Below are 112,728 nucleotides of genomic sequence, written 5' to 3'. Positions count from 1 at the left end.
CTGTGACAGCTGGCTTTAACATTCCTTTCTTGCAGGGTGTTGGACTTAATGACCCTTTGGGGGGGTCCCCTCCACCTCTACATTTCTATGATTGTATGATCATATACAATTGTAATGAAACCTCAAAGCAGGATAGCAATCGCTTGACACAATATTGGTGGAATCTACACACATTTAAAAAGCCACTGCGGAAATGTTTTTTTTTTTTAAAAAAAAGCATTTTGAAAAATGCATTGCATTTGGCATAGCTCACTATCGCCATCTAGTGTCACATGTGTACAGTGGTACCTCAGGTTAAGAACTTACCGTAATTCGTTCTGAAGGTCTGTTCTTAACCTGAAGCTGTTCTTAACCTGAAGCACCACTTTAGCTAATGGGGCCTGCTGCTGCCACTGCGCCGCCAGCTGCACGATTTCTGTTCTCATCCTGAAGCAAAGTTCTTAACCCGAGGTAATATTTCTGGGTTAGCGGAGTCTGTAAACTGAAGCGTATGTAACCCAAGGTACCACTGTATATTGCACTTTGATACACATTTAAAATGTTTTATTGTACAATGTCCATTGTAAAGGTAAAAGGTAAGGTAAAGGACCCCTGGATGGTTAAGTCTAGTAAAAGGCGACTATGGGGTTGTGGCACACATCTTGCTTTCAGGCCGAGGGAGCCGGCATTTGTTCACAGACAGCTTTCTGGGTCATGTGACCAGCAGGACTAAACCACTTATGGCTCAACAGAACACTGCGACAGAAACCAGAGCGCATGGAAACGCCATTTACCTTCCCCTCACAGTGGTACCTATTTATCTACTTGTACTGGCATGCTTTCGAACTGCTAGGTTGGCAGGAGCTGGGACAGAGCAACGGGAGCTCACTCCATCGTGGGGATTCGAACCACTGACCTTCCGATCATCAAGCCCAGGAGGCTCAGTGGTTTAGACCACAGCACCACCCGCTCCCTATTGAGTCCATTGTATACTATCCCTGCAAGCAAATCAGAACAAATCCTCTTTAAACGGCTTCTGTCATTTCAATGACCTCCTCGCAAACTTTGTGCAAACGGTCAGGATCAATGCTCACCCAGAAGCAACCGTAGCCCTACTGCAATGTGAGAATGTGGATGATCGTGATTCCACCTCACAGGGTTGTTGTAAAGATTACCCAAACTACACTTATCCTAGAAGAACCAGTCAAACAGAACTGGGAAAGCAGGGAATGAAAAAAAGAGAAAAGCTCTGTATGGGTGTGTTGGTCTTTCGGCTAGATGTCAAGCAGCTGAGCAGCAATTGGGTTTGTGGGGTTTTATCCATGACTGCGTCTGTCTCATGCGCAAGTCCCCACTTGCCATTGTAATCAAGCCATAAATGTCACACCTGTGCCAGGTAAGGAGACCTGCATTCTTATGGGCTTCAAATGGGGGATGGATTTTTTATTCTCCCTGCCACTTTCTCTTCTCTTTTATTACTGTTTGCTGATTTTCAATATCCAGCCAGCTTGAATTAATCTTGTTGTGTTAGCCTTTTGGGGAGCCTTTGCTGAAAGGAGGTGTGGAAATCAAATAGCAACACACGTGTGAATGGGCTCCTCAGCCCTGTTCCTGTGGCTGTAATTTAACTGTTTTTAATAATGCATTTCAAATTGTTGTATAGAGTGGGGAACAACTCTTGCCTCATGTTTTCATTTCTGCTTTACATTTCTCCTTTGTGTGTTCCATGTTCCGTTTGTCATTTTGATGGGCAAAGGCATCTGAATTATTTTATTTTTCTGCTCTTTTACACTCCTGCCATTTGATATACAGGTATCTCCTTTCTCTGTGTCTATCTCTTCCCTATCTATTCATTTCTCGTAGCCCACTGGGTGTATGATTCCAGCAAGTGTGTTCAATTTAGTTTGATGTTTTAATAATCAAATAAAAAGGTATCACCTCCCTTCTTCCTCTTTATTGCTTATCTCTCTCTCTCTAAAAAGATATTTATTCAGGAAATGCAAAGGGGTTTACAGCAGAGATGCTGTGCTCAGATTCTCTGCCACACCATCAATTTTACAAAAGGGGAGACTGCTTCATCAGTCATGATTCATGAATGTAAGTAAATTTGACATTTCTATCCCATGAGCCAAGGGACGCGGGTGGCGCTGTGGGTAAAAGCCTCAGCGCCTAGGGCTTGCCGATCGAAAGGTCGGCGGTTCGAATCCCCGCGGCGGGGTGCGCTCCCGTTGTTCGGTCCCAGCGCCTGCCAACCTAGCAGTTCGAAAGCACCCCCAGGTGCAAGTAGATAAATAGGGACCGCTTACTGGCGGGAAGGTAAACGGCGTTTCCGTGTGCGGCTCTGGCTCGCCAGAGCAGCGATGTCACACTGGCCATGTGACCCGGAAGTGTCTCCGGACAGCGCTGGCTCCCGGCCTCTAGAGTGAGATGAGCGCACAACCCTAGAGTCTGTCAAGACTGGCCCGTACGGGCAGGGGTACCTTATCCCATGAGCTATGGTGTGATCCAAGTACTACTGTAGGTTTCATCGGATCAGGCAATGGAAAACCCTAGCATTTCAAACCAGGGATTCATAGAATCATAGAACCACATAATTGTAGAGTTGGAAGGGACAATGAGGGTCATCTAGTCCAACCCCCTGCAATGCAAGAGACTCCATCTCCTCAGAATATTGCGAAAGAACGATGTCAATCAACATTTGATGATCTCCTTCTACCGGTCCACAATAGAAAGTGTCCTCTCATACTGCATCACGGTGTGGTACACTGGTTTGACATCAACTGATAGGAAGTGCCTACAGAGGGTGGTGAATACAGCACAAGATATTATGGGCTGTCCTGTGAACCTGCTGGATGACATTGCAGAAGAACGTTGCCTCAGGAGAGTGAAGAAAATTCTCAGGGATGATTCACACCCTGGCCGGCACTTTCTTGATCTCCTGCCCTCAGGCAGAAGATATAGAAGCATAATTAGTCGCACCAACAGGGTAAAGAACAGCTTCTATCCATGGGCTTTTAGGCTGCTGAATGAAAAGATAACAACAGGGCAACTGACTTTCGGGTTTGGTGTGTGTGTGTCAGTAAAGGAGGGGACTTAAGACTAAGAGAGCTGAGTGGGGGGTGCTCATGTAATCTCACTGTATACAAGTTGTACAAGTGACAATTGTTGTTGTTTAGTCATTTAGTCGTGTCCAACTCTTCATGACCCCATGGACCAGAGCACGCCAGGCACTCCTGTCTTCCACTGCCTCCCGCAGTTTGGTCAAACTCATGCTGGTAGCTTCAAGAACATTGTCCAACCATCTTGTCCTCTGTCGTCCCCTTCTCCTTGTGCCCTCCATCTTTCCCAACATCAGGGTCTTTTCCAAGGAGTCTTCTCTTCTCATGAGGTAGCCAACGTATTGGATCCTCAGCTTCAGGATCTGTCCTTCCAGTGAGCACTCAGGGCTGATTTCCTTAAGAATGGAAAGGTTTGATCTTCTTGCAGTCCATGGGACTCTCAAGAGTCTCCTCCAGCACCATAATTCAAAAGCATCAATTCTTCAGTGATCAGCCTTCTTTATGGTCCAGCTCTCACTTCCATACATCACTACTGGGAAAACCATAGCTTTAACCATATGGACCTCTGTTTGTACAATTAAAATTACAACCATTGCTATTGTTGACATGGTTTTGAGGTTTTATGCACGTGCGCATGCATGCGCACACAGACTCTGCTTTTTTCCCTATTAGAAATGTTTAGGGGTACTCTCATTTTCCTACTCGTATTTAAATACTGCCTCTCAATGAGGCCAAACTTAGATTCACAAAAAGTTTAGGGGTATGTGTACCCCTGCCTCACCCCAGAAAAAAACACTCTCTCTGTGTGTGTGCATATACACATATATTTCCCTACACATATATAGTTCTAATTCTCTTTACTTGTTTCTTAACGGTTATTTCCCTCCCCGCCCCCTATGTTTTTAGCTGTTATTATTTTTACCTGTAAGCCGCCTAGAGTCCCTGTCAGGAGGGAAAGGCGGGGTATAAACATATTATTATAATAACAGTAGTAGTAGCAATTTAATTGCAATTAAAATGCAAACCAGCAGACAATGGGGGCCACTCTCGTCTCTGCGAGGCAGCTTCGCAACCAATCGCGGGGAAGGTGGCCACCTCCGCGTGGCATGGCCCTTTTAAGAACCCACTCCCCCCCCACCCGCGCTCCCAATCTCCCACCCACTCATCCATCCATCCAAGGTGGAGGTTCCCTGGCGGGGGCTCTTTCACAAAGCGCCTCCCTGGCTGCTCGGAGCAGCTGTTAGCTCAGCTCAAGCCCGGCTGCTTCCCAGGGTGGAGGGGGGGAAAGGAGGAGGGGAAGAAAAGAAGAAGAAGAAAGTCTGGAAGAAGGACTCAGAAGCTTTGCGGGCTTTGGAGTCTCTTCCTCTCGGAGCGCAGCGCCGCTGAACTTGGAGATGGTAGCCGGGAGGTCGTGGTGAGGCGCTTCCTTGGATGAGGCGCCGGCGGGGTCCCCGAAAGCTCGGGAAGGATGGCGTGCTGTACGGGGCGCTGCACCCTAATTTTCCTCTGCACTTTACAGCTGGTAAGTGGAAGCGGCTGGCGCGCTGGGGAAGAGGATGCTCCCGGCGAGAACTCCTGCCTCCGGGGTGGTACCCAGGCCATTGTACAATCAAGGGTGTCGCTGGCGGAGTTTCGTCTCCCTTTTGGGGAGCGTCGCATGCAAACAGGCGAAGCGGGCTTCTTCGATGGACCACATAGCTCAGTGCTGTCTACACCGGCTGGCAGCAGCCAGGAAGGGGGCTGGGCAGTGGCAGACCCACATTTCTGGAGTCTGAAGCTTGAACTGTTAAAGTGGTCCCTTTCCCAACCAGGTGCGGGTCACCACTGTTAGCATCTTCGGTGGGGTTGTCCCATGACAGATCTCCACTTTTTAAAAACTGCTAGATCTCAGGTTTGGATTAAAATGGCTGTAGTGGATTGTCTCGCATGTCAGAGTCACTGGTGTGAATAATAAAAAATGTATATTAATCAATGTGGATTAAAGTCGCTTCTGGGGCCCCTCTGGGATCAGGGCTCCTGAAATTTAAGGTTTATTAGTTTCCTAGTAGATCCATTCTCGGGGTGGGGGTCCTCCCCCAGCTGTACCAGGAGATGCTGGGGATCGAACCGACGATTTTCTGCACGCAATGCATCAGCTCTGCCAATGAGTTGCTTCACTTTCGGCATGCCTTTTGAGTCAGTTTGTTGAATTTCTAACCTGCCCCACTTCTTGGGCTTAGGGTTGAGTGCAGCCTTCTTATTTTCCCTAAATGAAAGCAATAATATTAAGAACAACAATAATAGGATAATTCCTGTCTTCTCAGCTGCCCTCACTCTTCTCTCTAAGTTTGCCTTGTGCATCCAAAGCATGTCAAGTTATCAGCCTGGTGTGCAGCACCTTGCAAAGTGTTAACAGTTCAAATTCCATACAGTTTTAGTGACTTGTGTGCCTTGCATCCATGGGTGTGATGGTGCAACTCTGACCCCCTTCAAAAGGCCACCTCCAATTAATCCGGAATAACAGCCACGTCTTTCTCGAAGTTGCTCCAAATTTGTTTCTGTGGATTAGGAAACTGGATTCTGACATAGGAAGCCGTATCATTACAGTGGCTTCAAGCGGATTAGTTCCCCCTTAACACGCTTTTAAGGCAACTTTTAACATTCCCTCCCATCGTGGTCACTGAAGAGCAGTGAAATAAAAGCAGACCTCCCTTTTGTAGGGCTGGAGGAGATTCTAATTCCGGTTAGTGATGGTCCAATTTATCACTAAGGTTCATGCTGTTCTGGATTAATTATGCCACAGGTCTTGTGTATATGGCAAGCATCTAGGCAGGCAGGCAGACAAGCAAGCAATAAATAAATCTACCCTTGCAGATTCTGTGCACAGTGGTTAAAATGTTGTAAAAAGGCTAGCAAATCCCTGGTAAATCATTTCAGTACATACCACCGAAAGTCAATCCTATAGCCTCTTGCATTTTTCTTCCATCTGCCTTTCTCAGAGGCGAAAACTGCACAGCATGAAGAGACATTAAAAATATTCAGGATAACAACAAACCAGAAAGATTGTTGCATGCCAGGTGAGGTCCACATCACCACCGCTGTTGACATGCGCTTAAGCTGGTTGTTGAGTGGCCCTACAGAACTAGTGGCTTTCGGAGACAATTTGGCTTCCTAATTTTTTTTACTTTTCATCCCACTTCTGTCCTGTTCCAAATTACGGGTTGCTACATGGAAACCCCAAACCTGGTTCATTTTGTGTGTGCACGATAGAGAAAACTTTCCATTGCTTTCAGCTCTGAAAGGAAAGGGAGGTCACACAGACAAAAGACACCTGGCTGCCAAATTCTTTCAAAAATCCTTATCCTTGAAAACTGGGTTTTCAACAGCTCCAGAAACGACTGCCTTTGCATCCACCTCGTTTTGGTAATAATGTGCTCGTGCTGTTCGCTGTTGTGACTTACAGATGTTTTTCCGTCCAAGTTTTAAAATGTAATTTATTTATTTTTTGGATGGAATCCCCCTGTTTCCCTGTTTGTTGGGGAATAGTAGAGGTCTTGGCTATTCCGCTTGATCTGAAACTGGAACTGGAACAGCCAGGCTTCACCCCCACCCCGCTATCCAAGGGGAACTGCTAAAGTTCCACACATAGTCTCTGGAATAGTCATGATGAGCAAAACTACCAAAGGTCATAATTTATATTGAGTAGCATATAAGGCTCTATTGAGTGTGCTAATTCTTTTTCCCTGCTACAGCATGTGCTTGGCCAGTGAGCTGGGATGTCTGCCAGCCTCAAACAAACAGCTTAAAGCATTCTCAGCGTTACAGATTGCAAAGTACAGTTGGTGGGGGATTTCGTCTCTCTCTCTCTCTCTCTCTCTCTCTCTCTCTCTCTCTCTCTCTCTCTCTCTCTCTCTCTCTCTCTCTCTCTCTCTTTGAGGGCAGGGGGACAAATTCTTGTCTGAACTGTGCATGGAGGGCAGCTCTCTGTTGAAATAAGGCTCCCACCCCACCCTTTCAGGCATTCCACATACTTGCCCAGCACTGGACAGCGATAAACAAAGGTTTGGCTGTTTTATGATTGTCTGCGGATTGAGCTTGTAGCTGGAAGTTTCCCTACATGTCAATTTCTAATAGGAGACAGGGTCTTTCTCGCCTTAAAAGGGCAACGCGCTCCGTTTGTTTCATTGTGAAGTTGGCACTGCTCCTCAAATGCGCTTCGTTTTAAAAAGAGACTCTTTAGGTCTTGCTTGGGAAAAGAGGGACGTTAAACAATCAGGTTGTAAGCTCACGTTAGGAAAGGTTTCAGCTGAAATAAGGTGCTTTCGGGGAATAGAAGCGCAGAGGAAGTTTTAATTGGGACTGAATTTATGCTGATGGGCTGGTGTCTTCCGTTGTTCATCGTCACCAGTGAGCTCAGACGGTTTGTTCTTTTTGAAAACTTTAAATACTGATATAAAAATTGGGTGTTTGTTCAATGTAATCACTATATTTCTGCAGAAAAGTACACACGTTTGCGTTTCATGCATTAAAATTAAGAACTAGTGCTCACTGTAGTGAGTTGTTTATTTATTTATTTTTAAGTGCATGTTTATCTTGGCTCATCTTGCTGTTTAAATATCATCGTTGTCCTTTAATATGCACTTTTGAATCATTGGGGCTCCTCTTTAATTCCTTCCCCACCCCCCAGTAATTACTGTTGCTGGCCTTCACTTTTGACAAGCGTGGGAGTTCTCTGGTATCCAAGATACTGAAACAAAGAACCCCAGGCATGTTTTATTTATTTATTTATTTTGAAGAGAGGGAGAGGGGGAGAGGGAGAGACCCTCCTCCCCCTTGAAGAATCAGCTTGCTCATTTTCCCCAGCCAGTTTTGGATGCCATCGCCTTAGAGACTTCCCACGGCATTTGCCTCGGCGAAAACGGAGAGGTCAAAAAAATGCAAAGTTGGGGGGGGGGTTTCTAAAGCACGCTATCTAGCATCCCTGCCCATGCCTCCCACCCACCCGCCCACCCCATGCTCTCCCCCTGCTTTCTCTCCGAAGAGTGAGATCACAAGTTATTGGCGAAACTCCCAGTGAGTTACTGGGTGAAACGATGAGATTTTGCCTGGTCTGTTTCCAATTGCTCTGGTTATACTGTGTGACATCATGCATCTGGCCAGCGATGGAACCTAATGGGCGCCATCCAGCACATGTTGATGGACCCTATGAAGCATATAAAAAAAGGAGATGTCCATGCCCATTCATAAGGTATAATGAGATGGACCCTTTTTGTTCATCGCTGTGGCTTTTTTTTTTGCTGGCTGCTTTGAATTTGTGGTGTCCCATTGCTCTTCCCGGACAACAACGCTGTGAAATCACTTGAGCCAGCGGGGAGGTTGGGTGCTGGGCAGCACTGTGTTAATGGTTTACTTCCTTGGCACCCCCCTCCCCCAAAACACAGTTCTTTCCACCTCCCCTTCTTGCCTTTTTCCTGGCAGGAGACTCTGCAAGTCTTTCTTTCTCTGTCTTTCTCTGAATAGTTTCCCTTCTGCATTTAGGTCTCCTTTGAAGAAGCTTTCTATTAGTATTACAGGAGCTAACGCTCTTCAGACCTCTGGTCCTTAATGGATTTTACTGCTTCGGCAATCCGCTTCACAGCCTCCTCATTGTTGCATTTCCCTTTTTAAAAACCCACCCCTCCTAATTCCTGGTCTATACATGTACAAGAATGAATGGGTGCTATGCCTCTTCCGGTAGGGGTGCATTTGGCAAGGCAAGCTCCATGTGAGTCCACCAAACTTTCCTAGGTTCAGGAGAAGGCATGCTGTTGGCGAGTGCATCTTTTAATCTGGCAAGAGAAGCTCACTTTGAGGTCAGCGGAAGCCCATCAAACTTTTCCAGGTTCAGGAGAAAGACAAATGGTCTCCCTGTTATCAAGCTGAACCTTTGATACACTCAAAAAGCAGCAAGATGTCTTTATAGAGCAACATTGGAAAGGACACCCCCTGCCCCAAGTTGGGGAAGGAGCAGGGTGGGTGGCAAGCACAGATTTCAGAAGGCAAGCAAGGCTAATCCAAAATCAGTGGAGCTTTGTATATAACTTTTGCAAGATATACATAGGAAGCTGCCTTCTACGAAACCAAACCATTGGTCCCTCTATCTCAGTATTGTCTATATCAGGGGTGGGGGGCCTTTTCTGCAAGCTGCCAATCACTTGTTGCCATAGTGACATAAGTTGACGCTGTGCTTTGAAGTCCCAACTGCTGGGACTTCAAAGTGCAGCATGGGGCTGTTTGAAAGCACTTTTGCAAACAGACCCACCTTGCTCATTGACCTTCTGAAAACCAGTATAAGCAGCAACACGGTGTTGCTTGCAAAAGGGCTTTCAAAAAGCCTTGCCTTGAGCTTTGGGTGTGTGTGTCTGTTCTGAACTTGGGAACAGGTGTGGGCAGCCAAGCTGAGCAGGGTTGCACTTTCCGCTCACCAGCTGGTGAGCAGAGTCTGCAAACCTGCCAACTCCAGGGCTTTGTTTCGCCAGAGCATTCCCCACATTCCATCCAGGCGAAAACACTCAAGGAGGTTGTGAAGCAAGGGACCTTGCCTGGAGGGAGGGAAGTGTGGGCTGGAAGGAATTCCAAGGGTAACATAGAGAGGCCTGGAGGACTGCATCCAGCCCCTACACCTGAAGTTTCTCAACCCATCCGTACTGCCTCAGATTGCAGGACAAGGCTTGTACAGTGGTACCTCGGGTTAAGTACTTAATTAGTTCTGGAGGTCCATTCTTAACCTGAAACTGTTCTTAACCTGAAGCACCACTTTAGCTAATGGGGCCTCCTGCTGCCACCGCATCACTGGAGCATGATTTCTGTTCTCATTCTGAAGCAAAGTTCTTAACCTGAAGCACTATTTCTGGGTTAGCGGAGTGTGTAGCCTGAAGCGTATGTAACCCAAGGTACCACTGTATGATATGGAGGAGAATTTGAATTCCCTCCACCTAGAAACCTAGATATCAGGGAGAAGGTGTCTAACATAGTCTTTTCTTGTCACGCCAGATTTTTTATGAAAAAGGAATTCCACCCACCCTTACAACACCCCAGTCTCACACTTGAGGTTTCAAAACAGATGCAGCTATGCTGGCTTTTCCATGCTATCTTTGCAGAATATTTCCTGCCTTATTTGCAGGTTTTCTACCTGCATGGAAATGTTGGCATGCAAAGTTCCATTCCAAGGTGGTATAGTCCTACTAGAAGGTTGTACCAGCTCAGAAACCACACACACACACACTTCAGAACCGTCACCTTTCCTCTGGGTTGCATCCTGCTGCTCAGCTCTCCATCTCCATCCCACTTGATGTCTTCTCATTTGAGCCAAGCCTTGGATACATTTGCTTCTTAATTGATGCCTGCTAATGGTTTCCTTTGTGCCAAAAAAAAGTGGAGGGAGGGAGGAACAAACCCTCTGGATGGTACATAATCCAGATTTAAATGGACTGAGCCTACGGACTGCACTGACTGCATGACCCCCTTTCTCACAGAAGGTCCCATCTGCCACCTTCACTCCAGGCTCCCCACCATCCATCTGCTTAGAAACCAGGTGCCTATGAGCACAACAGCATCACGTGGGATGTTTGGAGGAAAAAAATGGGGTGGAAAATCCCTTGCTACTAATTATCAGCACACACAAGCACGGTTTTTAAATAAGCGGCGGCTTTTGCAAATTTGGTTACAGTAAAAAAGAAAAAGAAAAGTACACCAGAAGTAGATTTTGTTACACACATATAACTATAGTTGGAAAATGAACAGGTGTATTATCATTGGCAGCTAATTTTTGGTCTTTCTGTAATGGTAAGAGACAAATGTGGTGCTGTGTTAATTCCGGGGTGCAGACCATGTCCAACTCCAAATATGCATGTTGAGTCAGGCTGAGGGTATGTAAACCCCCTACAGGTCTGAAGTGTGGGGTTGCCTCTTCCAACACCCCAGAGAACAGGAGGACATAGTAATAGTGCCACTGTATTCTGCTCTGGTCAGTCCTCACCTGGAGTACTGTGTCCAGTTCTGGGCACCACAGTTCAAGAAGGACACTGACAAACTGGAACGTGTCCAGAGGAGGGCAACCAAAATGGTCAAAGGCCTGGAAACGATGCCTTATGAGGAACGGCTAAGGGAGCTGGGCATGTTTAGCCTGGAGAAGAGGAGGTTAAGGGGTGATATGATAGCCATGTTCAAATATATAAAAGGATGTCACATAGAGGAGGGAGAAAGGTTGTTTTCTGCTGCTCCAGAGAAGCGGACACGGAGCAATGGATCCAAACTACAAGAAAGAAGATTCCACCTAAACATTAGGAAGAACTTCCTGACAGTAAGAGCTGTTCGACAGTGGAATTTGCTGCCAAGGAGTGTGGTGGAGTCTCCTTCTTTGGAGGTCTTTAAGCAGAGGCTTGACAACCATATGTCAGGAGTGCTCTGATGGTGTTTCCTGCTTGGCAGGGGGTTGGACTCGATGGCCCTTGTGGTCTATTCCAACTCTATGATTCTATGATTCTATGACATAGGAAGGTGCCACATTCTGAGTCAGATCATTGCTCCATCTAGCTCAATATTGTCTACTTTGACTGAAAGTGGTACCCCAGGGGTTTAAAGCAGAAGTCTTTTCCCAAACCTAACTTGGAGGTGCTGGGATTGAACCTGGGACATTCTGCATGCAAACAAAGACTCTTCCACTGAGGATAACATGACTGGGGGTGCCACATGTCTCATGTTTGAAGGGATGTCCTGCCCAAGACCAATTTAAAGATACGTGAGCATAAGATGGGCAGCAAATTAAGTAGGCACACAGGTCACTTCCACCATGGTGAGATGGATTGTTGTTGTTGTTGTTGTTTAGTCGTTTAGTCATGTCTGACTCTTCGTGACCCCATGGGCCAGAGCACACCAGGCACTCCTGTCTTCCACTGCCTCCCGCAGTTTGCTCAAACTCATGCTGGTAGCTTCGAGAACACTGTCCAACCATCTCGTCCTCTGTCGTCCCCTTCTCCTTGTGCCCTCCATCTTCCCAACATCAGAGTCTTTTCCATGGAGTCTTCTCTTCTCATGAGGTGGCCAAAGTATTGGAGCCTCAGCTCTAAAGTATGGATAGCATTTCTATTTAAATTATAGTTACAGATGGGTAGCCATGTTGGTCTGCCATAGTCAAAACAAAAAAAATTCCTTCCAGTAGCACCTTAAAGACCAACTAAGTTAGTTATTGGTATGAGCTTTTGTGTGCATGCACACTTCTTCAGATACACAGTATCTGAAGAAGTGTGCATGCACACAAAAGCTCATACCAAGAACTAACTTAGTTGGTCTTTAAGGTGCTACTGGAAGGAATTTTTTTTGTTTTTATTTAAATTATAGTAATTATCTATGCCTTTGCACCTATACTAGCCCAGGCAACGTTTAGGGACACCCGCACCCTCTCTTTCAGCAGCGTGCAAAAAAAGAATTGCAAAGATAATTATGCTTCCTTGCATGCATTAGGGTGCTAAAAGAGCAGTGCTCAAGGAACTTCTTGGTTCATATAGCTCAGGTTCTCATCTACCGTGATGCTCCAGCTAGCAGGACTAGACCAGCCCTGCAGATGGGAATCAAAAATACATTCCTCTTAACGGTATGGAATGTAAAGGTAGAAGAATCCTGGCAGCTGTCCATGAATATTGGGTGCTGATGCCAGGCCTAGGTTTACATTCTGTGCAGCTAAAGAGAAAAATGTGCATTCTCTACAATGCACGACGGGGCATTGTGGGAAATGAACATGGCAGTCCCCATTTTAATTGCTGGCTGTAAAGGGAGGGGATGAGGGTGGCACTGTGGTCTAAACTGCTGAACCCCTTAGACTTGCTGATCAGAAGGTCGACAGTTCAAAGCCCCACGATGGAGTGAGCTCCCATTGCTCTGTCCCAGCTCCTGGCAACCTAGCAATTCAAAAGCACACCAGCGCAAGTAGATAAATAGGTACCACTGTGGTGGGAAGGTGAATGGCGTTTCCGTGCACTCTGGTTTCTGTCACGGTGTCCCATTACACCAGAAGTGGTTTAGTCATGCTGGCCACATGACCCAGAAAGCTGTCTGTGGACAAACACTGGCTCCTTTGGCCAGAAAGTGAGATGAGTGCCGCAACCCCATAGTCGCCTTTGACTGGACTTAACCGTCCAGGGGTCCTTTACCTTTACCTTTTATAAAGGGAGAAGTATTTATTACACCCTATCCTTCTTCCGAGTGACTTGAAGTGGCACACACACACATTTGTGTACATGCATGCCCCTTTCTTTTATCAACACAACAACCCCGTGGGTGAGGTTGGACCCAGCTCAGCTCAGCTACTTGGCTGGGGGCGGTTCTGAATGTGAGGCACCACCGTTCTAACTCTGTAGCCACAATATCATGATGACTTTTACCAGGTAGTGGTCTTTGAAATTTGAAATACTTTATTGTCACTTGTACAACTTGTATACAGTGAGATTACATGAGCACTCCCCACTCAGCTCTCTTAGTCTTAATTGCCCTCGTTTACTGATGCACACCCACCAAACCCGAAAGTCAGTTGCCCTGTTGTTATATTTTCATTCACCAGCCTAACAGCCCACAGATAGAAGCTGTTCTTTACCCTGTTGGTGCGACTAATCCTGCTTCTGTATCTTCTGCCTGAGGACAGGAGATCAAGAAAGTGCCGGCCAGGGTGTGACTCATCCCTGAGAATTTTCCTCACTCTCCTGAGGCAACGTTCTTCCGCTATTTCATCCAGCGGATTCACGGGACAGACCATAATATCTTGTGCTGTATTCACCACTCTCTGTAGGCACTTCCTATCAGATGATGTCAAACCAGCGTACCACACCGTGATGCAGTATGAGAGGACACTTTCTATTGTGGACCGGTAGAAGGAGATCATCAAAGTTTTGTCTCTGGGCAAAAAAAAAGCACACTCATTAAATAAAAACGAAAAAGCTTCACCAAGAGCTTGGCCAGAGAAAAATAGCTTCTCAGGGAAATGGGAGAATCTCTTTAGGAGCCTTAAAGGATGGGTGGAGGGGCTTCAGTCCTGTGATGGCTCATTCACACATGAAGGTTACATGAGTGACAGCTCACACACATTTTTCATTGACGGTTGAATGTGAACCTGTGGATCTTTGTTGATCTCTTGGCTTTCAGTGCCATTGACCATGGCATCCTTCTGGATCAGCTGTTCCATGTGGGGAACAAGAGATATTCCTTTGCAGTGGTTCAGGTCTTACTTTTGGGGACCTGACCCCAGAGGTTGGTACTGGGGAAGTCTTGTGTGGCCCTTCAGTGTGGGGTTCTGCAGGACTCACCCTTATTCCCCGTGTTATTCAACACCTGCATGAATTCATTTTGAGGAACCAGCCAGGGTTTCCGAGGGCGTTTTCAGCAGTGCACTGATCGCCTGCAACCCTATTTCTCATGTTCGTCGCAAGCAGTTGTAGCAGGGGATGTGCTGAACCAGTGTCTGGCTGCATAACGGCCCCAGATCAACAGAAGCTCAATCTAGATAAGACACAGACGCTATTAGTAATAATTAGTAAATTCAATAGGACTTAATCCCAAACAAATGTGTATAGGATTGCAGCCTCATTTCATTGGTCCTGGGGTGTACTTTTTAATTGCAGTGTGAGGAGAGTTGTAAATGAGGGGCGTGTGTGTGTCTGTGTGGTGTTTGTGTGTGATGTGAAGCTTGCATAATGCCAACTCTCCCTGCCAATTCTCTCACCAGCAGAACAAGAAGCAGATTAAAGGGTCAGTTTGAGTGCCCCCCCTTCTCTTTCTCCCTCCCTCTTCCCTTCTTCTACAGTCAGTTAGGGGTTGATGATGGTGCCTGATGGCCCCTTTCCCCTCACGCAGAGCTCTCTCCCCCTCTGGGTTGTCCTCTGCCCCAGTTTTCCTGGTACTTGCTGTGGCTGGACTGTTGATAGGGATGGACTACCATGGCTTTGACCTACAAAGCCTTAAATAGCTCTGGACCGCAAAACCTCAAGGACCGCCTCTTTCCATATGAACCTACCCAGACCTTGAGATCATCTTCTGAGGCCATTCTTCGTGTGCCTCCTCCATGAGAGGTCCAGAGGGTGGCAACATGAGAACTGGCCTTTTCTGTAGTGGCTCCCCATCTGTGGAATGCGCTTCCCAGGGAAGATTGCCTGGCGCCTTCATGATACACCTTTAGGCACCAGGCAAAAACGTCCCTCTTTAACTAGGTCTTTGGTTGATTGGATTGACATCCTATCTCCTTTTGGGGGAGGGTTATTGGGTTGTTGTTGTTTTTATTTTGATTATGTATTTTGTGGTTTTATATTCTGATTTTATCCTGTGAACCGCCATGAGACCTGCACATATAAAGGTAAAGGTAAAGGGACCCCTGACCATTAGGTCCAGTCGTGGCCGACTCTGGGGTTGCGGCGCTCATCTCGCTTTATTGGCCGAGGGAGCCGGCGTTCAGCTTCCGGGTCATGTGGCCAGCATGACTAAGCCGCTTCTGGTGAACCAGAGCAGCGCACGGAAATGCTGTTTACCTTCCCGCTAAAGCGGTACCTATTTATCTACTTGCACTTTGACGTGCTTTCGAACTGCTAGGTTGGCAGGAGCAGGGACCGAGCAATGGGAGCTCACCCTGTTGCGGGGATTCGAACCGCCAACCTTCTGATCGGCAAGTCCTAGGCTCTGTGGTTTAACCCATAGTGCCACCCGCATCCCCCTGCAGGTCTAGGGTGGTACATAAATTCAGTAAATAGTAATAATAATAATACCATCAGCACATAACTCCGGTGACCAAAAGCTAGCACTGGCTGCATACCCTCCAACATCTTGAGTCCCAAAACCAAGACGTGCATCTTCCTGCATCTGCTTCTGTGAGAGTCATATGACCCGTGGGAAATCATTGAGCTTCAGTGACACTTTGTTCAGGGCTGTGCTCACACGGCACCCCAAGACACACATTTTGGGGCACCACGCTTTTTAGAAGGTGAGATCTCAACACAAGGAAGCAGGATGCTCGTTTTTTCTGGGACACTTGCAGGATATGTGGCTGCCCATATATCACTGGGCCAGGTACAGTGGTTTTGTACTAATTTACAAGGCTACTACTACTACTACTACTAATAATTTTATTATTTATTCCCTGCCCATCTGGCTGGGTTTCCCCAGTCACTCTGGGCAGCTCCCAACAGAACATTAAAACAAAATAAAACTTCAAACATTAAAAACTTTCCTAAACAGGGCGGCCTTCAAATGTCTTCTAAAAGTCAGATAGTTGTTTATTTCCTTGACATCTGATGGGAGGCAATTCCACAGGGCGGGCGCCACTATCAAGAAGGCCCTAGCAACTTGGGTTCAGGTAATGTTACGTGTTGGGTTTAAGCCCAACCACTGAGAACTTTGGGGGAGTCTGATGCACAACTTTTAACTGCTAGAAGCCATGCATTCATTGTTGTTCACCTGTGGATCTCCTTTCTGATCAAGTTTAAGTTAAGAACCTTTGTCGCATAACAAACACTTTCTTATCCCAGGAAGCACTTTAAGTGTTTATTCCAGGAAGTGTTTCCCTTGGTTTCATGGTGACTTTTCACTCTTCCGTCTTCTGTTCGCCTTCTTTCTACATGCCATGGTTATTGTTGTTGTTTAGTCGTGTCCGACTTTTCGTGACCCCATGGACCAGAGCATGCCAGGCACTCCTGTCTTCCACTGCCTCCCGCAGCTTGGTCAAACTCATGTTGGTAGCTTTGAGAACCCTGTCCAGCCATCTCATCCTCTGTCGTCCCCTTCTCCTTGTGCCCTCCATCTTTCCCAACATCAGGGTCTTTTCCAGGGAGTCTTCTCTTCTCATGAGGTGGCCAAAGTATTGGAGCCTCAGCTTCATGATCTGTCCTTCCAGTGAGCACTCAGGGCTGATTTCCTTCAGAATGGAGAGGTTTGATCTTCTTGCAGTCCATGGGACTCTCAAGAGTCTCCTCCAGCACCAGAATTCAAAAGCATCAATACTTCGGCGATCAGCCTTCTTTATGGTCCGGCTCTCACTTCCATACATCACTACTCATGCCATGCTTAAGAAACACTAATGAGGAAGCAGTCTACAACTAAAGAAATGGGTTGAAAACCATCCCCAAAGAGAAAACATAGGTGTGACAAGTTGCAAGGAAGAGGGACAAGGAAAACCAGCTCAGTAGGACCTCTGGAGCACATGAGGCAACTGATGTGAAGCAGCCTCTTGCTTACCAGAGACTCATGGAGCAATAAAGCGGCAAATCTCCAAGGTGCCGTAAGACCACTTTTACAAATCTAAATAAATAATGATTATAATGATCAGCAGGTCCGGAGGCCTCAGCTGGTGCAGAGCAACATATGGTGACTCCCATTAACTTTTGGATCACGCACACGGTTTCCAAATGGCCTCTTTCGAAGCTGCTCTCCTGTGTTTGGTTACGCTCCTTTGTAATAATAACAGAGGTCTCCCTCGTGAGTTTGCTCCACTGTCTCGATATGTATTGAGTAGCTGAAGATTCACGGCCGGGTGTATTCCCTTAGCAGGGAGAGCCGAATGCAATGTGTGTCAGGAGGCCAAGCTTTGATATGTCTCTGTCCTTGACCTTTCTCCTTTCCCTGGGCATTGTCTGGGGGAGCACGGGGCATGGATTCAGGTGGAGGTCAAGATTCTCAGCTTCCACCGGCTGTCTTCCTTGCACCGCCGTCACACAGCAGCTGTCATTGACTGAATTGCCAGTTTAAGGTGCTCACTCTAGTGTTTAAAGCCCTAAATGGCATTGGCCCCAGGAATCTGAAATGCAAGGTCCGTATAATTAAAGCTATGGTTTTCCCAGTAGTGATGTATGGAAGTGAGAGCTGGACCATAAAGAAGGCTGATCGCCGAAGAATGGATGCTTTTGAATTATGGTGCTGGAGGAGACTCTTGAGAGTCCCATGGACTGCAAGAAGATCAAACCTCTCCATTCTGAAGGAAATCAGCCCTGAGTGCTCACTGGAAAGACAGATCCTGAAGCTGAGGCTCCAAGACTCTGGCCACCTCATGAGAAGAGAAGACTCGCTGGAAAAGACCCTGATGTTGGGAAAGATGGAGGGCACAAGGAGAAGGGGGCAACAGAGGATGAGATGGTTGGACAGTGTTCTCGAAGCTACCAGTATGAGTTTGACCAAACTGCGGGAGACAGTGGAAGACAGGAGTGCCTGGCGTGCTCTGGTCCAGGGGGTCACAAAGAGTTGGGCACGACTAAACAACAACAACAACATCTGAAATGCACTTTTGGGTGTTGAGACCAGCAATGGGGTCTTGGTAGCTCTACCACCTTTGGAAGCTTGTGGGGTGGTGACCAAGGGGAGAGCACTGAGTGTGGCAGTCCATCTGGCACCTTGTATAGCTTTTGTCTTCAGCTGAACCTTGCATTCTATGGCCTGGTCTTGGATACCTGAGATACATGGGTGGTTTTACTCAGAGCAGACACTTTGTAATGAATGGACATGGCTCAGTTAGGTCCATTAGTTGAATGCCAGTCTAAGCTTATAGGACCCACTCCATTCTTTCAGTTGCAAATTGTTTAGCTCGTTTTCTGTTTTTGCATTCTGGAACATGCCCTGGAATCCCCCTGATGAGATGTTCTTCCTGATGTAGTCTCCCAGATGCTAAAGGGCAGTCCCAGAGCAGCTAGTAGATGGAGCTGAAGAGTTATGTGTGGGTGGATGGGAGGGAAGCGAACTCTGTACGGTGGTATGCCCTCTAGTCTGTCCAATGTGGATTTGGGGCAGGGGTTGTTCCTAGAGTTGCTGAGAAGGGAGATTAGGGATCCTAAGAAAGCACGGCTTTCCCTCCAGCCCTGTATTCATCACTGTCGCATTTCACCTTCCATCAAAAGTGCATTATTCATTCCACTGCTGGCTGCGCTCAAATCACATAACTTATGAAATTTATGTAAATAGTTAAGTAATATAAATTGCCGTATTTGACCCCATTCATTTCCTTGCAAAGGAAACACGAATGCAAAACTGGGGGGAATGTATAGTAGTAGTAGTAGTAGTAGTAGTAGTAGCAGCAGTAATAATAATAATAATAATAATAATAATAATAATAATAATAATAATAATTTGCTGCCCATCTGACTGGGTGGCCCCAGCCACTCTGGGTGGCTTCCAACAAATCAAAACACAAGAAAACATGAAACATTAAAAAAATCCCTATACAGGGCTGTCTTCAGATGTCTTTTAAAAGTCAAAAAGTTTATTATTTCCTTGACATTGGATGGGAGGACATTCCAGTGGGTGGGCATTTATTCCTGCATTTCCACATAATCAATTGTGTTTCATTTACGGACTTATAGCAACTATATTTGCCGCACACAACGCTGTTTCTGTTCTGCTGCAGTTCCACTTCCACCAGGAACTACGTTATTCCTCACGCTGTCCACTGTGGAAGAATGACACAACTTACCCAATTTGCATAATTAATTATGTAAATTTGGTAAGTTATGTCATCACTGCATTGTTCCAGTCCATTCATTTCAGTGAAAAGGAAACGTCATCAGTTACATATTTGCAGATGGAAAGCAACAACCGTGAATACCGACTGCATTCACTGGATGGATTTCAATTCTGGATGTGGGATGAGTTCACAAACACCATCAATTTCTGCTCCTGTTTCTGTTCTATTTGGAATTGTCTGGCATCCCATCTAGAGGTGGTGTGGATTGAACCTGTGTCTTTGAACCCTATGCCCAAGCACATGAATGCTGAGCTGTGCACTTCATAGTCCATGCAGAAACCTGTTTGCTGCAGGGCACCAGTGCCTCATAACATTGTGTGTGTGCATTTCTGGATCTGGGCCACTTTAGGAGTGTAAATGGGGCGGTTCAAGTCTCCCCTAAAACCGCACTTGGCTGTGAATTGTGCAACTGATGGCAAGAGAGCGAAAGGCGTGGTAACAGAATATGGTTTTCTACAAACGTCTGGGACAAAAAGGGGATTGTACGTCTTTCCAGCAGATGAATAATGTCCCCTTTGTTCTGTTTCCTAGATGACAGTTGACTCTACAAGTGGCAGGATCCATTCTGTTGCCAAATATACATTTGCAATCTGTGAACTGGGAGGGAGAAAACTCTTGAATGAAACGCTTGAATAAAGGGGGAAAAGAAGGCGACGGGCCAATAAATCTCAGAGCTGGAGTTAATTCACGTGATTAGCACAGCAGCCACTGCCAACTCAGTGCTTTCCCAATATTTTAGACTTTCTTTATTGCAAAGATCGGTCTTTGGAAGAAGTGGGTTTGTGGTGCAAGACCTCCCAGCCAACTATTAATTGTACAACCTGAATTTCCTGGTATGTGATCAAACTGGTATGTACTGAGCTAAATCTTAGAACAATAGGATCCAGAATGCAGTAGTCTGATTGGTCCGCAGGAGCCACCCAATCCAGCTCCAGGTAGAAGTGAATCAGCAACCTGATTGGCCTGCAGGAGCAGCCAATCAGGCTTCTGGAGGAAGTGAATCCACAGCTTGATTGGCCCAGAGGAGCAGCCCGGAATTAGCCAATCACATGGGGCCCATTGTGTAAATAATGTATATATAGCTAGACATTTTAGGGAAAGCTTCATTCATTGCTGCTATGAGCTGAATAAAGAGCATGAAATTCACACTCGACTCCAAATATATTTCAGAACCCTTCCCCATAAGAGCAACAGTCTGGAAGTACCTTCTGTCCAACTCATAGCCACTGTATTCCACCCAGCACTGGGGTTCCTCAGGACTATGGTGACACACGAAACAGATCCTGCAAGCCTGAGGTCTGCCCATCCCTGAAATTACAGATAGAGTTGTTTACAGTTCTGCAATAATGGAAGGAGGAAGGCACTCTTAAGATCATAAGAAGAGGCTGCTGGATTGGGCCATTGGCCAACTAGTCCAGCATCTTGCTCTCAAGGTGGCCAACCTTATGCCTGTGAGAAACCAGCAAGCAGGATTCGACCCTAAGACCACTCTTTTCTGTAGTTTCTAGCAAATGGTATTCAGAAGCGTTACTGCCTCTGGCACCAACAGCCCCCTCATCCACCAATTTGTCTAATCCTCTCTTAGATCTAAGAGCATAACTTGAGCTATTTGCAGGGCTGTGTGTGAAATAAACCTAGAATCTTTTCAAACAAACAAAGCTGGCCTTCATTAGCTGTAGCCCAAAGGACATCATAAGAGTTTGCTGGATCAGGCCAATGGCCCATGTAGTCATCCTGTTCTCACAGTGGCCAACCAGATGCTTGTGAGATGCCATTGATAGTAGGATCCTCCATGAATTTGCCCCATCCTCTTTCAAAGCCCACTCCCCCTTCCTTATTATAATTTCAAATGTTCCAAAGCAGAGACCTGGAGTGGAGAGCAGGTTCTAGGAGATAAAGCCGGGATTAAGAATAAAGCCCTTATTATGTTTTTGTCTCCTTTAAGATCCTTACGACAGGTTTGGCCTGCTGCCCTCTCGTAAAGAAGTCGATTCGCTTTTGAATAAAACATGAGTCAGCTGATTTTGGGGCGGGGGGACTGCTAGCCTGGATGACAAACACAGGGAACGGGGCTTGTGAGCGAGCGAGCGAGGGATGGATGGACACGAGGGACCGTTGTGAACAGAAACTTAATTGGAGTGTTTGTTGGTAGGAGGCCAAAAAAGCATACATAATAATGGACTCGGGAGTCAAGTGTGCTGTTGAGAGATTCGGAGGAACCAAAACAAATTGCATAGGATGACAGGGGAGATAAACGACGCTCTTCACTGAATAAGCAGTGCTTAAACAATGCCACGTAAATATCCGTAGTTACCAACACTCCTCCTCTTGGCTTCTCGGAGGAGCTGGCTACATGTTACACCCTGAAGTGTGCAGTAGAATCCTAGCTTCTTCTTTTTTTTGTCTTTGAAGCCAAGACACTTCAGCAAGGGGTTGTCACGGTCTGAGGACGTCAGGACTGGGGGCAAGATGGTGGGGTGGGAGCAGGAACGAGAGTCCAGAAGCCAGGGGTCCGAGGGTCAGGAAGCAGGGAGTCACGAAATCAAGGGTCAGATGGTTGAGAAGCAAGGAGTCCTGAAGTCAAGGGTCCGAGGGCCAAGAAGCAAGGAGTCCTGAAGTCAAGAGTCCGAGGGCCGAGAAGCAAGGAGTCCTGAAGTCAAGGGTCTGAGGGCCGAGAAGCAAGGACTCATGAAGTCAAGGGTCCGAGGGTCGAGAAGCAAGGAGTCCCGAAGTCAAGGGTCTGAGGGTCGAGAAGCAAGGAGTCATGAAGTCAAGGGTCCGAGGGTCGAGAAGCAAGGAGTCACGAAGTCAAGGGTCCGAGGGCCGAGAAGCAAGGAGTCATGAAGTCAAGGGTCCGAGGGTCGAGAAGCAAGGAGTCCCAAAGTCAAGGGTCTGAGGGTCGAGAAGCAAGGAGCCAAGGTCCGAGGATCAGGAAGCAAAGAACCAAACTCAACAAAGCAGGAAACGTGTTGCTGTGGCAAAGAGCTGAAGGGAAATGCTGACCTTATATCCCTTCCCGGCTCTTGCCACCAGGTGCAGTGAGTTACCAATCGGCCTCACCTGTGCAACTGTGCCTTGCTTCTCCAGAACAAACTTAGGAAGGCCCTAGTCCTGCAAAGCCCTACTGGTCACAGGGCCTGGCTCCTGCACGCACTCCTGACAGGGGTGAATGAAAGCAGTGAAGAAGGAATGCAGAAAGCTGCCTTTGTACCCAGTAAGAGTACTGGTCTATCTAGAGCAGTGGTTCCCAAACTTTTTTGGGGAACGGCCACTGCAACCTTGGGTTCCATAAACTCATCCCCTGTGCCCCCTACTCTACCCTATATGACGCATTTTTCAGAACAGCGGTTTGCCATGAAGGAAGATACCTGAAGGAGTGTCTCCACCCCCATCTTTCTGCCTGGGCACTGAGGTCCAGCTCCGAGAGCCTTCTGGCAGTTCCCTCACTGTAAGAAGTGAGGTTACAGTGAACCAAGCAGAAGGCCTTCTCAGTAGTGGCACCCGCCCTGCGGAACGCCCTCCTGTCAAGGAAAAACAACTATCGGACTTTTAGAAGACATCTGAAGGCAAGCCTGTTCAGGGATGTTTTAAATGTTTGATGTTTTATCGTGTTTTGATCATTCTGTTGGAAGACGCCCAGAGTGTCTGGGGAAACCCAACCAGATGCGTGGGGTATAAATAAATAAATGATGATGATGATGACAGCATAACATTTGAAGCACTAATAATGGATTGTGCATTTACTCAAAATCCAATGAAAACTGTTTAGTTTGATTAGTTCAACAAAATGGTGAACTTGGTCCAGTGATACCAGCTTTTCAGCGCCATTTACACCTCAAGCTCCCCAATGCATCTTAGTGCCACCCTTAGCAATCCTACTACCCCCTAGTGGTTGGTATCACCCACTCTGGGAATCTTTTAATGTTTACAGATGGGCGGGGTATAAATAATAAATTCTGTTACAGATGGGCGGGGTATAAATAATAAATTCTATTCTATTCTATTCTATTCTATTCTATTCTATTCTATTCTATTCTATTCTATTCTCACTGATCTAGATCAAGGATGGGGAACCATAGGGACACCTCTCTCTTGTCCTCTGGACTCTGTCTCAGGCCACGCCTGCTCTCTTCAGGCCACACAAAACATACGGTACATGCATACATATACATTTATTTGTATACTGACTTTCTATAGTTTCATACCCATCAAATGGCCTGGAAAAAATGGGACATCCCGATCTTTTGTGCAAGCTCACAGTGGCAATTTTGGGTGCCACGCTCTCGCCCTGGAAAAAGCGCTTTTGGGGGGCCACAATCTCGATAGCATACAGTCCCTGGAAGGTTGTTCAAGAGGGAATGTGTCCCTCAGGCTGTTAAATGTTCCCCATCCTCTAGTCCAGTGTTTCCCAACCGGTGTTCCGCGGCACACTAGTGTGCCGTGAGACACCGGCTGGTGTGCCGTGGGAGGGAGGCGGGCGAGTCGGGCGCCTAGGAGAGAACAAAACCAAGTGAGCAGCGCGCGAGAGGGAAGCGACCCGAAAAAGAAGCGCGTTCGGAGTCCGGAGGCACTTTTGGGGCTGCGTACGAAGGGAGGGGGGGGGGCACGGACGGCGGAAGGGGGCGGGGCGCGGTTGCAGAAACCCGCCAATGCTTCCACCTCATTGGGAAAGGGAAGGGGTTGGGCCACCTAAAACTCTCCGCCGGGGCCACATCCTGCCTCCCAGCCCCCTTTCCTCCACCCACGGAGGGAGGGATGTTTTTAACACACACCCCCGCTCACAACCCTTTGGTAGCGTTTCTCCAATCTGAGGCGAGCGCCCGCCGACGCCCCCTTCCCCTGCTCAGTCGCGCAAAAACCGAAGTCTCCTCCCTACCCCTTATTCCCTCAAACCCCGTTTCCATAAGGGGGGGGGGAATAACCCCTTCCGTCGCGCGCGAAGCCCAGCTCCCTCCGCCCTTCGCGGTCTCCTCAGCACTTCAGCCAGCCGTTTACACTCTCGGAGCCACTGGGCAAAACTCGCTCTCAGAAGCGCGCGCGCGCAGAGAGAAAGAGAGAGGGAAACAAAGTTAACTTGTGGGGAGAGAGAAAGAGCGAGCGGGAGCTAACTTGTGTCCAAAGGCAGATACAAAGTAGCCCCCCCCCGCCCCGAAGGCGACCTCTCTTGCTCTGCTCCTCTGGGGTGGGGAAACCAACTCCACCACGCGGAGCAGCCCCGAGGCGGGGAATTTCGCCCCTTCGTAATGTATGCATGTAAATGAGGCGGGCGCAAGGGGTGGGCGCGGAGAGGAACTCGCGCCTCTGAGGCCGCCGCCTCCTTCTCCTCCTCCTCCGCCCCCCCCCTCAAACCCAGGCGGCGGCGGCGGCAGGAGGCAGCAGCGGCAATAACAGAAGCAGCTGCGCTGACAACAACACGTGTTCGCTCGGGCACCATGGAATTCGAGGAGCTGGGGATTCGGGAGGAGTGCGGCGTGTTCGGGTGCATCGCCTCCGGCCTGTGGCCCACGGAGCTGGACGTGCCCCATGTGATCACGCTGGGGCTAGTGGGGCTGCAGCACAGGTAGGGGACACGGCGGTGGGGGGGGGGAGACGGTCTGGGGAAGCGGGGGGAGGGTGGGTTGCTTGCGAGACAGCGGAGGAGGAGGAGGCCGGCATGTCCGGGCAGCAGCAGCAACAGCAGCAGCAGCAACTCCCGGCGACGGCTCCTCCTCCGCCCGCTATCGCCGCCGCCTCAGCTGCCGCCGTCCCTCAGTCCCTCGCTCTGCTGCCTCCTCCCACCCCGGCAAGGGGAAGGGAAAAAACTTTCACTTTTGTGCGTCCCTCCCGGCGTGACGCTGCGCGCTGACGTCACGGGGCGGGGCTTTAATGGTGGTGTGCCGCGAGATTTTTTTCCGGTAAACAGGTGTGCCGTTGCCCAAAAACGTTTGGGAAACACTGCCTAGTCAAGTCAAGCAGTAGCCTTGCTGCAGTTGTCACTTGTTTTCTGTTGTCGCCTGTTGTTTCACCCCTCCCTCTGGTCAAAAGGATTGAGCAAGTGAATAACGTTGGCAATGAAGAAGAAGAGAATTGCTGTCACTTGCTTGTCCCACCCATCTTCTGCTGGGTGAGCAAACAGCCAGGAGTGATGGTGTTTCGCACCAGATACATCTTGCTCAGGGACCACAAAAACTGAAGTTGGCAGTGACCTTTTTCACCTATGTACACCTGTCCTGTGACCTGGTCCTGCTCTTCTCCAGACCAATGAGGTTTTGAAGAATAGCACACAATCTGAGGGCCCCTCCAGAATGTTCTTTATATTCTTTCTGTGTGTGTGTGTATTCTGCAACATGCTGTTGATGCAATTACAGTGGTACCTCGGGTTACATACGCTTCAGGTTACATACGCTTCAGGTTACAGACTCCGCTAACCCAGAAATAGTGCTTCAGGTTAAGAACTTTGCTTCAGGATAAGAACAGAAATCGTGCTCCGGTGGCACGGCAGCAGCAGGAGGCCCCATTAGCTAAAGTGGTGCTTCAGGTTAAGAACAATTTCAGGTTAAGTACGGACCTCCGGAACGAATTAAGTACTTAACCTGAGGTACCACTGTATAGTGCATTTGTGGAGGAATTATACTGGACCACCCACCCTTCCTTCCACTTTATTAGTTGTTCTGTGATGTTACAACAACATTATCAGGCTATTGCCACCTGCAGGGGCACTCTTGACCACAGAGCAACAAAAGCGGGACAAAAAAATATATAATTGTGGTATAAAAAGTTACAGGAAGTTTTGGGATATGCACTGATTAGAAGTGAAGCACTGTGACACCCCCCAAAAAAAACTTTTGCAGGGGCAAACGGTATTGAAAATGGGATTACATAACACCGACCGCTGGTGGGACGCGGGTGGCACTGTGGGTAAAAGCCTCAGCGCCTAGGACTTGCCGATCGAAAGGTCGGCGGTTCGAATCCCTGCGGCGGGGTGCGCTCCCGTTGTTCGGTCCCAGCGCCTGCCAACCTAGCAGTTCGAAAGCACCCCCGGGTGCAAGTAGATAAATAGGGACCGTTTCCGGGTGCGGCTCTGGCTCGCCAGATGCAGCTTGTCACGCTGGCCACGTGACCCGGAAGTGTCTCCGGACAGCGCTGGCCCCCGGCCTCTTGAGTGAGATGGGCGCACAACCCTAGAGTCTGTCAAGACTGGCCCGTACGGGCAGGGGTACCTTTACCTTTACCTTTAACACCGACCGCCAGTGAAGCAATTCATTCCAGCCTGCAACTTTTGGAGGTGCAAAGGGTATTGATAGTGGGATCACGTATAACCACCCCAATACCATCATGAGCACAAATAATTGGGAATGAACAACGAACAGACTGTCTGGAGGTGCCCTGAGTGAAGAGGCAGGCAAATAGTTTCTGGGAGCAAACAGCTACCTAGAAGAGAGAAAAGAGAAGTCAAGGATATCCCCGACTCTGAGTTATCAAGGCCCAAACCTGAGACATAGGAGCAGCCCCTGGAGACGGAAGTTATTTGGGAGAAAGAAGTGGAGGAGGGTGAATGCAGTGGTCCTCCACCCGTGGGTCCCCAGATGATGTTGGACTACAACTCCCATCACCCCTGAGCTCTGGCCTTGCTAGCTAGGGGTGATGGGAGTTGTAGTCCAACAACATCTGGGGACCCACAGGTTGAGAAAGGTTGCGAGTGTCTGTGCTGTAATTTGCAGCCAGCTCCTCCTGGGATGAGATTTAAAAGTCGCATGCATTGTCTTCTTGGCCCCCCCCCCACCCCTCATTATTAAATACACTCTCACTTACCTAGAGATTGAAGCCTGCCACCTGGATGAGGCCAGGCAAACATCTTCAGGTTAGCCCTGGAGATCTGGCAACTCCAGGCTGAAGCAGGATGCACCAAGGCCAGAGAAGGGAATGTGGTTGTAATCGAGGAGGGAGGCGCATGACCAGAGCATGAACCCAGTGTTTTTGCCAAGGGGATGGAAAGGAAGAGGTCAGGAGCAAGTGAACTCTCTCTTCACGCTGGCTCGTGACTTCCTAAACCAAAGGGAAATCAGCTTGTCATAGCTCAGCGTCCCCATCTTGCATTCCCTTCCCCATCCCTTGAGAAAATAAACACTGCTTTGCTGTCTGTGGGGTGTTACCTTCCCCACTTGCCAGCAAAAACAGAATCTGGGCCTGCCTGAAATGCATAACATACATTTATTCAAGGAAATAACAAAACTGTTGCTTCCTCTGCGCGTACTCCTGCCTCTCCAAAAGAAAGCCAGCCAAGCCTTTGTTACAAAATCCCATATCAAAAAAGCTAAGATCTTGTTTTCCCAAATTTGATCCTAATATTTATTCTTCCTGGTCTGAGAATAATTAGAGGCAAGTGACCCCAAATATCCCAATTGTACATGGGGTGGAATTTTGATGTGTGTGTGTGTGTGTGTGTGTGTGTGTGTGTGTGTGTCCGTCCATCCATCCGTCCGTCCGTCCGTCCGTCTGTCTGTCTGTCTGTCTGTCTGTCTGTCTGTCTGTCTGTAGCTTCATTTGGCATTTAGGTATAATGGGGAGTTCCAGCTGTTAAGGTTAACCCTAACCCACAGAGCTACAATTCTCAATGTGGTTTAACAATCAATTCCTCTTCCAGGATCTCTGGGAATTGTAGCTCTGTGAGTGGAGTAGAAGGTCTCCTGACAGCGCCAGTCACCCACAACAAACTACACTCCCCAGAATTCTTTGGGGGAAGCCATGACTGTTTAAATGGTATAAGGCTACTTTAAATGTACAGTGGTAATTTGGTTTACAAACTTAAATCTGTTCCAGAAGTCCGCTCTTAAACCAAAATGGTTCTTAAACCAAGGCACGCTTTCCCTAATGAGGCCTCCTCTCGCTAGTGCCCTTCCACTGTTCAGATCCCATTCTTAGACCGAGGTAAAGTTCTCAAACCATGACACTATTTCCGGTTTTGCGGAGTTTGTAAATCAAATCGTTCTTAAACCGGACTGTTCTTAAACCGAGGTACCACTGTATAGTCCAGTAAGTGCCCTCCTTTTTTGGCGATGCGTTTCCTCTTTGAGGTTGAGGCATGAAGTGTCCACCCAACTCATTATCTAACAATCTCAGCCCACCAGATGAGTTGCATTGCCTCTGTGACTGTATTGCAACCCACTGGCCAGCAAACAGTCATTCTGGGTCTCTTCCATCTCTTCTGTGGCTTCTGTGAAGAATGGATACATGGAGCTTCTCAACAGAAATTCCAGCTGTGCTATAAAGGACATTTTTCTGTGAAAAATCCCTGAGATTTTTGTTGTTGCCTCTGAAAAACGAAGACCACTTTGCAGAACACTAAATATATATTGTGTAGTGGAACAATGCTACGGCCAGGATTGTGTGGATGATACAAAATGGTAGCCAGGCTACCAACACAGCTGTGGCAAAACAAAACGAGACCCCAAGGAAGGAAGAAGCTATGTTGTGCGGATGCCTGATTATCATCTTCCAAAGCAACTACTCTATTCAGAACTTTAAAATGGAAAGCTTAATGCTGGTGGTCAACAAAAGACGTTTAAAGACTCTCTCAAGGCAAATTTTTAAAAAATGTAGTATAAACACCGACAACTGGGAAGCACTGGCTTGCGAGCGCTCCAATTGGAGAACAGCCTTTACCAAAGATGTCATGGACTTTGAAGACACTCAAACTCAGGACGAAAGGGAGAAATGTGCTAAGAGGAAGGCACACTTGGCAAATCCACACCGTGATCAACTGCCACCCGGGAACCAATGTCCCCACTGTGGAAGGATGTGTGGATCCAGAATTGGCCTCCATAGTCATCTATTGTTTGTGAAAGACAATCTTACTCAGCTACGAGTGATCACTGAAGAAGAAGAAGAAGAAGAAGAAGAAGAAGAAGAAGAAGAAGAAGAAGAAGAAGAAGAAGAAAGTGAACCACAGTTCATTTCATGGGTTGTGCATTTCATTCTGCCCTGCATGCACCACTGTTTCCATTCAGCTGCAGTTTGTCTTCTCCCCAAAACTCTTTTACCCATCTCTCTGTCTTTAGTGGTGAAATTAAGTAGCTTACGCGATTTTTGTGATTTATTGCACAGCTTGCCTAAGTCACGAAAACTACATTGTCGTTTCGTTATTTCGTCCCATTCATTTTGGTGCAAATGGGAGGCAGAGCGTGATTGATTGCCTACTGCTTGTGGACTGAAAGCAGCAACCTGGGATCTGCTGTGCGCAGAGCAGATGTTCTGCTACTGAGCTCATAGCCTCCAGCATTTCTCCAATGAAAATAGGGACGTCCTATTTCATCACCATCACAATAATTTTATTATTTATACTCCGCGCAGCTGACTAGGCTACCCCAGCCTCTCTGGGCGGCTTCCAACAAATATAAAAACCATAATAAAAAATCAAACATTTTTTTAAAGAAGTTCCCTATACAGGGCTGCCTTCAGATGCCTTCTAAAAGTTGTATAGTTACTTATCTCCATGGCTTGGGCATAGCATCACTGAAGCCCTTCCACAGTTTACTGAATAAGGCAGGTAGCTGCAGACATGAGAATGCAAAAGGCACATTTAGGGCCAAACTATGCATTCCGATAAACATGCTCTTTAAAACATGCTTGAACTGGTCACTACAGGCAGCTCCTCTGGGGCAATTGGGAGCCTAGCCCCCTTTTAAAAACATGTTTTTCACATCTTGCTTTGCCCTTAGGCTGCAATCCTGTGCATTCTTGACCAGGAGTGAGCCCTGCTCAACGTTGCAGGGCTTGCCTGTGTGAGTGTCTGGAGGCAGTTGGAGGATGGATGGCGGCTAACAGATTGAGGTTGAATTCCTGACAAGACAGAAGTACTGTTTTGGGGGGACAGAGGGTGGGCGGGTGTGGAGGACTCCCTGGTTCTGAATGGGGTAACTGTGCCCCTGAAGGACCAGGTGTGCAGCCTGGGAGTCATTTTGGACTCACAGCTGTCCATGGAGGTGCAGGTCAGTTCTGTGTCCAGGGCAGCTGTTTACCAGCTCCATCTGGTATGCAGGCTGAAGAAGAAGAGTTTGGATTTGATATCCCGCTTTATCACTACCCGAAGGAGTCTCAAAGCAACTAACATTCTCCTTTCCCTTCCTCACAACAAACAATCTGTGAGGTGAGTGGGGCTGAGACACTTCAGAGAAGTGTGACTAGCCCAAGCAGCTGCATGTGGAGGAGCGGAGACGCGAACCCGATTCTCCAGATTACGAGTCTACTGCTCTTAACCACTACACCACACTGGCTCTCACCACACTACTGCTCTCACCACTACACCCTACCTGCCCATGGACTGCCTTGCCAGAGTACTGCATGCTCTGGTTATCTCCCGCTTGGACTACTGCAATGCGCTTTCCGTGGGGCTACCTTATGAAGGTGACCCAGAAACTACAACTAATCCAGAATGTGGCAGCTAGACTGGTGACTGGGAGCGGCCGCTGAGACCACATAACGCCAGTCTTGAAAGACCTACATTGGCTCCCAGTACATTTCTGAGCACAATTCAAAGTGTTGGTGCTGACCTTTATAGCCCTAAATGGCCTCAGTCCTGTATACCTGAAGGAGCGTCTCCACCCCCATCATTCAGCCTGGACACTGAGGTCCAGCGCCAAGGGCCTTCTGGTGGTTCCCTTGCTGCGAGAAGTGAGATTACAGGGAACCAGGCAGAGGGCCTTCTCCGTAGTGGCGCCTGATGTCAAAGAGAACAACAACTACCAGACTTTTAGAAGACATCTGAAGGCAGCCCTGTTTAGGGAAGCTTTTAATGTTAGATGTATTACTGTATTTTAATATTTGGTTGGAAGCCACCCAGAGTGGCTGGGGAAGCCCAGCCAGATGGGCGGGGTATAAATAACAAATTATTATTATTATATTGCAGGGCTTGCTTCTGAGTAAACATGCATGGGATTGCCCTGTTAGTATCCTATGTGGAAACCTCCCTTAGCTCGTATGAAGGGCAGGGAAGAAATGTTTTATTATTACATCAAGGGTAGCAATCTCATATTGGGTGTGCCCCCCCCCCCCGCAAATGCACACTTTACTCAGCTAGTCTCTAATGAATTCCCTTCTTTTGCTTGACATCGGTTTGATTTGTAATGCAAATTAGCAGGCCCGGCATAGAGACGAGAGCACTGCAGGGTTCTAATTACAATTTTCATTAAACTCCCGTCTGCTTCGAACATCCAAGCAGTTCTGGGGCTGCAGAAGGAGCAAGAGGAAATTAAAGTAGCATCATTGCTTAGCTGCAGAGGACAGAAAGGGTCAGCTGTGCCTAGCTGGCTTGGCGGGAAGCAAACCTGAATCTGTCACTCTGCCGCCTCCCTGCCTTGTGGGCAGAGTCCGGGAGAAAAAAAAATCAAATTTCATTGGCTGATACGGTACCATCCCCCAGCCCCCACATGCCCTGAATGCAGAAGGAGATTTATATCAGAAATTGGCCCGCTGGTGTGCTTTTTTAATTTTTATTTTTAAATCGAGCAATCCATTCTTGACCTAATTAGGAGGATTAGGCCTTCCAGTCTTGCCTAAAAGCTGCAAGGGCCAATCTTTGTTCCTGTAAAAGTAATTGACAGGGGTTGGCACCTGCCAGCAACGCACGGTGTGAAAAGAGGATCAGGCCCTTCCTTTTCTGGACTGAAGGTTTGGCAAAAGACAGGAAACCTGTGGGCATTTCCAGAGGGGTCGCTCTGGGACAGTTTGCCTGTTACTCCCAGCAGCGTGGAGAATGGTTTAAATTGATCCATGTGGCGGCTATCAGCTGCGATCAGCCGTGTGTAACTTAGTGGCTTGCCACACTGTGTAGATTCCTCTCCTCCTTGCTGCAAACACACTCCTCCGTTGTCTCCCGAGACAGGAGGACGCCAACAACAACTGGGAATAATAATAATAATAATAATAATAATAATAATAATTATTATTATTATTATTATTATTATTATTATTACTATTATTATTATTTATACCCCGCCCATCTGTCTGGGTTTCCCTAGCCCCTCTGGGCGGCTTCCAACAAATATTAAAATACAGTGGTCTGTTAAACATTAAAAGCTTCCCTAAACAGGGCTGCCTTCAGATGTCTTCTAAAAGCCTGCTAGTTGTTGTTCTCTTTGACATCTGGTGGGAGGGCGTTCCACAGGGAGGGAGCCACTACCAAGAAGGCCCTCTGCCTTGTTCCATGTAACTTGGCTTCTCACAGCGAGGGAACCGCCAGAAGGCCCTCGGCGCTGGACCTCAGTGTCCGGGCAGAACGATGAGGGTGGAGACGCTCCTTCAGGTATACTGGACTGAGGCTGTTTAGGGCTTTAAAGGTCAGCACCAACACTTTGAATTGTGCTCGGAAACGTACTGGGAGCCAGTGTAGGTCTTTCAGGACCGGTGTTATGTGGTCTCGGCGGCCGCTCCCAGTCACCAGTGTAGCTGCTGCATTCTGGATTAGTTGTAGTTTCCGGGTCACCTTCAAAGGTAGCCCCACATAGAGCGCATTGCAGTAGTCCAAGCGAGAGATAACTAGAGCATGCACCACTCTGGCGAGACAGTCTGCGGGCAGGTAGGGTCTCAGGGTTTCATACTCAGGCTATCCTTGTGAGCCTTGGGTTCAGATTTCTATGGAGCTTCTTGTGATCTGACATTTTTCATCTAAAGAAAGCAGGTGACTGTTGTGCGCTAGGGGAACAAGCTCCTTCTAAGCTGCAGGAGGAGATCCCACCTGTCCAGATCCACAAACTGGTGCCTGAAGCAAAATGGTGCTGTACGCAATGCTACTCTTCAAGATCCCAGCCAACCGGCCATGCTCTCTAACAAGATGCTCTTTGGCCCATTCTCTTATCCTCTAGGTTTCCTTTTTTGTTACCCAAAAGGCAGTCAGTTTCCTGTAGCCAGTGAGCTACTACTCAGTCCTGATGACAGGCACGAGTAGCGGTAAATCACATGAAGTAAGTGAATTCTGACGTATAGGTGGGTTCCCACAGTGATAACAGCAAGAACCTTTATTGAACTACATAACTGGGAAACAGGGGCAAAGCGACTGCTTATATACATTCCTGAAAGCCTGGGCCACTCCCACTCCCAACGTGATTGGCTGTCTCAACTTCCAAGCTGTGAATCATGACTCAGAGTTCAACGGCCAATGGCAGAGGCCCAAATCCTGAAATGTTCTGTGATTGGACATTGTGTATTGAGTCAGAACACAGGTCCTCAGAGTCCTTAGCCCAGACTCAAGCTCAGGCAAACACAGGCCACTGAATATATAAACTCTTTATTAGAAAAAATAGGATCTGCACAAGAGTGCCAGGCCTAATGAGTACAGCAACTCTTCTTTGCTAGGTCCTAACCCATGGGTAGGCAAACTAAGGCCCGGGGACTGGATCTGGCCCAATCGCCTTCTAAATCCGGCCCACGGATGGTCTGGGAATCAGCATAGTCTGGCCCCCCACTGTCACAGTCCGGTTCAAGGGCGATCAAAGTCCTGGCTGGGGATGTCGGGACCGGGGGAAAGATGGCAGGGTGGGAGCAGGGACAGGAGTTCAGAAGCCAGTCAGCAGAGTTTCTTTTTGCTTTCAGAAAAATAAGTGGCTCACGTAAATGTAAACTAAGTTTTAATAATAAAGAAAACTGCAATGAAATAACATGATGAGAGAAACTAAATGCAGCAACATGAGGCAAGTCTAAAGCAAGAAACAAGAAGAAAGAGTTATCGGGCTGTCGTTTTCATTTTGATTATATATTTTGCGGTTTTATATTTTGATTTTGTTCTGTGAACCGTCCTGAGACCTCCGGGTTTAGGGTGTGGTATATAAATCCAATTAATACTACTACTACTACTACTACTAAGGCATTCTTAATGGAACCCGCACTGAAGGGTGGGGCTAATTCCAGAGTACCAGATACCAAGCACTCTACTATTCAAACAAGGCCCCGGTGTTTTTCTTACAGCTCTGCTTTGCAATCCTTGGGCTTCCGCCAAGCATGTCTTAGCCTTCCGCTAAGGCTTCTGTCACCGTGGTCAGCTCTGATCTTGGGGCTGGAGCCAAGACATTTTGTAGCTTGAGGCAGAGGACAAGACCGTGCCTCCCTTCCCGGTACTGAATCCAGCCACACTGGCAGTTCAACGCTGGCAATGGGGCAGCATTCCCCACTGCCCTTGAATGAACCAGGCAGGCAGAGAGGCTTAAAGGGAAGCTCTGTGGTACACACAGCTCAGTGCTGCTGCTCGCCTCCCCACACTTGCCGCCTGAGGCAGCTGCCTCATCTTGCGTAATGGTAGGGCCGGCCCTGCCTGACATCAGGTTCAGCTGACACACTGACCTCGGATTGGCAAAGGCACTTTCATCAATATTATTAGGGCTCTGTGCTTGAATTGAAGCACACATACAGCCTTTCCTGACTTGTGGGAGAAAATGTATTTGTTTTGTTTATTGCATTTATGTCCTCCCCCCTCCCCAAGGAGCTTAAGGTGGCAGACATGGTTTCCATCCTTCACGTTCAATCCCTACAACCACCCTGTGAGGTTGGTTAGGCTGAGAGGCAGTGACTTGCCCAAGGTCCCCTAAGGAGGTTCATGGCTAAATGGGAATTCGAACTCTGGTCTCCAAGATCCTAGCCCAAGACTCTAACCCATGCATAGGCAAACTCAGCCCTCCAGATGTTTTGGGACTACAACTCCCATCATCCTTGACCACTGGTCCTGATAGCTAGGGGTGATGGGAGTTGTAGTCCCCAAACAACTGTACGGCTGACTTTGCCTATGCCTGCTCTAACCACTGCACCATCCTGGCCCCTCATATGCGTTAGAGCAGGCATAGGCAAACTCCGGCCCTCCAGATGTTTTGGGACTACAATTCCCATCATCCCTGACCACTGGTCCTGTTAGCAAGGGATGATGGGAATTGTAGTCCCAAACATCTGGAGGGCCAGAGTTTGCCTATGCCTGCGTTAGATCACCTCTATGAGCCTGAGAGCCCACGACTGGGCAGGTTACCTCCCAAATTCCCATTGCCACCTAAAACATGGCATATCATGTTTTATAACAGCATAAAAAAAAAAAAAAACCAAGCAGATAAACTGCAGTGAAATAGGATACAGGGTGTAACCGTGTTGGCCTTTTGATGAATTTCACTCACTCCCACTGGAAATGATTCTATCCTAAACAAACCACATGCGCTGAATTTGGCTCCCGCAAGTTGAATCTGTGCCGTCTCCTAATAAAATAAATATTTCAACACTTATCCCAAATTTGTAACACTACCCCCACCAGAAATAACGTCGAAATGCCTGGTAGATTGCATTGGCTTACGTCCTGGAGTGCCTGATTAAGCAGCGTTATAAAGGGATTATTGTCTTGTCGTCTTGTGTTTAGCCAGGATATGCAAGCTGTGTGAAATTGCTGGCTGAAACAAGTTCAACATCCTATCGCTGTTCAGATGGGTGACTTCCCAGAATGACTCAAGGCTGAGATTTATTGCTCCTTCTTACCAGGTTTTGCAGAAGCTGGAACTATCTGTCTGACAAAAGGGGGGTGCCTGAGAGAGGTTCTCAAACCCCTTTCGTTGCCCAACTACAGCACAACAGCCCCACAGCGCTACCAGTGGGTCTTACTCTCCCGTAGTCGCTGCTACCATCCTCCAAATTACTCCTGCAATATCAGATGGGAAGAAACCTGGGATGCACTAAAGCAATCACTTTTTAAAAGGTTCAGCTGGCACCTTTGTGGTTTACTTAGAGTGCAGCAGCAGCCCACACTCTCTCTGAATCTCTCCCAGATCTCAGGAGAGCACTTACAGCTTCAATCCTGAACTCCCAGTAACCCTGAATGTTGAGCGAATAGGCATGTGGGGATTCTTAAACCCCGAAGCTTAAGCAAGCACATGCACTCCAGCGGTCAGGTTAAAGAACTTTATTAGGACTCAAAGGTAGAGGGGAACCAGGCAGAGGGGGAAGCAGAATCAAAATAAACCAGAACCCCGTGGCTCTAAAATTGAACTAATCCTGGCCTGTTCACTGTGCTCATTCATAAGGGAAAGGTAAATGGACCCCTGACCATTAGGTTCAGTCATGGCCGACTCTGGGGTTGTGGCGCTCATCTTGCTTTACTGGCCGAGGGAGCCGGCGTACAGCTTCCAGGTCATGTGGCCAGCATGACTAAGCCACTTCTGGCGAACCAGAGCAACACATGGAAACGGCGTTTACCTTCCCGCTGGAGCGGTAACTATATATCTACTTGCACTTGACATGCTTTTGAACTGCTAGGTTGGCAGGAGCAGGGACCAAGCAATGGGAGCTCACCCCGTCGTGGGGATTCGAACCGCCAACCTTCTGATTGGCAAGTCCTAGGCTCTGTGGTTTAACCCACAGCGCCACCCACATCCTGTGCTCATTCATGTTTACCCCCAAAGAATCAGCAAGGCTAGTCAGCTTCGTAAGGATCCTGTCTTGGATCCCTAGTTTAGGAAAGGGAACTGGTTCTCCTCATGTTGGCAAGGGAACAAGGGTTGCAAGAAGCAGCTCAGCTTTTTATAAACTCTTCCCCCTTTCATTGGCCCTTTCTGGTCAGGTATCTCACAGCTTCTCAGGTAAATGTGCTGTTTGCATATGAAGGGGCTTGGCAGGAGATAGTGGCAACTTGACTTAGGACTCCTTCACACTTCCTCTTATCCTGTGCACAGATCCAAGCAATTTTGCCCCCGGCTGGCCCCCGGCTTTCCTCCTGAAAAACCTGCTGTTTAGTGATAAATTGAAGCAAATGTCAATATGGGAGGACGGGACACCAATTGACGTTTGCTCCGATTCAGCGGTAAAGATCAGGTTTTCCAGGGGGGAAAGCAGCAAGGCAAGGGCAGATCTGGCTGAGCCCTTAGAGAAACGGTGGGCAGCCCAGCCTCATTTGCCAGAATTTGTACATGTGAACATTGAGGGGCAAGGAGAGAATGAAATGTCAACCCTTGTTTTGCATACACGGTTCAGCCCAGTTTTTTTGCTTTAGACATGTGTTACCACTTCGGTAAGCAGAGATATCACCTTGCCAACAAAGGTACATATAGTTAAAGCTATGGTTTTCCCTGGGGGGAAGCGGGTGGCGCTGTGGGTAAAAGCCTCAGCGCCTAGTTCTTGCCGATCAAAAGGTCGGCGGTTCGAATCCCCGTGGCGGGGTGCGCTCCTGTTGTTCGGTCCCAGCGCCTGCCAACCTAGCAGTTCGAAAGCACCCCCGGGTGCAAGTAGATAAATAGGGACCGCTTACTAGCGGGAAGGTAAACGGCGTTTCCGTGTGCGGCTCTGGTTCGCCAGATGCAGCTTTGTCACGCTGGCCACGTGACCCGGAAGTGTCTCTGGACAGCGCTGGCCCCCGGCCTCTTAAGTGAGATGGGTGCACAACCCCAGAGTCTGTCAAGAATGGCCCGTACGGGCAGGGGTACCTTTACCTTTACCTTTACCTTTATGGTTTTCTCAGTAGTGGTGTATGGAAGTGATAGCTGGACCATAAAGAAGGCTGATCGCCGAAGAATTGATGCTTTTGAATTATGGTGCTGGAGGAGACTCTTGAGACTCTTGAGAGTCCCATGGACTGCAAGAAGATCAAACCTATCCATTCTGAAGGAAATCAGCCGTGAGTGCTCACTGGAAGGACAGATCCTGAAGCTGAGGCTCCAATACTTTGGCTACCTCATGAGAAGAGAAGACTCCCTGGAAAAGACCCTGATGTTGGGAAAAATTGAGGGCACAAGGAGAAGGGGACGACAGAGGACAAGATGGTTGGACAATGTTCTTGAAGCTACCAGCATGAGTTTGACCAAACTGCGGGAGGCAGTGGAAGACAGGAGTGCCTGGCGTGCTCTGGTCCATGGGGTCACGAAGAGTCGGATACGACTAAACGACTAAACAACAAACAACAACAACCACTTCGGACATTTTTGGGGAGGTGGACTGCGATCTTAGGGATAAGTGCAATGGAGCAGTTCTGTTCTGTGAATGTTCCAGGATTCCAACATCAGGGCCAGTTCTGCCCTGCTTTAATTCCAACAGGAAATTCAGATTCTGGGATGTGTCAGGTGGGATAACTCTCCTGCAGTGGTGAAACTATGCAAATCTTGGTCTGTCTTAGGTTGGCGCCTTGCTTCGAACCACTTAATGGAACCAGTTTAAATTAAAGCAGCAATGCAACCCTGCCTAAAATCAGCAAAGAGCAACCCTCCATATTGGGAGTTGTTGACCCAGTGGACAATCCATGCTTTGGGCACAACTCACTTTGCTGTTGGTTGCAGAAATGGGTCAACAGCCACAGGCCGCCCTTTTTAACCATTGGGCTGGTAGAAAGCTCATTTCTGTCACCAGGCATGAGAAGATGTCTGCCTGAAGGAACCATCCTGAAGGGACCATCAGCCTCTCTCTGCTTTTATTTCTGTTTTGCAATTTTGAATGTCAACAGCTTCAAGGTGCGAGAGCATCCATCTCCCAGGAAGAAGACAGACCGAACCTAATATGGAAGGGTGTTTATTTTATTAAATGGCAGTGCTGACCAAACATATTTTGGAGACGGAGTGGCAAACAGCCCCCTCTTGCTCAATTACTCTTTTGACCTCTCGGAGCTGGAGAGAGATGCTGGGGTGGAAGTTCAGAGCCCTCAAGGTATGTTTCCCTGACAACCGTTGCTGGAAAAGAAGGCGGGGAAGGGAAAAAAGAGAGATTTCATAAACTCAAGCAAGTATTGGGCAAGAAGCCGTGACCTTAGGCTCTGCTGGGTTGCTTTTGAGCTGGGGATGGTTATGGAAATGATGGAGTTGGGGGGGAAACACTAGACTTTGCCAAGTTTAAACTGGCAAGTGTGGGTCCCATGTACACAACAGCAATTGAGAAATAGTGACTGGCCCTAAGGTCATGCAACGAGCTCCGTGGCCAAGAGGGGACTTGAACCCTGGTCTCTCGGGGGCTATAGGGACACGGGTGGTGCTGTGGGATAAACCACAGAGCCTAGGACTTGCCGATCAGAAGGTCGGCAGTTCGAATCCCTGCGACGGGGTGAGCTCCCGTTGCTCAGTCCCTGATCCTGCCAACCTAGCAGTTTGAAAGCACGTCAAAGTGCAAGTAGATAAATAGGCACCGCTCCGGCGGGAAGGTAAATGGTATTTCCGTGTGCTGCTCTGGTTTGGCAGAAGCGGCTTAGTCATGCTGGCCACATGACCCGGAAGCTGAACGCCGCCTCCCTCGGCCAATAAAGCGAGATGAGCGCCGCAACCCCAGAGTCGGCCATGACTGGACCTAATGGTCAGGGGTCCCTTTACCTTTACCTCCCAGGGGCTAGCCCAACACTCTCACAACCAAACCACACTGGATTGCACTGTTAATTTCCCCTCCCTCCTATGCAAATGCACACCCTCATTTTGACACTTTAAAATGGATTTCTGAATAGTGTTATCATTCCACAGGCAACAGCACATTTTCTGGCATTTTCCCTGCTCTTGCTGAGTTGGCACAGATAACCTAATGTCCCTGGCTATAATTCATAGTTAGGCTGTACTGCTTTCTCCTTAAGCCTCCCTGCCTCATCCTGCCCCCCCCCCCCCCGTCCCTCAGCATGCAATGCATAAAATGAGGTGTGGGGGAGTGACTAATTGGTGCTAAGTGATCCAGGGGGGTGCCTTATGCTGGAGTAAGGAATTGCACGCATCTCCGTTGTGACAGTTGTGTCGAGCTTTGTTCTGGAATGCTGGTGAAAGTAAAGCCCTTTATTTATTTATCTTTTTTTTAATAAAAGGAAAGAAAAATGCAACTTGGCTCTCACGTAATTTGTCAAGCCACTGTTAAATCTTGGCACCTGAACCCCACAAGCCGCTAGGACTCTGAGTAGTTGCATTTAGGGACCACTTGTCTCAGCATCCTCTCTCTTTCAAGAGAGTTGATAAAAGTTATTGATAGATCATCACTGGCCAGGGGAGCAGAGGCCTTTAAATCAACCTCCCCCAACCTGGTGCTCTCCAAATGTTTTGGATGACAACTCCCACTAGCACATGGGTAGGCAAACTAAGGCCCGGGGGCTGGATCTGGCCCAATCGCCTTCTAAATCCAGCCCACGGATGGTCAGGGAATTAGCGTGTTTTTACATGAATAGAATGTGTGCCTTTATTTAAAATGCATCTCTGGGTTATTTGTGGGTTGTAGGAATTCGTTCATTATTTTTTTCCTATTTGATTCTGCCTGGCTTAGGGAGGGAGTCACACTGTCAGGACTTTGCTCCCCCCAATCGCCCTCGCAAGCTGCCGTCTCTGGCCCTAACTGCCCCCCTACGAAAAATTTCACCGCACGCCAATGGTGACTGGTTTGCCCTCACTGGGCACCGAGCTGAACTGGTGCCGCAACAATGACTTAGAACAGAAGGCAAGAGGCAAGGGGCACCAATTTGGGTGTCCCACAGGGTGCCTCTGAAATTTGAAAGCCCAAAGTCCACCACTTGGCCCTCCCAGCTACAGTCCCTATTTGAGCTGGGACTTCTGCTTTGGCTCCCATGCCCCTGTGTGTTATTATGACACAGTCCCTGGGTGCCCCCAGGACACTCCTTTTCTGCAGGAAGCAGTCAAGCGCAAGCTGTAAATTTAGGTTTGTGCCGTTAAAAGTGAATTAAAGCTCTGTTGCAACAAATCCACCTTTTAAAAAGCAACAACAGGCTTTTTGTTGTTAGGGGAATGATGGGGAAATGCACTGAGGATTAACGGGAAGGTGTAAAAAAATTAGAAAAGCCCTGATGGATGAGAAGAAAGGCAGATCTTGTTCAGCATTCTGTTTTCACATCGGCCAACCAGATGCCTGGGGCAAGCTTGAAAGCAGGACTTGAGTGCAATAGTAACTCTTCCCTCCTGTGGTTTCCAGTACTGTGGTACTTTGGAAGTTGAACGGAATCCATTCTGGAAGTCCATTTGACTTCCAAAACATTTAGAAACCAAGGTGCGGCTTCCAATTGGCTGAAGGAAGCTCCTTCAGCCAATTGGAAGCAGCGTTGGACGTTCGGGTTCCTAAGAACATTTGCAAACTGGAACACTCACTTCCGGGTTTGCGGCATTTGAGAGCCAAAACGTTCAACTCACAAGGCATTTGGGATCCAAGGTACAACTGTAACTTGTATTCAGATGCCTACAGTATCCCTTTCAAGACTGGAGACGTATAAACCCCCCCACAAAGGATGAATGCTCAATAATCAGGTCATCTGGATGAACCTTATGACTGAGATCAAGAAGGAAACAGATCCATTCTTACAGTCCTCCTATCTCTTGAAAAACCAACAAGTTTGGGCCAGTTTTGCCGATGAGTTTGCTTAGCTGATCCTGTTGAGCTGTCTTGAGTACACAACTCATTTGAGTCATTCTGTTTGTTATTGCCTGTGGACCTTGGATAGTTTCTTTCTTTCTTTTTTTTAAAGCCAGATGGTTGCTCTTCCCTGCCACTCCCCCGCATCCCTGTTGCTAATTAATAGAGTTGGAGCATTAAGCACTTTAACAGATTTGTCCCCTTTGCACTAACATCCACCGCAGGCCTCAAGGTTCACTTGCAAAGGATTATTCAGGCTGGGTGTGTTTCCATGCTTCGGTGACGTTGCTGTGCAAATATGGAATCTGGAAGGGAGTTTGGGAAACTGTGCCAGATTCTCCTATAGATATTTCTGCACTCACGTTCCAGATGTCTCTGAAGATGCACATCTGTCTCGTTCCTCTCTGCTATCTGAAGTTTCCGTTCCTGACAGTGCAAGGAGAATTACAGTCAGAGTGGTCGCGGGGGTGTGTGTGTGTTAAGTTGTGGGTGAACATATCAGACGACACCGCGATTCTTCAAACAGCTCTTGTTTATTCACAGGCCAGAACAGAACTGAAGGGTTCAGTCAGCCTGCTTATATAGAGCTCCAGTACAATGTAACTGTAACAATTTTCTAAAACTATCCAATCACTGAACGTCACTTTTGATCCCTTATTTGCATAACTATCTACAGTATCCCCCTGCTGGCCCAGGGTGAGAGCTTCAGTACATAACAGAGGGAAAGGTAATAGATTGTGCTTGGGGGACACACAGTCTTTTGCCTGAGAAATAAATGCTCCGTCCCAAACACATCGTACCATTAACTTAGGAAGAGTAATGGTCACTTTATGGTCATGGCGGCAAAACTAAGTAGACCAGTCCCCTCCCTCTGTTCTCCTCACTTGCCTAAAACATCTGAGTATTAAAAAATGACATTTCCCACCAGAAGCTACGAAACACTGGCTGCCCAGGGCAGCATTCTTGCCTGGAAAGACAGCTCTCTGACTGTGATGGCCTGGGACTCGGGCTCGGACTCGGAACCAGAGGAGTCTCAGTCTGCACTGGATCCTTTGCCTCAGGCATCACCTGAACCAAGACTGGGGCCTGATCCTGAAGAGTCCCAGTCTGCACAGATTCCCCTGCAACAAACACCAGCTGGGCCGAGTCAGGGGCCTGAGCCTGCCCTGGCTCCAGGTGCGGGGATTACCTTGTTGCCTTCAGCCGGGCCATCACTTACAGCTGCACTTACAGTTTGGTCAGGGGAGGCTGAGGCGGCCTCTGGGTCTAGTAACCCACCGACATCTCACAAGCTGCAGAGTCTGAGGTCTGAGAGAAGGAGAGATCTGAGTACTCGCAGAAGGAGTGCTCACCTTTGGGTGAAACAGGGAGGTGAGTCGCTGGGGGATCAGGACCGGCCGCTACCCCGAGAAAGGTAAAAGGCTGTCAGACCCCACCCCAGGTTGCAGGAGCAACACTGCTGTATTCTAGATCCTGCCTGAGATCCTGTACCTGTCCTTGCCTGGGTTCCTGCCTCATGTCCTGCCTTGGCCCTGTTGGACTGACTCCTAGCGGAACCTTCAGATTCTGGACCAGTCTTGGACCGCGTTTCACAGGTTACCCCCAGGCCCAGCACAATGACAGAGTAGAGTTAATCTCTCCCTCCCCAAGGCAGGTTAAGACTTTCTTCCCCATCTATGACACCCCCTCTCTGAATACACCCTTCCTCTTCTGGTGATGCATTTAGACTGGGGTGGGGGGAACTCTGGGGAGAAGAGTCAAATTATGCCCCACCTCTCCCCACCTGTGTTTTATGCGAAGGCTCACATTTAAATGCATGCTGTTATAATTTGATGTGCATACTGCTAGTAATGTATTAGTTCCTCTAACAAGTCGCTGACTCCCCACAATTTCCGCTTTTTTCATCGAATGCAAAAATCAGCCATGTAATCTCATGCCTTCACTGCTGAAAATGTGGATATACTTGTAACAGTGGCCAGGTTGCTCACCGGAGCAAGACGGTTTGAGCATATTACACCAATCCTGGTCTGACTGCACTGGCTACCAATTAGTTTCCGGGCCTAATTCAAAGTGCTGGTTTTGACCTATAAAGCCTTAAATGGCTCAGGACAGCAATGCCTCAAGGACCGCCTCTTTCCATATGAACCTACCCAGACTGTGAGATCATCCTCTGCGGCCCTCCTTCGTGTGCCTCCTCCTCAATAGGTCCAGAGGGTGGCAACACGAGAACAGGGCCTTCTCTGCAGTGGCTCCCCATCTGTGGAATGCTCTCCCCAGGGAAGTTTGCCTGGCACCTTCATTATAAACCTTTAGATGCCTGGGAAAAACGTTCCTTTGGTTGATCCAATTTATATCCTATACCCTTTTAAAATGTGTTTTTTGTGGGGGAGGGGTGGTACTGGGCTGTTGCTTTTATTTTTATTGTGTATTTTGTGATTTTATATATTGATTTTATTCTGTGAAATGCCCTGAGACCCCCCTGGTATAGGGTGGTATATAAATTCAATGAATAAATAAAAATAATAAATAAATAACACACCTAACTTCACACCAGGGATCTAGGGTTGCCAGTGAGGAGCATCCCAGACTCTGAGATTTCAGGGCACAGACCCGAGACCCAGCCCCTGGTGATGTCAAGGGAGGAGAGCCCTGGTAATGTCATGGCCATGGGTCCTGGAGATGGAGGTTAAGTGGGAGGAAGGAGCAGATTCCTCAGGGTGCCTGTTCTAGATGTTACAGCCAGTTCCTGCTGGGATGAAGCTCACAAGTTCCTCTTAGTGTTGCTGCTGCCTTCATTGTTGTTGTTGTTGTTGTTGTTGTTATGACAATAAAAGACTCTTTCATCCATCTGGAGAGTCAAGCCCAGCACCTGCCACCAGGAAGAGGCCAGGTAAACCTGGAGGCTTCAGGTCAGACCTGGAGGTCTGGCAACAGCTACATGAATCAGTACTGAACCTTCATCTGCATAATCACAATCATTGTGACAGACTCTGCTCCGCTCTGCCTGCTGCTTTCATTTAGCTTATCAGAGCCTGATCTGCATTCATTTAAACACAAAGAACATGTATATGGAGGTAGGATTTTTCCTCCTATTACGGATATGCAGCTAGAAATAACAACCACAACCAGAATAATAATAATATTGTTTCTCCCCCATTCCTATGCCCCACAAATAACTGAGAGATGCATTTTAAATAACAGCACACATTCTACTCATGTAAAAACACCAGGCAGGCCCCACAAATAACCCAGAGATGCATTTTAAATCTACTCATGTAAAAACACGCTGATTCCTGGACCGTCCGTGGGCTGGATTGAGAAGGCAATTGGGCTGGATCCGGCCCCCGGGCCTTAGTTTGCCTACCCATGTCCCAAACCTTTCAGACCTCTGTATGCCAATTTGTTCCTGCCAGACTTTGGTCTTTCAAATTTTTGTGGAGCCCTGTGTGAGCCCAAAATTTGGTACCTCCTGCCTCTTGTATTCCGTTCTGTGCATGCACTACGTCATAGTTGTGACGCCCCATCCTCCACCCCACCCCCGGCTCAGCACCCAGTGCAGGGGAACCGGTCAGGCTGCCCTAAACCCACCTCTGCAGCCAGCATGGGCACTTATTCCCTGGTCCTTGCCAAGATCAAATCCTGGCATCACAAACTGCGATGCTGTCTGTGGGCAGGGGACAAAATGAGTAATTGCATATCAATGCAAGGCAAACCACCTAAGGAATGGCTACATGGCAGAAGCAGAAGGGAACTGGCCAGCTGAGTCTGGCAGGTACTGGGCAGTAGTTAGGTAAACCTAAGAAGAGCACTGCTGGGATCAGACCAAGGTAAAGGTAAAGGACCGCTGGACAGTTAAGTCCAGTCACAGGTGACTATGGTGTTGCGGCGCTCATGGGAACTGGAGTCCAACTGCATCTGGAGGGCACCAGGTTGGGGAAGGATGCCAGGGCCACTGGGCATTCTTCTTGCTAGAGCTCAGAGCAGTAGGTTCATCTTACCTTCTTATACACTCATCTCAGGCTGCCTGCATGTTAAGGTCAGCGGCAGGCACTCTCTCCTGCCCGCCTCTGATAGCAGTTAGATAGTTGAGTTCTAGGAAAGCGCCTTCTTTGTCATGGCCCCGTGTCTCTGGAAAGCCTTTTGTTTTGGGTCTGGCAGGCCTTGTCATTATTACAGATGGAGGAAGGATCCACCGTACCAAAAGGGGTTCACCTGATCTGATCTGATCTGGGTAAAGAGAAAAGGTAAGGAAAAAGACCCCTGGATTTTTAAGTCCAGTCAAAGGCGACTATGGGGTTGCGGCACTCAGCTCACTTTCAGGCCAAGGGAGCCGGCGTTTGTCTGCAGACAGCTTTCCGGGTCATGTGGCCAGCATGACGAAACCACTTCTGGTGCAACAGGACACCATGATGGAAGCCAGAGCGCATGGAAACGCGGTTTACCTTCCCACCACTGCAGTACCTATTTATCTACTTGTACTGGTGTGCTTTCGAACTGCTGGGTTGGCAGGAGCTGGGACAGAGCAACGAGAGCTCATTCCATTGTGGGGATTCGAACTGCCGACCTTCCAATCAGGAAGCCCAAGAGGCTCAGTGGTTTAGACCACAGCACCACCTGCATCCCTATGATCAGACCAACAGTCCATCTAGTTCAGCATCCTGCTTCCTGCAGTGGCCAATCAGGCATCTCCATGGATATCATAGGCGGGGCTTTGGAGGCAGGAAGCTCCCAACTGAGCAGACTATCTCAGGACATGGGAGGTTTCCTAATAGCCAAGTGGCTTCTTCTGGCAACCTGCAGCAAAATCCTCATCCCTTCATGCATGCTTTAAAAGTATGGAGCTGTGGTCTTCAATTAGTTAAATTTAATCCATCAGTTAAGAAGTTGCCACCGATTAAACAGACAGCAGACTCTCTTTTTTTCCATGCAATTAAAAAATGCAATTAAAAATTGCAGATGGCAAGATGTCTAAAGAGGCATACCTCCCTTTCTCTCATGTAGGAGGGCATGAATGCCTTCAATGACGGCTACGATGAAACATAAAGAAAGCCTCTGGCTTCAGAAGCATTGTTTTAGTGCATGCAAATTTATGCACATTTAATTGACAGATTAATTAAGTAAAAGTCTGCCAAATAATTGATTAAGAAAAAATTCAATCAGGTTTCCGTCTTGTTTAATAGGAGTTGCTCTTTTAGAGGAGCATATGCTCTGATGTTTCTTGTGAGCTAGATAATGATTTGGTTGGGTTGCCCTCTCAACGCACAAGGACAACGACACTTACTGGAAAGTAAGGAAAATATCTTCATTCCGGCTGAGAGCAGTACAGGCACAATGGCAAGCAGAAGGGACAGAAGTCAAGATTCCATGGCACAAAATACTCAGAACCAAATGGAAGCTATGGAGGTGTGCGGAGGCAGCTTCCTCATTGATGGCCCAGCACCGCCAGGCTGCCCAATCCACCAGGGGGAGCACACTTGCCCCGTCCCGGCCATCAGCAACCTGCGCTACGCCACTGGGGAGAATACAACCCTTGTGACTACTAGTTTTTGATAGCCTTTTATTCCACAAATCTGCCAGATCCTCTTTTAAAGCCATCTAAGTTGATGGCCACCAGTCCCTTTTGTAAGAATGTTTAACTACATTCTGTGTGGAATACAGATATAGTTGCGGCTTTGGATCACGACACTCTTTGGTCCTAGTGATTGCAGGCAGGAAGCAAAGTCAAGCTCACTTCTCGCAAAATCCAGAAGGCATGGGGTTATCTCTCTGTAACATACACCACTGAAGGGTTTCCTTGCTAAATAGGTAAACTAATATATGGACGGGCTGGTGCTTTATCTACATTTCTGGGCTCAAAGTAACAAACAAAGCCAATTAAATGCCCGATTGGATAAACTGATTGCGGTCACGTGTCCTCCAGCCAGCCAGCCAGAATCCGGGACTCCTAAATGTCGCCGCCATTTGTGCTTTGATCCTTCTAATGAAAGATTAAGGGCTTAACACATTGCCGCTGGCTCTGATGATGCAGAGAAAATTGATTTTGAAATGAATAATAACCTTCCAGTGCCACTTTCCCAGGTATGGGACTTGTTCATTCAGTAGCTCGCGTGCTTCCTGCAAGATTGCTGATGGTACCTGTCTGGCTGTTTAATTAAATTGGCTCCCTTGGAGTTGAAGAATGCGGCTTTCAAAGCTGTCAAAAAAGAAGAGCGAGAATGATTGTTAGCTGTATCCCGCAAAGACGAGAGAAGAGGCAGTGGGCATGATCCCCAGAGTTCTCCTGCATGAGTCCATTAAACAGAAGGGGTGGGTGATACTCAGACAAGGCACATGGAAATTAATAGACATAGGTAACTAAGGTACATTGGGTTGAATTCAACATGGCATTCTTCCATTTGTTCCATCTGTGCAAACATCTCTTTACTCTGAATACCACTGCTGTTCCTGGCTTATTAGGACCTCTTGTCTAGGCATCACGGTGCCTCTTTGTGTGTGTGTAGTGTGTGGTCAATCCCATTTCTTTTGCAGCAACCTCCTTGCCCAAATCCACCCGGATGCAAATCACCCTCAAATATTTGCAGGTTCGAAATACGGCAGAATGAATGCATGTATGAGTGGTGCATTGCACAGGGAATTGGCACGTGTTCATACTGCCCTGCTGAATTTATTGTGAGCATAAAAAATGTTTTAGTTTCTTTGGTACACAGTCAGTCTTGGTGTATGGTGAACTTTCAGAGGATATGGGGGAAAGGAACTAGACAGAGAGTTCTCATCCAGAGGTCCTTCCTATGGAGCATTCTTCCTGAGCTGCTGGCAGAAAACTTAGAGCAATCATTCTGATTTGCTTGCATGCAGCCTATTCGACATCGCCCGATGTTGCTGCGATCCTGCACTTTCAAGTATATTTCCCCATCTCTTTCCTTACCAAAAAAGAAAAAATAAAGCTCTGCTTCTTTGTTGCACAAGAGTGCCCAAATCCACTTCAATCGTGCAACCTAAATTTGATGCGTATGATTGTATCATTTGCACCAAACCGTGGCAGTCCAGGGATTGCCACCAACAGAGGAACGATTCCATTTTTTGAAAAACAAGCATTTTCAAAGCAAGCCTCCAATTTGCAATTATTCATCACAGGATTGTAGAAATTGTAGATTTGGAAAAGACCCAAAGGGTCATCCACTCCAAGCCCCTTGCAATGCAGAAATCACAGCCTCCTCCTCCTCTTTCTTTTCCAGCTTGCTGCCTTAGAGAGACAAGTGTTTGATTTCCTGGGATACCAATGGGCTCCAATTCTTGCCAATTTCCTCCACATAATCATTGTCATCCTTGGCCTGTTTGGTACAATCCAGTACAGGCCACGCTACATCGTGGTGGTAAGTAGCAAAGTTCTGTTTGAGTTGTTGTTGTTTTTTAAGATTCCTAAAGATGAATTTAAGACTAGCTCTTAAAAACCAGGGGGTGGTATTTAATGGAATATTGGAGCTAGCACAAGGATTAGGTCTAGTGCAATGGGATTTCCCCATTCTCCTCTCCCTGTGTGTGCCTTATGCCATCTCCAAATCTTTGAAAATATATGGATCCCTGTGACCCATGTATATGGAGTAAATAATAAAAGAATCAGCTGAATGCCTGGATTCAAAAAGCAGGGCTAAACATACACTCCAGCAAGAGAGAGCTACAGCAGCAGAGTTTAAACTCACAAAGTCAAGCAACACAGTGAAGCATTAGGAATCTAGGCTGTTAAGCCTTTTGTACATCCTGTTTAGTTGCATATAGCACTTTCCCCATTTTCTATTCCTCTCGCAATGAACAGACCACACTGTTAAATAAGTTTAAAATGCTTTACTTACTAAATGTAAAAGTCTGGTTCATGCATTATTCCATGTAGCAGCAAGGAAAGCACAGGTAGATAACCCTTGGGTGCAAAATACAGCCTATAGTTTCAAACATGCGGTGTGAACTTGGAGCAAGTTTAGGCACACCCATCCTGGTAGGTTACCTGGTGCTGAGAAAGTGAGGGGAAGGAAGTAGAAGCAGCTTCACTTCCTCCCTTACAGACCTAGCTTCCTAAGTGACCTAGCTGTGTTTAGGAAGAACACTCTCTGATCTTAACACTTTCACGCACTAACTAGCAGCAGCTTAGCTGGGGTGGGGGGAGTGGAGTGCACTGGGCACCACTTACCCAGGGGTCAGCACTTACATTGGGGCCTGTAGCACACCAGAGCCATATGTCTCTCCTGGGAGTGACACAGTGACTCGGGCACCTGCAGGCACTTCACTGCCCTGCAGCTGAGGGGGAGGTGGCAGGCAGACTCCATGCAGACTCCACCCAGAGTGCCTTGCCTCCCAGGCATGGGGCACACACACAGGGTGTAGCTACCCACCCCAGATGCCTGAGCGGTTAGCTACACTGCTGCTAACTAGAACTCATGAATAGTTATGTTTGACTGCAATCTCCCACAAAATGTGCTCTGGAGGGTTGGGGGAAACCCCAGAACAGATTTAGGAGAAGGAGACAGGGGGAGTGTTCTGTTGCACAAGGAGAAATCCTTGCACTGACGGAACCTTGTCCTCAGCGCTACCTTGAATACATCCCAGGGTTTGATTCCCATTTGCCGTTAAACTACTACTTGGTTAATTGGGTGATAAATTCATTTTATCCTATGTCCTGAGGCCCGAAAGGCAGCATTCCACAGTGCTGCCAGCAGCGGGGGGCTGGGGGAGAATGAAGGGAAGAAAGAAACTTATTTCTCCCCCATTCCACACTGTCAATGCATGTACAGAGGGAACGAGCACAGTTTGGGTGAGCTGCAATGGGTGGGCTGGCAAGGTTAAGGTTAGTGGTGAGTTCGGAGAGGGGGAAGTGGGGTGCTGAAATGTAAAGGTATGGAAGTTGGTGAGGGGTGGGGTGGGGTTGGAGGGGGAAGTGAGCAGGCATGTCATCCTGCAGTGTACACACACACACACACACACACACACACAGTGGGTTTCTGTGTCACACTAACCTTGTTAGTAGTGCACATAGTTCTCTTCATGGGCCCATAACCGGTTTGGATCTTTCCTAGCTACAGTGCGCATATGCGTCACAAGACTTTGGCCGCCGGCTGACAGTGGGGCAGCTCTGATTATCAACAAATCTGCCCTTTCACTTGCTGCTTCCAACAGAGTGTGCATAATTTATTTTAATCAGGCTGCTTCACTTTATTACACAGCCTTTTGGATATAAATTAAATTACTGCGCTGTTAATGGGACGAGCAGCCACTGCCCTAATTGCCAGTTTGAAGCGCGCTGCCCTGTGCAAATGTCTTTCATTAAGGTGACCAATCGTGCCTCACCAATGCTGGCTTTTGCATTCTGTGATGGAAGGCTGGCCCTTTGGTGCCGTTGCTCAGCTCCAAATAGCTGTGGGGCTAAATGTTCCTGACTTGGCGGGTCAGAGCCAGGCAGAAAGTTTTCCTTGCCCACCCAAATGAAAGGCATCTTCCCCCCAGTTCTCTGAGGTGCTCTTTTTCATTTTGATGGTGTTGGAAACCTCCCTTCTGGAATGGGTCCATGCTATTTACTGTCTTCGAAGCCTCAGGTGCTCCTTGTGGTTTCTGGAAATCTATACCAAGGAGGCTTTCCTGCCTGACAGATGATTTGTATATTTTTAAAACCCTCTCTCTGCCACCCGTCTCCCAACCAAGCCTGGGTTTATCACTACCAGTTATTGAAGAGGGAGATTCCTCATTGACCGGCATCATTGCTCAAGTGATAAAGTCCACCGTCAATGATCTTGGCAAGCGAAGATTGCCAGTCAATCTATTGCCGCAAGGCTACAAACAAGCACAGAGTTTATCTCTGGACACAATGAACACATCGGTTGCATCACCCTCTGGTTTGTAGCTGAAGGACAGGCTGCAATGGATCACCATCAGTATGGGAGGAGGGCAAAAGGAGGTCACTATAGTGACCTGATTTGGAATCCAGGGGATTCCACATGTACACTAGGGATGTCGGAAAATTCTGGTGGAAACAGAAACGGGGGCAGAAATTGCCAACATTTCTTGACTTGTCCCTAGTCCAGAATGGAAAGCAGTCCAGGAAATATGATCAGTATTCACTGCTGCTGTTACTTTCAGACCTCAAATGATATGTAATTGATTATATCCCCCCCCCAACACATATTTGCATTGTGCTTCTTTTGCTTTGAAATGGATGGGTTAGAATAACATAATGACATGGCCACTCTAATTAAGAGCTCCTCTCACACCCACTGCTGCGAACTGCCCTTTGCAGCAGCACCCAGGGGGGTCATTGTTGCTACCCAATGCTAAGTCTTTGTTCTTAGTTGAAATCCATCAGGCCACCAGCAGCACAGAGGGCTCTGACTTTGTTGCTGTTCAGATCATGGCGTTGAATGGTCTGCATCTGCGGCGCCGGCTTTGGAGAGCTTGTGCTCGTTTTGCTTTTTTCCTCTTCTGCAACTTTGACTTCTTTTTCTTTCTCCACCCAGTATGCCATCTGGACAGCCATCTGGGTCACTTGGAACATCTTCATCATCTGCTTTTATTTGGAGGTTGGCGGACTTTCGAAGGTGAGCAAGGCTGGCGTCCGGACGCAGCCAGAAACTGTCCAAGGGAAGGAAGGGACGGAGAAGTGCCAAGAGGATTGAGAAGAGGGTGTGGGATGGAGACACACAAACACACGGACAGAGGGGAGGGGAGCATTCACATCAAAGTGTGGCCCGAGAGGGCCTTGTCGGACCAAACGCCGCCTGCACACTTTCAGATTAAGGGTAGAATGGAAAGGGGAGGGCCAGAGGGGATTAGATTACTCTTCCATAGACTGAATCCAATTCAGTGCTTTAATGCCTCTCCAAAAAAGGCTATCAATCATTGCAGGCTCCTAGCACGATTTGGGTGGAAAATTAATTTCCCCAACTCTTTCAATGCAGATATAACGCTCCTATTTGGGTTTCTGTTGCCCTTACATGTCCCTCTACCCCAGTGTTTCCCAACCTTGGGCCTCCAGCTGTTTTTGGACTACAACTCCCATCATCCCTAGCTAGCAAGACCAGTGGTCAGGGATGATGGGAATTGTAGTTCAAAAACAGCTGGAGGCCCAAGGTTGGGAAACACTGCTCTACCCCTTTCATTCCCTTTAAGCGCTTGTAAAATCCCAGATTTGGAGGGGAACATCCCAGTTGCACTTAGAATATGCATTATTCCATCCTGCACACTCCAGTGGCTTAGATTTGTGGCAAATTTGGGCTGCAGGCCCTTGCGAGTTTTTGCTTGTGGTTCCTGCCTTTCTGTGCTGTTGCTTGACATGAGTGAAATGTGTTGTGTTTGGGGCAACAGCCTCAACAGCATGGAGCTGAGCCAAGGCTACTACAGTACCATGGACAGCTCCAGAGTGCTGTGCTGGAGACTCAGATGTTGTTTTAGCAGCAGTCGTCTTCGGACTAAGCTTACCTAGGAGGAACAGCTCTATCTGATACTGATAAGAATTTACTGTTTAAGGACCTACCAGTATTGGAAAACAGCTAGTAGCTAAATTCTAGAGGCATGGTGGGATAGCCCCAGCCACTCTGGGCGGCTTCCAACACATATTTAAACATATTTAAACATCAAACATTAATAATAACAATCTGATCCTATATGAGAAGTCACAATAACTTTAAAGTAAACAACTTATATAAAATAAAGCAATATTCAATAATTCATTAGAATCTAATAGTAAACAGTAAAATTAAATATCAGCCAATATTTTTTTAAACAGTTTACACTTATCTATAATCAATAAAAAATAATTTTTTCCCCTGCATAAAATGTGGTATGTTCCTGTTGTACATTTAAGCACTCTCCATGTAGATTTGTACATCTAAAGTCACATGCCTTAGAAACTCTTTTGGGGACAAGCAGAAAGAGAATATTTGGAAATGTCTTTGAGGAGATGCACTCAGATACTTGCAGGTCCGTCTCCACAATAGTGACCTTACCTGTGGAGGAGTGACAGGCGTGGAAAAGAAATCTGCATAAAACTGCTGCCGGTGTCATGGCTTCCCCCAAAGAACCCTGGGAATTGTAGTTCATTGAGGGTGCTTATGATCCTCGGAAGGGGCAAGGTCTGATGAAGAAGGCGGACCTTGGGGTCAATATGCTTCAACAGGTTTCCTGTTCTTCTTTCTCTCTTTCTTTTTAATGAAACGTGGTGTGCTCCACCTTTCATTCACATGTGACCCAAACAAACCCCACTCACCCACCTGCCGGAACCCTAAAGGTAAAGGGACCCCTGACCATTATTAGGTCCAGTCGTGACTGACTCTGGGATTGCGGCGCTCATCTCGTTTTATTGGCCGAGGGAGATGGCTTACAGCTTCCGGGTCATGTGGCCAGCATGACTAAGCTGCTTCTGGCAAACCAGAGCAGCGCACAGAAATGCCGTTTACCTTCCCACCGGAGTGGTACCTATTTATCTACTTGAACTTTGACATGCTTTCGAACTGCTAGGTTGGCAGGAGCAGGAACCGAGCAACGGGAGCTCACCCCGTCGCGGGGATTCGAACCACCGACCTTCTGATTGGCAAGTCCTAGGCTCTGTGGTTTAACCCACAGTGCCACCCGCATCCCTGCCAAAACCCTAGTTTGGTCTACATAGGCAGCTGGTGAACTCTCAACCCCTGGAGAGAGAAAGAGAGAGAGGCTTCCTTTTGCTCCGCTCTAAGTCTCTAAAAAGGAAGAATTATCCGATTTTTCTGCCTTCCCTTCTGATCTCCCGGGGATTAGATGTTTAAGGCAAATGCATTCCGAACCCTCGTTGCTCTCCTCCTCACACACACCCTGCTCCTTTGCATTTAATTTCTGACAAAGTAGCTTGGCTGTCTCAGCGGCCGGTTAATTTGTAGTGACAGAATGCAAGGAGGTGCAGCGAGGTGGAAAGAATGGAGATAGTCAACTGGCAGCTGGTGGTAACGGCTGCCCATTTGAGTCTGCAGACAGGTGATCAGCCAGGTGGAGAGAAAGGTGTGTGTTTTAGGAGGGGAGGAGCTGGAGTTCAAATTGCTCTAATTGGTTTCATAAATATCTACTGCAAAGCTGGCGGTGAGGGTAGGGGAAGAGTAAACCTCCATAATTGCTTCTTTGGGAGAGCTTCTCCCATGTTTTTTGGGTGATTTGTTGTCCATAGTACACAGTACTGCATACCCAACAACAACAACAACAACAACAACAACAACAACAACAACAATAATAATAATATATTTATACCCCACCCATCTGGCTGGGTTTCCCCAGCCACTCTGGGTGGCTACCAACAGAATATTAAAAACACGATAAAACATCAAACATTAAAAACTCCCCTAAACAGAGCTGCCTTCAGATGTCGTCTAAAAGTCAGATAGTTTATTTCCTTGACATCTGATGGGAGGGCATTCCACAGGGCAAGCGCTACTACCAAGAAGGCCCTCTGCCTGGTTCCCTGTAACTTCACTTCTCCCAATGAGGGAACTGCCAGAAGGCCCTCAGAGCTGGACTTCATTGTCCAGGCTGAATGATGGAGGTGGAGACGCTCCTTCAGGTATACAGGGCTGGGGCTGTTTTCTCTGAGGAAAACAGGGACGTACTATCCTGTGATGATAATATTACTATTTATACCCCACACATCTTACTGGGTTGCCCCTGCCACCCTAGGTGGCTTCCAACATATATGAAAACATAATAAAGCATTAAACATTTTTTAAAAAAACCCTTCCCTATACAGGATTAGGGACGCGGGTGGCGCTGTGGGTAAAAGCCTCAGCGCCTAGGGCTTGCCGATCAAAAGGTCGGCAGTTCGAATCCCCGCGGCGGGGTGCGCTCCCGTTGCTCGGTCCCAGCGCCTGCCAACCTAGCAGTTCGAAAGCACCCCCAGGTGCAATTAGATAAATAGGGACCGCTTACTAGCGGGAAGGTAAACGGCGTTTCCGTGTACGGCTCTGGCTCGCCAGATGCAGCTTGTCACGCTGGCCACGTGACCCGGAAGTGTCTCCGGACAGCACTGGCCCCCGGCCTCTTGAGTGAGATGGGCGCACAACCCTAGAGTCTGTCAAGACTGGCCCGTACGGGCAGGGGTACCTTTACCTTTACCTTTTATACAGGATTGCCTTCAGACTGTTCAGGGGTTGGATAACTCCATACCCTCCAACATTTCTCCAATGAAAATAGGGACATCCTACGGAAAAGTGGGACATTCCAGGATCAAATCAGAAACCGGGATGACTTCTCTAAATCAGGGATGTCCCTGGAAAATAGGGACACTTGGAGGGTCTGGTACTGTAGGGTTGGAAGCATCTAGCCCAATCCCTGCAGTGCAAGGAATCACATCTAAAGAATCCTTTGGAAAAACCCATAAAACCTCTTAATTCCTTGATTCAGCAAACTAATGGAGGATCCCATTGTTGAATTAGCCAGGTGAGGGTAAAAAAGGATTCTTTTCCTCCCTGTTTTATCTTCACAACAGCCCTGCGAGGCAGGTTAGGCTGAAAAGCGGGAGCTGGCCCAAGGTCACCCAGTGAGCTCCATGGCTGAGTGGGGATTCGAACCCTCATCTCCCAGGTCATAGTCCAACACTCTTAACAATTACAGTGGAACCTCGGGTTATGGTGGGGAACTGCTGCAACCCTAAAACGACACAGCCCAAAGTGTCACTTCTGCGCATTCGCACACATGATTTAGCACTTCTGCAAACCCGGAAGCTCGGTCCCTGCTCCTGCCAACCTAGCAGTTTGAAAGCACGACAAGGTGCAAGTAGATAAATAGGTACCGCTCCAGTGGGAAGGTAAACGGCGTTTCCGTGTGCTGCTCTGGTTCACCAGAAGCGGCTTAGTCATGACCCGGAAGCTGGACGCCGGCTCCCTCGGCCAATAAAGGGAGATGAGCGCCGCAACCCCAGAGTCGGCCACGACTGGTCCTAATGGTCAGGGGTCCTTTACTTAAACCCGGAAGTAACCCATTCCAGTACAGTGGTACCTCAGGTTACATACGCTTCAGGTTACAGACGCTTCAGGTTACAGACTCTGCTAATCCAGAAATAGTACCTCAGGTTATGAACTTTGCTTCAGGATGAGAACAGAAATCGTGCTCCAGCGGTGTGGCAGCAGCAGGAGGCCCCATTAGCTAAAGTGGTGCTTCAGGTTAAGAACAGTTTCAGGTTAAGAACGGACCTCTGGAACGAATTAAGTACTTAACCCAAGGTACCACTGTACTTCTGGGTTTGTGCTGGTCTCAAGCCGAGGGTGATGTAAGCTGGAGGCAATGTAACCTGAGGCTCCACTGTACACTGCATGAGCTCTCTTCTCAAAACTTGCAGTTTTTCTCCTGATTTGGCTGCAGCCTTCTAAAACCAGGCAAGGTTAAGCCGATTGGCTTTAGCTACTCTCACTCCTACGCTCGCCTAGTGGAGTTATTTTGGTCCAAGAGTCCTCTCACTGCCTTTCCCCTTTGCTCGCATTTTCTACAGGGGCACAGGGTGACATTTGGAAATGTTCTTCCTGCGTCCTGTCATCCCTTCTGCAGATGTGATATATCCAAAGGAGAAGGGAGCGGGGAGCAAAATCTTGTCTGCCAAAACTTTGCTAGGTGGACGGCAGAAGAATGGACAGGTTGGCTGGCATATTAATAGATCCTTTCTTTTTCCTGCCACCGACATCTCCCCAAAGGTCTTGATGACGTAGGTTTTGAGGGCACTGCGAGCATTTGAACAGAGCTCTCTCAAAAAAGCAAGCACATTTTCTCAAACAGCTGAAGACGAGATGGAGGCGAGCACAGCTGTGATTTCCGGACATGCTGTCGATACATAAGACAGTGTTTTGGTTTTCCTCACGGCACCATTAGCATACATTCTGATCTTTCTATTCCATTGATCCCTGCCACGAAGAGCCTTCTATGTACATTTTGACGGCAGAAAGACAGCAAAGTAGTACGAATCTTTTTGATGGTTTGCCCAGCCTGGCAGGAAAGAGCAAATAACATAAAAGGCAAGCAGTGAGCTGGTCCTTTTTGCAGAATAGAGCCAAGCATTTTGCTGTTCCCTAGTAGATTTCTGCAGACTTATGGACAAGCCATGCGATCTAATTCAGGGTCCTTCTGTGATGCTAGACTAGAGTATGGTTACCAGATTTTTTTTTCAATGAATCCGGGACACTTTAAAAAAAAAAAAAGCTGAGTAGCAACAGGGAGTCAGCAGTGGGGATGGTGAGACAACAGACCTTGGGCCCAAGCTCACATGCATATTGTATAAAGGTGAAAAGCCCTTCTTTCACACCCTGTGGAACATAAATGCACAGAGTTTTTTTAAAAACTGGGCAATGGCATGCTGCCTGCCTGTTACTCCTGAGCGTCCCCCGATCAGTCAAAACAAAGGGGGCAGGGGGCAGGAGATGTGTACCACCAGACGTCCCTGGTTCCCCTTTGGCAGTGGCAATGGCAGCGGCACTCAGCAGCCCAGAACCAACCTGGTAGCGCAATTGGCTCTGGCTGGCTTCAGGAGCTGCTCACTGCCATAGAGCCCGCCATTTTTCCTTGCCAGAAGTCCCAAAATGATTTGTTGTGCACAAGACACATCATATGGGGACTTCCAGTGAGGAAGAATGGTGGGCGCCACCGCAATGAAGCCAGCCAGAGCCAACTGCGCTACCAGCTCTGAGCTGCTGAGACTGCCGCTGCCACATTTCCTGGGGACAGATTTGCAAATCTGGGGACATTCCGGGGACGGAATTTGTCCAGGGACAGATTTGCAAATCCGAGGACTTCTGGTAACCCTATGCTAGAGGAGCACTCCCATTGAGCCTGACGCTTCGTTTGCCCTTTATCTGCCAGGGAATGTGCACCCAGGTCCAACTGCACCCACAGGGCAACTGCACCCAGGTCCAAAAACCACCTGCCAAATCCCAGCAGCTCCTGACGGTGCCCTCAGTCTGTTGCCTTGGTCCTTAGACCCTCCACCTGGACCCATCTTGCACCTGGTGCCAGCATATCAGTGCCATCAAACATAGAGGGGTCCCCAGTGATATTAATACAATTGGTCCATATAGCTCTGCGTTGTCAACAATGACTGGCAATGGCTCACCCAGGGTTTCAGGCAGGGGTCTCCACTAGCCCAACCATGAGATGGCAGGAATTCAACCTGGGGCCATTTCACGTTTGAAACGGCAGCTCTGCCACTGAGCTATGGCCCTAAAACATCAGAACGGGGGGGGGGGGGGGATGATGTTTGTGTGTTTGTGATGTGCAATTTAAAGCACCAAAGGGATGCTAATCCTTCACCGCCACCCCCATCAATCTTATCTCCCTAGGCTGTAACTAAAATCACATCCGCAGCAAACATTTAAAGCACTCTTATGCCAATTTGACAAGCATGGCTTAAAGAATCATGTGAACTGCAGCTGGTTGAGGGTGCTGGGGAACTATAGCTCTGTTACAAACTAACTAGGGGGTAGCTTCCATGGAAGTCACTGTTTTAGACATGATATGAGGGTATCACAGGCCCAAGTCACAGAGTTTGCAGTTGCTTACAGATCCTCCAAGTGCCCCTATTTTCCAGAGCCAGTCCCTGATCTGCAGAAGCTGTCCCAGTTGCTGATTTCATCCCAGAATGTCCCAATTTTCCTTAGGACATCCCTATTTTCATCAGAGAAATGTTGGAGGGTATGGAGTTATCTGATCCCTGAGCCATCTGAAGGCAGCCCTTTAGAGGGAAGTTTTTAAATGTTTAATGTTTTATTATGTTTTTATATATGTTGGAAGCTGCCCAGAGTGGCTGGGGCAACCCATTAAGATGTGTGGGGTATGAAAAGCAAAGTTATCGTTATGGAATGGGGCGTCCCTATTTTCATCAGAGAAATGTTGGAGGTTATGTGCTCATATGAAGGCTTCATAAAGTACAGATTAGACATATCCTGTTCAAGTAATGGGTTCTTTTGGGGGAAAGCTGAACAGAGACCTCTAGTGTCCTCTTATTCCACGACTCAATAGCAACATCATATCCACAACCACACTCACCCCCTGAACCTGTTTTTTGCCTAAAATCCAGCCCCGGAAACTCATTTGCCCGCGTCTCTGTGTTTGCTGTGCCTCCAACACATTCAACTGGTGAGAGCTTCAAGCCAGAATAAAAGCTATCCCCTTGTCAGCCCAGCGAGACACAGCCGCTCATGCCACCGGGAGATAAAAAATGACGGTCTCCACTTTTTTTAGCTGATAATAAATTTCCTTGCCTTAAAACATGCAAAATTATTCAACCGTCGAGCTCTCCCAGGACTTGCCTGGCTGGACTCAATTCGTCTGGGGGGCTATCAACACGGCTTTCTCTGGTAATTAATGAAAGGGAAGGAAGGAAGTCGTGAGTACAGGAGCCCAGCTGCTCTTAGACCCACCCATAAAAGAAACACAAGGTGTGTGGGGGTGGGTGGGTGGGGGTGTTTGGAACGGGGATTAGGTGTGTGATGCATGGCTAATGGTGTACATGGATGGCAATAAAGAAAATTGCATATTATTTTCATAATCTTACAGATATGCATTCTTGGTCTGCTTTCCTCTCCTCCAACCTTGCCTCTGCATTCAAGACATGAGTCGTGTGGTTCCCCCACAAACTCCTGTCTGAATGTCAAATGAAGTTGTCGTTGGAGAGGGTGCTGCAAGACTCTGACTCAGGGGATGGGAGAGGCCCTTAGCCTTGCATACAGTGGGTCCCAGATCAATCCCAGGCATCTCCAGGTTGGGATGAGAAAGACTGCTGTCTAAGACCCTAGAAAGCTGTTGCTGGTAGCCATTTCAATGTTCAGGTCCTCTAAATTTGGCCCTGGTGACGGAAAAGGGGAAACCTCCAAGCTGAGAGACAGTGGACCACTGAGTTACACTTACTGGCGAGCAACTGCAAGAGAGGACTATTGCCTTCAAGCCCTGGCTGATGACTTGTCTACAACATCTAGAAGTCAGACCCATTGATGCATCTATCTCTGTATTGTCTCCACTGACAGGCAGGTGGGTTTCTGGGTTTTCCATCTTGGAAATGGCTCTCCCATTCACTTCAGTGGAGGGAACTGGTGCTTGCAGATGCCTCATGTGCATGGATGTTCAGATCTGCTCCCTCCGTTGAAATGAATGGGGGAAAGCTTGCTTGCGCAAGAGATCCCCGTGCTAATGAAACTTCAGGTGGGTTGAAGGTGGCAGTGTCCAAGTAGGAGAAAAGAAAGCTAAGGTGGGAAGATTGCAAAGGGGAACTTGAGGATGGTCACTCTAGTCTCCCAGATAATGCTCTCTTTACTGACAGAGGTCAATAAGCTCTTTGCCTTGAGTGCTTTCGCCTATTACTCTCCCTCAGTACAGGTGTCCCCCGGAGAGTTGCAGCCAAAGATCCTGGTCAAAAGAGTATATTAGCCTTAGGGCACTGAGAAAACATCTGACTCAAAGCAGGGAAATGCTTGTAATAGTTCATTAAAATAATTTGGGGCCAGAATGGTTCTGAAGATTGCAGAATCATAGAGCAAATGGAAACAAATTGGGGGGGGAACTCAGGTGTTGTTTATTTATTTAAAACATTTCGGCCCTTCCTACTCTTCATGGACCTCTCCTTTGGGCTGGGTTCAAGTCCTGTATGTTGGCTTCCCTGAAGCACCGGGGTGGCTGCTGTGGGAAGAACATCTATGAAGTTGTTTTAAAAAGGTAAAGGGACCCCTGACCATTAGGTCCAGTCTTGACCGACTCTGGGGTTGAGGTGCTCATCTCGCTTTATTGGCCATGGGAGCTGGCGTACAGCTTCCGGGTCGTGTGGCCAGCATGACTAAGCCGCTTCTGGCAAACCAGAGCAGCACACGGAAACACCATTTACCTTCCCGCCGGAGTGGTACCTATTTATCTACTTGCACTTTGACGTGCTTTCGAACTGCTAGGTTAGCAGGAGCAGAGACCGAGCAACGGGAGCTCACCCCGTCGTGGGGATTTGAGCTGCCTACCTTCTGATCGGCAAGTCCTAGGCTCTGTGGTTTAACCCACAGCGCCACCTGAAGTTGCTTTAGGCACGTGCAAAATGCAGACATGTGAGTGCCACTTAGGAGGGGTGGGGAACCCCAGACCCAGATGCCAAATGCATCCCTCCAGTGGATTCTCCCCACACCAGGCCCTCATTGGGTGTTCCTACCTGGCTGGACTGTGTGCTTAAACTCTGATAACGCCTCTTGCTTACCTTGGTGGAGGACAGAGATGCGTTTATGTGTGTATGTCAGGGCTGGCTCAGCTGCAGGTCAGCATGGAGACTCAGAGATGAGCAGTGAAGTTGATTCTTTCTTCAAGGAAACAGAATACAAACAGAGAAACCTCTGGGCAAGGCTGGTTCCCAGTAAAGTAGTTGCCAGAACTGACGACCTGTGCCTCCCACTTCCCTCTATGTCTCCTCATCGGCCAATATTTTCCAAGCAGACTTCAGCTCCATTGAGGAGGGGTCTTCTGTGCTCTTTGTTCTGCTACATGCAAGGCCCTCCATGCCATTGGAGATAAGCAAGGAGGGGAGCTGAATACAGCAGGCAGGGCTGTCTTAAGCATATGTGGCACCGGGGTGCAAAGATCCACCCAGTGCCCCCCCCAGTATGCCCAGTCCCAGGTGCACAGGAGGGCAGAGCCAGCCGGCCACCTCAGCGTCTCGCTGGCTCGGCCACCCCCAAACTCACAGCACAGAGCCACCCATAGCAGAAGAGCCCATCGCAGTGCTCCGACCGATGGGCGGGCTCTTCCCCGGACTCAACTCTCGGGCCCCAGGCTCTCGGCCTGGCGCCCCTGAGAGCCTAGTGCCTGGGTGCCCCACACCCCTAGCACCTATGGGTAAGACGACCCTGACAGCAGGACTAGCAGGCTCCTGTGAAGTTGCTGCAGCCTCTGTCCCCTGCTTCTCCTCCTCAGTCGCTTGTCCTGCATCTGAGGGCCTTCTGCCCCTGCTCCTCTCTCTCACTCAAGCCTGTTGCTTGTTCAGCATCCAACCATTCTGCCTCCGCCTCATCCTCTGACCTGTCTTTGGTGTCCCACCACCACTTGCCCATAAGGAAATGCATCCCTCAGGTTGTAAACCTAGACAAAACAGTAGCCATCCCTTCCTCTTCTCTATCCCCACTGCAAGGTGTAAGTGAAATTTATTGTTTTTGCTTGGAAACACTTTTTGGAGATGCCAGCCTTTAAATGGATTAAACTCACTGGATTATGGGGAGCACTGAGTCTTGGGCTCGGAGTGATTGATTCAGCTGCCTCTGCCAATTGCAGAGGGACATTCATGAGCGGCACGAGGAAGAGGCACGGCAATTAAATGATCGCAGCTTTATCTGCAATATAAAAGTAATCTGGCCGGGGTGCTTGCAGGGCGCATTATTTATCTGCCGCCCAGAGTGAAAAGGTGTTTGGTTCTTTAAGCTGTGTTGAGTTAAGAGATGTTAACTGTACCTCATTACTCCGGTTAAGAAATCCTTTTGCAAGCTGAGAAATACTGTAAGCTTTCTCTCCTACCAACACTTCGATGCTGGGAAACTGGAGCAAGCACCTGAAATGAGCAGAAACTCTACGTTTGTGATGCTGAAGACAGAGAGGGCCTTTTCAAAGAGCATAGCTGTCAAGCGTCCCTTATTTGGCGGGACAGTCCCTTATCCCAGCGCCATGTCCCGCTGCTGTCCCTTATTGATGATGTCCCTTAAATAAGCTACTGAAAGAAATGGGGCCCTTTCTATGTCCAGCTGTCCTTTGTCAACAACAAACTGTTGCTGTTTTTTGTGTTGAATATATGCCATATGGTAATTCATGGACCTAATAGGTATCTAAAGCCATTTGCATGCAACAAAATATGTATTTTATCAAAGTAATTGTTGATCCCTTATTTTGGCTGCTGATCCCTTATTTTCGAGGCTGCTGGTCCCTTATTTTCAAATCTGTAAGTTGACAGCTATGTCAACTTACAGAGAGGGCCCAAACTTCCCCAACGTGGTGCCCTCCAGATATTTTGGACTAATGCACCCATCAGCCCTAGGCAGCAGATGAGAGTTGTAGTGCAGAACACCATACCCTCCAACATTTCTCTAAGGAAATGGGGCATCCCAAGGAAAAGCTGGACATTCCAGAATCAAATCAGAAACTGGGATGGCTTCTGTAAATCCAGGACTGTCCCTGGAAAACAGCGACACTTGGAGGTTCTGGAACATCCGGGTGACACCAGTTTGTTCCTATTAGGAATTGGTGTGTCCTTCCTATTCCTTGCAGACTCCTGAACTGTCCCCAGCATACAATCAGCTACAAAATCGAGGGAAGCAAACATGGAACCGAGCAGGAAGGTGGGGAAAGGTGCAAGGGAACCACATAACTGAAACAGCAGAGGAGAGATGATTTGAAATTCTGCAGGGAGATGTACATTAAGCAGCTATTGATCATGCCAGGGGTCAGTTTCTTGGAGTAATTTGACCCAAGAGGTTAATTGTGACGGAGGTCAATAGAAGACCTGAACGTGCAATGCATCAGAATACCAAAGGGAATTGGCAAGAGAATTTATGGAGGATGCTTAGTGCTCGTGGCACAGAGGAAATTAAACCGGCCCGGTAGGAAAATATTTCTTATAACTCCAGTTCTGGCTTGTCAACTCGCACGAATTCAGCTGCTGTGTTTCCCTCTGTGAGTACGCAGTATGCTATCTCTGCAGTTAGGGGTGGAGGAGAAATTTGGGTTTTTTTGCGTGAGAATCTGTTTAATTTGCACTTCTTGAACCAGTGTGTGAACCATAGCCTTTGAAATTTACACTTTCCCGAATTTTGTGATCCAGCCAAACAAGATGTTTAAAAGTGCATATGTGATGTAAATAAAACATATATTAGGCAGAACTGCATGCCAAGCTGCATTATATAAATGGAAATCACCGTAAAAATGGGCATATTTGTCAAAACCGCAAAAAAGTGTGTTTTTAAGAGAAATTTGCAATAAAAGGATGGCGAATTTCCAGGAGCATTTTTAAAAAAATTAATAAATCACAAATTGCACAGAGATATGAGGCAGGCTTCACCTAACTCGCCCCATCAGCGGAATCTCCATGGAAGGACTTCTGCTTGTGCAACCTTGAGCCAGTCAGCCTAAGCTACTTCGCAGGGTCGTTGTAATGATAAAACGGGGAAGGGAGAGAACATGTACATCATCTTGAGATCCTCGGATTAAAAGTTGGGACATATATGTAATAACAAATTTTAAAAATGGTAAAAAAAAGGTAAAGGGACCCCTGACCATTAGGTCCAGTCATGACCGACTCTGGGGTTGCGGCGCTCATCTCGCTTTATTGGCCGAGGGAGCCGGCGTACAACTACCAGGTCATGGGGCCAGCATGATTAATCCGCTTCTGGCGAACCAGAGCAGCGCACGGAAATGCTGTTTACCTTCCCGCCAGAGTGGTACCTATTTATCTACTTGCACTTTGACGTGCTTTCGAACTGCTAGGTTGGCAGGAGCAGGGACTGAGCAACGGGAGCTCACCCTGTCGTGGGGATTTGAACCGCCAACCTAATTATCAGCAAGTCCTAGGCTCTGTGGTTTAACCCACAGCGCCGCCCGTGTCCCAAATAAAATGGTACATGGTACTTATTTTTATTGCTATATTTTTGTAACCTGTCCAGGACCTTTTGGTGGGCTGCAAGTACAAATAATTAATAAATGAATAACATTTCTAAGGCATTTGTAGAGGGCCTTCTCGGTGGTGGCGCCCTCCCTGTGGAATGCCCTCCCATCAGATGTCAAGGAAATAAACAACCATCTGACTTTTAGAAGACATCTGAAGGCAGCCCTGTTTAGGGAAGTTTTTAATGCTTGATGTTTTATCCTGTTTTTAATATTCTTTTGGGAGCCGGCCAGAGTGGCTGGGGAAACCTAGCCAGATGGGCGGAGTATAAATAATAAATTATTATTATTATTTATTATAACCCTTTGCTCTCTTTAACTGAAGAAGCCAGGGAGTGGACCTGTGCAAAGTGAAAATCGATTCAGCAACAACTAGAGATTGGAAATGTGAATTAGATATGTGAATTAGATATGTGAATATGTGAATTAGATTAATATTCTGGGTTGTTGTTTTTATTGTGTGCGTTTTCTCCCTCTGCAGGACAGTGAGCTCTTGACCTTCAACATCTCCCGGCACCAGTCCTGGTGGAGTGAAAACGGTCCTGGGTGTGTAAGGAAGGAGACTCCCATGGTCGGCATCAAGGGCTTGGACAGCCATTCCTATGTCTCCGTGATTGGTTGCGCTTTGGAATATCGCTACATCGAGGTCATGCACAGTGCGATGCAGATTCTGGTGGCGGTGAGTGACGCCCTCAAACCCGCAAATCTGAAACTGGGCCTGTTTCAGCAATTCAAAACGGCCACATTTGGGTATTGGATATCCCGGGTGCCAATTTCAATGCAATACAGATATCCCTCTTCTTGCAAACACTTCATGGTGCGTTTTTTCGGGTTAAGAATGCTGCAAACCCAGAAGTGTTTACTTCCGGGTTTTGCCGCACACGCAGAAGCATTCTGCGCGGTTCATGCATGCGCAGAAACGCTCTATTGTGCTTTGCACATGAGCAGAAGCGCCGCTCTGGCTATAGACTTTTTGGGGTGCAAATGGCACCCCGGAACGGATCGTGTCCACAACCAGAGGTACCTTTGTATATGGGGGAGGGGGCAGGTAAGCCCTGCCGTGCATACTCGGTCATAAGATGCGGCTCATGCACAACATTTGAATGGCAATGCCCATTAAGTTGTGGCTGGGGGCTGGCCCCCTCTAATATTATATTGGGGGAGCCAAAGGGACCTCAGCCCCTAGGAGTTGGCTCCTATGCTAGATATTTAAAAGATATATTTCGAATTCAGGTTTCCAGTGGATGGTGCCACATGTTCTCGTGTGTGTGAAAGAGCGAGTTGGAGGGGTAGAGAGAAAAAAGGGAAAGTGAATAAACCAGTTTCTATTGAATGCTAAGCCAAACTATGGCCCAGTGTAAGCCAAGGGTTCAGGTTCCTGGGGTGAAGATCATGGCTGCTATGCTGCTGCTCCACTTCTGCTGCTGCTGCTGCTGTGTTTCTTAGGGCTATGCCACGGTTTGGGGTAGCATCACATATCAAGCCCAGGTTCATAGTTTGTCTCATTGAATCGTAGAATCGTAAAGTTGGAAAGAATCCCAGGGGTCATCTAGTCCAACCCCCCTAAAGTATCACTCCAGAAAAACAACCAATGGGTGACCCATGGTTTGTTCTTCATTTACTGCTCATGGTTTGCCTGGGGGAAACAAACCACAAACCTGAGTTTGGACTTAAGGTAAAGGTAAAGGTAAAGGACCCCTGGGCAGTTAAGTCCAGTCAAAGGCGACTATGGGTTGTGGCAGCGGCGTAGCGTGGGTTGTCAGCACCCGGGGCAAGGAAAGTAATTTGCGCCCCCTAACCCGTGGATTTGCGCCCCCTAACCTGTGGATTTGCGCCCCCTAACCCATGGATTTGCCCTAACCCCAGATGTTGCGCCCGGTGCGGCCGGCCCCCCCTGCACCCCCCACGCTACGCCACTGGGTTGTGGTGCTCATCTCGCTTTCAGGCTGAAGGAGCCAGTGTTTGTCCACAGACAGCTTTCTGGGTCATGTGACCAGCATGACTATACCTCTTCTGGCGCAACAGAACACGGTGACGGAAACCAGAGTGCACGGAAACGCCATTTACCTTCCCACCGCAGTGGTACCTATTTATCTACTTACACTGGTGTGCTTTTGAACTGCTAGGTTGCCAGGAGCTGGGACAGAGCAATGGGAGCTCACTCCATTGTGGGGATTTAAACCACCGACCTTCCGATTGGTAAGCCCAAGAGGCTCAGTGGTTTAGAGCACAGCACCACCCGTGTCCCCTGCCAATGTGTAATGGTAAGCGAAACTGTGGCTGAGTCATGCATTAGTGCAGCAGGACCAAGGGAGGAGTGCAGCAGCTGTGATCTTTGGTCTGGGAATCCACTCCTTTGCTAGTTCAAGCTAAGCCACTGTTTGGTTCAGCATTATGTGTGAATCAGGATTCTAAATTCCATTTGTGTTAAGTTGTGGGTGAACATATCAGACGACACAGCGATTCTTCCAAAGCAGCTCTTTATTTGTAAGCTGGAACAGAACTGAACAGAGCAGCTCAGTCAGCCTGCTTATATAGAGCTCCAGAACAACGTAACTGTTGCAACTTTCTAAAACTATCCAATCACTGAACGTCACTTTCGATCCTTCATTTGCATACAAACTATCCAATCACTGAACGTCACTTTCGATCCTTCATTTGCATAACTATCTACAGTATCCCCCTGCTGGCCCAGGGTGAGAACTTCAATACATAACAATTTGGATATTGCGAACCATGCAGCTTGGGTGGCCAGGGGGAAACAGGACATGACACCAGCACCTTTGATAGTTGTGCAAAAGAGGGATTTTCTGTGGATGTAGTCAGACATTTCCCAAGACCCAAGACATTTCCAAGATGGACGCTCCTCTGCTTCCATGTTCAGAAGTCGACTGGACTTGGGGCTGACTCAAACATCCATGCTGGCAACAGGACTGCAGCAACCCCCTGCACTCCTGAGAGCTGCTGGCTAGTTTAGTTTAGAGCACTCTTGCTTCAGCCCTCCAACAGAAGGGAAGAGCAAAGGAGGTGCTGTGGCAAACCAAGGGCAGGAGGACAGTATTGATTTAGAACAGTGGTTTGCAGAGGGGCATAGTCCAGAGGAGGAAAGCTGAGAAATACTGGGTGAGGAACACCTAGAAGAGGGAACACCAGGAGAGAGACAGCTGGCAGATTCAGTGTCCTTGGACCCCGCTTCACCTAGGACCAGACGGGCTCTGAGAGTGATAGAACAGAAAGCGCAGAGACAACAAGCTCAGATTACCCGATGTAGGAGTGACGTATATTAATGGAGATGGAGGGGGTGAACCTTAACTGGGAGCAACACCATTTCTAGACAGATATGCATTCATTTGTCTCTCGCTATGATTATTAAAGAAACTATCTGGTAAGAACGCTCTTTTCATTTGTTGTTTAGTCGTTTAGTCGTGTCCGACTCTTCGTGACTCCATGGACCAGAGCACGCCAGGCACTCCTGTCTTCCACTGCCTTCTGCAGTTTGGTCAAACTCATGTTGGTAGATTCGAGAACACTGTCCAACCATCTCGTCCTCTGTCGTCCCCTTCTCCTTGTGCCCTCCATCTTTCCCAACACCAGGGTCTTTTCTAGGGAGTCTTCTCTTCTCATGAGGTGGCCAAAGTATAGGAGCCTCAGCTTCAGGATCTGTCCTTCTGGTGAGCACTCAGGGCTGATTTCCTTAGGAATGGATAGGTTTGATCTTTCATTTGATCTGCTTAATTACTGCCACCGGGGGTGGGATCCGATTTTCCGAAGCCTGACACCTGAGGTGGTTGCTTCCCTCTGCCCAGTGGCCGTGCCGGCCTTGGACGTAGCATGTGTGTGTGGATAGAAACTTGATTTTTAACTCCTGTTGATGACAGGAGTCATCGTCAACTTGCTGTTTTCAGTACTTGGACACTGCGGCTGAGATCTAAGGTGCTCTTTAGTGGGGACTTTTGACTCATACTGTTTGAACAGGATTGAGATCACACGGAAAATGCTTCTGAAATTCCCCTTGGTTTCATGGAGAGACGGTGGAGGAGAGACAACAGAAGCATGATGCCAAAGCCCCCTTGGGAACATACAAATAACTTCAAAGTTCTTTGGATCCTGACCTCTCCAAAACAAACAACAAACCCCTACACTCATTGCCCTAAATCCAACAGTAATTAAAAATTACATAAACTTGATGTGTGTGTGTGTGTGCGCGCGCGCAAGAATATGATGGATTTCCCCACTCGTCTCAAATTCTTTTCAACCTGTACAAAACAACCCCCTCAGCCCATCACACCAGGATGTGGTTCTGGTCCTGAGACAGATTGTTCATTTAAAGTAAACCCAGGAAGAAGAAAAACAAAGAAAAGCAAGACTTAGGCTGATATAGCAGGAACATTTCCTCAGCAATAGGTACATCAAAAACTTTACCAGCCAGCGTGACTGCGATTTAAATATTTATGTGTGAGCGTCGGGGAAGAAGAAGAACTTGCAGAAAGGGAGAGAATCCAATTAGGCAAAGGCTGTGTGCGTCTCCCCCCAAGGATATAATAATACACCCCGTCAGAAAACAAAGCCGTTCTGATGCGCACTACCCCCCCCCCGGCTTCTGTTCCTGCAGACGCCAGCAGTTTGCACAAAAGTTGCCATCAAATGTCACAGCGCTTATGTTTATCCATACCCTCAATTATTTATTTTTTTCATTAACATGCCACAGTAATTGGTGCCGCCCGGTAATTGATTCTCGTTTGCTGCGGAGTAAACTGAAACAAAAAAGTCTATTGTCTTCATAAAATGCCACTAGAGCGCGTGTACATTTTCTAGCATTCTCAGGAATGGAAGCCACCGTCTTTTAAAATCTGATTTGCTTTGTTTTGCATGAATATAACACTGTATGTCTCTCTATATTTTTACCAAGGGAGCTGATCTTAGTCCTCCCTGTCGCATGACAAATGTCATGTGTGAATCAGAGAACATTCATCCAGTGCTTTACCAACTGCGCTGGCTCCCGATGGAGTACAGGGTCAGGTTTAAGGTGCTGGTTTTGACCTTTAAAACCCTATGCGGTCTAGGACCCACGTACCTATGGGACCACCTCTCCTGGTATGCCCCGCGGAGGACCTTAAGGTCCACAAATGACAACATTTTGGAGGTCCCAGCTTGCAAGGTGGTTAGATTGGCCTCAACTAGGGCCAGGTCCTTTTCAGTACTGGCCCCGACTTGGTGGAACGCTCTGTCACAAGAGACTAGGGCCCTGGGGGACTTTATATCTTTCCGCCTGCAATACACAGCTGTTCCGCCTGGCCTGTGGTTTGGACTCAGTCTGACCCTTATGTTGCCCTCCCCTTATGGTCTTGATCTATCGGCTACTCTTAAAATGAGGCTGCATTTTAAATTGCATTTTAACCTGTATTTTAAATTGGTTCCCCCCCCCATTATGTTTTTACTGTAATTTTACTGGTGTTAGCTGCCCTGAGTCCAGCTCTGGCCAGGGAGGGGAGGGTATAAATAAAATTTATTATTATTATTAAAGGTAAAGGTAAAGGGCCCCCTGACCATTAGGTCCAGTCGTGGCCGACTCTGGGGTTGCGGCGCTCATCTCACTTTATTGGCCGAGGGAGCCGGCGTGCAGCTTCCGGGTCATGTGGCCAGCATTACTAAGCTGCTTCTGGCGAACCAGAGCTGCGCACGGAAACGCCGTTTACCTTCCCGCCGAAGCGGTACCTATTTATCTACTTGCACTTTGACGTGCTTTCAAACTGCTAGGTTGGCAGGAGCAGGGACTGAGCAACGGGAGCTCACCCCGTCACGGGGATTCAAACCGCCAACCTTCTGAACTGACCTAGGCTCTGTGGTTTAACCCACAGCGCCACATGCGTCCCTATTATTATTATTGATGACAAAAATATGAGGCCTTGCAAGACGTCCCTTTGAGACGGAAACTTGGTTGCTCACTTGGGAGAAGGTCAACTTTAGAGCATGCACCCACAGAGGGGAACATCATGCAGACCTGGGGGTGCATTGCGGACACTCGGAGGGTTCACCAAAGCACAAATAAGGTTCATCTTTGGGGCAGATGATGCCATCTGTGGGTGCAATTGGGCTTGCACGCAGCCTGCATTTCCTTACCCTTGCTGGCTGAGTGGGGAAAGAGGCCCTTTCCTTTGTGAAAAATGTGGAGGGAAGAAAGCCCTTAGGGAAAACTGGGACTAATCACATGCTGCTTGGCCATTCAGGGCCTTGCAGCCCTTGTCTCTGAGAGTTAAAGGCAGCCTTGCCTGTCTTCTTAATCTCATTTAAACGAAAATAGGAGCAGAACAGGCTCCCCCCTTCCACTCCCCCTCCCTGACCGACTGTGCTACAGACAAGTCAAATGGCTATTTTTCGATGGCGTTCTTGACCCTGCCTCCCTGGAAAGTAAAAGAGAGGGGGAGATAGGAGGGGTTTGTCCTGTTGCGCTCCTCATTTGCTGGGTTTTTCCAGGGTGGAGAGCCCTGTGCTAATTGAAAGACGTGTGTGTGTGTGTGTGTGTGTGTGTGTGTGTGTGTGTGTAGCTTTCATATGCTACATCAAGGTGTGGACAGCATCTGTGCAGGTTTGCTGCACATCTCCCCTCCCTGTTTCCTGCTTTGTCTTTCCAAAATATCCATTCCAGTTCAATAGTTTTTGAGAGGCAGGAGGCGGGCAGGTGTGGAGGACTCCCTGGTCCTGAATGGGGTAACTGTGCCCCTGAAGGACCAGGTGTGCAGCCTGGGGTCATTCTGGACTCACAGCTGTCCATGGAAGTCCAGGTCAATTCTGTGTCCAAGGCAGTTGTTTATCATCTGGTACACAGGCTGAGATCCTACCTGCCTGCGGACTGCCTCGCCAGAGTGGTGTATGCTCTGGTTATCTCTCACTTGGACTACTGCAATGTGCTCTACGTGGGGCTACCTTTGAAGGTGACCCGGAAACTACAACTAATCCAGAATGCAGCAGCTAGACTGGTGACTGGGAGCGGCCGCCGAGACCACATAACACCGGTCTTGAAAAACCTACATTGGCTCCCAGTATGTGTTGGTGCTGACCTTTAAAGACCTAATGGCCTCAGTCCAATATATCTGAAGGAGCATCTCCACCCCCATCGTTCAGCCCAGACACTGAGGTCTGGTGCCGAGGGCCTTCTGGTGGTTCCCTCGCTGCGAGAAGCCAAGTTGCAGGCAGAGGGCCTTCTCGGTAGTGGCACCCACCTGTGGAACGCCCTCCCACCAGACTTTTAGAAGACATCTGAAGGCAGCCCTGTTTAGGAAAGCTTTTAATGTTTGACGGTCTATTGTATTTTAATATTTTGTTGGAAGCCGCCCAGAGTGGCTGAGGAAACCAAGCCAGATGGGCGGGGTATAAATAATAAAATTATTATTATTATTATTATTATTAGCATGCCAATTGGGGAGGAGGCAGGGAATATGCCCCTCAAAATTTTGAATGAAGGGGACAGGCCCCCTCAAAGTTCTGCGGCGGCCATGTGCCTCAGCAGCTGCACAGCACAGAGTTGGGACTCAGGATGAGGTCAAAGTGCTTGTATGGCAATACAGGAGGGAGGGAAGATAGATTGTTTTCTTCCAAGATCCCACATGCCAAAATGGAGTTAGGAAATGTCTCCCCATTTTCATCGGAGAAGAACCTGCCTTGCCTGTTGGCTGTTTCCATTTCCAAACGACAGCCTGAAACGCTCCCAGGAAGATGTCAAATGTTGACTTTGATGGCAGATGCTACAGCGAAAGCTAGAATGAGAGCCACTGGCATATGCTACATTTCCACCAGTAATAATTGCCCCCCAGCAAATGAAGGGAATGGGGGGGGGGAATAACAAAGGTTGGAGGCTGCCATCTGCACATTGCCGTGATTTCGTCTTCACCAGCTGCTGGTGGGAGCTTGCCTGCAATTCCGAAATGTGGGCGAGAGCTTGGGTGTTGCTGGGGCCTGCCCCCCACTTCCAGTATGGCCAAAGAGAGTAATTTCACTCCATTGGATTTCATATGACACATAAAATTAAATATATGGCTGTATGGTGAAAGATTGCTTTTGTGATTGTTAATAAATGTTTTAAGGGGTTTCTTTTAAGGGCAGCTTGCAGGATTAACATATACAACAAAACCCTTTTAAACCAAAGTCAGCCGTAAACAATAAAGAGGCAGTCAGCCCCAAAGTAAAAATGGAAAGCGTAATGCTGGTATTCAACAAAAGAGGTTTAAAGGCTCTCTCAAGGCAAATTTTTAAAAAATGTAGTACAAACACTGACCTGCGAGCACTCCAGTTAGAGAACAGCCTTTACCAAAGGCATCATGGGTTTTGAAGACACTCGAATTCAGGGCCCTTCCGGGCTGCCCTAGCCACCTGCTTGAATCCAAGAGAACGAGGGAGGTGGGGGCACATTTGTCCTCAGGGCCGTCTTTACCCGGGGGTGCAAGGGTGCGGGCACCTGAGCGCCAAATTCTGGGGGATGCCAAATGTATACCTACTGTATACCAGTCCCTCTGGATTGGTGGCAATGAAAAGCAAAGGAGTGAAGGTCCCCTCCTCCATCACTCTGTTACTCTGTAGCGTCAAATATTCCTGACGAGTCAGGAAACAAAAGCAGCTTTTTCCGCTGTGTTGTTGTTACATGTGAGTTTGCCTCTCCTAGAAAAAAGCTCAATAAAAGTTAATTTGGGGGCAGCTAAACTAAATTTTTTGGGACGCGGGTGGCACTGTGGGTTAAACCACAGAGACTAGGACTTGCCGATCAGAAGGTCGGTGGTTCGAATCCCCACGGCGGGGTGAGCTCCTGTTGCTCGGTCCCTGCTCCTGCCAACCTAGCAGTTCGAAAGCACGTCAAAGTGCAAGTAGATAAATAAGTACCGCTCCGGCGGGAAGGTAAACAGCATTTCTGTGCGCTGCTCTGGTTCGCCAGAAGCGGCTTAGTCATGCTGGCTACATGACCTGGAAGCTGTACGCCGGCTCCCTCGGCCAATAAAGCAAGATGAGCGCCGCAACCCCAGAGTCGACCACAACTGGACCTAAGGGTCAGGGGTCCCCTTTACCTTTAAACTAAATTTGGGGGCACTGGGTGGATCTTTGCACCCTGGCGGCGCATATGCTAAAGACAGGCCTGTTTGTCCTGCACCAGAACCAGAGGCGACCCCCAAATCAGCTAGGGAGACAACTTGCTGTAGCTTTTAGCACCTCCACAAGCGTTGAATGTGGCTGTTGTCAAACCGGCATCTGTTCAGGGCTGCCCAGAATCGCCTGGTGACTTCCTGTAACAACTCCATGGTGCGTTCTGGCACCTATTTTTCTCGGGGGGGTGGGGTGGGGGGGTGGAGAACGCTGCCCAGAACTGCAGTGCTGAAGGGCTAAGGATGCTTGATCTCTATTGCCATAAATGGTCCAGCTCTCTCCCCCTTTAGGCAGCATCTGAAAGCAGAATAATGATGAGGTCTCTGCATAACCGTTTGGTTATCTGTGCAGCTCTTTTAATCTTCTCTCTGAAGTCCGCCCCTCCTACCTCTTTACCATTTCCCCCTCCTTCCAGCTCTCTTCGATTTCTGATTAAAATATTTAAAACTGGGCAAATGGAAAGGAACTTTAATGTAGGTCAGAACTTGACCCTCAACTATTTGAAGAGCATTACTTTTTAAATCGGGGGGGGGGGGGGCGTGCGTGGATGTCTGGAGGACAGGAGAGACATGAGGGAGGGTCTATTATTCATAGCGCCGTTTTTCTTTCAAAGCAACTTTAATTTGAAAAGAAGTCTCCATATTTCACTTTATTTTATTTAAAGAAGAATAAGGGCCTGATTTCATGAGGTGCGGTATGAACTGTGCCGGTTAGAGTCATGTATAATTCAGGCTCTGAAATTACAAGTTGGAATCTCTTGTCTTTCAAATGGTAGATTTACATTTCCAGACAGTTACACAGATGAAGTTGAGGGAGCACCGTCAGGCTGCGGAGACTGGCATGGCTCCATTAAAGGCTTCTGGGAAATCGGGTCTTATATTTTAGCGCATTCTGGATATGTCTCCCAGAGGGACGAAAGAGCGGGGGCTGCTTAGCGCTTGACGGATTCCTGCCTCCGAGAAGAGGAAAAGAGATGGAGGGAAAGAGGCGAATGCGAAATCAAACGCCAAGTGGGATCAAAACCTGAGATCAATTGCCAAGGAACCATAGGAACAGAGGAAGCTGTCTTATTGGTCCATTGGTCTGTCAACCTCAGTATTGTCTACACTGGCAGACAGCAGCCCCACAGGGTTTGAGACAGAAGACCCCATACCCTCCAACATTTCTCTGATGAAAATAGGGACGTCCTATTCAACAACAACAACAGGGAATGTCCCAGTCCCTCTAGGTGTCCCTATTTTCCAGGGACAATCTCAGATTTACATAAGCCGTCCTGGTTTCTGATTTGATCCTGGAATGTCCTGTTTTTCCTTAGGATGTCCCTATTTTCACCGGAGAAATGTTGGAGGGTATGGAGTTTTGCCACCCCCAAGCCAAGGAGATAAGTAACTATACAACCTACAGAAGACATCTGGAGGCAGCCTTTTATGGGGAAGGTTTTTTTTTAATGTTTAATGTTCTATTATGTTTTTATATACGTTGGGAGCCACCTAGAGTGGCTGGAGGAACCCAGTCAGATGGCTGTTATGAGAAAGCAACAACAACAACAACAACAACAACAACAACAACAACAACAACTGAATAGGACGTCCCTATTTTCATCAGGGGACGTGGGTGGCACTGTGGGTTAAACCACAGAGCCTCGGACTTGCCGATCAGAAGGTTGGTGGTTCGAATCCCCGTGACGGGGTGAGCTCCCGTTGCTCGGTCCCTGCTCCTGCCAACCTAGCAGTTCGAAAGCACGTCAAAGTGCAAGTAGATAAATAGGTACCGCTCCAGCGGGAAGGTAAACGGTGTTTCTGTGCGCTGCTCTGGTTCACCAGAAGCGGATTAGTCATGATGGTCACATGAACCAGAAGCTGTACCTCCCTCGGCCAATAAAGTGAGATGAGCGCCACAACCCCAGAGTCAGCCATGACTGGACCTAATAGTCAGGAGTCCCTTTACCTTTATTTTCACCAGAGAAATGTCGGAGGGTATGAGAGCTGTGTCATCAGCATAATGAAGCTGGCAGATGTGCCTCTGCGGGGAGGGAATTCCACAACTGAGCGGCTTCGATGGACAACGGCCTTTTCCCAGGAGTTTCCTCTCAGCACCCAGAGTTCATTGAGGAAGCCATGATTGTTTAAAGTGGTATGATTGTGCTGTAAATGTGCAATGTAGATGGTGCTTCTTGGGATCACAGCCTCTCTGTACCCGGATGCAAGGAAAGCTGGCCCATTGCCTCTGGGCAGGAATCTCCTGCTTAAGCAGAATTCTGTTTCCAGCCTGCCCAGCTGATCACCCAAGAAACTGAACACAGTCGACCTGCACATCTGTGGTGGTCTCCCAGATGTTTGACAAAGGAGCACTGGAAGCTATCTCATACGGAACCCGTTCATTGGTCCCTGTAGCTCATTATTGCCTACAATAACTTGGCTCTCCAGGGCTAGAGAAAGGCATCTACTTTGAGATGCCAGGAACTGAACATAGCTGTCAAGTGTCCCTTATTTGGCGGGACAGTCCCTTATCCTAGTGCCATGTCCCGCTGCTGTCCCTTATTGATGATGTCCCTTAAATAAGCTACTGAAGGTAATGGGGCCCTTTCTATGTCCAGCTGTCCTTTGTCAACAACAAATTGTTGCTGGGTTTTTTTGTGTTGAATATATGCTATATGGTAATTTATGGACCTAATAGGTATCTAAAGCCATTTGCACGCAACAAAATATGTATTTTATCAAAGTAATTGTTGATCCCTTATTTTGGCTGCTGATCCCTTATTTTCGAGGCTGGTGGTCCCTTATTTTCAAATCTGTAAGGTGACAGCTATGGAACTGAACCTGGGACCTTCTGCATGCAAAGGAACTTCCTTACTGCCGAGCTACAGCCCATCCCCCAGCTCTTGCCATGTTAATGCAGTTGACAGGAAGATGACAGTAGGAAAAGCAGGTTCAGTGACCCTTCAACAGTGGGCTGCCCTACATGCCTGGTGGGCTGCAGTTGGCTCTGCGGGTCAAAAGTTGTAACGCTTATAGGTATTTGTTGGGCTTTAATAGAATTCTAATGGGACCCATCTATCACGGGAAAATGCATTCTCGGTCTATTACAAGCTAGGCTTGTTCAGCACCTTTTGGATCACCGTGGACTCTTCGTCTCTCATGGGTTCTCCCCGCCCCCCTTCCTTGCTCCCCTCCTTTCCATTGTCCTAATTCTCCTCTTGATAATTTCCTGCCTACGTTGACCTTGAAGCATCTTCTCCTGTGGGCAAACGCCTTGATGGATGGTGCTGTGATACATAGATCAAAAACTCTTTGCCTTCCATGCTGAGACAACGGGAAAAAAGTAATTTCCCTCCACCCGCTGCCACCCGATCCATTCTTGCTGTTGCCAGAGGATGCTCGTCTTTAGAAGACTTTGGGGACATTTTAAGGCAATTGCCTCTCTTTTCCACAGAACAGATTAACACACACGCACACAAACACACAGAGAAAGAGGTCTGCACGGTGGCTTTTTTTTTTGCAGGTGGGGTGATTGTGTAGGAAATTCATTAGCTCAGTGGTAGCAAGCTGACTTCAATCCCCAGCATGTGAAGGACATCCGTGAAGGATAAGACTATCAATGGTACTGGTTTTGATGATTACATGTTACCAGGGATCATAACTAGAAGTGTGCTATTTCACTCATGTCCTTCTTGTGGGTTTCCCACACGTGATAGTTTGAATAGAGCTATAACAGAGCCAGCATAGTGTAGTGGTTAAGAGAGGTGGACTCATAATCTGGTGAATTGGGTTCACTTCCTCGCTCCTCCACATGCAGCTGCTGGGTGACCTTGGGCCAGTCACACTTCTCTGAAGTCTCTCAGCCTCACTCACCTCACAGAGTGTTTGTTGTGGGGGAGAAAGGGAAAGGAGATTGTTAGCCGCTTTGACACTCCTTAAGAGGAGTGAAAGGCGGGATATCAAGTCCAAACTCCTCCCCTTCTTCTTCTTCTTCTTCTTCTTCTTCTTCTTCTTCTTCTTCTTCTTCATCTTCATCATCATCATCTTATAATTAGTCAATTTGAGATCACACTTATAACTTTGTGTAATGGGAATTTCCACATTGTAATAGTGTAGCAAGTGACCCACTGTAGAGTTTGAACGGACTCCAAGTGTCATCTAGTCCAACCCCTCCATTGCAGGAATCTCAGTTAAATCATCCAGGACAGAGGGCCATCCAACCTCTGCTTAAAAACCTCCAAGAAAGGAGAGCCCACAGTCTCCCAAGAGAGACTACTCTACTGTCAAACAGCTCTTACTGTCAGAAAGTTCTTGATGTTTAATCACAATCTCCTTCCCTGTAACTTGAAACCATTGGTTCGAATCCTACCCTCTGGAGAAAGAGAAAACAAACTTGTTCCATCCTCCATGGGACAGCCCTTTAGATAGTTGAAGACACCTACCATATTACCTCTCTGTCTCCTCTTCTCCAGGCTAAACATACCCAGCTCCTTCAACCGTTCCTTGTACAGCTTAGTTTCCAGACCCTTGATCATCTTGGTCGCCCTCCTCTGCACACATTCCAGTTTGTCAACATCCTTCTTAAATTGGGGTGCCCAGAACTGGACAGAGTATTCCAAGTGTGGTCTGACAAAGGCAGAATAGAGTGCTACTATTACTTCCCTTGATCTGGACACTATACTTCTGTTGATGCAGCCTAGAATAGCGTTAGTTTTTGTTTGTTTGTTTGTTTGTTTGCTTCTGCTGCACCATACTGTTGACTCATGTTCAGCTTGTGATTCACTAAAAACCCCAAAATCCTTTTCACATGTACTACTAGCAAGCTATGTTTTCCCCATGTTATATTTGTGCAGCTGATTATTCCTGCCTAAGTGCAGAACCTGACATTTATCCCTACTGAAATTCATTTTGTTAGTTTAGGCCCTTTTCTCCAATCTGTTAAGGTCATCTTGAATCCCGTTTTTGTCTTCATCTTTCTGTCCAAAAACTGAGAGCCCATAGCACCCATAACAAATAGTAATATTATAAGGGGAAAAGAGTACGCATGAAAACATTAGTATATCCGCAGTGTCTTCAGACTCATTTGGCAAAGTTATAGGTGCATGACAAAAGAGCCATGTGGTGTAGTGGTTAAGAGTGGTGGACTCGTAATCTGGTGAACTGGGTTCACTTCCCCGCTCCTCCACATGCAGCTGCTGGGTGACCTTGGGCCAGTCACACTTCTCTGAAGTCTCTCAGCCCCACTCACCTCACAGAGTGTTTGTTGTGGGGGAGGAAGGGAAAAGGAGAATGTTAGCCGCTTTGAGACTCCTTCAGGTAGTGATAAAGTGGGATATCAAATCCAAACTCTTCTTCAACAACAACAACAACAACTGTGGCTAGAGAACATAATAGCTACTTGAAGGAGAAGCAAGGAGTCTGTACCTAAATGGTAGAGCATCTGATCTGCACTCAGAAGGTTGCAGGTTCAATGCCTGGTATCTCCAGTTGGGCTGGGAGAGATTCCCTGAGAGATTCAGAGGGTTCCTGGTCAGAATAGACAATGCTGAGCTAGATGAACCAGCCGTCTGACTCATTATAAGGCAGCTTCCTATGTTCCTATATGCACCTATCAATTCCTGTGGAGCAAGAATCAGCAATGAATTCACTTAAACGTTTACATACCTCAATGTTATGCTTTCTTCTTTGCATTGCGCTTTACTGCTGTGACCTTTCAGAGTTTGATTTTTCTCCTGCTATTGGCTTTATACCATTCATATTTCATGCAGAAGGCAAAACGTAGCAGAGCTTCCAGGCGTTTTCTATATCCCCGAGGTGCTGGCTTTCATTACAGCTTAGCATGGAAAGGCAGATCAGGCTCACATGACGTGCTCTTCCCCGAAACCCTCTGCTTGCTCTAGAAACCTCTCTGATCCTGATGAGCTGGGAGGCTGATGTAACCTCTTTGGGTAAAGTGGGAGAAGTGAAACAATTGAATAAACAGTAATTCATTATTGATGAAACCCCATGTTGGAAAGTCGTAGGCAGTGGGGGATGAGGTCAAAGCAGAACAAAGGATTTAATCACTAAGTGGGATGTGTTGGAAACAAAGTCAAAGGAATGGGAGTGAGGAATGAGATGCACAAGGCCAACGAGAGGCCTTGGAAAACTGCTATCTAAGGATGTGGCCTTGGGAACATGTTGAAAGGATTCAGAAGGGTATTTCATATGCTTCTGGACCTATGCTTTGTTGTTGTTGTTGTTTAGTCATTTAGTCATGTCCAACTCTTCGTGACCCCATGGACCAGAGCATGCCAGGCACTCCTGTCTTCCACTGCCTCCCGCAGTTTGGTCAAACTCATGCTGGTAGCTTCGAGAACACTGTCCAACCATCTCGTCCTCTGTCGTCCCCTTCTCCTTGTGCCCTCCATCTTTCCCAACATCAGGGTCTTCTCCAGGGAGTCTTCTCTTCTCATGAGGTGGCCAAAGCATTGGAGCCTCAGCTTCAGGATCTGTCCTTCCGGTGAGCACTCAGGGCTGATTTCCTTAAGAATGGATAGGTTTGATCTTCTTGCAGTCCATGAGACTCTCAAGAGTCTTCTCCAGCACCATAATTCAAAAGCATCAATTCTTCGGCAATCAGCCTTCTTTATGGTCCAGCTCTCACTTCCATACATCACTACTGGGAAAACCATAGCTTTAACTATACGGACCTTTGTTGGCAAGGTGATGTCTCTGCTTTTTAAGATGCTGTTTAGGTTTGTCATTGCTTTTCTCCCAAGAAGCAGGCGTCTTTTAATTTCGTGACTGCTGTAAACATCTGCAATGATCATGGAGCCCGAGAAAGTAAAATCTCTCACTGCCTCCATTTCTTCCCCTTCTATTTGCCAGTAGGTGATGGGACCAGTGGCCATGATCTTCGGGGGTTTTTTATGTTGAGCTTCAGACCATGTTTTGCATTCTCCTCTTTCACCCTCATTAAAAGGTTCTTTAATTCTGCCTTTGCTACAACCCTAGAAAGCTGTAGAGCAGCCTTTTTCAACCTGTGGGTCCCCAGATGTTGTTGAACTACAACTCCCATCACCCCTAGCTAGCAAGGCCAGAGCTCAGGGATGATGGGAGTTGTAGTCCAACAACATCTGGGGACCCACAGGCTGAGAACTGCTGCTGTAGAGAAATGCAAAGGATCCCTGAGCACAAGGGGAATCTGGAAGGCAAGCAGGTACAACCAGCAGTCTAATATCCCATTTCATTGCCTTTCCATTCTGAGAGTGTAAGAAAGGACTTCTTATATTCTCAGAGATGGATATAAGTGACCTGCTAATTAAAAATTTCCTAAAATGCTACTCAAGGCCAGTGAGATCTCAGTGATGCCCACAAAATCCTGGTTTCTGTCTTACTCCATTCAGAGACTTTGGCGTCCATTTCCTATGGACTCGATTATTAGATTCCTAGGCAGAGATTTAAGGTAGCTGGGTTAAATTTCCGTTACCCTAGTCCTGAGCCCATGGGATACAGTCAGCTATAAATAATCTGATCGAATTAATAAATGGAAGGATCCAGTTGCTTATTACCTTTTCAAGGACATAGGAAGTTATAAATGTCAGCAGCCAGGGTTCATATTTCTGGGGCAATGATGAATTTTTAATCCTTTGTCCAATGCTTAATGTATTTTGGTACTTAACTTTCCTACGTGTCATACAGTGGGCAAACAATTACATTGAAGGATATTTGGTTTAAGCTTGCCGATAAAAGGAAGGTAAACGGAGTTTCCGCTTTGGGTTTTTGAAGCTGGGCAGGCTTCCGGCTTCTGATTTTTGACGAGTTTCCTCATAGAGTTCAGGACACTTTCAGCTAGAGAAAGTGGGGATCTGAGCATTGTGCCACATCTGACAGCACATACATAGAAAGGCATGGGGAAAATCGTAAGACATTTCTTTCCCCTGAAGACCCACCAAACCTGGATCTGGGTATCTTCCAAGAAAGTGCAAGATACAGTGGTACCTCAGGTTAAGTACTTAATTCATTTCGGAGGTCCGTACTTAACCTGAAACTGTTCTTAACCTGAAGCACCACTTTAGCTAATGGGGCCTTCTGCTGCTGCCGTGCCGCTGGAGCACAATTTCTGTTCTCATTCTGAAGCAAAGTTCTTAACCTGAAGCACTATTTCTGGGCTAGCGGAGTCTGTAACCTGAAATGTATGTAACCTGAAGCGTATGTAACCCGAGGTACCACTGTATTCTGCTTCTCATTGGCTGGCCCCAGATATAGCGTGATGATGTGAGATGAAGGTGATTTAATCAATGCACTTGGAACTTGATGATTTTAGGTTATTGTTACCTGGGTGTTTGGGATGCGATAAATCAAAGAAGTAAATAATGAAACACAACTTGCACAAGAAAAAAACATGCTGGATGTTGCTCACAAAAGCAACTACTCTATTCTGAACTTAAAAGTGGAAAGCATAATGCTGGTGGTCAACAAAAGAGGTTTAAAGACTCTCTCAAGGCAAATCTTAAAAAATGTAGTATAAACACTGACAACTGGGAAACACTGGCCTGCGAGCGCTCCAGTTGGAGAACAGCCTTTACCAAAGGTGTCATGGCTTTGAAGACTCTCGAACTCAGGACGCAAGGGAGAAACGTGCTAAGAGGAAGGCATGCTTGGCAAACCCTCACCGTGATCAACTCCCACCCGGAAACCTATGTCCTAAATGTGGAAGGAAGAGTGGATCCAGAATTGGCCTCCACAGTCACTTACGGACTCATTGTTAAAACTGTGTTTATGGAAGATAATCTTACTCGGCTACGAGGTATCGAAGAAGAAGAAGAAGAAGAAGAAGAAGAAGAAGAAGAAGAAGAAGAAGAAGAAGAAGAAGACTGTGTGCAGGTCATTGTTTCAGCACCATGGCCAGCTCCAGACCTGCATACCTCTAAAAGCTTTCACCTCCACTATCTCAAAGGGCATACATGCACTGGGGTAAGAAATCACCGGGAACAGTCTGGGGTTGTATTTTCCCTTGGCTTTTCAGCATCTTCTTTGCCCCAGACTCCTGTGCCTTAGCCCACTACAGTGGTACCTCGGGTTACAGAAGCTTCAGGTTACAGATGCTTTAGGTTACAGACTCCGCTAACCCAGAAATAGTACCTCGGGTTAAGAACTTTGCTTCAGGATGAGAACAGAAATCGTGCGGCGGCAGCGGGAGGCCCCATTAGCTAAAGTGGTACCTCATGTTAAGAATAGTTGCAGGTTAAGAACGGACCTCCAGAATGAATTAAGTTCTTAACCCAAGGTAGCAATGTAGTGTCCTAGATGGTGTGCTGTTGTTTTTTCATCAAATCAATTTACATTACCAATTAAAATTCAAACATTAAACATCAACATCAACATTTAGGATTCCATGAATCCTTCAACTCCCTCTGCCCTTCCATGGTTACCATTATCAATCTTTTTTCAACTGCTTCTCTTATTTTTTCTTTTAAAAAAAATAGTCCATTTTTACCATAGTCTTTAACACATTACAAGCATTACGCAAATCCTGCCAAAGTTTTTAGTTGTTTACAGTGTTTTCTTAAATACATTGTAGATCTTTCCCATTCCTTCTTAAAGTTCTTCTCTTCCTGGCTTCTGATTTTCCCTGTCAATTTCGCCATTTTGGCATAGTCCATTTGTCTCTGGTCGGGACTTTATTTTCTTTCCATCTCTGGGCCAGTAGTATCCGCACTGCTGTCATTGCATACATAAATAATCATTTCTGCTCCTTCTACATGGTGGGTTTTGCCGTGGTGACCCCGCGAGATGAATGGACACATCCTGCTTTTCTTTCCTCCTCGTGAGTAGTCATGTTGCTTTTTGTGTGTGTGAAAAACCTCTTACGAAAATTGCACAATGATGTGTTTGCATGGAAACCAGAAAGGCACAGTTGCCTTAGATTTCCGAAAGATTGCGTTGACCATCTGGAAAGTGCTGGGTCCTCTTTTTGTTCCATCCACTGAAGGGTTTGAAGACCATCTGGAAACAGCTGCATCCTCTTCTTGTACAGGGGATTAAAGACTTTGCTTCAGCTGCATATTTATTTAGGCAGAATCCTTCATTTAGGAAAGAATAGGTAGTCAAGCAGGGAGAGGCTGCCTCTGAGCAGCTTAGCAGACACCTGAGCAATGAATGTCTGACACTGCAGTCATGCCAGTCGCAGCAGCTTTTATAGGACCGGGTGGAACCCCAATTGGCCCTTGATGTCACCTGATCTCTGTCAACTTGCAATGCCATCCATTCTCTCTCTCTCTCTCTCTCTCTCTCTCTCTCTGTGTGTGTGTGTGTGTGTGTGTGTGTGTGAGAGAGAGAGAGAGAGAGAGAGAGAGAGATGCAGCATTTTCTTCCTCCTGGATGCAGCTACAGCCTTGGAGTGAGTTAGGTGCTCAGGCCCTGCCACTGGAACCCCTGTACAAATATCGTATTGGCCCGAATATAAGCCGTACCTTTAAAATTCGGGGGGGGGGGGAGAGTCCGTGACCAGAAGGAGTAGGAGTACCAAGCGGAATGGAAAAAATTTAAAGACTATTTAGCTAAATATGTTAAGATAACTTAAATAGAATTACTTGCAAGCACCAGATTGGCCTAGGATTTAAATAAGTGATGTTGTAGAATACTATGGTTTAAAAAAAAATGAAAAGAAAGAAAGATGTTAATTGACTAAGTAAATTTTATGTGAAAATAGTTTTGGAAAACTGCTATAATGATTTATATGGAAATTCAGCCGGGGGATTTGAGGAAGTCACACAATAATGTTAACAAAAGTGGAATTATTACAGTTAGGATTAATGTTTGTTTGTTTGTTTGTTTTTGGGATGTTTTCTTTTTATTTCTCTGTTATAAATTTGGAAAATTAATTGAAAAAATTGAAAAAACTAAAATAAATTCGGGGGGGGGGGGGATACCTGAATATAAGACGCTCCCTTAAAATTGGTGGCGAGCATGTAGTCCCAGCAAAAAATTGTGTCCCTACAGGACCCACACAGTGCACTGGGAAATGATGGGGGGGGTTACCAAAGAGGCCCTGACACTCCCCCGAAGCACCAGTCCTACACGGTGCAGCTGGGGGGAGATTTGCATAGGGTGGTGGCATAGGTGATGCCCTGCCTGGGCAACCGCAACCCCCACTTGCTAGGGTTGCAGCAGGAGTTAAAGGCTTGGGCGCAGCGGGCAGCACTCTGTTGCCCCGCACTCCTGGGCTGCTCTCGGGGTGGGGGGACTGCGCTGCTTCCCCCCTTCATTCTGATGGCTATGGGGAGGCTTGGGATCAGTCGGCACCATTGTGTCGCACCCTCAACAGCCCTCGTAGTGGCATCCTGGGCTGTTTCAGCAGTGATATCGTGAGGTCGTGAATATAAGCTGCACTTTAACTTTTCATGGTCAGAATTTGGAAAAAAGGTGTGGCTTATATTCGGGCCAATACGGTATGCCCCCACGCCAGTGCTGCTTTCTTGGTTTTATGGTCTGTTTAAAATTTGTATAGGACACATCTGCGCCAATGGCTTGGTCTCCCTACAGGCTTTTTGGAAGCAGGTGAAAGTATCTCCATGACTTTATTGAAATGCTTACATAGGAGACGTAAGGTAGAGGCTTTTCAATGCCTTTCCATGAGTCTGTGCAATGTTGCTGGTGCAAGGAGGATCTCAAACTAGGATCCCTGGCTCCTCAGGATTTGCCGGGCACCTCATTTTTAAGGTTATTGTAGGCCTTAATTATTTGTTTTCCACTGTGAACTCAATCCACTTTAACGAGGAATTAGGACCAAACAATTACTCACACCGCAGGAAGGTAGAATGATGTATGAGGGGACTCTGGAAAGTGGAGTCATTCATTTTTAATACAAGAGCAACATACATCACACCGCTGAACAAAAGGCAGGATAATGAGGTTTCCGTGGGAGGGATTATGGAATGCATTTGGGTTTGGCAGGTCTCTTCTGAAAGCCCCGCTCTGGAGAGGTTGAGTAATGTTTTACATTGTTTTGCAAAAAAAAAGCTGCCTCACCAACTCTGAATCTCCTGAGCATCTTATTAAGAGTTGCAAGGATGACGGAATGCTCACTTTATTCTCCTTGGTCTGATGGACACCAGGAAGTTCAAGCCAACAATATATGCGGGTGAAGGCGCCCATTCTTTGGAAAGGTTGGAATTTGCTTTTGTGCCTGACAGAAGGAGCAAAATGGATTCTATTGAACGATGGCAGGTGATTGTAGGGTTCGGGAAGAGACAATGGCATTGGGCAGGAATTCAGCATCCTGGGAATGTCAACATCTTATTCTTTTACAAAGCAAGCTTCTGCAAAATATAAGCTTGAAAAGCTTGGGCAGCGTCTGCAAACATTCAGAAGGTGGCTCACTGAGAAGGCTAGTCAAAACCAGGATAAATTATGGAGGAACCACGATGAAGTCTGAGTTTTGTATTGCAAAAGGTCCCAGGCTCAACTCCTGAAATCTCCAACTCAAAGGATTTGGGAAATGTAGGAAAAAGCAGAGACATCACCTTGCCAAGAAAGGTCCGTATAGTTAAAGCTATGGTTTTCCCAGTAGTGATGTATGGAAGTGAGAGCTGGACCATAAAGAAGGCTGATCGCCGAAGAATTGATGCTTTTGAATTATGGTGCTGGAGGAGACTCTTGAGAGTCTCATGGACTGCAAGAAGATCAACCCTATCCATTCTTAAGGAAATCAGCCCCGAGTGCTCACTAGAAGGACAGATCATAAAGCTGAGGCTCCAAGACTTTGGCCACCTCATGAGAAGAGAAGACTCCCTGGAAAAGACCCTGATGTTGGAAAAGATGGAGGGCACAAGGAGAAGGGGACGACAGAGGACGAGATGGTTGGACAGTGTTCTCGAAGCTACCAGCATGAGTCTGACCAAAGTGCGGGAGGCAGTGGAAGACAGGAGTGCCTGGCATGCTCTGGTCCATGGGGTCACGAAGAGTCAGACACGACTAAACAACTAAACAACAACATAGGAAACCGTCTCATATCAAGTCAGACCATTGGTCCATCTGGCTCTTTATTGTCTACACAGACAGGCAGTAGCTCTCCAGGGTTTCAGTCAATGGATATTCCCAGCCTTAGTGAAGATGCCTGGGACTTTCCCATGGACCTACGGTTCTTCTCCCAAAGTACCAACTGATGAGAAAGTTGGCCTGGTAGGCTGCTGCGAGAGTTAACAGTTCCGAACTAGATGAACAAACCATCTGTCCTGACATAAGACCACTTCTTAGGTGTCTATGTAAAATCTATAGGGTTGCATCCAATATTAGTCTTACTCAAACTGACCCATTCAGATTTATGAGCTTGACTAACTTTGGTCTGGTAGTTTTGATGTATATACTCTGAGTATAACTTAGTTTGATACAACCCACACAATGCATTGTAAATTATGCAAAATAAGAGCAAATGTGCTCAATTCCCCCCATTTATACGAGCTGTACAAGGGATGCGGGTGGCGCTGTGGGTTAAACCACAGAGCCTAGGACTTGCCGATCAGAAGGTTGGCGGTTCGAATCCCCGCGATGGGGTGAGCTCCCGTTGCTCGGTCCCAGCTCCTGCCAACCTAGCAGTTCGAAAGCACGTCAAAGTGCAAGTAGATAAATAGGTACCGCTCTGGCGGGAAGGTAAATGGTGTTTCCGTGTGCTGCTCTGGTTCGCCAGAAGCGGCTTAGTCATGCTGACCACATGACCCGGAAGCTGTATGCCAGCTCCCTCAGCCAATAAAGCGAGATGAGCACCGCAACCCCAGAGTCGGTCACGACTGGACCTAATGGTCAGGGGTCCCTTTACCTTTACCTATATGAGCTGTAGAATTCAGAACATTGATTGCACTGTTCCTTCCTTCCTCTTTCCACATTCACTTCAAAAAAAGGGGGGGGGACACAGGTATGTACCAGCTGGTGAGCGTGACATTGATGTGAGCTCTTAGATCCAGCATGAGTTTCTCAAAAACAAGCAATGCCAGATGAAGCTCATATCTGTCTTTCTTTTGATGGAATTACAAGCTTGGGGGATGAAGGGAATACATAGTGTATCTTGATTTCAGTAAGGGAAAGTCTTACTGAAAAAGTCCCCCATGATCCTCTTGCAAGGAAGCTGGTAAAATGGGGGTTGAACAAGGTAACTGTTAGGTGGATTTGTAGCTGGCTGACTGACCGAACCCAAAAAGTACTCATTAATAGTTCTTTAACATCCTGGAAAATAAGTGACAAGTGGGGTGCCACAGGGTTCTGTCCTGGGCTTGTTGTTGTTCGACGACGACAACAACAACAACAACAACAACAACAACAATAACAACAACAACAACATAATAATAATAATAATAATAATAATAATAATAATAATAATAATAATAATTTATTTGTACCCCGCCCATCTGGCTGGGTTTCCCCAGCCACTCTGGGCGGCTTCCAACAAAGATTAAAAATACATTAAAATGTCACACATTAAAAACTTCCCTGAACAGGGCTGCATTCAGATGTCTTCTGAATCTCAGGTAGTTGTTTATCTCTTTGACATCTGTTGGGAGGGCGTTCCACAGGGCGGGTGCCACTACCGAGAAGGCCCTCAGCCTGGTTCCCTGTAACTTGGCTTCTCGCAATGAGAGAACCGCCGGAAGGCCCTCGGCGCTGGACCTCAGCGTCCGGGCAGAACAATGGGGGTGGAGACACTCCTTCAGATATACTGGGCCGAGGCCGTTTATAAATGTCTTTGGAGGAAGGAATTGAGGGGAATTGAGGGGATGCTCATCAAATTTGCAGATGGCACCAAACCAGGAGGGGTAGCTAATGCAGAATTGGAATTCAAAACAGCTTTGAGTTACAAGAAAGGAGATTCCGACAAAACATCAGGAATATCTTTCTGACAGTAAGAGCTGTTCAACAGTGGAACGGTTTCCCTTGGGGAGTTGTGGGCTCTCCTTCCTTGGAGGTTTTTAAGCAGTGGTCGGATGGCCATCTGCCATGGATTCTTCAGCTGAGATTCCTGCATTGCAGGGGGTTGGACTAGATGACCCTCGGGGTCCCTTCCAACTCTACAATCCTACAATTTTATGTTGTACGACTTGGGTAAGTAGAAGGTGGATCAGAATCTGCTGGCTGATCTCTGGGTGAACTGTAGCAGACTGGCAAAGGTTTCTATTGTCAGGAGACAATGAAGGAGAGCACCCTTGGCGGTGAAGTCAAATTGTTGGAGAATTACAGTGCCTGCTGTGATTGTAGAGACCGATACGGGAGAGACATGTTTTGTTGCAGCTGGGGCAGATGAAGGCGTCTGGTTGAGCTGATGCACCATGGCATTTCTTCTTTCTGCGCTCCTCCCAGTTGCCTAACAATAGCAATAACTAGTTAGCCAAAGGAGCCCCAAAGCAAAATGTTAAAATAAAAAATAAGCTATAATCAAAGCTTTTCTCCCTCTCGTGTTATTCTGGAGCTCAGGGCTATCCAGTGAAGCTGAATGTAGAAAGATTCATGACATACTAGAAGAAGAAGAAATTCTTCACACCACAAATACCCTCAAGTTCAGACCCTCAAGATGTAGTGAGGGACACCAACCTGGATCGCTTTAAAAGATTAATAATAATATAATAACTTATTATTTATAGCCCACCCATCTGGCTGGGTTTCCCCAGCCACTCGGGGTGGCTTCCAACTGAATATTAAAAAAAATACAGCACCAGACATTAAAAACGTCCCTAAACAGGGCCGCCTTCAGTTGTCTTTTAAAAGTAAAATAGTTGTTTATTGCCTTGACATCTGCTGGGAGGGCGTTCCACAGGGTGGGTGCCACTACTGAGAAGGCCCTCTGCCTGGTTCCCTATAACTTGGCTTCTCGCAGCGAGGGAACCGCCAGAAGACCCTCAGCGCTGGACCTCAGTGTCCGGGCTGAGCGATGGGGGTGGAGATGCTCCTTCAGGTATACAGGACCGAGGCTGTTTAGGGCTTCAAAGGTCAGCACCAACACTTTGAATTGTGCACGGAAACGTACTGGGAGCCAATGTAGGTCTTTCAGGACTGGCATTATACGGTATCAGCGGCCACTCCCGGTCACCAGTCTAGCTGCCGCATTCTGGATTAACTGCAGTTTCTGAGTCACCTTCAAAGGTAGCCCCACGTAGAGCGGATTAGACAAATCCATGGGCCATATTGTTATCAATGACTTCTAGCCATGATAGTTACATTCTACCTCCATTGTCTAAGGCAGCATGTTTCTGAATAGAAGTCACTGGAAACTGCAGGAGGGGAGAGTGTGTGTTTACACTCAGATTTTGCTTGTGAGCTTTGCATAAGCATCTGGTTGGCTCCTGTGACAACACGATGCTGGACTGGGTAGGCTATTTGCCTGATCCAACGAGACTCCCTATAAAAATAGTTCCACTCTTTCTATACAGTTTTGACTGTTGTTTGTTCTATGCGTACAGAGCGTATATTCCTTTATGTTATCACTAGTCTTGGAGCAAATATTATGATTATGATTCCTTTTATCTTTTCTTCTTCCAGCTGGTGGGCTTCGTCTATGCCTGTTACGTTGTCAGTGTTTTTACAGAAGAAGAAGACAGCTGTAAGTATTCGCCGCAGGACAGATCCCTGGCTGTGGGTCTTGATCTGATGCCCTTCCTCTTAGAATGGAATTTATTTTATTTATTTATTGCATATATATCTCACCAGGGAGCTTGAGGTGGCCTACAAAGTTCTCTGCCTCGCTGTTTTATCCTCACAGCAACCCTGTGAAGTAGATTAGGCCCAAGGTCATGTGACGAGCTTCTTGGCTGAGTAGGGATTTGAATCCTCCTCTCCCACGTCTTGAGTCTCTAGCTACCGTCTGTCCTCCCTGAACAGTGCCCTATGTATACTTTTGAGTCATGTTTGCTGTGATTTTTTATATATGTAGTTTAAGCACAATGCTTTAAAAAGCAATGGAAAATATTAAACGGTGACCTTTCATTCCAGCTTCAAGAGGCAGCATTTTGCCGGTTAAATTATAGGGTATCTCCCGCTTCTTTCTATAATTGCAAACAAGGCAACTGATTCTACAGAGGCTTTGGTTATATGCAAATATGTTTACTTGATCAAAAAGGCAGGTGATTAGTCAATGAAGAATTCTTTTTTTGTAAAAAATTTAACGGTTGTGCATAATTTCATACAATTAACTGTAACCATTTCAAAGCATTAAAATGAAAAGTTTCTTTCAAACCTTTGGACTTCCATCCCTCCCTCCATGGGTTCAATTTCCTAAGAAAATATATATTTTTTCTGCATCTTTTACCCTTATCTATCTGTTATATATTCAGTTTCCAAAGTTCATTTCACACTACAAGTGTCATTGTATCCCTGCCAATGATTTTAACTGTTTACAGTGGTCTTTTAAGTATGCTAAAAAATTGTTCCAGCCTTTTAGAAAGAGTTGAACTTCCTGGTTTCTGATCTTTCCCATCAGTCTTGCCATCTCTGCATATTCCATTAACTTGGTCTGCCATTCTTCTCTGGTCGGCACTTCTCCCTCCTTCCATCTCTGGGCTAGTGTCAGGCTGCCAGGCAGGGCTTACCTTTCCCCTCTCTGTAGATAACAGCACAAAGTGAAAGCAGTCTGAGAGCCAGTGTGGTGTAGTGGTTAAAGAGCGGTAGACTCATAATCTGGTGAACCGGGTTTGCTTCCCCGCTCCTCCACATGCAGCTGCTGGGTGACCTTGGGCCAGTCACACTTTTCTGAAGTCTCTCAGCCCCACTCACCTCACAGAGTGTTTGTTGTGGGGGAGGAAGGGAAAGGAGATGGTTAGCTGCTTTGAGACTCCTTAGGGTAGTGATAAAGTGGGATATCAAATCAAACTCTTCTTCTTCTTTGGGCAGCAACAGAGTGGTTTATTGAACACAGCACAAACATTCAGCGTCCGTTCTCATCATGCAGGTGCTCCCAGTTGAGTTCCTCCCACTTCGTTCTAGTTACTTCCTGTTGGAATGTTTAGGGATGCGGGGGAGGATATATTGTCTAAGATATCCTGTCCCAACTTGTCTTTAAAAGTTCAACAAAATCAGCAGAGTTAACATTCCCCCTTTTTAAAACACACGCAGCGGCGTAGCGTGGGTTGTCAGCACCCGGGACAAGGCAAGTAATTTGCGCCCCCTAACCCTTGGATTGTGCCCCCTAACCGCACGCCTGGCACCCCCCCCCCCCACAGTGGGTGGCGACCCAGCGGCTCGGATCGGATTCGCACAGCCAGCACTGCAGTGAGAGAGAGTGAGCCAGGTAGGGGCAGAGAGCTGCGAGTGTGAGTGCGCCCCCCCCCCAGATGTTGCGCCCGGTGCGGCCGGCCCCACCTGCACCCCCCACGCTATGCCACTGAACACACACACAGCAGATAGCTTGCTCAGACTCATCAGAGTCTCTGAAAATATTTCCTGGTATTTCCCCCGTTAATCCCTCCTAAAATAAGACGCTACGCAGTTTTCTATAAAGTATAAAGCGTTTATTCACAAGTAATCATCTGTTCACACAAAGGTTCCCAGAAGGCAGACTTAAAAGGTTAGAACATAGTTTAAATGTGGTGACTATCTCCTTATGGGAAAAAGACCCCCTTTTCTTCTCTTGGCATGGAGCCAAGGGTGCATCTTAGTAGTGCTGTTGTTAAGATGGCATCGATAGAGACAAGAGAGACAAGATGGTCACCAGCCTGTGGTTCTTTCTACTTCAGGAGAGAGGCCATGCCCATCTCAAGTTACACATAGGAAGTTTCATCTCAGTCCTGGCAAGCAGGAAGTTCTGGCTGGAGGACTGAGACAACCATCATGTCTACTCTAGCAATGTTGTGTTTGACTGCACCTGATTCTTACACCCCACTTTTCTGTCTTCCCGTCTCCTCACCACGTGATCCCTCCACCACTGAGCCTTCTGAGAGGCTACCCTATCCAGACTCCTGGCTCTAGGACTTATGCACTGCACACTTTCTGGTGAGGGAGATCCAACCAGCTCTCTCTCTTCCCGTTCCTCTCCCTTCGATTGCTCTTCGCCCAGCTGTCACTTTCCAAACTGTGTCCTTCCTCGAACCATTGCTCTAGGTCGATACTATCCTCCTGCTCCAGAGGAGCTTCAGGATCAGGCCCTTGTTCAGAGCGAGAGGGCGGGGGCTCCCACCATTTTTCCTCAGAGCAATAACCTTCAGTCTGGTTCCTGACATTTAGAAGCATTCTCGCTGCCGTCGTTCCGTACATGAACAGTCTCTTGTCTTCTTTTGGAATCTCTTCACCTATTACAGTGGTACCTCGGGTTAAGTACTTAATTCGTTCCGGAGGTCCGTTCTTAACCTGAAACTGTTCTTAACCTGAAGCACCACCTGAAGCTATTGGGGCCTCCTGCTGCCGCCGCGCTGCCGGAACCCGATTTCTGTTCTTATCCTGAAGCAAAGTTCTTAACTTGAAGCACTATTTCTGGGTTAGCGGAGCGTGTAACCTGAAGCGTATGTAACCTGAAGTGTATGTAACCTGAGGTACCACTGTATACCTAACAAAAAGGCTTCTGGTTTTTCAATAAAGTTTTTCTTAAACATTTTCTTTAACTCATTATATATCATTTCCCAGAAGACTTTTACCACTCCACAAGGCCACCAGTCAATTCTTCAGCCAGATGGCAACCCTAACAAGCTGATTTCTCAGAGTGTGGCAACATTTGGCTACTTATTCTGGCTCTGCAAATCTACCCCAAGTTTTGCTCTGTTGCAGGCTTCCAATGAGCTCATGCGGTGACATCTATTACATTTACTGTGGGACTCAGTGTATTCTTTATAAAAAAAATATTTATATTGCTGTTCATAAAAAACATGAGAGAGGTTAACAACAATTGTACATAAAACCATGCAATAAAAGCCACGTGAAAAGCTGAAACCAGAAATCAGCTAACTATTAAGATCTGTTCTTAATTGCTTGCATAACGCTGACAGAATAGAAAAGTTTGAGGCAGGTATTTAAAAGTTGGAACAGAGGGTGCCTGTTGAAAACCAGCTAGCAGAGTATTCCACAATACAGGGATGATGGTAGTAAGTCTTGATTTCTTGTTATTGTCAAATGAGCCTCACCAACTCGCGGAATGACCAGTGATGCTCTTGCACATGATCTCAGGGATCGAGTTGGGATAAAAGGGTTCAGAGGGATCTGCAAAGGCCTGATTTCCACACCATATGGAAGGAACCTTCTGAGGAGATGAGTGCAGTGATCAATTGTGTATAACAGAGATGAGACTATAAGAAAGCCGGCAATTAAGAATACATCCTTCCACCATGGTTAATCAATGTCTGCTTTCAACTTTTTGTGGTTTTTCTTGTACGGATTTATGTTTCATAGCTGTAAACCGCTTTGATATATTTTTATGACAGTCTATAAATATTCATATAAATTAACAGAGCGCAGTTCTGGCGCACCTCTCAGGTGGGCACCATTGCAGCGCCCTCCCCTTCTTGCTTTTACGTACTTGCCTTTATGTAGATTTTGAGAAGCCCAAAATGAACATTTCAAGTCAAAATGGAAGCTGGCCAGTGTGTGCAAGTCTACACTTTTTTTTAAGATCTGTGACTCCACCTAGCTCCTTGCCACTCTTCCCAGTGACTGGTCAAGCTACAGGCCAGTTCATATTTTCTTTTCATCCATCCGTTTCCTGTGTAGCAGCAACAGGCTTTAAGCTTTCCAGTCAGGCCTCTCCTATTGCACATATTTCAAAAAGTAGATGCCATCTTTCAAAAAGTAGATGCCATCTTTCAAAAAGTAGAAACCAAGACACCCCAAAAGTTGGTGAGTGTTATGTACTGATAATAATAATTTTTTATTTATACCCCGCCCTCCCCAGCCAAGACCGGGCTCAGGGCGGCTAACAACCAATAATAAAAACAACTTGATTAAAATACAATTTAAAAGATTACGATACAACATTAAAACATTAGGGTGCAATCTCTTCATAGGAGGAGAAAGGAAAAAGAGGGGGAGTGAATCAAACTGATTCTAAGCCAAAGGCCAGGTGGAACAACTCTGTCTTACAGGCCCTGCGGAAAGAGATCAGATCCTGCAGTGCCCTGGTCTCATGAGACAGAGCATTCCACCAGGCCGGAGCCAGTGTTGAAAAGGCCCTGGCTCTGGTTGAGGCTAATCTAACTTCCTTAGGGCCCGGGACCTCTAGGGTGTTGCTATATATGGACCTTAAGGTCCTCCGTGGGGCATACCAGGAGAGGCGGTCCCGTAGGTACGAAGGTCCTAGGCCGTGAAGGGCTTTAAAGGTCAAAACCAGCACCTTAAATCTAACCCTGTACTCCACCGGGAGCCAATGCAGCTTGAAAAGCAATGGGTGAATATGCTCCCATGGCAGAGACCCTGTGAGGAGCCTCGCTGCAGCATTCTGCACCCACTGGAGTTTCTGGGACAGCTTCAAGGGCAGCCCCGCGTAGAGCGAATCACAGTAGTCAAGCCAGGAGGTGACCATCGCATGGATCACTGTGGCCAGGTCAGGGTAGAGGATCCTCTGTTCGCGGCTGCAACAGAGGATCCCGGCAACGTCCGTATGGCGCTGGAGTGCCAGCAAACCACTATGCACAGCACATGTGCGGTGTTGCTACATATGGTGCATGAGTCGTACATAGCGACACCCGCCCTGGGTGTCACGACGCCTTCGTCCGCCCCTGCTTATACGTAAATCCGGCACTGCCAATGGCTCATCTAGTTCAGCTTCCTGTCCTCCTGGTGAACACCTATGAGAAACCCACAAACAGGACCTGAGCTAAACTTTAAGGTAGCCTGGTCTTTATTTATTGTGCTTATTCCTGGAGGACTGTGCTTTAGGGTTGCACTGTTTAAAGTGCTTAGCTTGGGCTGCACTGGGCCCTAAGTGTTTATTGGCTGGCTCGGCAAGTATTGCGGCCAGGTCACTAATCTCCTGTTAAACAATGCATTAAGTTCAATTGCTGTAAGTGGCTGTATTTATTCCGAGTGGAGTAGTTCGAGTGCTTTTCCAAATTCTGGGGTGGGCGGAAAGAGCACTTACTCCAGCAATCTCTCTTTGAAACTGTCTAAAAGATGTGTTCTTCACGGTGGTTTTATTGATCGGCGTTGCGTCAGAAGCTGGCCTTTAAATTTACAACGCTCTAAAATGCCTGTAATGAACAGCTTGAACCACTTTGATTGCCACCCCCTCTAGTTAGGCTAATATATCTGTACTTGGTCGAGAACTGAGCTTAGGAAGAAGCTAAGATACTTTGCACGTTACTGAAGATGTTGACTAGCAGGTAGGAGAGATGTTGTGTTTTTTTCTTGGGGTGAGGTGAGTCTATGCTAGTGGTAGCCAACTTGATACTCTCCAGATGTTGGTGGACTAGCTCCCATCAGCCCCAGCCAGTGTGACCAATGATGATGAAAGTTGTAGTCCAATAACATCTGGAGGGTACCAACTTCTGAAGGGATTGTCTGGTCCTCCAACTCCCATCATCCCTGACCACTGACCTTCTTGGCTGGGAATGTTGTTGGAGTCCAGTAACATCTAGTTCCCCACTGTGATTATAGACTTAAAATCTATCATTGTTGCTTGAGCATGTACTTAAGACGTGAAATCTCCCCAAGGGGGCAACCATTGAATTGAATTTATGAAGCAATCTTAGTAGCCAAATCCTATCTATAGCACCACTGGGAGATAAATTTTAAACAGTTACATAATCTGGTCACGTCCAGCCGGTTCACTGGTAACCTCAAGACTTGACTGCTGCAATGCACTCTGTGTGGGGCTGCCCTTGGAGGTGGTTCGGAAGCTGCGGTTACTGCAAAATGCTGCCGTGAGGTTGCTGCCTTGAGCTAACTGTTGTCAACATTGTACACCTTTGATGAAGCAGCTACACTGGCTGCTTATATGCCACCTGGCGGGCTTCAAGGTCTTCTTACTTGCTTACAAAGTTCTAAACAACTCTCCCCTTCAACCTCTTTGCCAAGCTATTGCCTTCTATGGTAGAGAACCTTTTGGAGGCACTAAGAGATCCTAACATTTGCCTTCTGGTCCCAAGTACCGGTAATGGGGCTGTCAGTGTAGGGGGCTCTTTTAACATGAAATTCATTTAACTCTTTGCACCAACCGCCTGTAATTTCAGGTGCATGTTTAAGACCTTGGTGTTTACCCACACCTGTTCTGTACGAAATCCCAGAATTAATGGATTGATTAATAATTAAATAAAGACACGATTAAACCATTAATCATTAATCAATTCTTGCCCACCGATCATCTTCCGATGTCCTACTGTTATTCTAACCATATTATTTTGGGTGTATGTTTTACACTTACTTTTGGTTCTCTGTACGCTCCTCTGATATTTTATAACTTTGATGGTTATCCACCCTGAGCCCAGTCTTGGCTGGAGAGGGCGGGGTATAATTAAAATTATTATTATTATTATTATTATTACTACTACTACTACTACTTGAGCAATATATATATAAAGAGAGAGATGGAGAAGAGAGATGTGGGAAATAACTTGTAATTTGAGCAACCAAAACCCCCACTTACTGCTAGAGAGAAAAGCTGGATTGTTAATTTTGGCTGTGGTTTGGTTAAAGGATTTTGTGGTTTTAGAATATATATATATAGTTTGTTTTAAAATAACTATGGCTATATATTTGCAATAAAAGGAGTAACTTTGATGGGGTGTAGGGAGGAGGTCGATCAGGCTAGGTGAGGGAGGGTGAATCTCAAGAGAAAAGCCAATAAAATAAAAAGAGATGTCACTGAACTGGCGGGGGGAGAGTGATTTATTGAGAAATTCACAGCAGCTAATTTCAGCGCCCCCTCCCACCACCCCCAGCAAATCCTTTCCCCCTCCCCTCTTCCGGCATTCCAATTCCGAAATGCCAGCCTCAATAATTAACACTGACAAACCATCAATATTTCACACGCTCAGCAGTAGAGCCTTCCAGTGACCTGAGCCAATTTGAGCTGCCTTTTAATTTTCTCTCCCATTTGTGGGTTTCTTTGAAAACACTCCTTTGCTCTGGAGCAGGAAGTCATTATAAGCGCAGAGGTGCCTTGCAAGGCGCTAAGACAATTTGCGCGCCATTGTGGGGTGGGGGTGGGAGGCGGAAACAAGAACGCAACTCGCTATTCACACTTTACTCAGTTTGGGAGTGATAGTTCAACAACTGGGACCTGCATTATAATGTTGCAGCACAGAGTTGGCCTGTTCAGGGTTTCAACTGTCCACCCATCCCCTTTCCCAGGATACTTGTTGTTGCCATCTGTCTGTCTCAACAGACAAAGGAGTGTGCTTCCGGGGGTGAAGTCAAACTGCTGTTTTAGCAGCACCAAAGTGAGCTCTCCGGGGCGCAAACCTGGGCAGTGTGTATGGAGGTCCTGGGCTCCCCAGGCAAGACTCCTCTCTTGGCCTCACTGGTGTGGTCCAAAAGAGCACAGAGCAATATGATTGGCACTAGCTTAGCAGCAGGAGTTGCCAGAAGGAGGGATACAAGGCACCATCCAACCATCTTAGGAACTCCATTCTGGGTTAACCTTTTCTTCTCCCAAAGATATCCCACACAGTAGCAGAGGTTTAGACTCAGAGTTTTTCTTCCCAGGTTCCTTCCCAGCTTGATGGGCCCCATCTGCCCCTCACTTCCCTCTACAGCACATACAGAAACCACCTTCTTGACCGTTGGACCCACTATTGCTCCTGCCCGCTCAATCCACCAGAGCCTGTCTTCTCATGCAGGGAAGTCCCTAAGTCACTGAGAGTTTGAGACCCATCAGCCACCCTCATTTAGCCAGCCAGTCGAAGCCATTTCCTGGGGTGTGATGGCTTTCTCATGTTGGCAGCTTCCATGAGTCATAGGTGACAGCTAAGTGCAGGATGGGGACCAAAGGTGGACAAACCGTTCCTGAAGCACCATGACATGTTCCCCCACCAGAGGTACTACCCCTCCTCTAATACCCCACACACCCCACACAAATAATAATACCTGAAGGAGCGTCTCCACTCTCATCGTTCTGCCCGGACACTGAGGTCCAACGCCAAGGGCCTTCTGGCGGTTCCCTCGCTGCAAGAAGCCAAGTTACAGGGAACCAGGCAGAGGGCCTTCTCGGTAGTGGCACCCGCCCTGTGGAACGCCTTCCCACCAGATGTCAAAGAGAAAGCCCTTGGAGCTGAACCTCAGTGTCCAGGCTGAATGATGGGGGTGGAGATGCTCCTTCAGGTATACTGAGCCAAGGCCATTTAGGGCGTTAAAGGTCCGCACCAACACTTTGAATTGTGCCTGAAAACGTATTGGGAGTCAACATAGGTCTTTCAGGACCTATGTAATGTGCAATGTGGTCTCAGCGGCCACTCCCAGTCACCAGTCTGGCTGCCACATTCTGGATTAGTTGTAGTTTCTGGGTCACCTTCAAAGGTAGCTCCACATAGAGCGCATTCCAGTAGTCCAAGCGAGAGATAACCAGAGCATGCACCACTCTGGCAAGACAGTCCGCGGGCAGGTAGCGTACCAGATGGAGCTGGGGATGTGCTTGTGGTGGGCCAGAGGAACGAGGACTTCAAGAGCTGCTCTCAGACTCCAAGGCCTCTCAGACCTTCCTGCAGCTGGGCTGGAACCCCAAACCTTGAGCCATTGCATCACTGTGATAACTGTGGAAAGGAAGCAATTCCTTTCTGGATTGTTTTACTGGTGCCTGACCAAAAGAAGTATGTTGTAGTCCTGGACGGTTGTTCAATCCTGGAAGTCCACATTGCCAGCATTTCCATTTTAAGTGTTTATTTATTTTATTGCATTTATATCCCAAGGAACTCAAGTTGGCGAACGTGGTTCTGCCCCATCTCATTTAATCTCCCACAACAACCCTGCAAAGTAGGTTTAGACTGAGAGGCAGTGATGGGCCCAAGGTCATCCACTGAGCTTCATGGCTGACTGGGGGATTCAGACCCTAGTCTCCCACGTCACAGCCCAAGACTCTAACCACTACACCACACTGACTTTCTTGATAGGAGTTTGCAAGAAACCCAGGGAACAAACTAGCTAAAGCTAAGGATGGTTAAAGGTAAAGGTAAAGGGACCCCTGACCATTAGGTCCAGTCGTGGCCGACTCTGGGGTTGCGGCGCTTATCTTGCTTTATTGGCCGAGGGAGCCAGTGTACAGCTTCCGGGTCATGTGTCCAGCATGACTAAGCCGCTTCTGGCAGTGAACAGAAACGCCGTTTACCTTCCCGCTGGAGTGGTACCTATTTATCTACTTGTACTTCATGCTTCCGAACTGCTAGGTTGGCAGGAGGAGGGACCGAGCAACGGGAGCTCACCCCATCGCGGGGATTCAAACTGCCGACCTTCTGATCAGCAAGTCCTAGGCTCTGTGGTTTAACCCACAGCACCACCCGTGTCCCTTAAGGATAGTTGCGTCCATTTAATTTCAGTGGAGGCGAGTGAAGCCTGTCCTTTAGTCTCCCATTGAAATCACCAAGGTGTGCATACGCTTAAATTTGGCAGGATTCTGTCCTCAGGCTTTGCTAGTGAGCACCTTTGCATTTGGTCTTTTCCGCACACACACACCCTCACCCTTTGGTTTACTGTTTGCCATCTTCACCCTCCTTCTGTTTTGTTTCAACCACACCATTGTTTTATGCATGAGTTTTGGATTTTCTTTCTTTCAGTTGATTTCATTGGTGGATTTGACCCATTCCCTCTCTACCATGTCAATGAAAAGCCCTCCAACCTTTTGTTCAAGCAGACATACCTGTAAGTATGGGCCCCTCCAGACGTCTTTCCAATTGTGCATTCAGGATGATTTGTGCTCAGGATGATAACCGGGGCGGATATATGTGGACTCTCTGCTTTGTGCCTGCAAAGGTTTCAGGGTGGACATACTGCTCTGTTTCAAATTGGGTTCCCTGCTGGAATCCTGCAAGAAATATTCCCAGGTCTGTTTTCATCCTGCTTCTGTTAAGCGATAATGCAAGACTGGCCCTCCAAACATCAGTAACGCTGCAACATTGGGGAAACATTGGAGAACTTAAAAAGTCGAATGATGTTTGTACACTCCAGTATAAATCCACCACGAATGCCCCATTATGATTGGAGTCTGATCATAGCAGGGAGGCCAAGGTAAAAAGGTAAAAGGTAAAGGACCCCTGGGTGGTTAAGTCCAGTCAAAGGCGACTATGGGGTTGCAGCGCTCATCTCACTTTCAGGCCAAGGGAACCGGTGTTTGTCCACAGACAGCTTTCCGAGTCGTGGCCATCATGATTAAACCGCTTCTGGCACAACGGGACACCGTGACGAGTGCCAGAGCGCACAGAAACGCCGTTTACCGTCCCGCTGTAGCAATACCTATTTATCTACTTGCACTGGTGTGCTTTTGAACTGCTAGGTTGGCAGGAACTGTGACAGAGCAACGGGAGCTCACTCCATCGTGGGGATTCGAACCGCCGACCTTCTGATCAGCAAGCCCAAGAGGCTCAGTGGTTTAGACCACAGCACCACCCATGTCCCTACAGGGAGGCCAACAGTAGGTGGAGCCAGAGCTAATTCTGATTTTATGTCCCTCCTCTTCCCTGTTGAGTTCTACAAGGGCAGTGCTAAGACTTAAGGGCTCATCCGGACTGCCTCTTGTTGCAATAACTCCCAAGGCATGGATAGTCTAAGGTTCTCCCTCCAATCCTGGGAGAAGCATATAGCCATCATGACCACAAGAACCTAAGAAGAGCCCAATGGCGCGTCTAGGCCAGCACCCTGTTCTCACAGTGGCCATCCCCTTTCAAGGATGTCAAAGTTGGTGGCCGTCACTACGTCTTGTGGCAGAGAATTCCGTAAGCGAACTGTGCTCAGCGTGAAGAAGTTCTTGCTTTTGTTGCTCCGAAATCTTGTTTTGTGACTGGTGCCAACAGTTTGCAAAAATGGCCTGAGGTCAGCTCTTAAAACGCCAGCACCTTTGGGTTTTGTTTTTGTTTTTGGTCCGGAACTGCATTTCCCCCCATTCTGTCACCCTGTTTAGATTGATGAGGCAAGAGATTAAATATTGATTTCCAGCACTGTAGGTTTTGCAAGGAGGGAATATGCAATGCCTCTGGAGGATCCGAGGCAGCGCCTTGATTTACTAATCCAGCAGAAGGAAGCTTAAAGCTGAAGTAGAACAAAATGTACTTGGGGGGGGGGGTTCTCTTTTGTGTGTGTGTGTGGTTGGGTTGGAGGTGCAGTGTAGATTCAAAGGACAATCCTATGAAGGTCTACATGGAGTAGGAGTGTCCGGGGTCCATGTGTCAGTGGCAAGCTGGACCAGAGACACACAGGGAGGGAGGCTGGGGAGGAGCGTTGTGGCCTGGGGAGATTCCTGAGAGGTAGAACAACAGGCATTTTTCTAGTAGTATTAGTAATAAGTAGCATTTTCTGAAGATACACCTCTTTACCCTAGCCTGAGATATGTGCTTCAGGACCCCACCTTATTCTGATTTTAATTCGGAATTTTAAAATGCTGTAACCTTTCCTGGGACATACCAGTGAACACCAGATGATACATTTTAAAACGATAATAAGGTAAAGGTAAAGGTACCCCTGCCCGTACGGGCCAGTCGTGTCCGACTCTGGGGTTGCGCGCCCATCTCGCTTAAGAGGCCGGGGGCCAGCGCTGTCCGAAGACACTTCCAGGTCACGTGGCCAGTGTGACAAGCTGCATCTGGCGAGCCAGCGCCGCACACGGAAACGCCATTTACCTTCCCGCTAGTAAACGGTCCCTATTTATCTGCTTGCACCCGGGGGTGCTTTCGAACTGCTAGGTTGGCAGCAGCAGGGACTGAGCAACGGGAGCTCACCCGCCACGGGGATTCGAACCGCCGACCTGACGATCGGCCAGTCCTAGGCACTGAGGTTTTACCCACAGCGCCACCCGTGTCCAAAACGATAATACCACCTGCCTATTTAGTGGTACATGCAGGCATGCAGACGAAGAAATATTATACCTCCTGTGTGTGTTGGGAGAGTCCCACAATCGCACAGAAACGTGTTCAGAATTCAGCACCTCAATAACCTCAACCTGCACTTGTTTCTCAGTTGTTTGCTGCTTAAAAAGTTACCAGTCCTCAGGACTGCAATTGAGGGGGGCCATGCTGGGTGCACTCTCTGAAAATGATATGGAGGCTGAGCAGGATTTCCAAGGGACGAGAGGAAGGAGTTTCATTGGCCTGCATAGCTCCTTGACTGCCATCTTTGCCCCTCCCCATGCTCATTCAACACACACATGCTGAATTTATATATTGCATATTTCACACATATATGTTTTTGTTTAAAATATATTTTACATAAAAATACTCTTTTTTTAAAAAAATCAAAGGCAGAATTCAGGGTGTTTGAGCGTGCAGCAGGGAGAGAAAGGCTCTTTCTACAATATACCATGCCCTGTTAATTCCTTACTTTACTCAATTTAGATACTCTTAATGGGAGGAGGGTATTCGAGGAAAGGCACCCTGACAACTGCCTTTGAGTGTGTGCCATATTCTGAGCTCTCATCTGATGTCTTTCCTTCCTTCCTTCCTTCCTTCCTTCCTTCCTTCCTTCCTTCCTTCCTTCCTTCCTTCTTTCTGCAGGCCTGCGTAAGTGACAAGGATCCAGACTCTGGACAGACTGAAACCATCCATCCAGATTCCCCAAATGCCAGATGTCCCAGATGCAAAAAGATGGGAAACTACATTCCACTTGAAAGAACACAAAAACACTGACACACATGCAGATATGCACATATACAACAAGATGACTGAACTCTGACAAGTGGGCATTCAGGCCCAAATATCATTTTGCTGGCCAGCCACTCATACCAATGTCTCTTCAATGTGCTAGCTCATTAGTGGACTTGCAGGTTTTGCTGTGAATGAATGAATGGATGAATGAATTGGGGAGGAAATACTGTTTCCCTTCCCCACACCACTCCATTGAGAAACAGAAGAAGGTATTTGGAGAATCTCCACTTGACTCTGTAGCACTCACTTTTCATTAGGAGCGCCCTTGAGTGCGGTTCACTTCCAAGGTATCATTGCTTCCTTTTCCTTGTGACAAATGGACTGATCCAGTGGAGATTCAGATAGGTAGGGTGGAAGATAGGGAGGCCAACAGTAGGTGGTGCTAGAGAGCTTAGCTGAGCCAATGACTGGCAGGGCCAACTAATTATGCATTTGTCCCCACCCTCTTTCTCTACAGTTCTTCCCACTCCCCCAAACTCCAAACCCACTTCAAACTGTTTCACCTTACCGTTTCCCATAATGGACAACGTGTTGGTTGAACTTATAAGTTCCTTGGTGGTGGTTGTTTTTTTAGATGTCATAGGAAAACTATTTAGAACCCAATTCTATGTTATTCTGTCTCTCTGTACCCTCATCCATTAAGGTTTGCAGAGATGTGGAGAACTATGATGTCCTTCAGCCCAAGCAGGCATGACCAATAGCTAGGGATGATAGGAGCTGTAGTTAAGCTATATCTGGAGGACCAAAGGTTCCATCCATATGGTCTATTGCTTGGGTGGCTACCTGGCAAGCCTCTTAGAGGATCCATCCTCTAAAGCTATATTTAGTTGGCTTTCAGTGGGCCTACCTTGTTCCAACTGCAAAGCTGTACAAAGCTACCCCACGGTTTCAAAAAGGTGGTGAGACATCAAGTTTCTGCACTTGTAGCAAGACATCCCACACTTAGTAGATCTCCACAAACATATAGATCATCCGTGGAGATCATGGGCCATGGCAGATTTCTCAAGCCCTTCATGCTAGAAGGATCCAGAGATTGATCTTTGCCCGAATGTTTTCTTCATCCTTGTGGTCTTATAAAGGGATTAGATAAATTCATGGGTGGCTTGACAGCAGCTGTCAGTCATGTCGGCATTCCTCCAGGCTCAGAGACAGCTTGCCAGTGAGTTCCAGTTGCAGGGGGGCAGCAGAGAAGACTATTTCCTTCACGTTGTGCTTGGGGGCTTTTCAAAGGCCTCTGATCAGCCAGTGTGAGCAAACAGAATGCTCAGCTAGAAGGACTTTTGGACTGACTTAAGCAGAGCTTGGACGCGGGTGGCACTGTGGGTTAAACCACAGAGCCTAGGACTTGCCGATCAGAAGGTCAGAGGTTCGAATCCCCACGACGGGGTGAGCTCCCATTGCTTGGTCCTTTCTCCTGCCAACCTAGCAGTTCGAAAGCACCTCAAAGTGCAAGTAGATAAATAGGTACCACTCTGGCGGGAAGGTAAACGTCGTTTCCGTGCACTGCTCTGGTTCGCCAGAAGCGGCTTAGTCATGCTGGCCACATGACCCGGAAGCTGTACGCCGGCTCACTCAGCCAATAAAGTGAGATGAGCACCACTAACCCAGAGTCGGCCATGAGTGGACCTAATGGTCAGGGGTCCCTTTACCTTTATGCAGAGCTCATCTTATCCCATTTTCTACAGAAAAAGTCACGTGCCACATATATTGCGGCTGAGAGTTTTCTCCTGTTCTTTCGCTTCCTTATAGCAGCCTCCTGCCCAAACCAATGGCTCCATCTCCCACCCTGCACTGCTTCCCCTTCTTTACAATTCACACCTACTCCATGCCATGTCTACCTGCTGCCTTCCATCCTCATCCCAGAACACAGTCCCACGCTGAAGCTGCCCTCAGGTCTCCTTCAGCCGTCAATACCACTTTTTAGCTTCCCTCCCCCCCCCCCCAATTATTACTTTTTGGATCCCGTGGATGCAGAGCAGAACATTTTCTGGTTAACACACACATGCACATTCTCCTACATCCGCTCTCTCTCGATTTGAGATCATGCCCACCGACAATGCCCTTTGTGCTAAACAGGGGCGGGAAGTCGATTTTATTACACAACTTGACCACTTGCGAAGGTCTGAGCTCTGGACTGTTGTCTGCAAAACCAAGTGGCCTTTTGAGAATACTGATGCATAGCAAGGCGGCAAGTGTTTCCAGCAAAAGGGCACCTCTCTGCAGAATTGTTCCGTCTGCTGTGATGCTAAGACCCTGCATCTGTCATAGGCAACCCACATGTGCCTTTAAAAATAAAAAATTCATCTGCAACAGTCATATCGCAAGGACTTTCCAGATGCTAAAAAGGAGAAAGGAAGACACTTGTTCTTAACATTCTTCTCTGGGGTTGAGAAGCCAGGCGACCGATGCTCAAATATGACATTGTGTGAATCGGATTGTGGGCTACCTAAGAGCCAAGTCAAGTTTCAGGACTCCCTTCTTCCCAGCCTTGCAAGATAGCTATGCCCTGCCTCTGCCACAGCTGGAGGCAGGGATGCTTCTGAAAACCAGTTGCTGGAAACCACAAGAGGGTACAGTTACTCATGTCCTGCTCTCCGGTTTCCCACAGGGATTATGGTTGGACACTGTGAGAACTGGATGCTGGACTAGACGGGCCATTGGCCTGATCCAGCAGGTTCTTCTTATGTTCTTAAGAGCGAAGATCTACACGTGTGTCCACAGCCCACATTCACAGGCAGACAGCTACTGCCCTCTCCCCTCTCCATTAAGCCATATAACCTATAGGGTTATGCTAGTGACCATCAGCCATGACTTGCATGCCTGCACCTCTGAAGAGGACCACAATGGTCCAAGGAGAAAGCGCGAAGGAAACACACAAGCAAATCATCGTAGTGGCACAGGACGCAAGGGTGCCAAGGATCGGGACCACCATTCAGCCCATTGCGTTGGTTTGGTTGAGCAGACATTTCCATGTGATCTGGCCTGGTGATCTGTGAAGGGCTCCATGGTGGAGTCCTCTAGAAGACAGTAGGAGGTTTTGGTTCGTTTGTTTTTAATTAGCATGATTCGCTCTGTTCTTTGTTACTGTTCTAATAAATTAATGCTTTAAATACACAAACCTTATTTGACTTGTCCATCACTCAAGTGTTTTTTGATCAGACACCACAGATATTGTCTTCTCCTGTTCCTCTCAAGGACGGTGACAATCCTGTTCTCCATAGCACAGCTGAGAGGGAATAATTGCTAGAGAGGGGAGGAGGCAGATATATTGCCATTTGCAATTTTTTCTCTGATTGGAAATAAGGCTAGATGAGGATTCTGGAATCACCTTTCCACACAGCCAAATCATTTCTGTAAACATCCTCAGTTGAGCTCAGTTCAAAATCAGTTTGGTATTTACTAGCTTTCTTGGATAATTCTCAGGGTGGGGGTGGGGATTCACCTTTCCCCCAAGCACTCTGTTGGCTGATGAGTGATGATGGCACATGGGCATCTCATTACATTGCCCCTTGGAAATTGTAGTTTTCAATGCACCCTTCAAAAAATAACAACATACCAGGGAACAAAATTATGTTATCAGTGCTTCTACCCTCCCCCCAAGGATCTCAGGGGGTCTCTTCCCTTTGGAAAACACCTGGTGAGCTCTTCCCTTGGATGAGTTTAAAACTTTTCTCATCCTCAGAGCCCTTCTGAAATCTGTCCATTTAATCAGCCTTGTTTCCCCCTTAATCCCTCTATCACAATCCGTGTAGACCAGTGGTGGCCAAACTTGGCCCTCCAGCTGTTTTTGGACTACAACTCCCATCATCCCTAGCTAACAGGACCAGTGGTCAGGGATGATGGGAACTGTAGTCCCAAAACAGCTGGAGGGCCAAGTTTGGCCACCAGTGGCGTAGACAATACTGAGCTCTGTGGACCATTGGTCCAACTCTATATAAGGCAACTTCAGTCAACCTTTTCCCTCATTGACTCACCACTGAGGTGGCTAGGCCCAGAGTTGCATCCTTTTCCTGTACCCTAAGCTGCTATAGAAGGGACATGGGTGGTGCTGTGGGTTAAATCACAGAGCCTAGGACTTGCTGATCAGAAGGTCGGCAGTTCGAATCCCCACGATGGGGTGAGCTCCTGTTGCTCAGTCCCTGCTCCTGCCAACCTAGCAGTTCGAAAGCACGTCAAAGTGCAAGTAGATAAATAGGTACCGCTCCAGCGGGAAGGTAAACGGTGTTTCTGTGCGCTACTCTGGTTCTCCAGAGCGGCTTAGTCATGCTGGCCACATGACCTGGAAGCTGTACTCTGGCTCCCTCGGCCAATAAAGCAAGATGAGCACCGCAACCCCAGAGTCGGCCACGACTGGACCTAATGGTCAGGGGTCCCTTTACCTTTTAAAGCTGCTATAGAGCAAAGGTTGCCCATAGTCTAGGTCTTTACTCCTTTCATTTTCTGCTACTCCTCCATCCTTGATCTTTTCCTACTTGGGACCCTCGCTAAATGTGCCACCCACGATGCCTTGATCCTTCTGGCTTATTGAGTGTCTCTCCTCCTCATGAGGGGAGGTCTTCTAGTCTATCTGCCTCTCTCCAAAGCTGACCATTGAGCTGGTAATCAGGGAGCTGTTGCCACAGCCACTCCTGGCAGGGTTCTAAACCCGGTTGAGGAAATAAGAGAATTGGCCCAAATGGAGGACAGACCCGCCAATCAGCAAGCTGTTTCTGATCAGGTGGTCTGGGCACGTTGCTTCTAAACTAGCAAGCCAGAGTCAGGAGCCAATATGAAATACGATTGTGCAGTCACAGCTTCATGAAGCTGAATGCTGGCTGATGCTTGATGAGCAATGTCTCATTTTGTACTCTAAATATGAAACTCCCTAATTTGCAGTTCCTCAAGCAATATGCGAACACAGACATGCTTCCAATTTTGCACTTCCAATTTTACTGTACGGTTCTCCAACCCAACGATACACAGAATGATGTGTGCATTAGGGGGAAGCACGCATACGAACATAACAGACTAAGTTGCGGGAAATTGCTTTGGAAAAAATGTATTAAGGGAAACTGCATACCGTATTTACTCAAATCTAATGCTCAGCTTTTTTGGTCAAATTATGTTGCAAAAATTAAGGTGTGCATTAGATTTGGTGGCACATTTACATTCGCCAGCAAGTATTTTTTTGGTTTCAAGGTTCTGAAATTGGAGGTACGCATTAGATTCGATGGCGCATTAGACTTAATTAAATACGGCATAAAATTGTGTGTAGCAGGATAAATATGAATTAAAGTGCTGGGACATGAGGGCTTTTCTTGAAAATAAATCGCAAAATGAAGCAGAACTGTGGAAGACTGAACATAAACATTAGCAAAAGGAGAAGCTGAGAGAAACCAACATTAGCAGATCAAGCCATCCTGAATGTTGAGCCAGGAAATATCTCCCTGGGGAAATGGCACTTGATCTGTAATGCACCCAAGCATTTGAAGCTAGACAAATTCGTATTCTGAACCAGGCAGTAACAAGCCATGAATGAGGCTGCTCAGGTAAAGGCGCTAGTCTTGTTACTTTGGTACCAAAAAGAAATTGTGCCGAATGAATGTTTTTCAGCAGACAGCATCATGAGCGCGCTCACACACAAATAAAGTCACAAAATTGCTCTATCATTGTGGTAGAGAAGTGTTCACTGTAAGCGCATAGGGATGGAGATGAAATTCGATTCTGATCACATTTAAATGCAAATTGATAAAAAAATTGCACTTTCCAAAACATTGCAGTTGAAACACAATCATCGATAAAAAAATTGCACTTTCCAAAATTTGCAGTTGAAACACAATCATTCTTCAAAATTTGCAGTTGTCTGAATTTGAGATGCAGTTCTCAAACCAAACAATGATTACAAACATGCATATATTAGATGTGCATAAAAATGATTATATTCATGAAAACAAGATACAAAAACAAATTAGATTAGGAGAAATTGCTTGCAAAAATGTGTATGTTAGTCACATTCCCTAACCAATTCCCCCAACCCTTCTTCGCAAGGCTTAGTTTCTAGACCTCTGCTCATCTTGGTTGCCCTCCTCTGCACATGTTCCAACTTGTCAACATCCTTCTTAAATTGTGGTGCCCAGAACTGGACACAGTATTCCAGGTGTGGTCTGACCAAGGCAGAATTGAGTGTTGCTATTACTTCCCTTGATCTGGACACTAGACTTCTGTTGATACAGCCTAGAACAGCTGTTGCATCACACTGTTGACTCATGTTAAGCTTGTGGTGTACTAAGACCCCTAGCTCCTATTTCCTCCACCTACAGGCAGCCTCTATACCCTTGCCTTCTTCATTTAGCTTTGGGGGCATCTTACCAGAACGGAATGCAGTTTTGCCCAAGTGGCACATAGTAATCTGCCTTACACCAAGTCAGAATACTGGCCCAAACAGTGACCAGGAGCAGCTCTCCCAAACTTTCAGACAGGGTGACACTGCCAGTTCTACCTGAAAATGTCAAGGGTCAAACCTGGGACTTCAGCAGGCACCTCAGCTGCTCTACCCTGAGCTACATCATAAAACAATGGTGGTATTGATCTAGGGCAGTGATTATATATACAGCCTTTTCTCTGTCTCTCTCTTCTGGACAAAGTTCATCATCTACAGAGGAGGCTTATTACCAGGCTGATGCTGCCCTCTCCTGGAACAGAAGCAGATTAAATGCACTCATGGCTTCCCCCTTCCCGTTATAGCAAAGTGCCATGTTTGCAGTCCTGTGCCCCACTGTGGAAGCATGGGTTGTAGGGAGTGGAGTGGCGCTGTGCATGTAAACACATGCTATGTACAGCCCACACAGGCTCCTTCTCACTGAAGCCTGATCCTGCATTATTTAATTCCATGCTTTAGCTTATCCTAAATTAAAAGACGCCTGCTTCTTGGGAGAAGGGCAATGACAGGCCTAGACAGCATCTTGAGAAGTAGAGACGTCACCTTGCCAACAAAGGTCCGTATAGTTAAAGCCATGGTTTTCCCAGTAGTGATGTATGGAAGTGAGAGCTGGACCATAAAGAAGGCTGATCGCCGAAGAATTGATGCTTTTGAATTATGGTGCTGGAGAAGACTCTTGAGAGTCCCATGGACTGCAAGAAGATCAAACGCATCCATTCTTAAGGAAATCAGCCCTGAGTGCTCACTGGAAGGACAGATCGTGAAGCTGAGGCTCCAGTACTTTGGCCACCTCATGAGAAGAGAAGCCTCCCTGGAGAAGACACTGATGCTGGGAAAGATGGAGGGCACAAGGAGAAGGGGGCGACAGAGGACGAGATGGTTGGATAGTGTTTTCGAGGTTACCAGCATGAGTTTGACCAAACTGCGGGAGGTAGTGGAGGACAGAGGTGCCTGGCGTGCTCTGGTCCATGGGGTCACGAAGAGTCGGACACGACTAAACGACTAAACAACAACAACAACAACAACAACAACAACAACAAAGAAGTGATTGGCAACCCTTCACCAATACAGGAGAAGTTAAAAGAATGCAGTGGGAATCAGAGATTATTTATTCCATTTCTGTCCCACCTTTTCCTCTAAGTCCCCCCCCCCCATTTAATCCCAACAACCACCCTGTGAGGTAGGTTAGCAGCGACTAGCCCAAAGTAATCCCAGTGTGAGCTTCATGGCCAAGTGGCAGTTCTTGAACCCTGGTCTCCCAGGTCTTAATCTGACACGCCATACTCACTGTGCCTTTCAAAGCAACCCTAAGCCAATTCACTTTCCTCAACAATACACACAGCCATCCTTTGAAATTCACACGTCTCCTAATTTTGCTATGCAGTGCCAAGTAATATGTATAAAAGAAAGCCGCAGAAAGCTTTCTCTCGATTGAAGCACAGAGTGTTTGAGGGAACATTCGCAGGGAAACCCAAATGCTTGTTTACAAAGCTGTCGTACTACCAACCTTACTGCATGCTTGTGAAATATGGACCACTTATCAACGCTATCTCCAACTCCTTGAAAGATTCCATCAATGGTGTCTCCAAAAAATTTGACACATCACTTGGGAAGACAGGCGAACTAATACCAGTGTATTGGAAGAAGCAAAGATCACCAGTGTTGAAGCAATGATTCTTCAACATCAACTTTCCACCTAAACATTAGGAAGAACTTCCTGACAGTAAGAGCTGTTCGACAGTGGAATTTGCTGCCAAGGAGTGTGGTGGAGTCTCCTTCTTTGGAGGTCTTTAAGCAGAGGCTTGACAACCATATGTCAGGAGTGCTCTGATGGTGTTTCCTGCTTGGCAGGGGGTTGGACTCGATGACCCTTGTGGTCTATTCCAGCTCTATGATTCTATGAACTTCGTAGGACTGGTCATGTTGTGCAGCTGCCTGATTGTCATCTTCCAAAGCTACTACTCTATTCCGAACTTAAAAATAGAAAGAGTAATGCTGGTGGTCAACA

At 47.4% G+C, this 112,728-nt stretch overlaps 1 protein-coding gene across 2 annotated transcripts; it reads left to right on the top strand.

Moving 5' to 3' along the window:
• Positions 1-4,294: 4,294 nt before the first annotated feature.
• NKAIN4 (sodium/potassium transporting ATPase interacting 4) lies at positions 4,295-107,425 on the top strand. Of its 2 annotated transcripts, XM_028735422.2 has the most exons (7): positions 4,298-4,560; positions 49,065-49,202; positions 52,326-52,406; positions 65,954-66,151; positions 91,089-91,149; positions 101,228-101,312; positions 104,153-107,425. In XM_028735422.2, exons 1-7 carry the CDS (start codon positions 4,507-4,509, stop codon positions 104,160-104,162), a joined length of 627 nt encoding a protein of 208 aa, XP_028591255.1. In that variant the 5' UTR covers positions 4,298-4,506; the 3' UTR covers positions 104,163-107,425. The 2 variants fall into 2 exon arrangements, with proteins under 2 accessions (XP_028591257.1, XP_028591255.1); XM_028735424.2 differs by lacking the exon at positions 101,228-101,312 and having other exon boundaries at positions 4,295-4,560.
• The last annotated feature ends 5,303 nt before the right edge of the window (positions 107,426-112,728 follow it).

Source organism: Podarcis muralis, chromosome 5 (assembly GCF_964188315.1).
Source record: "Podarcis muralis chromosome 5, rPodMur119.hap1.1, whole genome shotgun sequence".
Classification (NCBI taxonomy): domain Eukaryota; kingdom Metazoa; phylum Chordata; class Lepidosauria; order Squamata; family Lacertidae; genus Podarcis; species Podarcis muralis.
Note: the sequence above shows the minus strand (reverse complement) of the source record. Positions and strands in the feature narration are given on the sequence as shown.

Excerpts from the sequence above, each read along its gene's own strand:
- NKAIN4 (XM_028735422.2), top strand. The coding sequence starts at position 4,507 with ATGGCGTGCTGTACGGGGCGCTGCACCCTAATTTTCCTCTGCACTTTA. Across the intron at positions 49,203-52,325 it reads GGCCACGCTACATCGTGGTG|TATGCCATCTGGACAGCCAT; the intron begins GTAAGTAGCAAA and ends TTCTCCACCCAG. Across the intron at positions 91,150-101,227 it reads TACAGAAGAAGAAGACAGCT|TTGATTTCATTGGTGGATTT; the intron begins GTAAGTATTCGC and ends TCTTTCTTTCAG.